The sequence below is a fragment of the Passer montanus genome, unplaced genomic scaffold (genome assembly GCF_014805655.1).
Source record: "Passer montanus isolate IOZ18808 unplaced genomic scaffold, ASM1480565v1 scaffold83, whole genome shotgun sequence".
NCBI lineage: Eukaryota > Metazoa > Chordata > Aves > Passeriformes > Passeridae > Passer > Passer montanus.
Genome location: NW_024373590.1, coordinates 2,708,722 through 2,852,900, shown reverse-complemented (window position 1 = coordinate 2,852,900; position 144,179 = coordinate 2,708,722). Strand labels below are relative to the sequence as shown.

At 37.3% G+C, this 144,179-nt stretch overlaps 1 protein-coding gene and 1 long non-coding RNA gene across 5 annotated transcripts; one reads left to right on the top strand and one right to left on the bottom strand.

The window, feature by feature from the left end:
- The first annotated feature begins 38,631 nt into the window (after positions 1 to 38,631).
- On the top strand, positions 38,632 to 110,937 carry KCNN2 (potassium calcium-activated channel subfamily N member 2). 4 transcript variants are annotated; one of them, XM_039733116.1, is made up of 10 exons: positions 38,634 to 40,274; positions 40,516 to 41,690; positions 41,844 to 41,939; positions 60,390 to 60,808; positions 84,789 to 84,930; positions 97,674 to 97,784; positions 100,287 to 100,414; positions 102,881 to 102,889; positions 104,896 to 104,965; positions 106,795 to 110,937. In XM_039733116.1, exons 1-10 carry the CDS (start codon positions 39,764 to 39,766, stop codon positions 107,080 to 107,082), a joined length of 2,949 nt encoding a protein of 982 aa, XP_039589050.1. In that variant the 5' UTR covers positions 38,634 to 39,763; the 3' UTR covers positions 107,083 to 110,937. The 4 variants fall into 4 exon arrangements, with proteins under 4 accessions (XP_039589053.1, XP_039589050.1, XP_039589051.1 ...); XM_039733117.1 differs by lacking the exon at positions 102,881 to 102,889; XM_039733118.1 differs by having other exon boundaries at positions 39,963 to 41,690.
- LOC120513568 lies at positions 92,831 to 125,440 on the bottom strand. Its single transcript, XR_005630294.1, has 3 exons — positions 125,340 to 125,440; positions 99,285 to 99,490; positions 92,831 to 94,283 (listed from the first exon to the last, which is right to left on the bottom strand). It is a non-coding gene; the product is annotated as an uncharacterized LOC120513568 (long non-coding RNA).
- Between the last annotated feature and the right edge of the window lie 18,739 nt (positions 125,441 to 144,179).

Genomic DNA, 144,179 nt, shown 5'->3' with positions numbered 1-144,179 from the left:
CACAACTACTATTGCTGCAGATTAACTGTCTAATACCTACTTTAGGTTGGTTATTTGGCATCCTGTTTTAAATAAATAAAAAAGTCACTTAAAATAGGGGAAAATAACCACCTGGGAAGTGAGAAGGTTTAATGTAGACTTATTGCATTTAAAATATTTACAAAAAATGAGAAAAGAATTTTTCTTGGCTTCATGTTGGGCTGCAGATTTCAAGGCTCCTGAAAGCCTTTCAGTGAAGATAACAAGCTGTAATATCCAGCCTCCTTAGGCAGCTGGTTCAGAACATTGTTCTTAGCTATAGGCCTGTAGTGAGCAGAATGGTTGATGAAATAACTTTAAAACCAACTCAGAGTTTCAGATTAGGTGTACTAAAAGTGAAGAAATTCCTCTGAGCTGTTTGTAGTTTCTATGAAAGATGGGCATAAGTCTTTATTGGACTGACTGTGGCTGCCAAACCCAGAAATATATGCTCACTTTGAGCGTATAAGCAGTGTATATATTCATAGAGACTGAACTACACAGTATTTATCATGTGCCAAGCTGGATATCTGAATTGAGCACTTTAATGGATTGAGCGATTTAATGGATCAGGGAAGAAATATGGCACATGGCCAAGATTACCAGGAAAAGGCAGTGAACTAGGGGCTGGAATGAAAGATCGGTTAAAGGACAGGATTCCAGGGAAGAAATAACATCTGAGACAGCCTTGGAATTAAAGGTCTTTGGAGGAGACACAAGAAGACTGGAAGCACCAGGGGAGAGAAGGTATGGACTACAGAGCAAAAGAATGTGAAATGAGATACACAAACTCAGCTCTTACCTCTTTGATTCCTCATGCAGAGTGGCCTCTGTAGGAAAATATCCTATTGTATGATTTAAGTCTATCAAGAAGTTATCACAGGACAGTTTGGCTTTGAAGGGTCAAATCATAAAAGGTCATCTCATCCAAACATTCTATCATGGCAGGAACACCTATCACTAGACTAGGTTGCTCCACGGCCTGTCCGGCCTGGCCTTGAACACTTCCAGGGAGAGAACATCCACACATTGCTCTCTGTGCAACCTGTTTCAGTGTCTAAGCATTTTCATTATAAAAAATATATCCATGTATCCCATCTCAATCTACCCTCTTTCAGCTTTCATCATTGCTCGTTGTCTTGTCTCTACAGGCGTCAGTAAAAGGTTTATTTTCACCTTTCATTTAAGTCCTCTTTAATACACTGAAAGGCGGAAACAGAAGGTCTCCCCAGAGTCTTGTCTTATCTAGGATGAATAACTCCAACACTCTCAGCCTCACAAGGGAGTTTCACCCTCTAATCATTTTAATGGACCTCCTCTGGACCTGACCACAAAGGTCTACATTTTTGTCTCTCCTAAATGGATGTCCTCTAGGTATCAAGAGTGAGGCAAGATTTGCCTTGTGGGAAAGAGGTCACCAAAACCTTCAGTTACAGTAATATTGTGCCTGAATGAGTGGAACACAGCTAGGTGAACTTACAGAAAATAAAACCAAATTTCTGTAACAGAAGGTCTGTGAAAGTATCTGTCATATCACAGTAGAAGAAAGCAAGGGAAAAAATCAGGTAAAATTTGTTTATCCAAAATGGGTTTATTTATTCTTTGTGCTGCAGAATAACCTCTATAATTCATTAAACAGGAATAATAGAAGTTCTAGGCTTTTCTTTCTAATTAAGAAAGCGTTTGTGGTATAGTGCATAAATGACTCAAATATATGGGAAGACAGTTTTAATATGAAAAGAGAGATTTAGGTGATTGAAGAAGTGACATAGTGACATGCAGATAGGGAAAATACTTCCTTTCTTTAATGAATGTACACTAAATTCTCCGTCTTGAAACTTTCATGGACTCAGAAGTTAAGTGTGGATGCAAACCAATCATCACTCTTTTGAAAAAATATATAATCAAAGTTTAATCAGAAATTGTCTTATAAATGTTTATTTAATATATAGCACTTTGCTATAGTCATATAGTCATTTGAAGTTATTTAAGTGTCAGGTACATGTAGTACCTATTAAAAAATCTCAATTTTGGCAGGATTTTTGTGTGTGTGTGTTAATTTTTTTGCTTTTTTCTTCATTTTTTGCTTACAGTGGGTGGTATGTGGAAGACTGGGGAGTTTCTGCACTACTTCCATCTTGTTTTCTGTAGCCACTGACTAGCAGTAGCACCTTCCTCTAAGCAGGAGACAGAGGACTCTTACGTGTTAAGCACTTGGTTATGTGTTCCTTTGATCAAAGGAATTTTGAGGTAAAGGCATGATGTGTACCAGAATTCCCTCGCTTTACGATGGAAATGAATCTGTTTAATCTGCTTCCAACAGATTCAAACTAGAGAGTTCAGCACTTGAAATACATAATACCATAGTTTGGTTAAGAAAGTAAGGATTTTTAGGAGGGTACTGCTGTAAATGCTCACCATGCCCCTTATATCTGTTGTGCTTCTGGACCACATCAGATTTCACTGAGAAATTTCCAAGTTGTAGATTTTTGCAATAATATGATTTTAGAGTGGTTGTTTTAGTAGATCAATAGAAATTGCTAAAGAGGTTATTTCTGTGCAATTTTCTGTCACTAAGGATCCCATGTCTGTTGTGGACCAAATCAGCTCTACTGTCACAGGAAACAGTAGTTCCCTCTCTGTCTGCTTTGTTTTCCTTCTCAGCCCCATATCACCCTAACTAGTCCCCTTCCCATACCATAGGATCTCCCTGTAAGGCAGGGATCCAGCTCTGAGAGAGCTTCACTTCATGGTGTCTGGTCCAGGACCATGGTCTGGGAGCCTGCTGGGCAGCTGATTCTGCTGCAACCTCCTCTCTCACTTTACCACTGTTACAGCCTGCCCAAATCAAGATATTTCTCTGTCTGCTATTACTGCCACCAGACCTGACAAGCGAACTAGCTAGAGTCTGTTTATCATATGTAGGCTCTTCCCTCCCTCTTTCCAAAGGTGTTAAATATGAAAAGAGTGCCCGTTTCAGTGCCTCTGAAAGCCCAGGCACGCTCTCTCAGTATTGCAAACCTCCAGCTTGCTGTCCACTCTGAAGGCACACAAAGATTGCAATCCCAGAAGCTTGGTTGGAGGGCAACTCAGTTAAAGCTTGCTCCTTAGGTTATTGGAAGGTTCCTGTCTTTCTGCTTATATATATTTCTGAGATTAAACTCCTCTGAAACAGACTGCAAGGGTTGATGTGGATGAGAGAAAGGGACATCACCTGCGTCTTGACTTCACCATGAACGAGTTGGGGCTCTGCATCAACGTTATTGTGAGGCCCAGATGGGTTTTTTGACAAGTAGCTGGCTGCACAGAAGGCTTGTCCTGCACAGCAGAACACCTGAGCATCCTGGCTGGGACAGTGGAATGGTCCTGGGTGGTCCTCAGGGACCTCCACTGCTCCCATCAACCCTCCAGCCTGCACCAAGTTGTGATGTTACTGCTTAGACTCATCCAGATCTGATTTTGTTGTAGCACAGTTGAAGAATTGCACTGGGGTAGTTGGAAGAATGTGTAAAAATTGTCTAGGCAATCACCAAAAAAGGCACATAATCCCGAAGAGAAGTAACACAGTGTGATTAACCAATGAATATAAATAAAATGACAAACATCTAAAATTTTCAATAACCTGGAAATCAATACTGACTTTTTGTTACTAGGATTTAATCTCTTGCTATCATTGTAAGACACTTTAATAACAAAAACAGGTCATACTGGTAAGATTGGATACGAACAGTGGTGTTATTTCAAAGACTGACATTCATCTGACAAGAAAACATTTTCTTGCAAGCCATTTCTTCCTTCATTTCCCACTTAAACCACTTGAATTTATATCTGAAACCCTACAGTGCTAGCATAATCTGAAATCTCCAAAAATTTAAAGAAACTTTAGAAGGCTTTTCTTACTGTTTAGAATGTGTACAAATCAAAGTCCAGAGAACAATGTTAGGTATTTTTTTACTCTTTATTGCAGAAGCCACGCCTCTCTATCACCTACATATTCTTTCAAAGTAATTAATTTTTTCATATTGAATAAATTGTCAATTTCTGCATGCACTGAAATACTTGAAAAGTGAAGAGAAGACAAAAATCTGATGGGCATGCTATAGAAATAAGAACCTATTTTAGAGGTTTGTGTGCATCAGCATTTCAAAAACCATCTCTATGATGCACAATTACACACTACAAATCAACAGTTATCACTGATAATCTTTTATTAGGCAATTTACATTTCAAAGAGTTGGTGTTAATTTTTCATCCTCCTCTTATCCCACCCTTATATCCTTCACAGAAAAAAATTAAAGGACATTTATTTTGAAACAAAAGATAAAGTGACCCAGTTCCACTTTGAATAAGGCACTTCCATATACAAGTAGTCAGATGGATAAAAATTTACTCTACAAATTAATAAAAAATATCTCTTATCTTTTTAAAAAGTAACTCTATTTTCATACTGTTTAGAGTCCTGGAAGCAACTGAATCTTTTGATCCAATATGTTACATAATGTGTCAAAGAACATTCAATCTCCACAAGTATTTCTGGTTGTGGGGCAGATTTTGATCCCATTTATTTTTACACTAGTGCATTCTGCTCTTGGTGGTTTTCTCTGGCTTAAATTCTGTTCCACATACCAGAAGTAAACTCTAAAGCCTTCACAAAATCTGATTATATACTAGAATGATGCCTTTTCTTCACAAAGAAGGCTATGTTTAAAAAAGAATTTATGTGCTTAGCTTTCTTTAGAAGTCTGCAGGCCCAAAATTAGATATTCTGATCAGTTGCATCTTCGTCTGCGTGTTCCAAAGCCTTTATCATTCTTCAGCAGCTGAACTTTTCTGCAGACAGCATTCAGCAGCACATATCCCTCCTTTGCTTAAACACCTTTGGATGCTTCTTACATCAATTTCTTCAAAAGCAATCATAAAGGAAGCTAGTAGCTTCTCCCACCGAGCAGCTCAGTGTGAATAGTCTATTGTTTGCCCAAAGTGATTTGATCCCACACCTCCTACCATGCTGCTTTGCCTCCTAAATTACGATGCACTCTCTGGTAGGACTGTTCTGGTTCACTCCTATTAAGCTGTTCCCCTCAATCTCCAGCCTACAGCAGATGCCCGTCTGTCTTAGAGTACCTTGGAGTAACTGTTGTGACAGCAGTTTTGTGTATGCAAGTGCACGGGCACTTGAGCTTGGACAAGTGTCTGAGATCCTTCCAAAGGACGTGGTCAAATTTTAACTTATTGCTGGTATTCCTGCTTGTACTCTAGTTGATATTCCTTCTGTTTAGATCATGGTTAATTCAGCCTTCCTTGCCTGAAGTATCACTAGTAATTTCTTCTGTTATAGTCCTTGCTAGTTTTCACTTAGCAGAGTTACTTAGCAGTAAGAAGGCCCTTTGTCACTCTTCTTGTTGCTGTCAGGCATGTCTTTGACAAACTGAGGATGAGGCTTTGTTATGCTAGCTCTGCACATTAAAGAGTCAAAAAGAAATGCCCCAGAAGGTGTGGAAAGAGACAGCTCACAAGCAGAGTGCTGGCTGCTGACAGCTTGGGTAGCTTTTGCTGTGGTTTCTCTTGGTTGAATTTGCCATCTGGCCTGTCCCTCCATTTTTCATCCTCTGAAGCACTATGAGTGCTTTTGCACTTGTGTCAGGTGGCACCATCTAATCTTGGCTTTGACTGGGTGGGAGACCTGTGGTGACTTTCTCTGGTTCCAGCTGTGACTCTTTACTTTCTTCCTCATGAGACAGCTGTTGCTGCTTTAGCAACTTCTATCATTTCTCACCCACCAGACTGCTGTGCTGCTACTGCAAAACATGATGGACATTTCTCCTTGAACTTGTTCCTCATAAAGGGGCAATGTAGCAACACACTGCCAGGTCAGATGTGAGGATGTGAAAATCCGCAGGCTGCAGGGCCAGGGAATTGAAGTATTTTATAGTCCATTCGTGGAGTAGTAATGCCACAGCAAGGACCTTGGCAGACACAGGACAATTCTATCTGCAGATTCAGCTCATTTCATTTAGTGATTTCAAAAAAATTTTACATTTTATATAGCAACACATAGAAGTGTTCATTTTCTTTATTTAGAATGTAAAAATGGAACAGCTGATCCCTATGACAGCAATTATCATGATGGTATGATGTTGTTGATACACAGACCATGCAGCAGAAAATGAGGACCTGCAGATAAAGGTGTCCAGTGGGAAAGTATAGCGCAAATGCTGATCAAACCTTTTTATTTGGGGAGGGTGATTTGTTTATTTGCTTTGTTTATGAGTAAATGACTTGCATTAAGACTAATCAAAAGGAAGCAGTTGTTCTGTGTCTGTGTAACAATTCTTAAATCATATTGGAAAGTAACAGGAAAAGAAAGATGAATGATAAAACAGGGACAGTTTAAAAAGTCATTCGGTTTCTCAGGAATAATTTGCTTAGGAAAAAATATTTAAACCAAAATCAGAAGTAATGTACTTGTTTCTACAGTTTGGAAGTTGAAGTGTGGTGTTACTATTTAGTACTCTCCCTTTATTTTCTGTGAGTGGACCAATTCAAGTCACAACAGTGTCTGTAGTCAAAGGTTTGATTTACACCAGGATAGGTAGATGAGATGAGTTGCTCTGTTCATTTGAATCTATTTCAGAGCATGTCACAGCATTTTCACTAGAACAACAGAGAGGCTAGAGAACAATGAGGCCAGAGGACTTCTGATATCTACTGGCATAGAGAGAATCAGATGAAGCACATGTATGTGTCCCCTCAGTACCACTTCTTGTACCATTGAGGGGATGGTCAACAGTTTTCATTGCTTTGCCCACGTCCTTTCACTTTCTTTTTCCCTGGGAAGGCTACGTGGACCACCTTTCAGTCTATTCCTGCTGCTCCTTAGGCACCTTCTCCTGAAATCCATCAAGTGAAATGAAGTCTGTCTACTGGGTATCTTAATTGGGAAAAATTACAGTGTTTAAAAAAACTTGAAACTACACCTGAAGTGACTGAAAACAGTGCAAGGCACCAAAAGATTTTGTGTCTAACTAAAGTTTAGTGTCTAACTTCTGCCTGCACTAGGGGTGCAGCCACCCAGTGTTTGGCACCACCCACATGTAACACAGAAATTTTTCCTGTCCTGGAAAATTGCTATAGAATAACCTCAGGAAATGAGCAGATTCAATAAGCAGGAGAAAGGATATAAATCAATAGTGAAATAAAATTGGCTGGTAAAATAAGCAATGGTCAAAGCACACCATCTGCCTTTTTTTTTTTTAATATATTTATTTTTCTTTTTTTTTCAGAGCCTACAAATCAGTAAACAATGGCTGGAGTGAGTTTAAAAGCATTTGAGGGAAAAAAAATTATGTTGCTGTGGTTCCTGAGCATATGTGAAAGAATGGATTCCAATTGAATATGCATTTTTTTCCAGTAATTCACAGGGTATTAGAATTCAAGACTATCTTATTCAAAAGTATTTCTATTTCTGAATCAAATTTCTGACAGCCAAAGCAGCAGCTACATTTACAATTCAGAGGCACAGCTCTGCTGTCAAAGCTCCAGGAAAAGCATCTGTATTGGAAAACTTTCTATGAGGCAATGGCAATTTTTTTCTTTTCTGAAGGCACATAACTCAAAACTGCTGTGACTTGAGACTTTGCTGTTTTTTCTCAAAACACCTGGAAAATTTGCTATCTTCAAAAAGGTGGTCATATATTAAATCAAAATGTTTGCTGAGAGTCACATCTTTTGAAATTTATCCCCACAGGAGTAATGTGCCTCTGCTTCTTCTGGCAGCTTCACTGAAAGTAGACTTTGGACTGCATAAAGAATCAGTACTGCCCTTTGTTAAAGAAATAATATCTTTTCTTCCTATGGCAAGAGATTAGATAATATAAGAGGTACTATGAAGCACATCCCAATACACTAATGGCCCAGGACTTGAATGCAAAATACAACTCCCTAGTTCCATGTCAGATACTTCAGTGAAATTGTGACTCTTTATTGACACCTGCCACATTACCAAGAGGATACCAAAATCTACTGCATACAGTCGCTGTTTTATGTAATCTATTCTCTCTGAACTGTGTGCCTAGTGACAGATACAATTCCTCCTCCCAAACACCACCTTGCCTTGAAGTTGGACATCATGTATATAAGAAAATTGTAGTCTTGCCAAGTTGTTTGTCATTAAGGACAAAACAACAGTATTGGTCTTATATTTTAAAGTAGCACTGGTTTTAGTAAACTTCTTTTTTTCATCTATTGCACTAAGTTACAAACAATAGAAACTAGAACGCAAAGTAAGAATGATTTCCTGCTGTTTCCCTTCTGATACTACAGTTACCTCTGAGATTAAGTGATTGTGCTCTTCATCTCCACCACTTGTCTCATACACTCTTCTAGATGTATTTCATCAGTTATGTGGGAAAAATTTCACCTAATTGTCTAATTTTCTAGGTTTTTCTAAATGTAAGATTGTAATAGCCAAAATACTTGAAAGCTACTATATATCCCATGGTCAGCATTGTAACACAGGGAAGCAGAAATGCTAAAGAGTTAGGGATTTCAGCCCTGAAGGTGTGTTATTTAAGTTTTGTCAAGCCCTAAATCTTCAGGCCAGATTATAATACATATTGCAGCTGATAACCATCAAGGGACCAGTTCACGATCTGCCCCATCTGCTTTAGTAGTTTATGAACAAAACTTGGACATTCAGTAATCTCTTGTGGTTGTTTTTTTTTTTGTTTTTTTTGGTTTTTTTTGTTTGGTAGGTTTTACTGTTGAAGTGGGTCTCAAGGGATCATCTACTTATCAGTTTCCAAGTAGCTATTGGGTGTAGTCTGTGGATGACATGAAGAACCCTGTATTTTATTGTTTCTGATGTGGTCAAATGAGACACAAGAGCCTTATTTTTCTGTTATCACTGATCATCATTCATCATAGAGCTTGCAGTTAAAACAAATACATATTTTCTTACACTTCTATACCTCACAAGGGCCACAGTCCCATGCTTTACTATCATGTTTTATTGCAGTATAACTCAGATGGTGATTTGAGACTTTCAGGAGAGTAGAATAAAGGTCATTTATGTGGAGGGTTTTGCAAATATTATAAAAATTTTGAGGCCATAAAAGGTGAAAAAAAATTCCAGTTATTTTTTTCTTCTTTGATTCCTAAAATCTAGGACATTTGTGAAGTGTAAACATAGTAGTTTTTCTTGGTTGTCTTGCAGGGAATCTGAAACACTAATTAATACATATATATATATATATATATATATATATATATAATATTATATATTACATTATATTATAATACTATGTTAAATATATATAAATATATATATATATTCAACATATATTTATTTTTGCTAATTGTATGAAAGAGGAGAATACGTTTGTGAAGGGGAATGGCTTCTTTGCAATCTCTTTTTTAATGAATTGGAAAAGTCAAGTAAATAAAATATGTTTGAATCCTGGTTTTCTTTTTTCCTCCTGAAAATAGGTGGGACAATTTGCCCTTGGAGCTCTTTGGAGGAAAAAAAAAATATTTGTACATAGAAGTGCACTTGGACTCGGAAGAAATCAAAGCCTTTTCATCACACTCCCCTGCTTCCACCACAGTTGTCTAGCATAGCTCAACAGGGTGGGTAATGTGAGAGAAAGAAACTTACAATAACTAAACACAGCCCCAATTCAAGTGCAGGCTCTACCAACTACCAATGAGTTCTGGACAGTTTCCAACATTGCAGACAAATGCAAGAACTTCTTCAGATGAATGCATATGTGATATAAAATTAATCCTGGATCTACAGGAGTTTTCACTGTTGTCTGATGAAATCTGTGAGGGATTTTAATTTAACTTACTTTGGAAATGAAACTGAGAGTTCTTGGTCAGTAAAAATAGAGAAACTTTGTTCTTTCTGTAGGAAATAATTGCCATTGTAAATTTTCCACATGTTGGCTTGTAAGGCACCAGCCTAAGCACTACAGTTTCTGCAAGCTTGCAGGGGCTGTCACAATTTGCCAGTTTAATTGCTCTGCTACTGTTTAAGGCTGCTGGACGTACAGGAGCATCCAACTATTTTCAGAAAATACTGAAACGTGATTTAATGGGTCAATATAGAAAAAAATAAAATGAAAGTAATATGAGGATTTATTTAACTGTGGTTTTTTCTCCTCTCTGTCAAATAATAACTCCCCATGCTCTCTTAGAATGTGTTTCAGCTCCCACTGTGTTGTTGTAAGGGATTCACTTGCAAATTTCATCTCTTTTCCTCTTATTTGTTTGACTACTTAAACTTGTTGACTTCTAAAAGATAAACAAAAATCCAGACATTTGTCTTGCAATTGTCTTGGGAAAAGGGTTATTTCTACAGGGTGCCTTCTGGTATCTTTGTGCTCATCTTTGGTTGCTGACGTGCTGTCTGGCAAACTGTGGCAGGCTTTGGGCTGCACCATAGCTTTGCCGTCCTGGAAATAAAACTCTAGGTAACAAAAAACACCCTGTACAAAATGAATAAACAGGAAACCTACCATGCCTTTGTGCATAGACTAGACTAATATATTATTTGTTGCCAGGTGTCACATGGTCCTGCTTACAGGAAAAAATCAAAGAAAACTCAGCAGACTTTTGCTAGCTGGTGAATAAACCTATTGCCATTATTTTTAGTTGTCTAGTGATTACTAGACATTTTTTCATGACCTTTATGCAATGAAAGACTACCATTTCTCTATTTCCAATGATGCAGTTAAACAAACTAGGCATTCAGTGGCCACCACTTATGTTAAATTAGTCATGGTTTAAGTTGTGATGTGACAATGTGGCAGGAGTCAAGTTCCTCCACTTTCAGCTGGACAATTAGGTGTAAGATATGCCCAAAAGTCTTCTAGCAGGTGGTCACAGCTCTAGAAGGACATTGGGAAACACCTTATTTGAAGGGTCCATGCACAATCAGACACTAATCCTGTGGCATGTATACATAGTAATACAGCTCCGTTTTCCCCATTTCTTGTCCTGTCCTGTTAGGATTTTTATTCATGCCCAGTTCAATTAAGTCAGATTTTTAGCAGTAATTATAAATAAATATATCTTAGCATTGGTGTCAAATTAAGATTTATGATCTGGTTTCCATGTATACAGTGTAGCCTTCATAAACCTTTGTCACTCTACAGGGTGCTCCTTGGGGCACTAAAGGAATTGGATGTTTTTACACTGTTCTGCACATCACATCATAAGAACCATGAGTAAAGGAAATAAAATCTCCTTGTTCCTATTCTCTGCTACACTGATGGAGAGCAGCATCTGAGATGTGGGTTTGGCTCCCTAATTCTCACTTTTTGTAATGTAAAGAAGCATAGGGCTTCTGGTACTTAGACTAAAATACATAATGGGACACAAGCTGTGCAGCTTATAGCCATATGCCCCTAGAAAATTTGAAACATCTTCTTTCCCTTCAGAAGCAGGAGAGCATCAACCACTGTATGGTTTATTAGCTTCAGGCTGGCATGGACTGCTGCTACTTGTTCAACTGATATTCAATTCTAGACCTCAGGCTATCTCAACCCCACTCTTTCATGTTCACTAAAGAAAGGAGTTTGTATGCTGCACAGTTCGGACCAGTAAATTTATTTGTTGTTAGTGCAACATCTTTCAGCATTTGTGCTAAGTTAAGCTTTGGCTGAGTTACCAAAGACAACAAGAACCCATAACCCTCTGTGGACCTGCATTGCTTTGCAGAAGTCTGTGAGAAAAAATAAAAGCAAAAGGATTACTTTGCAACATTTCACTAGTATGATGTTAAACTTCCTCTAAGTTGTGTTTTCATAATTAAGGGGGTAGGATTAAAACAGTAGAAAATTTACCAAGTCTCACTTAGATGTTCACTTTAGAAATGTGGTGCATTAAAAAGCTATTTTCCTTGGATTGTTTGCTATAGCTCTTTCCCAGAACTTAAAACAAAGGGATGAAGAGGACCTTTCCAGTGTTCATTATTACTCTCAGGACAATTAGAACTGTATTGACATTACCATGTTGTAGAGGTCTCCCTGAAAAGGAAGCTGAGCATGATTCCCAGTACTTCTGGATTAGGAACTGAACTCTCACTTTGGGCAATAGGATTTTAACCATTGTACCAATTGACTCAGTAGGCATCTGTCTTTGTTTATCATCTTGCCTTGATAGAAACGTAAGAAAACACTGAAAGATATTTGCAACTTGTTATTCAGATATCCTTTTTCATAAACTGGTAAATGGTTTTAGGCTTCATTTTTTCTCTGAATGTAAGAAGAAACATACAGACAAAAAATTAAATTTATTTTGCTTGAATTTGGGCTGTGATATAAATCTTTTAAAATTTACATATTTCCTGTATTTCACCTCTGAAATTTTAGAGGGAACTTCCTCTTGGAGGGAAACATGCACATTTTGTGATCTGATTTGGAACAGACATTAATTTGAAAACTTCAGTAAGATAGGTTGATTTCTTCCTATTTCTGCTTATTGCAGACTCATTATGAAATCATGGAATGGTTTGGGTTGGAAAGAACCTTAAAGATCACCTAGTTCCAATCCACCTGCCAAGAGCAGGGACACCTTTCACTAGATCAGGTTGCTCAAAGTTCCATCCAGCCTGGCCTTGAGTACCTTCAGGGATGGGACATCCACAGCCTCTCTAAGTAACTTGTTCCAGTGCCTCACCACCTTCACATTAAAGAAATTCTTCATAATAACTAAACTTTCCTCTGATGTTTTCTTCTGCATTCTTTTAACTTTATTGGATTAGATGCAGTTGCAGATGCAGGTCGGATTTGAAACAAAAATATGTGTGATATATAAGTAGATCTCTGTTCATAAGATTCAGATTTGGGTTTGATGCAATAAGGAATCTTTCCTCTTTTAAAGACTCTCCAAAGAAAGAAACAAATAAGAGAGTGCCTATAAATATAGAAAATTGCCTTTTTCTATAGCTCCTAGAAACAAATACCCATCCCTTGACTTTATTCCTCATCTTATTTAGTTTTTACATGCATCTTTTTTTAATTGCTGTTATTGTCTTCAGTTTGCACTGGCTCTCTTTTGAGCACCATGCTCAGATTACATGTGACCATGGCATTGTTCAAGGTTCATGTTTTATATTAAATTGCAAGATGATGGGGAAGTAGCATATGACTCTTGCCAATAATGAAGAGAGATTGCCTTATAGACAGTTGGATAGATGGCTAAGCTAGTGCAAACTCTGACCTGGATCTGCTCAAATATTCTCCTTACAGTGAACTCCTGTTCAAAGACCAAAAGATTTTATAATCCAAAAATCCTGGTTGTCATTCTAAACACCAGAAGGGTCATTGTTTTGAAATAAAAAAAAAGCACCAACCAACAAATTAGGGCAGAGCAGAAGTAAAAAGTGTCTGTATAAGACTTGGAGTCCACCTCTGTCTTGTCAGCCAAATGCTGCTGTTGCTGGCACAGCTTACTTTCTCAACAGAACGTTGAGAAAGTCCAGGTAGAAGAACAAAGCCCTCTCTTTTCCCAACTCCAAGGAGCTCAGTTTGCCTTAGTCTTCTTAAAAAAATATATGCATCTAAGTAAAGAGAAGTTTCAAAACAGAAACTCTCTGTGATGTGCGTAATGATCACAGAGTTTTCTCAGGCATTGCCTCTAATTTTTGATATCAAGAGGGCCTGTGGATAAAGGTGCTTTTTCCTCAACAGTAGGGAAGGATCAAGCACTTAGCTCTCATACAGAAAAGCTGCAAATGCTATTTGTTTTTATATGGAATTCCTTTCATAAGATATGAAATATATTGGCATTTTAATTTCTAATTTCATTGCAGGCTGATGCAGGCAAATAATAAATCAAAATATTCTATTTACTGGAATGATAGAATCATAGAATGGTTTGGGTTGGAAGAGACCACAAAGAACATGTAGTTCCAGCCCTTCTGTTGTGGACAGAGAAACATTTGACTAGGCACTTTCTCAAAGCTCCAACCAGCCTAGTCTTGAGCTCTTCCAGAGATGGGCCATCTGCAACATCTCTGGGCTACCTGTTCCTGTCCCTCACCACCCTCATAGTCAAGAATTTCTTCCTAGTATCTAGTCTAAACTACTCAATTTGGAAACTATACTCCTTTTTTCTGTCACTGCATGCTCTTATAAAAAGTCTCCATCCATCTTTCTTGTCAGCGTCCTTCAGGTACTGTAATGCTGGGCTTGTTAAAAAAAAAAAAAAAAAAAAAAAAAAGAAATTATGTTCCAAAAGAAGCAGTGCCTCCTGATATTTACAAAGAGGAATTATTTCCAAGGCAGCTAAATTGTGACTCAAAGGTGTAGAAAATTAATGAAAAAAGTTTTGGCAGAAAGATTTCAATTCTTGCTTTAAACTGCTCAAATGAGACATCAATGTACAGAAACCCCAACTGTGACCAAAATTAATGCTTTGCAACTATGCAAATTTTTCACATGCATAGGAGGATAATAATATGATAGAATAGTTACTCTGCATTGTAATACTGCCAGTGACTGTTGGATCAAAGACAATGAAAAAATTTGATGATGTGTATCACATTGCGATAAGCATCTATTAATTAGCACACACTTTTGCATGCCAATGTATTCATAGATTATGCAGCTTGCAAGAGAGTAACAATGGGTCAGGAACAATAGTATATGTTCAGGATTTGGTTTTGAATTACTGAGTAAATTGTGGCCCAGAGTGTTAATCTACACTAGAAACTTCCAAAACATTTCTCTCCTAAGCTATACCCTAGCAAACTGGATTTAGAGGTCAGGTATGTCTGGTGGACTGAAAGAAACATGTTTTCTTCCATGCTTGTACAGAACAACCTATATGAGGGAGAGAGTGCATAGCACACATGTATTTCTTTTCCCCTATGTGGTTAGGTTAGGAGACCTTCTACAGGGAAAATTCTGCAGGATGGCAAGAATGAAATGACATCTATTAGAAATGCAGCCCATGAGGGCTTCAAAGAGAAGTGTTTTTCTCTCTGCTTCTCACTTGTTTCACTTGTGGACTTTGCCTCACTCCAGAAGAATGCAGGGGTCTTGATACCAAAAATTGGTGAAGGAAAACTCTTTAACATAAATGTAACATTAAGAAGAAGACATTCTTTATTCAGCCAGATGCACAAGGGGATATAGGTGCTGTACATGCTGAGTACAGAAAAGGCTCCTGTTTAACTATATTTCACATATATTTTAATTTGTTTTCCTGGAATGAACATGCATATGATAATAATTTCTTCAAAATCCCTTTCCTCACTCCTCTTTGTGCACATGTTCTTCTGTTCTGGGTACTTGTTTGGTGGACCCTGGTGGCTGGTGACCCCAAACCCCTATCTGACAGGATGATAAACTACTTCTTTCAAAGTTAGTAGAAAAGTTGGCATAAGTGGTCTGGTTATTCTCCCATTTTTCTTCTTGGTTAGTGTTTAACCTGATCCTACAGAATAAGCATTGTGTAGTTCCATGGGCCAGTGATTTTTGAAGAATAAGCATTGTGTTAACCCACCAAGTGTGCAAACATTTCCCCATCTGGTAACACTCTTAGAGGACTCCTGGAGACCGATGTGCCTCTGGAGCATGAAAACCTGCAGTGAAAACAAACTAGAGCCTCACAAGGACAAAATGAAAAGGGTTTTGACATGTCACATGGTAACTAAACGATTTGTAAATTTTTATTCATTCATAGATGTGTATGCTTTTCACATACAAGATTTACCACAGTCTTGGATGAAGGAGATATGTAGCAAGATTGCTACAGACAGGTTGCACTTCGAGTAGTTGCAGTGTCTAGGGAGCTGGATATATAAAAGGACAGTTGTCTTGATTTAGTCGTCTATTTATTCATTTTTTGTAATTAAGACAATTTGAGGTGCATATAAGATCATGGTCCACTAAGTTTTTTTTTTTATGTAACCATCCTCTGATATCTATTATTTCAGGCTTGCCTAGCCTCTCCACACTGAAGGCTCAGATATCTCAACTCAGTTTCCTTCAATTTTTTAATGATTTTCTTAAGATGTAAAATTTTAGATTCAGCAGCAACTAGAGAAACTTCTGTTAGTGAGTATTGCTATAAAACTCAGAGAGAATCACAAGCCTGAAATTTGAAATGTTTGCCAGAAGTAAGTAGTGTCATTTCCTCAGCCAAATTATGAATTATTCCCGTGAATGTTATTGTTTCCAACAATGTTATGCAATTTCCAATGGATGAAAAAGGGAAAAAAAATATCAAATAATTTTATGGTGTTATCAGGGATGGAGGAGAATTTTAGTGGGTTTTAATCAGAGAGATTACCTACACGATATTTGAAGTATTTTCAATTTAAATCTTTTTTGTAGGAATAGAGAAGAAAGGGTGAGCACACAGCTTTGTTTACTGTGGGTATCAGTCCAAGTCTATTACCAGAACTGACTATAGTTGAAATAAATAAAACAATGTTACTTCAAATTAGAAGTATCAAAGAAAAAGAAATCTATTGTTCTGAGACATTGATGAATTTGGCTCAAAGGGTCATTGCCATCAGCAGACAAAAGCTGACACATGCTGCATTGTGCTGCACTGCACGTTGTGCTCCAATAGGCATGCAAACACATTGTTGTTCACTTTGCATCATGTGCCATTGGTAAAACACCATAGTCCTGAAACATTGACTAGGGAGAACTATCTGTCCTTTTGCGCCTGTAAATGGAATTGAAAATTGTGTCACATGTGCCATTAAATGGAACTTTCAATTATGTCACCCCCACAAAGCAGCTGATAAAGAAGACTAAAGCAGAACAGTACTGGATTTTTTTTAATAAATCTTCATTAAAAGTGAAACAACTATCAGTTTGGAAAAGGAGTCTTCCCTCCAGTAATGTGTCAGGGAGAAAAAGACAAGGTTGGGAAACATAGGCTTTTCTAAAAATTCTGTGTTGTGCTGGAGAGGCAAGTGAGAGACAGCAGTACTGATGGTGGTAAGAATGACACATCTTACACTAAGAATTGTGTAGATTAGGCCCCAGCAGAAAATTAATGACCTAAACTTGTGAGCCACTATACACATCGGGCCAAGAATATGTCATGAACTTTTCTAAAACTAGTTCAGCACAGGAGATGAATACTCAGCTCTCCTAGGCCCAGCAACAAAGTATACAGCTAGAAGGGACCTCTTTAGATTATCTAGTTTATTCCCAACCTCAGGAACTCTTCCAGAAATTTTCCTAGCAAAAGGGCTTTCTTTTCTAGAAGATTCTATATTCTTTCTTACATAACACATTCTCTCTGTTAACCATCCATACCATCATAGACATCCTTTTTCTATATGCAATTCAGGATTATTGCTCTTGTTCTATATCCAGGAGACATATGGAAGTACTTATTAATTCTTTCATTGAAATGTAGTCTCTCAACTAAATAAATATCCCAGTCATGCCTGATTACCCCAACACCATGAAATTTTGTTACCAGTTGTTCTTGCTGTCCTCTCAAGTCCTTCCCTTAATATAATAATAGTTCTTAAACTGTGGTGCTTAGAGAAGAGTATTTCCATTAGTAAGGCTTTTACTTGTGTCAGTTATTAGTCAGTTTGACTGCTGGTAGTCCTGCTAACAATTCAGATGATGCCATATTGGAAAAGTATGAGTTGATAAAGCCTCGTTGATCTATGAGTCATTCTATCCCCATCTCCTTTCCTGCAAAGCTGCTTCACAGATGTCTTTCCAGTTGAACTTGTGCAGTTCATTATTCTCATAGAAACATAGCATTGTGCACAGATTATCTCCTTGACTTGTCAAAATAATTTTGCATTACTTCTTTTGCCAAAGTGAGTGCAATCTTTTCCGCTTCACACTCATGCAAACATATTAAGTGCACAGTCTACTCAAGGGTCCAGAATGATTAATGTAAAAGCCCATTTGATAAATTTTTAGAGTTTGATGGTGAAGCAATAAGAACTAGTCTGGCTATTATTTTTTAATCAATACTATATTTGGTTCATGGTAGCTCCCACCTGAACTGTATTGCTGCAGTAAAATTCTGGAAAGGTCATCAGAGACAGACAAAACCTACCCTAAAGTAAGAGATATTGCATCTATTCTCTTTTGCCTATCTGCAAAGCTTTCAAAGACTTTTTTTGCCCTTGAGGAGATTAACTTAGAGGGCAATGTATTTTCCCACTACTTGTAGCTTTTAGGTTAGAGAAACTGGTGTCAGGAATGCCAGAAGGGAATTGCCTAAGAGAGCTGAGTATATGATATCTTGAGGTCTGTTTCATCCCAGTTTTCTGTGATAGAAAGACATTGCTGGCTAGATTGTTCTTTGGCACTCTGCTAGCTTTATATAAGCCTGATGAATGCAGCCTCCAGAGACTTATCACATAAAACTCAATTATACGTGGTACAAGAAAGAGCTGGAAGAAAGATATACTGGGTTGTTAGGGAAAAATATATTTTGGGAAGTGGAGATGTTATTCAGGTATACATCTCATCCTTAATTAAGGATTGAGCCCACATAAAATCTCAAGTGTTTACATATCTTCTTGGTAGTCATATACTTTATGCTTCACCAATAAAAATAAGTTGCCAGTTTGCACTGGACTCCTCTCTGCTCTGCTGTCATTTCCTACTTGCAAAACCACCAAGAAGTTCTCCACACTTGACTTGGAAGTTTTGAAACTGGTGCAGTTTAAAGCAGAGTCCATGGAGTTGCAGGAACCATTGGCACATCCTAGACTAAGACCCAAGTTTGTGCCCACCTGTTTCTTTGCAGAGCAGTGTTGTGACATAACACTGCACCACCAAATCGGAAAGAACAGTGGGTGGAAGGGGAGAATTGTGAGCCATACTTTAAAGAGAAATGCTTCAAGATGCATTGAAAAGAGACATAGTAACTTCTTTTTTCTGTGACTGTCAGGGTAAGGAGTATAGAGGGGATAAAAATGTCTTATTTTCCATTTTAACTGCATATGATTATTTTTTGTTTATATCAGAGTTGTTTCCAGCTCCAGTAATGGTTTGTAGCCACCTAGCCTTCTTGTCATTACTGTTCTGGCAGTGCAAGAGCTTCATACTGTTTAATGCACACAGTTTAGAACCTAGACTTTTGTCTTCACAAAAATTCATTTTTTGATCAAGAAGTAGTTATATATCAATGCACTTTCGTTTTAATCCACCTCTTGCATTGTACAGGTAGTGAAGTTTGACACCTTGTTTCCACGTTTTCCACTGCACAAACACTTTAAACAAGTGCACATAGAAACTACATGACTGTTGTCTTAATACTCCCAGGAGGCTTAGACAGAAAGACTGGATCACACAGAAGATAGAGGAAGAAACTAGTGCAGGGTATGCCACTTCTGAAAGCTCTTTTCTAAATCATGTACTTGTCAACCCTGGTTTCTTCTTTTGGTAAGTAATATAATTTGTCTGTTTCTTCTGGGGGCAAAATGGCAATTTTTATGCCTCAGTAAATGTGAATTGTAGAATATGCTATTTCCTGTTGTAACTAACAAATGACATAGTGACCTTTTTTTTTTTTTTTTTGACTTAGTGGTTATTCTGGCACTACCTTAAGAAGATGGGGTTTTTTTCCTGTTCTTTCCAATGTGTTTTTTTATAGTTGAAACTGTTAAGTTTGCCTAACTACCTCAATGACTGGTCTTAAGGAAAAGGCTGTCTGTTATAGTAAAATAGGTGGAGGTTTGATTTGTAAAACAATTTGTAAGTTCTCATCCTTTCTTCTGTACATGCAAACACATGTACAGAAAATATTTGGGCTAGAGATGGGAGCATTTGAATACTTGGGATTATCAGCACAAGTACTGGCAAATAAGTGAACTCATTGTGGATAATGTTATACTGATTTTTTTTTTGTAAAAAGTTGCATATTTCTGCCCTTTTCTCCATTTTTTTCTTCTCAAACAAAAGAGTAAGCAAACCCACTCTTTCCAAATAGAAATTCATTAAATTATTTTTGTAACTAAATGCAAATATTTGTTTATAAGGTAAAGGATAACATGATCTTATTTTTAATTTTTTAATAAGTGTATTAGGCTTTTCACCACTCCTGTGCAAACAGTAATTTCATCAGGAGCCACATAGATTTGTTTCACTGCTGGGAAGGTATATGAAGACTGTCTTAACTTCCTTTATGTGTGCTTGCATATAACACTTTATATGCTTGAATAGAAGGCCAATTATTGTAGAGTAATAAATAATGAAATCTGAGGCCTATGTGATACAAATGCAGAAGCAACAGATATCTGAGAAAACAGAATGCTATGGCTAAAAAAATGAAGTCTTGCACCCAGCAACTCAGGGATTGTACGAAAGTTTTGTATGAGTCCATCTGCTTGCAGAAGGGAGCTTCCTACACAAGGAAGTTCTGACGCTTTGCTTCTGATCAGGAACTGTCTGATTATGTTGGAATGATGGTGGTTGAGCCCTGTGTTTATCTGTTTATACAAATATTTTTTCTTTACACTATGTTATAAAATTAAATTCCAAACAGTTTCAGTTTATTTTCAGTTTATTTTCAGTTTATAAGAATTAACTGAGGGGCAAAAATGCTTCATTTTTATCAAATGGCTCAGGGAAATGATTGAACACAAGTGCAATTCATACCTTTAAATATTTATCTATCTTGGACTCTACAGCTTGGATGATACTTAGTTTAATCTGTTTACATTTGGCTTTATTTTTAGGGGCAAATATCTCGGATCAAATTCAGCTTCATTCATGAAAGGTACTGAATCATTTACATCAATGAATACTAAAACCACTGATTTTAACAAGATGCTTTCAAGTGTTGAGCCCATCTCAAAGTTAGGATTTGAACAATAGCATCCTTACTAATGTAGCAAAATATGCACTCATGGCAATAAAAAAAAACAAAAAACCAGGATCTTTTCAGGTTGAAAAGTATCTTCCTGACCTCAAATCAGTTTATTGTTCCAGTGATCTTACTGTAGATGAGGAAGAGGGAAGTCCACTGACTGTTCACATATTGGTGTAGCCAAGCTCTGTTTTCTCATGTGTGAAGACTGTATGCTGCACTCGGGACAAGCTGCCCGCGTGTTGAGACAAAAGTGTGGCTGCACTGCTTTTGCAGTTTACAGACTGTAAACAATAATGTTACAGCAAACTGAGGTGGGACTGGCTCAGTCTGAAAAATGTCTGGCTGTGCTAATGCAGCTAAAGGAAAAACGGGAATTACAACATCCTTGCAGATAATGTAAAAACACTTCCATTTTCATTAATTGATGGGCAACATGGCTGAGAAGAAAGTTGTATTCCTATGTGAAATACCAGGTGAGGGTCACTGGTTAGGGCACATCCAGCACACACCATCTTGTGCTCTGGCTGTGTGCTGAGGCAAGTGTTTCTCTAAGAGACTTCTCTCAGACAGAAGTCCTAAAATATCACAGAATAAAGAAGCATAAATTCACCTCATCAGTGTCTGTCCAAAGTCTACCAAATTTCTCTAGCTGAATCTCTTCAATGTTGTGAAGTCTCTGCTGTAACAACCATTTCCATGCATTGAAAGTGTCTACATTTCTAGCCTTTGTTATGCAGCTCTATTAACAGGTACTACAATTTGTTTCTTCCAAAGCACCACACAAATAATAATTCAGATGAATGATGCTCTAAGTTTTAAGTACTTCTCTCTGCTAATAAAGTTTCATTAAGTAAACATTTTCTTTGGCTTTCACATATTTACAGTCATTCATATATCTGCCTGTAGCAGTGACATACCTGTGGCTAAACATAAGAAGACACCAAAGCTTTATAGAAAAGAAAACAGAAAGCATACTTTATCAGTTTGGTGATGATAATAAGGTTAAATTATTTTACCAAAATGAAAAAGTAATTTCTAGAACTAACAATATAATGTGTATATATATATATATATACTCAATTTTAATAATTGCTAATATATGTATTCAAGCTGGTATCATTTATTTATTGAAAATTTAAAATGTATTTGTTGTAATTGTCTATTAAAAAAAGAAAACAGCCCAATACTAACACACAATCCCCCCTTTCCTCCTCAAATTCTCAATTTATTGTGGGTCCAGTGAATTTTGTTTTGTTTACAAATTGTGGCCTAATTATCATGACTGGAAAACAATGCTCGACTGAGACAGAAGCCTTGGAGAGAAGAGAGACTCTGGGCACTTTAGCATTAATGGGGCAAGACATCCTTGGGGTTTTTTTTTTCTGCCACTCACCTTGGGATCACAAGTACAAGAAACAAGACCATGGGACATTCCTGAACTGACTGGATAAAAAATTTGTTTTCCCTAGGTCAAAGTAATGTCCTCTCAAAAATTCCACTTATTCAATTTGTATCTATCACATTAACAGATACAAAACTCTGGTGAGGAAAAAAAAGAGGCTGAATATTCTCAAATATATATAAATAATTAAAATGCAACCCAGGGAATATTATATAAACAAAGACAATCATTTTTGCTGTTAGCCATCTCGCCTGAGTCCAATAAACACATTTTACAAAATCCTAAAACTTTTGTTAATGAATTACAGATAAGAGACCTCAAATGAACCACAGATATTTTGTATTTTCTTCCTTTTTAGGGACCAATCACAAGGGAAATGTAGGCAGACTCTGAATCACTAGAACAACGTGGGCATGCCAAAGAGTGGTAACACAAGGGAGCTCAAGATTGCAGCTGTGCTTTGCTGCTGTGTTGATAACACAGGACACATAGGCACACAAGATGAGGGAATTTTTTATATCCTCTTCCCCTTGTCCACCTGAAAGCAACAATGAAAGTATGATAAGTATTCATAAACATTTACTTTCATCTAGGAGGCCTTCTGGGGGGTCTGTTCAATTCTAATCTGCAGGACCTAATCCATAATTACTCTAGTTTCTTCCTCTAAAACTATTTTTCTGCACCGGAAAACACTGTCATACCTTTGTTGTACAGTTAACACATTATCTCACTTCGACACAGAAATTAGATGTTAACACATCAGCCTCTTTGAGGCAGTGATCTGGTAGAGTTTCATACAGCATACATTGTAGAAAAACTAGAGGACCACAGTGTTAATGAAATGTAATAACCGCAGGGATTGCCGTCTTCCAAGCATGGCTGGCAGAGGTAATGGAGGTGATGCTCTGGACTTGTATAGGACAAATATCAGTCTTGGGCAGAAGGAATCTCTGTCCTACTGAATACTGAATAGGCTGTATAGTCACGCTTCTTACCTCTTTCTTTCTCAAAGACTTTATTCAATGATTTGGCAGGAGAGACATACAGACAGTAAAATATGATTCTGGGAGGGTTTCCAAAAGGTAGGAGATTAATTTCTAATTCCAAGACTATGATGCAGGAGGGAAGATTCTGTTTCAGGCTGTCTTCTATACTGACATGTTCAGGAGATATTTTGGGTTCTTAACTGGAGAGAGCTATTTGCCTCTGCTTAGTAACCTGGAGAACAGAACATATATATTGTATATTTTTTACACTTGTGTTTACCTATTAGCCAGCTCTTCGAGTTCCTCTTTGGAAAACAGTATCTGTGCAGGAAGCCTAAGTGCTTAAGACTAATTCCTCTACTTCAAAGCAAAGTTTTTGCAATGCTCAGAACTGTGACACTAGACTGACGTGATTGACATGGCACACTAAATGTGACAGAGTGGTACACTGATGTGGCAGCTAAATGTGGCAGCTGATACCACTCTACACAGAGGTTTTGTTTCATCCTCTGTTGAAATTAATGCCCTTTTACTTACTCTTAGAGGCATTTGATCCTACTGAATATTTGATTTTCATGTGAGGAATTTGTCTTTTATACTTCAGAAAACAGAGAACTAAAAAAAAGGCTCAAAGACAGTTCCAATAGGGATTTTATACAGGTATTTTATACAGGGACTTATACAAGTATTTCTCCTTGCATCAGCAGCACTTACATAGAACAGGTAAAAGTTCAAGACTTTCACAGACCTACAATGACCTTGGAAAAACTGCTTTTGATGATTTCAAATATTTTCAAGGTGTGATATTTGAGACTGGATTTTCAGCAACTTTTGAAGACCAAGACGCTGTTTAAAGCATGAAGCATATATGTCAAGAATTAATATAGTCAGCTTTTATACTCACATCTGAAATAAATAAATTAATCCTTTCAGAAGATATAAATTCTTTAGCAAAGCAGTTATGAGGAAACACACTGATGAATTAAGCAAATGGATATAAAGTATGCATGGAGATATGATGGGATAACCCCACCCCCACCCCCCACCCATGCTGTGTTCTCCAGATCCCAATTTAATTTATGAAGAGAGCTAGAAGAATTATTCAGCTCTTTGGTACCTCAGTATTTTTTTAACCACTTTCTCTAAGTTAAATCCTTTGTAACTCATCTGCAAAGTACAAATACTGTGCAAAGGAATTTTGAAGAAGAAAGACAGGTTTTTCAGAATACGGTATGCTGCAAAAGCTGTAACTAAGTCTAAAATAGATACTTTTTTTCTCTTTGGCTTAGCCATGTGAGGAAGTACAAAAAAACAAAGCAAGTAAAAAACAATGTCCTATATATTTATAGATTGGCTATATATAGACCAGCTGCAAATGCTCAAGTTCAGTTTCTACAGTTCTTCTTTAGTTTTCTTACATTTTGAAGGGTGTGAGATAAGTAACATTATTTTTATGTAGATTGTTAATGCTACTCCTGTTAGACGGAAGACAGAGAATTCAAAGGAGAAATTAATATAAAAAGAAGATTTGACTTCTCCCATTAACTTAATATCTTCTCTACAGAGGACCTTCTCTTTTTGTAAGATCAGCATTTCTCAATGCTGTTCTTTCTCTTTCAATAATCCTTCTGTATCTTTCCCTTTCATATAACTGAAATCAATATTGTCAGCTAAAACTGCTTCCTAAATTCCGTTCAATGAAGAGGAGTGATAGAGTGCAATGGAATAGTAATTAAATCCTAAAATTTGAAATTTTTTTCCTCCTCATGACAAAAAATTGTAGGCATAAGAGTCCTTTTGGAAAGGTCAATAATAAAAATTATTGACCGGCTGTCAGTTAAAAGGTGATTCAAGGACCCTAGTCCCTCTGACCTCAACTGCCTTGGGTTTTTTCTTAATTAAATCAGTCTGCAACTACATATAATTAGGTATAAAACTCCACCCACAATTATAGCTTGAATAAATTATAGCTTGAATAAAGCTACATAAAGAGGAGGAGAAAACTTTATGAGGAAACACACTGATGAATTAAGCAATATGATGAAAATATCTCTTTTGATAAAAAGCTATATATGTTTCACTTTTAAATAGAATTATTCCATTATCCAGCTAATTCAGTCATGTGAAAAGTCTTCCTCTAAAATCCAAGCAAAAAAACCCTTTTTCAGTATTTATTTACCTGGATGGTTTGCTGGAGGAGTCTGTCAGTTTGCCCACTGACTCGTGAACTAGCCACCTTAGCAGGGGTATTCTTGCCACATGACTCATATCCTCAAAATGGAAAAATTAAAAATATGCCATATTTTGCTGCAATTTTTTCATATTCAGCTGCCATTTTCCTTCGTTTTGTTTATTTACAGTAGGGCCTTGATGGAACAGCAGTAAGATTGTCTGGAGTGCTGTGCATCCTCTTAGTACTTACAGATAAAATCTGAAAGTGTTTATACAGAAAAAAACCCCCCGACTATTGAAATCAATGGGTTTGAAATGCTTTGATGAAATGACTTGGTATTTTGCTTCACTAAATGATTAAGTAAATTTTAGTTTTTTGCTCTTGTCACATGGAAGTCTATTTTAACATTAAAAAAAAAAAATTATGACTGGGTAAAAATTGGTAATCATCCCAAGACATTACGAAAAGACAACTTTGCTTCAGAGTCCTCTACAGATTTTGAAAATCCAAATGTATTAAATGGTTGTCCCTTGTTAACACCATTGTGTTGACTTCATCAAGGAAATCCATTGACATTTTAGGCAGGACATCTGCTGCGGGGAAGAAAAAAGATTTGAATCTTTTCCAAACTCATATCAATCAAGTAAGTATTACTATTATTTTTAATATAGTTCTTACTCATATTTGTGATTCTAACATCACAGGTTTACTGGTCTGTAGTGTCACTTATCATTCCAGGAACCTTCACACTGTATTAGCCATTTGCCAGCTGTCTGGTGTTGATGTAGTCTTTAGCAAGAGGTTATATATTCTGCAGTTAGCAATTCAGCTACTTCATCTTCAAATGCATTTATAAACACTGGCTGATATTTTTCCCCTTTATTTTTTTTTTTTTACTATATCCTCTTTTACTACAAAAATAACATAGGATAGGTATTCAAACTGTCCATCTTTTTCTTCTTTGTGGGGTACTAGGTAAAAGATGTAAGATCAGGACTCAAGGCCTTGAGGTCTTTATCATATATACTACTTGACTACATAGATGTTTTCCCTTCTAGCAGCTAAATTCTCATGTAATTTGTTTTTGGGAATTCCCAGGACTAAAATCTTTCATGTAATAATCAGCTAACTACCCAACTCATGTCTGTATCTGGCTAAAACTGATTTTGAGTATTTTTTCTACCTCTTTCTCACCATCATGGCCAACTCCACTGGACATTTTTTGCTATATAATTTCTTTTCTTCCTTCACTGCTCTCTTCAAAACAGAGGTGTTGCTACCTGTTTCCACAAACTCACTTATTTAATAATCTTAGGAGATAGAAATGTCCCTTAGCATGTGAGAGACCATGCTGTAGATCCCTTCTGTGTGATAAAATTTTGAATCCCGCTGAGCAGGATCACTAATTGCCAGAATATAAGGTAAGGTTTTTTCAATTACTCTTACTGTAGAACAGAATAATTAAATAGGCACTGCAATGCTCTTCAGACTAATGGCTGAGGAAGTCATTTGGGACTTGGAAACCTGGATTCCAATTCCTGTACTAATGAGTGTTTAAAGTTCATTCTATTAAGTGTTTTATTTCAGAAAACCCTTTAGGTTAGTGGCTAAAGCATAGAGCTAGGAGATGCACATTGAAACTCATCAAGCAGAAGGAGATATTGACCCTATTTGTTCTGCAACTTGGGCATGTGCTGAACAGGTGAAACATTGCATGGGCACTCCTGCATCCTGTTTGTCTCTTCTTCATATTCTCTCCATTTTTGCAGGGAGCAGTGATGAATTCCGTGCTCCAGGAAACAGATTGGGTGTGGAATCTATCCTGAGTACTGTATGGTAGTATCTCACTTCCCTGAAGTGCTATCATGCTTCACAAAGCAGCTGCCTCCTGGCTAGCTGATGCTCAGGTGTTGCTTTTCTGTTTTACAGTTAGGTGATTAAGTCTTCAAGTATATTAGGTAAAGTTTCAAGTTGAAATCAAGTTGTAATCAGCAGGTAAAATGTCCTTATTATATTAGTAGCTAGATACCTAAGAACAGTTATAGTGCTGAGAAATACAGCATTTACAAGCACTGCTGATGTGGTGCACAGCTTTTGAACCTCTAAGTCAGGTCACTTCACTGATCTTTTATAATTTCTCAAGTACCTGGATTATTATTACATCTTTTTCCCAGTTTTGTCATACATTAGTGCTCCTTTGGATCACTGAAAAAAAACTAAAAGGAGACAGGCAATTTAGTGGCTAAAAATCACCCTTTAAACTTCACTCTCAAGGCATTCCAGGCATACAGGGATTCAGAGAAAACTAAACAATGTAAAAGGATTTTTTAATCACGTTATAAAAATGATGATATTCTCCGAGCCAAATAAGACAGTTTTACTTATATTACTGTAAAATACGTATCTTTACCTCCATGATCAACTGGAAATGCTATTGCAATAAATATTATTCCTACATGCAGGAGCAGTGGGGAAAAAATGCAAAGAGTTAATTTATTAACTGTTTATTTAGAATTAAATGCCTAGTGTGGTTTTTCATCTATTGATCTCATTCCTTCATAATTTTTAGTTTGTCAAAATGAACAGGACCCTCTTTAGTAAAACAGATTTAAAGGGATGACTTTAGCATAAGAAATTTCTAGAATTACACAAAATTGTTATCAGGTAATTATTTTCTTGGACATTACTAGAAATCTATATTGTGTCAGGCAACTATACAAGCCAAAACTAAGGATTTGCTTCCTGTAACATGTAGACATAATCTTATGTTTTGAATCTCCTTGCCTGTTTCATTCATGAACATGTTCACACAATAAATACATCTATGCAATCTCTTTACACAGAAATACAAGAGTACTACAGCAGCTGGACAAACTCAGTAATATTGTGCAGAGCTCTTCACATTTCTCCTTGAAAGCTCTTCTCATCTACATGGCTTATTTGTGTCCACTGTGATATTGTTACTGAGAAAGTACTCTCCAGTTTTCCAGGGCATCTGACTTAATTATTAAATGCCTGTTTTCATATATTTTCTTTCTTCCTGAATTAGCCTAATTCCAATAGTTTGTTTCTAATGTATCTTATTGATATAGAATTTAGAAAAAAAGTCTTTATACTCAGGGGAATCACCTAAACTCACATTGGCACTGTGACACTAATTTCTTCAAGCTGGAATATTCTTCTTCTGCCTTGTACTGAAAAATAAGGTCTTGTACTAGAAGTAAGAAAGAATACCAAATCTAGTAGCACAATAGTAATTGGCTTCATTTTCAGTATTCCTACACACCTGATGTAATTGTCAGTTTGACAAAATATATCAGTCAAGAAGTTCCAAAAGATCTGTCACACCACCTCCAAGAATTCGACATAATTTTCAGAGTACCTGAGTCATATTCTTCACAGGTATAACAGAAGCAAATCTGTCCCTTTCACTGCAGTGCTCTGTGACAAGCATTTTTAAAAACCGTGAATATTCACAACCCTCCTGAAAAGTAAACTGGGTTAATCTTTGCTCATGCCTTAACAGGATAGAGGATGTTAAGAATGAGCTCATCATTACTAATCCTGTGTTCTCTGCTTGAACTTTGGAGATAAGCTTGGTTGCAACAAATGACACAAAACTAGAAACCTTAGGAAACTACTGCTTTAATGTAAGAATAAATTAAGAATTTTTAATGTTCTTTTACAAAGTCACCTGAGGTAGGAATATTAGACATCACTGCAGGTAACTCAGTGAACAGTTTCAGTATGCTGTCACAGATAAAGATGCATATAAAAATAATAGGATTAAGAATAACAAGAATAGTTTAATAACTTTGAAGACACATCAGTAAGTGTTCTGCTCTGAAATGCTGCCCTGGACATTCCTTCTCAAGGAGGGTGTTTCAGTTCTGAGTGTGACTAAGGAATGGATAATTTACATTGGCCAGTATAGAAAACACTTTTGAAAGAAAAAACTACATGGACTTCTTACTTCTTAACCTTTTTGAGTGGCCTTCTCTTGTGGAACACAATGTTATAAATATAGGTTTTTTTAAATAAAAGACCCTAAAAAGAAAATGCAACAAGAACAAAAGGAATAAGACCTGTGTCTTCTTTCTTTTATCAGAAAAGTTAGCAGCAAGTAAATGAAATATTAGAAAAAGGATTATTCAAAATCTATAATGGGATTGGGTTTTTTCCTAAATTTTTTTTCCTGAACCTTTACAAATTATTATCCTGGGGAGTCTGAGCTCCAAAGTCAGAAAGATTAGAAGGTTGATAGGGTATCAATTTAGATTTATAACTAGTGTTTCAAATAAGAGACCTTGGAAGAGGGATCCAACCTATTATCTCATAGCTATCACTGCCAAAACTGCTACAGGGCGCTCTGAGACCAGACAGGTCTGCAGACCCTGTCAGCCTGCTGCATACTGGAGATGCCCTGGAAAGGGACTCCTGCCAGAAGCAGAGCTGCTTTCTTGCTCCACATTGACTGATCCAGCCACATCAATCACCAGGCTTCTGTCACCCACAGCATTTAAAGTCATGCTGAACACATGCCCTAGCAAGGGGAATGGATTGTCCCCTTATTTACTGCCAAGTCTTGAGCACCATCCATATACCAAACGTCTGATCAACTCTCATCGGAGATAGGATACTCTCCTAAACTTGGGGTCTAGACACTGCCTTCTCCTCACAGATTACAAAGAAGGGCAGCCCTGGTGTTCACAGGCCTTATCTGCTTTCTGTAGCTGAGAGGAAGGACATGTCAGCCATCTCCATCATCTGCTGATGACCTAGATCAAGCTTGTAAAAATGACAAGAAATTTTCACTAGTACGACTATTCTTAAAAGAGCAAGTACTTTACAGCAGTAAGCCAGTTTTCACTGCTCAGGAGTTAGGCTAAAATGGTATTTGTATTCTACATAGATAAAATGTGTTCCCAGAATTTAAAACTGGCATTTAATTACAGGCATTCTTGCATTTTAAGAAATTCAGATACAGTGACACTCTAATTGATACAATTTTTTTTGTATATGTATTGTATTTCTGGCCAAAACATCACCTCTCCTACTTTTAACCACACTTTCCAAACACTGTGTCTCACATATTTTTTAAACATCTGCTGTCACACCTATTTAGGAATTGCAGCTTTTTTTATCCCTCATTGCCATTCTTTCCACCTCACATAATTAATCTCTATAGTTCCACTATGAAGGCACAGTGACTGCTGTCTTGTTTTCATTTCTAGTTCTGCTGCCATGAGTCAGTTTCATACTACAGATCAGAGACCAGTAAGCAATACTGTTCTACTTGAAAGGCTTTTACCTGCTTACAAGGAAATTGTTTATGAGCATACTAGGGGGCATTTTCATGCAAGTTCACGCTTTGCGTCATAATAAACAGAAATTACCCTCTTCCCTCCAGTGTGTGACTGCAATCACTTCCAGTGCTTTAGTGCTCACCTTCCCAGCCTGCCCGCAGCCCTGTTATTACATAAGTACACATGTAGAAATAAACATATTGGCAGAGTTTGTGCCTACCAAAAGCAGACAACCTTCTGCAAATGTAAATCACTATATTTCATTTGAAAATGACACCTATAATTGTATGTCTTTTTATTAATGCCTCCTAGTGCCTCCTGTATTTCACTTGTTGTAGATCTATCATCCTCACCTAGAATCTGCGATTACATTTGCAATGGTCTTCTAGGACAGTTTTCAAAAGTAAGCCTTTGGACTGTGTCTACAAAATACACGTTTACTTGTGCAAAGAGACACTTCTGTAGAAAGACATGAGCAAATGTTAGATAGCATGTGCATTTGATCTGTGCAAATACTTGCCTGTAGAAATGAAAGCATTACACTCAAAACAGTTAACTAGAGTAGAAGGAGTAAAACTGAAGAATTTATTTGCCACAGAGTAATTAGGTAATTCAGTTTTACATCAAAATAGATTTAGAAATTCTTTTTAATCCCTGATAAAATTAGAAACTGAAAGAGGTTTTGTGGTTGCAAATAAAAGAAAATAGATAAACATATTTTCATAGTAGATGTCATTATTCTCTTCCTCATTCTATAATCCTACTGCTAGACTAAGCTACCTAGGACCTTGCAAATTTCTGCATTTGTCTGGGAGATCCAGCCCTACAGGGCAGCACAAAGTGGTCTGATGAGAGACATTCTTGTGCCACCTTTTTCGTATTTTTGTGCATTGGATAGATAGCTATTCATCAATGCAGACGCAGATAGGACAGCATTCACCTGACAGCCTTAGCTGCCAGACCTCAAAGGCCTGAATGTATTTTTTGATTTTCCTGTTTAACATTAAATTTAACACCCTCATAAGGGGATAAGCAAAACCTTCTGTTCTAATCCCCTCATGCACAGAAGGGAACATGAAAAGGCATGACATGGAAGCACTGCTTAGATTGTTTGAGAAAGCAGAGATGGGCTTTATTGATTTATTTTTGTGAATAAACATAGACAAACTTTTTATAATATGGGTTTCTTCATTAATGCCACATTTCACTTTGTAAATAAAATTTTTGGATATTTGAGTCAAATAGAAAGTATTTTTTCCTTTTTTTGTTATGCAAAATGTGCTCATAAAGCACAATTCATAAAAATTTGGTGAAGTTGAAAAAGAAATTGCCAAAGCTGAAGTCGCTCTTCAGAGTAAGCAAAGAGTGCATACAGAGACTTAAAATCAATTATTTTAAACTAGCAGAAATATAGCAGCTCCACCTCTTGGAAAAACTGTCCTGTCAGTTATGTAGCATGTGCATGAGAAAGGCAGCAGAACAAAAACTCATCCAAACTGACACATATATATAAGCTCAATGACAAATGAATTTGACGGCATTTAGCTTATAGAGAATCCTCCTTTTCCCACATACCTAACATACCTAGGAGAGATACTGAATTTAAAATGCAGTAATAACAGTGACTACAGATCACTACAGGTCTCTACACGTTGGCATGTTTTAAAGCATAAGCAATCCTTGAATGTCAGATTAAACTCCCAGAGATTGTCAGAAATTTCTGGCAAATACTATACAAGCCTAATTTCAGGGCAATTCTGAAAGTAGCTTTAGGATCTGGGGTTCAAAGTGTTGTGTGCTTCCCTGAGCATTCAAATGATGATACTGCACTGAAGCAGACATAGAAGCCTGTTAATGAAAGTCTGGAAATAACCAACCCATTCCTTTGGCTCCTCTAAAGGGGACAGCCCTAGATGTTGCTGCTGTTGGGTATGTATATGCACACGGTTTTGGAGAGGTGCCTGTTAAAGGGCCTCTCTGCACCTCCCTGTGGGGGTGGGGAGTCCTGTTCCTATTCTGATCAGAGTGACTGATTTTTGTTTAGATACATGACTTGGGTACTTTCCTGATCAGTGACCCAATGAATGATCTCAAATTTCATAAGCAGACAGTTGTAGGGGGGAGGAGATTGGTTGTTTCTTCCCTCAGTTACAATACAGCTTGATTTTTAGCACCTGCTCTCTGAGATGGAGCTTATCCAGGCTGACAGAAAAGAAAATAACTTTTTCTTCCCTACTGTGTTTAAGTGAAGAACACTTAGATACATATACCTTAGATTTAAGAGGTGAACATAATAGCTGATGGTATTTTAAGGAAAATATTGTGCTCCCACCCCATCTGGAGAGATTTCTGAATAGAACCATTGGTTAAGTGTTGGATTTGTGATCGTGTTCCTCTCCTCTGTTCACACTTCTGACTAGCTGACTCTGCAAACAGGGTGGCTAAACCCTGTAATTCACATCCCCGAACTCCAGAGTGGGGATCAAGGGCCAAGAAACAACATGGAGGGGCATGTAGATGTTGCCACTCCACCCACCAGAGAACATGCCTTGCTGGATACTGGAATTCTGTTCTTGAAAAGATTTTTCATTGTCAACTAGTGTGTAACACTTCGATGACTTGTTGCTCTCTGACTGTCACTTGGACTGCTGTTTCCTGAGACAGTGCAGGAAGACCTTTTACCTATGTGCCTTGATCATTCTGCAGTAATGATCACAAAGGGGAAAATGGATTCCTACTATGGAAGGCTTTCTACTCCAGAAGACAGGATTCTTTGAGACAGAAAAAGCTAGTTTTATTCAGACCAGCTTCAACACTGATAAATTTTCAGTATTAATAAACTTTTCTGAGAAAAAACTTTCAGGTCATACTTTGTAACAGTAACAGCAGAGATTTCATAATTTAAATAGGAAGAGCTTTTCCAATTTGAACTTGGTTTTGATCTTCTGAAAAGATAAATAATCTAAAATACTAGTCAGAGTGAAGAAAACACACTGTCTATATATTTTGCACGTTTGCATCAGACTATTCTAATGTAGAATATGTTTTGAATGTGTGAAGAATAATAATTTTTTAATTTAAGAATAATAATTTTTAAAAAGTAGTTTTTCTATTGAGAAATTGTCTGGTTATCCAAACTCTTTAAAGCATTCTACTGTGTTATATGTATTTTAAATGTCACTTTTTGGATACAATAGCTAGTAATCTCATATAATGGGTTGAAAATTATCTTTTACCCATCTGGAAGGAATTAATTGTAATTCCTTGTAGAATTGTAGAAATTCTATTTTATGAATAGGGTAGGATTTCATGTGAAAAGCTGTGGTTTAACCCCAGCCTGCCAACAAGCCGCAGGCAGCTGCTTGTTCAGTCCCCCATCGGAGAGATCTGGGAGAGAATGGGAAGGGTAAAAGCCAGAATACTCATGAGTTGAGATATAGACAGTTTAATAGGGAAAACAAAAGCCATGCACTCAAGTGAAGCAAGACAAGAAATTATTTCACTGTCTCCCATGTGCAGGCCGGTGTTCAGCCATCTCCAGGAGAGCAGGCTCCCATCATGCGTAGTGCTTGATTGGAAAGACAAATGCCATCACTTCAAATGTTCCCCCTTCCTCCTTCTTCCCCTCACCTTTCTGTATGGAGCATGATGTCACATGGTGTGGAAATCCCTTTGGTCACTTTGGGTCACCTGTCCCAGCTGTGTCTCCTCCCAACCTCTCATGCACCCCCAGCTTCCTCACCAATGTGGAAGTACAAACAGCAGAAAAGGGCTTGAATCTGTGTAAGCCCTGCTGAGCAATAACAAAAACATCTCAGTATTATCAACCTTGTGTTCAGCACAGGTCCAAAACACAGCCACTGTGAAGAAAATTAACTCTTCCCCAGCTGAAAACAGCACAAATGTATTAAGCCCTTTCACTTTAAAATTAGGTTTGATAAATAATACTGTCTCGTCTTTTCCTCAAAAACACAGCAAACTTTTGGTTGAGTGATATTGAAATAAGGGATAAAGTAAAGAAGTGAGAAGAATTATACTTCAGGGAATGCAAATTTTATAAAACCTCCCATCAAGTTCTGGAATATCACTTCAAATAGTTGTTTAGCTGTACAGCTTATCCAACCAGAGCCAGCTTGAAGCAGAGGCTGTTCAAGTAACTCCCTACTTTAATAAATGCTTCTCTGTCTTCTACCACATCAGAAGTGCTTTCAAGTAACGTAAGTGTACTGTTTCCTCTGAGGCAGGGAAGGGTGAGAAGGAGGGGTAATGTGAAAGGTAGAGGAGGGGAGAAAATAAAGTACTGCAGACATAGCTAGCTAGGAAGGTGGGAGATGCTCTTCCCAAACTCATTTCTCAAACCAGACATTTCATAAATTAGAAAAACAAGCACATAAATACAACCAACTCTATATTGAGTAGGAAGTGTAACTGCAGGTAACATAAAATTGAACATTTGCTTTCATCTTTTCCCTGCTTCCATTTGTTCTGCAAGTGCATAAACTTTCCAGACTTGTTAAAGAGATGATTTCTGTAAGCAGGACCACAATGTACGTTGATATCTGTGTGTACTATGAACATATCCATAAAACTTTAGGCATGATGATGACAGCACTAAACAAACAGACTTCTGTGACAAGAGATTTGAATGTGCTGAAGAAATTGCAGTCTTTCAGGTTATCAGGAATGCAGAAACAAATAAAAAAATCTCCCAATAAACACAAAGCAGCAACCTTACAGTTTATATGTGTTTTGAATTGTGAGGGCTTTTGGCTGGAAGAACCTATCATTAAAGATTTGAAAGCACTCAAACACACCTGATAAAAGCAAGTCCATCTTCCACATTTTTCAGCCTAATAATGGAACCTGTTATTAAGTGACCTTGAAGGAACTTTCCAAATAGAACAAAGAAAATGCAAATCTATAGCAATTCTGTTCTTAAAGCTAAATGGAGCACTGATGTTAAAGTACCTATGGAAAAAAAAATACAACAACCTTATTTTTTAAAACATGGGCAAATTTACTTATTTAGAACCAATTGCTACATGAATCACAGAGGACATATTTTACAGAAAGAAAAAGCATGGCTAACATCCACCTCTGCAAGATATAATCTTATATTTGGATGTAAATGCTGTCTCACTGGATTTAACAGGTCAAAATACTGCAAAAACGACACTCTGCACAGTTAAAAGTAAATTCTTACACTTGATAATCCCATACATGTGAAAAGTCACTCTGTGCTCTGGCATAGGCTGAAATAGAAAAAACTGCATTAAATTAGCATTTCAGTAAATGTACTAAGTTATCTGAGTTCCGTTACAAAGCTGCAAAAATTTGTGAGAGTAATAAAAAGCAATCTGATTAAACATAATTTAAGATTCACCTGCTAAGCACCTGTATCAGCTGGCTAAAACAGTATTAATGTTGATGTATTTAGCTAGCTCTGAAATTCTTTAAAGGTGGCAGTCTCGCTATATAATGAAAAAAAGCAAAGGAAAGAAAAGAAGTCATCAGGTTTGTGTGACCTTCAACTACTATAAAAATATCCAGAAAAGATGGAAAGTGAATTAAGTGAAGAAATACTTTTACCAGTATATTTTTGGACCACATTCAATATTTTCAATATGTATAATAAAAATAAAAATTGCTTTTAGTAAAAAAAAAATAAACCCCCAGCCCTTAATGCCCCTTAACTGGAGAAAGGGCATGCAGCAATTCTAGATATTTCTTAAGCTACATCCCTTAGAATTAAGACACCCCCAGCCTTGAAAACTTTGGTTTACTGTTTTAGAGCTGTCGTCAATCCAGTGCCCCTACGCACGACATCCTACACATCCCAGATTACAAAAGAAGATTTTAAGCTGGAGGGGACTTGCTTTTCCATTGGTGTAGTGGGAGAAACAGAAGAAAGTGCAGAAAATTAGTCAAATTGTATAAAATCAAAAGTAGAAACATCCTCTTAATACATAATTGTATTATCTGTATGGAGTCATAGTATTTTCCTTGTCCCATTAATGTGGAACGTTATCAAAAGGTCTTGGAAATAAGCATAGGTACAGCAGAGGTAGTATTCCAGCTAGGGTATGTAATTACATGACACCAGACATTGCTGGGGTGAAAGTTAGAGGGGTCTGGTGGGTAAAAGCCCTGCCAGATTGTACGGAAAAGGTAATTTACACACGTGGTTCATACAGTTGGTTTCCACGCCCATCATCTCAGCAGCTATACTGCAGTCATTTGGTATGGTCTCAAAAGCATTTTAATGCTGTATAGATACTCTTGAATGATCTTATATTACCCTATATTACCCTGGGTTACCTCTCTTTTTTTAGTGTGATTCTGCCTTCACTGAATGACACCTTTCAGTCTAATATTGAGCTCTGCAATGCCTGTTTGTTCTTCTTTTTGTCATTGGACAAGGCTTTTTCCTTTGCTGCTTTCTTAAAAACTCTAGGTGTTGTGCAGAATATGCTTTGAGAATGGAATTTCCTAGGCTTTTTTTTCTCTCTGTTTCATTTCCTTTTATTTACTGTCTTTCTATATTTTTGACCATATTATGAGTTCAGAATTCCCAGTTATCTTAACAGGAGCTTGGCTTTATTAGGGGTAATAGGGTAACAGCCAAAGTAGCTTTCTAATATCTTTTACTGTAGTCTGTAAGTGTTGCATCTCTGTTGCACGTTGCTATGTGAGGTTTTCAAATGACCAGCCAATCCATGTCACTTCAAATATTTCATAGTGGTTTTTATCCTCCCAAAAATCTAATTTTTCTTGTGTCTGTTGTGTTTCCAGTCCTGTTGTTATTACAGTTTAGCTCAATACTGCTTGGCAGTATTTATCTTGTTCTTGCAATTAGGAAAAAAAATTCTGTTTTCCGAATATCTCCATTAATCATAATTATCAAGTGAGATCTGCAGTAACTGTTTTTCTCTTACTTTATATTAAGGTGTGCATGTACATGCATGGAGACATACTCATGTAAAATCAACCTTTTTGGCACAGCAGATACAGGCCTTGTGACAATCAGTAAGAGCAGTTCCACCCAGTTTATAATGAAAAGATAGGAAAAACCCCAAAGCTTTATCCCAAACAGATAATGTTTCTTTCACAGGCGTTCACTGTTGCCATGTTAGCATGATTGAGCAGTTCTGAGCTGCCACATTAATTAATGTGTGGTACAAAAGAATGTAACAATTAAGTTCACATGAAGAATAGATTTTTTTCTGAAAACAAATACATTCATTCTTTAAAATGAACTTCAAAATTATTTAGCAATGGAAAATAGAACAAATAGCTAATTTCTGTTCTTTCTCATTAATCATGCCACAGAAGGGAAGGTTTATTTAGCCCTGAAAATGCAAACTCTCCACAATTCTTAGTTTATACCTTGAAATTGTGATAAAATATCCCAGACTGCACAATAAGACTAAAGTGAAAACCTGGCTTATCAGTTTTCTAGCAAGCTGTGTGATGAGTATGACCTCTTGTGTTAGACATGGGAATATTCTTTTTTTTTTTTTTTTTTATTCACACAATGAAATAACCAAGACTAAATATCTAAAAGCTTGTAATAGCACTGTCCTTGCATTTCAGCAAATACACAGGATAGCAGAAGCAGAGATATAACATTTGGGACTTGTGACTTCTATATGTGAATTAGAAAATAAATGCAATAATTTCCCCATATAGCATAAAGATATCAGATACTTTAGTGTAACAAGACCTAAAAGGATATTTTTCTTCTTCTTCAGAATTCTAATATAAGCTTCCATGATCAGAGTAGATGAAGTTACAGGACAGAGACTTGGTGACTTCTAAATAAAACATGTAGATTTACAAATTTCTTAAAAGGCTTTCTAAGATAAACTAGGTCAGGACAATTTATATCCTGGTAAAATGAAAGCTTAAAAGAAAGTACCTTTAAGGAAAATTAAGGACACAGCTTGAACAAAAAAGGACAGATCGAACCTTGCCTATCTAATTTTTAACTAGTTCACAAAACATGTATTTTGAAAGCAAGCTTCAGCAAGAATGAAGCAGAATAGTAGAACAGTAGAATTAGAGAATAGTAGAAGCCCAGCTTCTCTAGGATTTTAATTTCCAAAGATTCCTGAGATTCATGCATATTTTAAAAAACAGGCAAAATGGGACAAGAAAGATAGAATTACAGCACTGTGTTTTTTTCAAAGAGAACGGAATATCTGAAACTGTGTTAAGAGTTCATATTAACTATTATGGACTATAATAGCCTGTTCATTCTTAAGAATGAAAGCACTTTTTATCTTGGCCATTGGTGTTCAGGGAAATTAGTGCAATATTGAGCATCCAGATACGCTTCCGTGTAACTTAATAACTGAAGTATTTTTTCATTTGTGCAATGAAGTGTGTGTAGATTTTTATTCAAAACTTGGTTGTAAGACAAATTTTTACTTATCACAAGACATTATGATTTTGTGTATTGTATATATTCCGACTTATGAGTGCTTTTTCAAAATAGCATGCTATGCAAACATAGCTAAATTTTGGTCTGTCTCTAAATAATTTATCTATATTGTAACCCATGATAATCACTACATTAGTGAGGCTTGTTTCATTGTGTGACTGATACGTGTATTACTTTAAAAGCTACATCTTGATTAGGAATTAACTTTAAAATTTTATAACAGAGCATATTTAAAAACTTTGCTAATGACACTGCCTCACTCATCTTTCTAACCTACAACTCATCTAAGGATTTCAAAGGAAATTGAATGTCACAGGAGACACAGAAATTACAAAGATGCAGGCTTTTGTCCTAGAAAGGCTGGTGGATTTTGCCTTTAATATTGCCGAGAAATTAAAGATGTAAGGAAATCTTTCATGCTATCAAATATTGACTGGGGAAAAAAATAAGGAAGAAAAAAATAAATATACACCCCTTATAGTCTTGCCTAGTTGACATCTGACAGGAATGACACAGCTGTAACAAGGTAAATCACTTCTCATTTTCATAATTCTTTCCTTAAATAATCTTTCCTTAAATATATGGAGAAAGCAGACTTTACCTGACGCAGACATGGCTCTGCCTAACGGAGCTGCCAGAGCAGATTACTCAGTGGGGGCTTGGGAGGCAAAGAAAGGGGAAAAGGCAAAATGGCAGCATACAACCAACTTGAGGACCGTGCAGGCAGTGCACGGCGGGGAGCCGCAGGCGGAGGGCAGCTACTCAGTGACACCGGTCCCGTTTCCCGGTACAGCTCCTGCCGACCCGGCGGAGCAGCTCTGCAGCCCTCGAACCACCCCCGGCTGCCGCCCCGGCCGCGCCTCTCCCTCCTCCGGCTGCGGGAGGAAGGAGCAGCCGGCAGAAGCCGCGGGTCCCCCGACCCGTCCTTCGGGACAGGCCCGGGATGTGCCGGGGAGGGCTCCCCGCCCCGCCCCGCGCCGCGGCCCCTTCCCGCTCTCTGCGGCCCGGGGCGGCGGGCGCGCAGCGAGCCCCGCGCTGTGTTTTGCAGGGCGGCGGCGGCGGCGGCGCTGCTGGACAGCTCCGGAGCGCGACGCGGCGCCCATGTTCCGGAGACGGCGCAGATGTGAGTGGGGAGCCGGGGAGAGCCGCCGGGGAGAGCCGCGGCGGAGCCCCTCCGCCGACAGGCGGGGGAGATCCCGGGAGCGAGCGCGCTCCCCGCCCCCGGGAAGCCCCGGGTTTCCGCGGCGCGGGCGGGGCGGGCGGGGGGCGAGGGCAGCCCTCACCTGCGGGGGGCGGGAGGCGGGATCCCCGCGGGCGGGGGCCCCGCGCCCCCGCTGACGGCGCGGCCGCCCCGCCCCCGCCAGGTGACGTGATGCCCGTTGTTTTGGTGCGCCCGACCAATCGGACGCGGCGGCTGGATTCTACGGGAGCCGGGATGGGCCCGTCGTGGCGGCAGCAGGACGCTCCCCTGCCGACCGTCACGCATTGCGCAGGGTGCACTACCGCCCGGTCCTCCTGCGGCTTTAACGGCCCCGGCATGGACCCGCCGCGCCACTTCCCGGCGGGCTTCGGCCCCGAGCAGCAGCAGCCGCAGCAGCAGCACCACCAGCAACAGCAGCAGCAGCGCCCGCCGGCGCCGCCGCACTGCCAGCAGCACGGCCAGGACAAGCAGAGCCTCCAGCAGCAGCAGCAGCAGCAGCAGCAGAGCCCGTGCCTCCAGTGCAACAACTGCGCCTACTACGGGGCTGCTGCGGCAGCCGCGGGGGATAACCTGCCCCTGCTGCTCCGCGCCTCCTCGCCGCTTTCGGGCGCCTTTCGGACGCACTCCTCGCCGCTGTCTTCCGCCGCCTCCTCCCGGCACGGCAGCCAGCTGAACGTCAGCGAGTTCACCCCGTCCAGCCATGCTGGCGCGTCCAGACAGCCTCACCAATATTCCCAGTACCACCAGTGCCATAGCCTGCAGCAGCAGCAGGCAGCCAGCCCCAGCAGCAGTGTCAGCAGCAGCAGCACTCACCACCATCATCACCACCACCATCACCACCACCATCACCAGCAGCAGCAGCGCCGGGAGAGCAACCCCTTCACCGAAATAGCCATGAGCAGCTGCAGGTACAACGGCGGCGTCATGCGGCCGCTCAGCAACCTGAGCTCGTCCCGCAGGAACCTGCACGATCTGGACTCCGAGTCGCAGCCGCTCCAGGCGCCGCTCGCCAGCCCCGCCGCCGCCGGCTCTGCCCCCGCCGCCGGCAGCCCCGCCGCCCCGGAGATCGTGGTCTCCAAGCCCGAACACAACAACTCCAACAACCTGGCGCTGTACAGCTCCGCCGGCCCCGGCCCCGGCCCCGGCACGGGAAGCTCCAACAACGGCGGGGGCAAGTCCAGCAAGAAGAAGAACCAGAACATCGGCTACAAGCTGGGACACCGCCGGGCTCTCTTCGAGAAGCGTAAGCGCCTCAGCGACTACGCGCTCATCTTCGGCATGTTCGGCATCGTCGTCATGGTCATCGAGACCGAACTCTCCTGGGGCGCCTACACCAAGGTACCAGCTCGGCGGCAGCCGGTCCCACCGCCCGCGGCCCCCGCCCCGTCCCCGTCCCGTGGTGTCCCGCCGTCTCCTCGGGCCGGGGTGGCGGCGGGGCGGAGCGGCCCGCGCATGGGATCTCTGAGGAACGGCGGTGTCTTTCTCTTGCAGGAGTCTCTGTATTCCCTCGCTCTGAAATGCCTTATTAGCCTCTCCACGATTATCCTGCTCGGGCTCATCATCGTGTACCACGCAAGAGAAATCCAGGTAACGTTTCCTTCTGTGGGTCAGGGAGTGTTGCTGGCTCGGGGTGGGGGGTGCGAGGCGGTTTGTCCAGGGGAGCTGCGGCGGTAAGTACTGGGCACGTCCTGCCGCTTCAGAAGGCAAACGTGGTCTCTGCAAGCCTGCCGAAGTTGGTGAATGGACCTCAGCCCTGGAGACGGGCACCAAGCGACGGGCAGAGAGCAGCCAGGAAGCTTTGCCTGCTGGGGAATTCTGCCTGCTAGGAACTGTTGTCTGCAGTTGTGCTATTGGATTGCCTAGCCTTAAGGTTATAACCTGCTTTCCAGGTGATGTGCCTGTCGTCTCCTGCAGCAGATGTGCAGCAATAGTCTTTTATTTTTCAGTGACTAAATTTCATGCTGTGCATGTTCTCTTGACGGTAAGGTTAATGGTCTTCACTGTGCAAGGTATGTAATCCTCAGTGAGCTGTCTGAAATAGGAGTATACTCTAGGAGAGTGTTTAAAAGGAGGGGGGAGATTTGAGATTTGATTTGTTTTATTTAATGCTGTAGTGTCTAGGAATGTGACCAGAGAAAAGTGTTAAGAAGAAAAGGGCTAAAGGTAAGAGGAACATAAAGGTCAAAGATATAGAATAAATCTCACAGATACTGTCACAGGTTCTGTCCAGGTGACTTAGTCCTAATTTCAGCTTCAATTTTTTTTTGACCAAGAAATTAAAATGTAGCATTTAATCTCAACCAACTGTACAACAGACAGAATTCAAAGTTTTGAAGGGAAAAAACCTTACTCATAGATATAGTGCCTTTGCTTTTTCAGAGACTCCTTGAGCTGAAGACTGAAATGTCAGGTTTCAAGGGCAATGAAGACTTTTCCACTGGTACCAGTCAGTTAAATAAAAAATAAAATATTAAGCATTGTATACTACAATTCTTCTTCTGTGCAAATGAGTGCATGTAGTTTCGATATGAGATGGTACATAGTCTCCTTGACACTCACACTTGGGGTAGTGTTTGAAAAGTATTATGTCACTGAAGACTTTTTCCCTAATTGAATCCTGCTGTACAGTTTTTGCACATGCAAAACTTCTTTTCCTGGCTCAGAACCCATTTTTTTCTGTGTTAATGCCAAAGGTATTGAAAGCTGTTTAATGATATTGTATTGAATAAACAAGTATGCTGTAGAGAGAACAAATTTATAAACTACAAGAGTACTGAGGAACAGGTTTCTTTATCAGTATAAAAATAAATAAGTAGCACCCCTGCAGTGTGGGATCCTTATCTGGTCTATCTTCCCACAAATGTTTCTTCAGGCATGAATCTCAAAGCTTAAAACAAGCCCTCTCTAAATGTTTAAAATATTCTATGCATTTTTCAGAAACTTTAAGTGAAGAATTTTGTGGAAGATAAATAATTGAATGAAATAGTTGAATGAAAATGAAATAACTAGGTCTGTGCAGGTACCCCAGCTTATACTGAATAGTTACTCCGAGATTATATTATTTGTTGGGTTTTTTCAGGAAAATATTTTAAAATTTTCATTGTCTTAGGAATCAGATCCCTTATGGATCAAAAAAAAAATATTTTCAAAAAATTGTCATTCCATTTTGTTTTTGTTTTTTTTTTAACTGATTGTTTTAAATAACTTCCTTATGTATGCAACTCCATGGCAGGAGTTGTTCAATCATACGGCTTAATCATGGTTAATGTGGTTTTCAGTGCCACCGGACAGAGCACAAGTATACCTACCTGCAAAGCAGCAATACCCCATGTTTCAGAATGAGAGACACCAGAAACTGCAGTAGTCATGACAGTGCCTGGAGGAGCTGCAGCTTCAAGGGGTTCTGTCATCCAAATCAAAAGTGAAGTTCTCTGTTTCAAGGAGTTTGTTACAAGGAAAGGATGTAGTACCCTTTGTAGCTCTTAGATATCTGCTCACTTTTGAATTTTAGCATAGTATGTTTTTCTGCACACACTTGACTTTTAAAAAATATGATGATGTGAGTGCAGGGCAAAGGCTGTATCAATTCTATGGTAATAAAATATATGTTGCACTAGACACCAGGGGAAAATGATATCTTTAAAATCTCTTGGCTAAGTGCATAATGTACATTGTGTTCTCCAGGCAAAGGAAGATACTGTGTAACCCTGATAATGTAATGTTTTTAAAATAACCTTTAAAGCAGACTGTTTTCTGAAGGCAGACATGTCATTTGTTCAAGAAAACATTCTGCTCTGTGCAGAAGAATGAATAAGGTCTGTAGAACAGAGCCCACAGTTGGTTGGTTGTGTCCTGGAGGACTTTTTGCACCAGCTATTTGTCAGTCTGTTCCCGTTGAAACATTCTTTTCTCATTATTATCTGAAACATACTTAAATATTTCTTATAGTGTAAATAAGCAGGAATTCATTGAGAGAGGAAAATTTGTTCTGTAGAGCAGAAGAAGGCGGTTGTATTCACCTTGCGGCTGTGGTGTCTTTCATACTCTGGTGGGAGTAGGCCAACCTTTGCATAAGTAGATTTTTCTACAAAGCATGAAGCAAAAAAAAAAAAGTTGGGGAATAAGGAGCGGACAGTTTAGTAATTATTACTGAGTGCAGGATGAATACTGACTGAGAAACTCCTGTTGACCTAGAATGCTGGCAAGTGGAAGTCAGCTTTTTCATTCTTCTCAGTAGTCTTTGACCTTGATTTATTGGTAGGAAGATCAAACAGCCATGCTGCAAGGATATCCGTGGGACGGTGCCTAGCAGCACAGCAGGTGGCTTTAGTCTTCTCTTGAAGTGACATTACTTGTATGTTTTGTTTTAAAAAATCAGCCAGTTAAACCAGTCTCTACAGTTTGCCTGCCCCAGACTTGCTGCCTTTTTTAAGGGAGTTGGGAGGGAAGTTTATAAAGGTTTGCCAAGATTCTTCCCAAGCCGAGAAGTGGTACAGCAGCGTAAGACAAGTGAGTTTTGGTCTTATCCCGCGGTCAGACCGCGGTGGGTGCGCGGTGGGGTGCTCGGGTGCGGCCGGGGCGGTGTGCAGCCGCCGCTTCAGCACCGCGGACAGCTCCGCGCGGAGCGCCCGGCTCGGCGCCGCGCCCCGGAGCCCGGGCATGGCTCTGCCCCTGGCAGACCAACGTCTCCAGAAGGGTGGTAGCTGCGGTGTGCAGACAGGGCTAACTGTAGGGGTGCTGAGTAGCCTTTGTGAAATACTGGAACTGTTTAAACATTTTCCACAAATATGTTTTCAGTGATGACGCTGTATTAGCCAGACTCCAGGAGTAAAAATGTGAGCTGTTATGAATTTTAATAAATGTGAGTTAGTGTTAGGAATGCAGTCAAGGTCAGTTGGAAACAGTTGGGTTCAAATGCTAATTCATAGCTTAATTTATCATTTCCCGAAAAGAGGATAAAAATTGTGAGCATTTGCTTCACGTCCTTCCCCCTTCTAGAAAAAATCCTAATGAGAAACAGTAACAGAATTGGACTTGAGGATAGTGATAACCACAAAATGTGTGTTCATTTTCGTTCCATTTTTGTTGTGTCTATAATGATGTTAAAAACATTACACTTGGGAGATAATGAAATATGCATTGCTCTCTCTCCAGGCCTGTGTGGTTGTTGATTCAGTTCTTCAGAGCAAGTGCTTTGTGTTTGAAAGATCAATGGGAAAAATGTAATTCATCATTATCCCACACTAGAACAGGTATTTCTCTGACTGTTACTCCGGTTGAGAGTTTGAAGAGGTGAAAGAGGGAAGAGCTAAAAAGACATTACCCAATTTTCATAATAATTTTTGATATACTAATTATCCACTTCATGCATAAACAGTTTGTTACTTAATACTATTTTACATAATTAAAGCAGAGGCTGTATGTAACATAATTAAAATTGTATTCTTTAGAACTTACTGATCCATTCCACATTCCTCTAGCGGAATTCAATCCATAAATAAAAGGGAATTTAAGAAAGTTTTGAGTGGGGGTTTTCAAGGTAAATGTGCAGTTTTTCTCATTTTGTTTAAAAATGGACCTCTCTGCGTGTCTCTAGATGATTAGAGATAGAAATGCACTATCTTTTTAACTATTCACCCCTGAACTAATACTGACACTTTCTTGTATTACAAAGAGCAAAAGGATTAAATCAAAAGTCTGTGAGACTGCCATTCAGTGTTTTGTTGGGCATTCCACCACAGCCGAGTATTTCTTCAGAGATGGTGGTCAGTGGAAGAATATATCCACTGGAACACTTCTTTAATGCTGGCCTGCTTATTGTACCCTTTCTGTAAATAAACATACTACCTGTCCTGAATAATAGTAACGTGAGTATTGCTAACCTGTGCTGTCTCAGACAGCATCTGAGCTTCTTTTACTTTTTCCTGATACATATGCTGTCACTCGTACAGAATCATGAGAGTTTGTTGGTATTTGTTAAAGCAAATAGAAATCTCACGTGTGTGTGCATATATCCGCTGAAGTTTGTAACCACTTGTAAAATGTATTGCTTGTTTTCACTTCGATAGAACACCTGTTTGTTGGTATTTGTTAAAGCAAATAGAAATCTCACGTGTGTGTGCGTATATCCGCTGAAGTTTGTAACCACTTTTAAAATGTATTGCTTGTTTTTACTTCGATAGAACACCTGCGGAAAGGCTTGGAAACTCCAAGGTTAAGTTTAAGTTATTGCTTGCATAGCAGAGCCTCACAGGGCTGCAGGAAAAAAGCAATATCAGTCCCGACAGGTCTGAAGTGGTGGGAAAACGTGCTACTGATAGATTTGGAGTGAAACATTTTCAGTTGTCATTGCCTTTCTATAAAACTGCCACAGCTGAGAGCCCAAATATCTTGCTGAAGAATCAAGAATCTTCTTTTCCATGTGCCTGAATACTAGAAAAAATTGAACAAGCAGTATCAGGTAACAGAAAAGAATGATAATACATAATACCTGTTTATTGTGCAAATACATCCCATAGTGCATGATGATAATAAGCACAGTTTATGGGAGTTTCATTATTTTACTGGCATAAGTGAAAAGTTTTACTGTAAAAATTGTGCACTTGTGAACCGTTAAACTGCCTTACAGTTTCTTGTCATAAGAAGTAATGCTTGTTCTATAGATCAACTTATTTATTTTTTATTTATCTGTTATTTATTTGTTTCTATCCATGTCATTGTTTTGCCTTCACTGGAGTGGTACATGTGCATTTCATTGTCTTGCTAACAATATTTTGACTGTGTGGAGTACAACTTGTCTTTGCTTAGATGTATTGAAGCATCAGGGATTGCTCACACAGACTGTAAATCTTCAGCTTGAGAAATTAATGAGTTTGACTAAGAGCACAGAGAGCAAGTCTGATGGAAAATGGCTGCAAATCAAGAAATAAACTTAGAGTGTTACTTAGTCTGATCTGAGGTCTCTTGAGAATCAGTGATTTTTTTTCTAATTATACTAATAGATTTTGAGTCAAGCAACAACAAACTTATTGTGTGGCAGTTTATCAAGGATATGGTAACTTCATGTTCAGATTCAAAAATTCCCCTTTACCAATTAAATTTAATACTCATTTCACTTCTGTAATGAACTGCACAAAATCATACAGGAATCCAAGGAATCACTCAGGAATCCAATATCACCATATTTGACAAATTAACAGCATATCTGTCAAGTTAACAATGTAGAGTTTTTTTGTGAAAACAGTAAGTTTCAGTTCCGTTCAGTACATTTTTGATAGTTTTATGTGTAGATCCTGTTGATGTAAGAAACACTGCAGGTGCCTGTTGTCTCTGAGAAGCAGCACCGGAATGCATATGGCATGGAAGGCAGGCTTGAAAATCCTTTCATGGTGATCAGCCTTGGAAGGGGCAGTAAGGTTAAACATGTATTATGCCTCTATTTCCAATAGGCTTCATTAGATTGTAGAAGGAGGTGGTACGTGGTGCTCAGTACACTGAGTGGTTGCTCCAGCCATACCTGTTTATTTATATCTGATGTTGTTCTAGCCATTTCTTAATGAAGCTGTTAGAAGTTTTTCAAGACATGACAATGCATTATGAGGTGTGAGAAGGTATGTCATTGTCGCTGTTAGAAGAAAGAGAGCATTGAGAACGTTTGTAACCAGGAATCAGATTTTGGATTTGTATAAATTCTGTAGCTTAGCTGAAATGAACAGATGCTCTTGTCTGCAGTGTTAGATGCATTCTGCATGCCTATATTAATGTGAAATTATTGTACATGTCAGATCTTTCAGCTGTGGGACCATCAAATTAGGAAATTCTATCAGGTACTTGACTACAGCTCTTTTTTGCCTGACTTTAAGTGAAAGTGTGCCAGAAGTGACAAGTGTACATAAATGCCTTTTTGGTTTTGGTTCTGGTTTGTGTGTGATCTACTAAATGTAGTATCTTGGGCTTTGAGTTTGATTTGAGATGTTTTTGACATCTGTTTTGTGTGAAGATCAGAACAGGAATGGCTGCTGTTTAGGACTCTGGAGAATTAAAAGGTTCTCTTTCAATCAACTGTTTTCACTGTTGATGATGAAAGTTGTCACCTTCCCTTAGTAGAGGACAAAATATTGCTCTGAGCCTATGAAGTTCCTTTTAAGATGTAAATTACCACTAAGAGAAGAGGCTGTAACTGATCTTGTAACTAGCATTCAGGTAAGCTGGAAATATTGATCGCTGTAAAAAAAATTAATTAAAAATTTATAAAGTGTTCAGGATTTTTGTGAGGAAGTTTTCACAGCTTTTTGTTGGGGTGCTTCCCCCCTCACTGCTGCCGGCGGTGCTGGCCTGTGCAGCCGGGCGAGTCAGAGACCAAGAGGTCAGCAGTAGCCGCTGCAGCTTTTTTCTATGGAAAAGAGAAAAATTGCATATCATGGTAACACACACAAATAGAATTGAATTTTTCTCATGCCTTTTTTAATGTAATAATTTACATGACATTACATTGAAAAATATGAATGGGAAAACTTCTGTTCAGTAAAAATGATATGAGAAATATAGATCAAATCCTTAACACATAAGGAGTGCTCTAAATTGAAATGCTCTAAAGATCCAGTTAATTTAAATACCTACAGATATAGATAGATTTCTTAGTGTGATTATTCCTCATAGAGAATTATTATGTGTTCTTGATTCAGTTGTGTAAATTGACCTTGTTCCATTGTTGTAATGAAAGCCACATTAAGAGATTCCTTCCTGTGTCTCTCAGATGATCAGAAGCAACTGTCACAGGAACACTCTTTACAGCTTAGAAATAATTATTTTGTAAATGGAACAGTTAAATATGAACATCTTATATTTTAAACTAGTGTGTCTGAGCCCAGACTTTTGCAAACAAAATGTTCAGTTAATATCATGCCTAAATATTTTCATAGTTGCAGAGTATCACACATTTGTAACTAACTGATTCATTCTCTTCTTTCTGCTTGAACAGTCCCTGCAATTGTGCCCTTCATCTGTGAGGAAACAGTTGTTAATAAGCATAGTTTTATATTGATATTTAGTAGAAGGGCGTGAGTATTATATATTCCATGAAGGAGTGAGAGAATTGGGTTCTGAAGAGCGATGTCTGTATCTTCTAAGGTGCTTTCTCATCTCTTTCATTTTGTTGGAGACAGACCGATCTTTTGGAATTAAATTTCTTTTAAGGAAATTCTAAACCTTTTCATGACGTATGGAAACACACTTATGTGTTCCATATACAAATAATTTTATATTTTGATGTCCTGCTCTTAATCTTTTAAGAGTAATGTGTTCTGGGTTTGGTTGTTGGTTTTTTTTTCCCCTACAGAAACATATTAAAACAAAACCTTGTGTCAAAGTGGCAGCTTCTGAAATGTTATCTATACTAGTACTATAGAGTTATCTTGATGTACAGGGGAGAGCTGGGTTCTTTGTTATGTACTGACCAACAGAACTTTTTATGGAATTCTAATTGAATACAATCATAAGATTACTGAAGGCTGCAGGAACCATGAGGGTCAAAAACAGAGTTAAGAGGCTGTATAGTGTAACTTCTTAAGTATAGTTCCTCTTCAAAAGCTCTGCTTGTGAAAGAATATATTTGAAATAAAAAATAAGTGAGAAATAAATATATGTGGGCTCATATCTACAGATTTTATTTTCACCTGTGTATAAAGAGCTTTTTGACCTTTATCTGTATTCTGCAAAAAATTATGCAACTGTGTGTCTTCCACAAATAGTTATACTTCAGTGCTGTGGTTCGATGAGAAGGTGTAAGATAGTCTGAAAAGAAGGAAAAGCTTTTCTAGCAAGTATTTATATTGTAAAAATATTTCATTGTAAAAGAAAATTATCTGGACAATTCCTTACTCTTTTTTTTGTCAAAGGATGTTTTTTATGAAAGAGAGCACTGAGATTAAGAGTTCAAGTCCTGAACTCTTAAGCCACTGTGGATGGCTTCATAGCTAAACTTGGAGTTCAGGCTTGCCTATCATGTAGTCTTATGCTCAGATCAGTCATTTGTCATGTAAATAAGACATTGTAATTGCCATCCATCTATGCCTATAATTTTCAAGAATTATATGCCTACTTTAGCAGATGTCCCAAAACCTACAATATAAAATGAATGCAGTGCTCCACAATATGTTCTAATGAGATACTATTCTTTATGAAGCATTTTATTCCTATTAACAGTTTTATTCCATCTTTCATGGTTCTGCAAGTTCTGTAGCATTACTACAAATATACACAGTCATTTGCACCTGCCCTATAACTGACCTCTTATGGTAGTGTCTTTCACTAGAGTAATGCATTATGAAACAATGCTTCATTTTCAGTCACTTAGCAAAACAAAGATGTGTTCTAGTTGGCGAATAGTCTTTCTGGTTTTGTGACAGTTGTTAATAGCTGTCAATAACTTTTAAGAATATGGTCTCTTGCAGCCAGAAAATAAGGCATGTCTTTAATTAAAAATAAAAATGGTACAGTAACTTTGATTCAGTCTGCACCATTGCATCCACAATATAAATAAATAAATAAATACAAGTAAAACCTAGATGCATAAGAAATCTGAATTCAGTCTGGGAACCTGGAGAAAGACTTAATGTCCAGGTATAGCTTGACAGCACAAAATAAATTACCTCCTACCTAAACATATTCAAAAAAATTATTAGAAATAATGATCCTGAGCACTTACTGACAGTGTCTAAGTGACACTAATGACATTTTCATCAAAATTATTCTCACTGTGTTTCTGTTGTACTACTACAAGTACTAGTTATCATTTTACAGCAGTCATGCACAACTGACTTCAGAAGTGGATCTGTATTTTGGAGTATCTAAATTACTGGGATCTTTAGAGCATTTCCATTTAGAGCAGCCTTATTATGTGTTAATGATTTGATCCTCAACACCTTTGCTATCATTAAAATATTTTTCAGGAGGTTTTGAAAACTCTTGAACAGACACTGATTTATGAATAAGCTAAAGTTATCTTAACTGACTTTGCCTTGGCCATTTCTCTGCAGTGGCAATAAAATTCCGTTTTGACCATGCAGCTACTGTAGCGAGATTGTAGTGGGTTCTTCTTTTGTAAATTCCTTCATAGTTTACGACCCATTGATTGTTTCTGGGCACTACATGAGAAGTGGACTGCTAGAGCAGAAATTCTCGTCCATCCAAATTCAAGTAAAACTGAAAAGGTGCCTTATGGCACCTGCTACGGAACATGATCCTTATCTGAATGGTGTAATGGGTAAAGTGGATTCACGCTAGGACCACTCCATTCTTTTGCCCTTATTCAGCATTAGGCTTCGTAGCAAAAGCCAATAATTTGCATTCTGTTGTAATTTTTGCAGTATGATAATTTAGAGTAATTTAAACTTCATTTGGTATGATAGACAAGTGCTAATTTCAGTGTAGTTTTAAGACAGTTTAATGGCACAATGTTTTGAAAATATATTGATATAAGACTACCCATGGCCAGTCTGATTTTCAGATTCAGGTGTCAGATAGGAAAATGGTTCTTTTTATGAGCAGCTGTACATGAATAGACATTTGTCTACCTCCCAGCAACAAAATAGGATGCACTGGAGTCAGATGAGGAGTTTAACAGTGTGGCTGTCAGCTGGCAGGCCATTCTTCTCTCCCACCATTTGGCACTGAGAAGGAAAAGAGGGGACAGGGTTTTTTTTTATATACAGCTTATGTCAGCTAATCCAAAATTATAGTCCTTGCATTTCACCTTTTGTACATATGTTGTGGCTGAAAACATCCTATGTCAGCTGCTGGACATCAGAATTTTTGCTTCTCTAGTATGTCCCATGGAGCATAAAGGTTGTGAAAATAAAGCTTTCTGAAATGTTTTGAACAGCAATTTTATTTTTAAATTGTGGATGATAAGGGGGTTGACCATAATCAGTGCAAGCATGCTTGGTGTATTTGTTTTCCAGATATTAAAAAAGCAAGTTTCTTTGAGAGCAGACCATCTTTTACCTGAGAGCTGCTGTAAACCACACAGATTTGATGAAGCTGTAACATTAATATAATTATTGGGCAGCAAAAAGAACTTTGTATACTAAGACGTAGGCTGAGACAATTTTTTTTCCCCTGAGGAAGCATGTGCACTCATAATTAGGAGTGATCAAGTAAAATGGTTTTTTTCCTATTAAGAAATACAAGTAAATACCTGTAAAGAAACTTGTGCCTATGTTTGTTTAATCTGGTGTTGAAAACTGCACTACTTAAAGATATTTTAAGTTGATCTTTGAAGCAGTTTGAAGACTTCATCTGCTGTGTGGTTTAGCCAGAAGCCACTCTAGGCCTTCAAGAGGAAAAGATATTAAGTACATACTTCCTTTATTGCTGCCTCCTCAAAACTTTATTTGCCAGGACGTGTTATGGAGCCATTTGAATAAGAACAAATGCTTCTAAAGATTTTGAGTTAGTGCATAATTATGTTTATTAGAATTTTTAAATACACAAGTAATTTTAACTCCATTCTTCCTTTCCTTCTGCACATACTTTCCCTTATTTTAGTAGTCATGCTTTAGGACAATACTTGGATTTTCTATTTCTATATTTGTAGTTGGTTTTAACATACATTTGAATGAAATTCTGGGTTAAACTGTGTTTCCAAGATAGTAAAAACACTTACAGAGACTTCATGATTCCTGTGTTGCTGATGTGTAGTCACCCACTGTCATGTAAATAAAAATGTAATTAGTTTAAAAAACCCCAGCATTCAAACTTTCTCACATACCTAAAGTATTTATGTAATAAGTAAACACTAGAGGAGGAACCGAGAAGTCAGATTCTTGTGTATATGATGTGTTGGTACCCATGATTTCCTAAAAACAATTTCCTATTTTAGAGTCACTGTTGTGCTCCTTTGGCAGAATGAATGAGTTAGCTCATCTTATTTAGCCTCATATTCAGTGTTTGTTCCTTTAACTCCTGTCTTCCCTGCAAAAATATTGCCAGTTTCTTCAGAAAATACGTACTTTTAAAAAATTTATTCCAGTTTTCCTAGTAGTAATGAAGCTGATCATCCCCGAAGAGAGTGAGGCTTCTCTCACACTGGCAGGTGGCAGTCGTTTTGGGAGATGGTGTTTTCTTCATGCAGCAATCCATAGAACAAATTATTTTTAGTTCTGAATGAAGAAAAACAAATCCTAAATGAAGAATTGTAAAATAATTATATAAAATTAATAACATAAATATATTGAAATGTAGATTTCTTCCCAGTGACTTTTGCATCTGCAAGAAGAATGTAGAATTATAATTACTTTATTTCTCAAGTACTCAAAATGGAGAAAAACATGTCACAAACCACTATGTTTCTTGATACACATTTTTAAAGTTAGTTCTACAAAATAGCACAGTTGCTTTCTGTAATCTTCATATACAAAGTTTTGTAACTGCTGCTCCAGTGCAAAGCTGAAATCATCCCTTTCTTTGATATCAATGTTTCCATCCTTGTACTACTAAGTTCATGGTAGTAGTGGAAGCAGACCTAAAAGGCCAGAAGAAATTTTTGAAGAGTTTTTTTTTGTTATTGTTGTTAGAGATTATTTTATTAGCATGGCTGTTTGTTCAGTGTGATAATTTTTTTTAAATTTGTGAAAGTAGACCTAAGCAATCCATTTACTTTGCAACTTTCCCTTTTAGGTGTAATAAAACTGGCGTAATTTTTCTGCACTGTTTTAGCAGGGAGATTGTGCCAGAGTGGGCCAGCAAATGCACAGGGCAGTGCAGGTTGGCAGCTGATGGAAGCTGAACTCAGAACAAGGTGTGGTCTGGCTAGCTTAGGTTACTGGTGGGTTTCATAAGGGCTGGCTTCATGCAAATAGCTTTGCTCAATCCTCAGAGATGCTCCAGACCCCTCAGCTCTTTGTGGTCTCCTCTGGACCTTCTCCAGTAGCTGCTTGTCTGTGTTGTACTGAGGAGCCTGGACCTGGACACAGCACTCCAGGTGTGGTCTCCCTAGGACCGAGTAGAGGGTATACTCCAGCATTTAACCATTTATCACCTCCCTATCCTGCTGGCCACACTCGTCCCAATGCACCCCCGGACACCACGAGCCCTCCTGGCCACAGGGGCACTGCCAGCTCACGGTCAGCCTGGCATCCACAAAGACTCCCAGCTGCTTCTCCACAGAGCTGCTCTGCAGTAGGTCAGCCCACAACCTGTGCTGGTACTTGGGGTTATTCTTCCCCACGTGCAATGCCCTCTACACTTGCCTCATTAAGTTTTCTTGGCCAACTCTCCAGTCTAACAGGGTCCGACTGAATGGCAGCCTTCAGGTGTATCAGCCAGTCCCCCAGTTTTTCTCCTTCTCTCTTTCTGTTCTTGCACTTCAGTAGTGTTCAGAGCTTTAATAAACCATACTGCTTCTGTATCTGCCTGAAGGACATTATTGATTCTCAAAGCCAGGCACAAGGTTTTACGAAATCTCTGGTGTTGGACGGAAGCCTTCTTCATGTGGTGACTTAGGAGCTTGTTTTGGTTGTTTTATGCAGCACTGGGGGTAGGATCTGAAACGTTGGTGTAATGAAATAGCTGTTAAATTAATATTGAAATTGAGCTGTTGAAATGAACGAATACCTTTCACAGACATTGACAAGTAGAAACTACTGTTTCAGTCAACCCAATTGAGTTGCATAGTGCTTATTCTGCTGAATATCTCAAATGAATATACACACCCTGAGCGGTGGACTTTCATTTATGGAGCTCTGATTTGTTCAAAGGTTCATAAAAATTCATGTAACTAAATATCTCTCTGTTGATTACAGATCTGAGGAAGCTCAGCTGTGATTGTTCAAGCAAGACTCCAAACAGAATTATACTAGGAAATTGTCTTGTGAAATATCTGTTTAATAATGAAAGTGAAAAACCCCTGTTTTTGTATTAATTTTGTTTACAATCTGTTATTAATAATAAGCTCATTATCTAATTACTTTGATTTTTAATATATTTATGAGCTTTTGATGACTTCTTAGCTCAATCCATAATTATGCTTTTCTCAGGGGGTTCTTCTCTTTATCCTTGGGAAAGGATAAAGAGAATGTATCTTGGAACGTATTTTCTGGGGTTTTTGTCGTCCTTGGATTTCCATTCTTAATACTACATAGAAAGTAATGACATTGTCAGGAGTGTCTCATCTTCTTTGAGTGCTTAGAGCACATATACGTACACGGAGAAACTTATATGGAAAGAAATTGTGTACATCTCAGCAATTGCTAGTGCTATAATGGTCTTTTAGCATTGTAGGCTGTTGAGGGGGAGGAGGGGGTGTTAAGCTATTTCATAGCTTGGGATGAAGAATACAGCTGAAAATCTGTACAGTACCATTTAAGAATATTGAGGAATGCTTCTGAATATCTTTAGAGAGAAAAAGCTAAAAAGAATACTGTTAGCATGTGGATTAAACCAGAAGGGAAATATGGGTAGGTGGAATTTAACTTTGGGTGCTCATGCAGAGTTTAACCTTGTGTTATTCATTGATTCTAAATTACTTTCTTTCTAAAAACTCTCCTATTTATTAATAATGATCTGAGGGATAGATATTAGAAAAGACACAGACAGACCTGGTCAAGAGCATTGTTTAACACACACCTGGCTTTTTTTTAAATGATTGTGGTTATTTGTGACCTTTTGTAATTTTGTCAGAGTAACCAAGATGTAGTGTTCAGAAGTAATTTAATGTGAAATTTTTGGTACTGCACTTTTGAACATATAGTTCACAAAGACTATAAATTCTCTGAGCCTCTTTTTCCCATCCCTTCCCAAGATGATAACATTTAAATGCAGTATTTGAGAGAAGTATATACACATACCTATATATATAAATATCTGTCATTTTTAAAGTGGGGCTTTGATTCTGTGTCTTACATTCACGTAGAACATGCTACAAATCTATTACATAATTCCAGGTGAAAATAACTTCAGAATTTTTCACACAAAGTGGAGATGTAGTAAAAGTATATGAGAGTTCTGTATTTGGAGAGCCTTGCAGGACACTGATGAAGTACTTGCATTAGATTTTAACTCTTAATAATTACAAAAAATTTGAAAACTATGAATAGGCGTAACGTATATGACCTTGACTGAAGTTTGTCCTTCTCTGTGAAGTGCAGGACTCAAATCTAGAGGAAGCTTTGATCACTCTTTTATTAAATTCCCTTTTTATTGCTCGTGTCATTTTCCATTCAGATGAGGAGTAGTATCTTGAAATTTTTGCATGCTTATTACAGCCAGATTGTCTGAAATGAGCCAGGAGTGTGCATAGACACCCTTTGAATTGTGCTGTTCACCTGTCTTTTCCCTTCTCCCTTGATTTATGTTCTTCACTTTCTGGAGTGGAAATGTACATAGCCAAGTACACAGGCATTCACAAATACCTCTGTATCTTCCTAATTAGAAGTGAAACTAGCATTAAGTAGATTTCATAATTGCAAGTTTATAAAATGTATATGAAATCCTATACTAGTTTCTATGTGATTTTATGATGATTGAACTTAATTGTTATTCACAGCATATTCACAGTGGTTGAGGCCTGTTCATGTTCTGCAGTGTTTAATATCCATCATAGTTTAAACCTAGGCAAAGAACTGTAACAAAATCATCCTCATAAATGCAATTTTGAAATGTTTATATTGTTATGTAATAGAAATGTTTTACTGTATCTGTGTATTTGTGACGACCGATGTTTTCCGCCTTTCGTGTTTTTACCTCCTAAATCTCATTATATGACAGGTTAAGATATTATTGCTTTAAAATACTAGTTTTCTTAGAATAAATTGTCACACCTAAGGTCACGGGAGGTTGGTAAGGACCTTCTGTGTCCTTACCTCTTCCACTGAGATCTGCAGAGAAATTTCTCTGTATGTTGCATGTTAGGATTTCTTCTGCTGACAGGTGACAATGTTATCAAGTATGTCTTCCACAATGATGCCTCAATGTTTTTTTAAAAAATCAGTCATAAAATAACATTATCTGCTATAAAAATGGCAAAATCAAATTTTAATGCCGATGTTTAGCTCAACATTTTTCTATTCTCACCTTTTAAATTGAATTAGTACTGAGGAAATAATTTTTTATGAATTGCCTTTCTTCATATAGAATAGTTTTTGAAATCTATGAAAAGCATACATAAAAAGGGAGGAGAAAAGACCATTGCTTTTTTCAGCAGATTTTGAAACTTTGTAGCACTGCCACTTTGACATGTATTTGATATGTATCTTATAATTGAAATATTTAAATCCATTGTAAATTTGTTCTTTTTTTTTTTTGTAAACCCACACAGCATTTGAGAGATCTGATATTATCATATTTTTTTATTTCAGTCACACTGGTTACTATTATTCTGTATTCTGAGTGTTCTAAATATCTAGATTTCTTCATGACTGATGTAACACTTCTGAGATCCAACTTACAGCATTTGCAGGCTAATCACAAGAATCAAATGCACTGGAGCTGTACAGTACTTTGGAATTTTCTCCCTTCATACCAAATAGTGTATTTGCTAAGCGAAAACCTGCATTGTCTTGGTAAGACAGATGTACAGACAGACATAGATTAGCCTTGCAGTATCAATTCACATATCTAGTATCTGTAGCTTGCAGAGTGACAACAGGTAAAAGAAATGATATGTGCTCATGGTGCATACCTTGAATTAATGGAGTGTTTCTTTAGCTTAATTCAACAGTGTATGACTTTGTCTTCAATAATATTGTAGTGGAGATAAGAACTATATGTAAATGTGGTAAATTCACCTTAGCCAGCTGTGAGACCTCTACCCAGCTATGCTTTTTCTCTCCCTCTTCAACAGCACAAGGAGACAAAATAAGATTAAAAAGTTCACTCATTGAAATAAAGATGGGAGATCCCTTGCCAGTTACTGGCACTGGCAAACTAGGCACAATTTGGGGAAAATTAATTTACTTTATTGATATTTAAAAGCAGAATAGGATGGCAAAAAATATGCTGCCCCACCCCCCTTTCCTCAGGCTCAACATCTTCATTCCCATCTCCTGTATCTTCTCCTCCCTGAGTGGTACAAGGGGGTATGAGGAATGACAATGTGTCGACTGTGGTTCCTCTCTGCCATACGTTTCTTCTCACACTTTCTTTGTGCTGCTCTGTGGGTCCTCTCTGTGGTCTGCAGCCCTTCAGGATAAATCTGCTCCAGCATGGGGCTTATGTGGGCATTAGTTCTTCTAAGGAGAATCTGCTGCAGTGTGAGCTCTCTGCAAGTGAGCATTTCTTCAACAAATATCCGGCTTGCTCTGGAGTGGTCATCTCCAAGGGCTTCGGGTAACTGCCTCCTTTATCATGGTCCTTGTTTTCCATGTGTTCCTCTCTGTCCTTGGTGCCTGGAGCACCTATTTCCCTCTTCTTCTTTTCTGACCTTAGAATTTCTAGTGTTCTTTCTCACATTTTTACTTCTACTCCTCACTGCCTGGGCCATGTTTTGCCCTTTCTTAACTATGCTTTCACAGAAACACCACCTGCTTCACTGGTGAATTCAGCTGTGTCCTGCAGTGGGTACATTGCAGAGCAACCCTGACTACTTCTTTCTGACATCAGCCCTGCAGCCATCCCCAGAGCCAAAACCTTGTCACCAACATCCAGTGTAATAAGATGGAGAGAAAGAACGTAAGGGATAAAAACCAGATCCATAAGGACTGAAATTTATTTTGGTTTGTTGCGCTCCTTTCTGTGGTTAACTTCTTTATTTCTTTTAGTATCAGATCAACTACAATGAAGTTCATTTGTGACTGTCACTTTTCTAAACAGTTTCAATAGAGCACTTTTATGAAAGACAAACTGAAGGTATTATGAGGAGGATGTAGAGTGATTTTTTGATCACTAAAGAACACATACAGGGAAATCAAGCTTGTGTTTTTAAACTTTTGAAAGAAGGAAGGGGGTGAAGAGCAGTGCAGATGAATGGAGTTTTGGTGTGTATATAGGGTTTAGGATGCTAAAAATACCTTTCTTACATTAGAGAACACATGATGTACTTTGTCTTCTCACCCATTATTTTTGAATAATCTAATTTTTAAAATTCTGCAAAAGTATTTTTTCCCTCTTACCTGTTTACTGAACAGCCTTGGTTTAGATTCAAACTATAGTTGAAGTGATGGGAAGGTCTTCTGTCTGAAATTGTATCTTGTACATATGGGCTATGTTCCTCTCTAAAAGAAGTCTGTTTGCAAGGTCTTGCATATCTCTCCTCTCACCTAGTGACAAGTACTGATTGATTAGCTACTTATTTCTTAAATCATCAGGCACATAATTTGCTAAACAGTGTGAAATACTTTAGTACTTTTGTTCCTGGGTGACAATTTGAAGGCCTTGATTGTGCGATAGCCAACATGTGCATTTAATTTTCAGCTACTGAACATCACCTGGCTGCCTGGACCACTCTGATATTTGCTGGCTATTATTTTTCATATTTTCACCATGAGGTATCTTCTTGAGTCCTTGTCCACTTTCTCATGTAGTTTTGTATCTTACATTGATTAATATTGATTAGTACTGGTGCCTTGAAGAAAGATTGGGTACTTCTACAGAAGCTATGATATCACCTTGGCTGAAGCTTAACAGGAATCTAAAGAAATATTATTACTTGTAATTTATCTGTCTATTCAGAAAACAGCTAAATGCTTCTCAATTTTATGAACTTTGAGTAAACAATTGATTTTGAATGGTCAAGGGGTCCAGACTTTTTTTTCACAAATAAAATACTACGATTTCAAAAATATGAGGAATTCTGATTTAATAATGAATGAATGAAAATTCAGTTTCATGTGAGTTTTAAAAATAGTGTATTAAAAATTCTTTTTGTCTTAACCAGAGTTATATTTCCTTTTATAGTGGTGTAATAATATAATTTTCTGAGATGGCATGTCTAAACATTTTTTGTGGTCTTTGGCAGCATAGAAAACTGTGGTAATTTAAAATTGAATTATAACAGTTTTTTTAATGATGTACTAAAGTTAACCTTATATTTTATTATTTCAGTTGTTCATGGTGGACAATGGAGCAGATGACTGGAGAATAGCCATGACTTATGAGCGTATTTTCTTTATCTGCTTGGAAATACTGGTGTGTGCTATACATCCCATACCTGGGAATTACACATTCACATGGACAGCCCGGCTCGCCTTTTCTTACGCTCCATCCACAACAACAGCTGATGTGGATATTATTTTATCTATACCAATGTTCTTAAGACTTTATCTTATTGCCAGAGTTATGCTTTTGCATAGCAAACTTTTCACTGATGCCTCATCTAGAAGCATTGGAGCATTAAATAAGATAAACTTCAATACCCGTTTTGTTATGAAGACTCTAATGACAATATGTCCAGGAACAGTACTGTTGGTTTTTAGTATCTCATTATGGATAATTGCTGCATGGACTGTCCGAGCTTGTGAAAGGTAAGGTTGCTTTTTTTTTTTCAGTTCTTTCTGTTTGTCTTTCTATTTTTCACTCCTGTTTTGTCTCTTACATTTTGATTTCAGGGGACCTAAACATTGTTTAGAATGGAGCTCCCTAGTGCTTGATAATTTATGTGTTGGTTGCATTGTATTCTGTGACAGTCATTGTCAGGAGTGATTTGCCTCTTAATCTGGTGGACCTCTGCAAAGAGATCTGTGCCTCACTGTTTACTTGTAGCACTACAATTTCATTTCAGTGTGCTGACGTATTTAACACACTGGACAGATTCCACAAAATGCCTTTAAGAGTAGTTGTTAATATTATGCATTTATACTATTTTTCATTTATTTTCTTTGTAAGACAAATGTAGTGAGGATAAGATAGAAAAAATAGCCAGGGAAAATGCTTTGGGGGGATACGTAATTTGAGTGTTGTTGTGCTGAAAAAAGAAAGAGAGTGCAAAATGCAGTTGAGTAGTTGGCAAGATCAGTAAAGGGAAACAGGCAGAACACTTATAGTAATATAACCCTTCCAATGAAAATCAGAAGTGCATTTGAGAGTGTGGCTTTCAATTTCAGATAGTTTTCCAACCTCCCTTTATCACAGACTTCAGTGTAGGTAGAGAATAAATGGCTATCAGTGCTGACAACTTGAAACTGAATTTCTCAAACATGGCTTTAAGAAAAAAAAATGGGCTTCTGATTGGAGAGGATTGTTTAGGAATATGAGATAGATTAAGTCTAAGAAGACAATTTAAATCTATAAAAGATTTAATGCCTTGGACAGTTCTTAGATCCTGGAATTGATTTCTCCTTCCTTGAGCTGAAAAATCATCAACAGGCATTTGAGGCATTTCTGCTGCTGTTTGTTGACCATTTTGTTTTTCCTATTCCTTTCCATGTCTGTCCATTTTAGAATCAGTTTGGGAGAGTTACTTGTGACAGCTAAATGATTCAAGTCAGCAATAAATAATCAAACACTGTTGTCCATTTTTAAGTTATTCCTTGCATTCCTTTTCAACTTATAAGGAAAAATACCTGATCTTATAAAATGACTGTAGGGATCACGTTTTTGTAGTTTTATTGTTAAAATTTCTTTGTATCAGTATTGTTTCCTCATATTACAGCTAGATTAGTAGTTTAAGAATATTCTGAAAATACGATGTTAAGACATAATGACATATTAGAGTTTCAGAATATTCCCCATAGTGGCAGTGAAGAAGTACCCTAGATTTTGACTCAATCTGTAGTAGCTGTATTTTCATAAACATGTTCTTGTTTCAGATGTAACTGACTTCTGCAAAGTCTCTCCTCTTTATCTCATATTCTCCACTTCTCTTCCCACCAGTTTTCTTTTAATACAATTGCTGCTCAGGAATTCTTGAGTGTCTACTCAGGCATTTCCCAAACTGTTGGTTTGAAGGGGCTCTGAATAACTTCAGCATCCATTGCTGTCATCATTGCATATAACTGCTTGATGATGACGATGATGATGGTGATGATGATGAAATAAAAATTTTTTATTAACCTTTTTATACACGTACTAGCTAGTACAGCTCAGTGAAAATTACTGAAAAATATTTGCTACTGTCTGATACATGTCTGCAAAACATGTTTATTTGTTAGTTTACAGATTGCGGGACAAGAATGTATAGTATATAAGCAACACTAAAAATAAAAGAAACAATGACCACCTCACTGATTTTTCAGTCAGGGGAGTGAAGACAACACTCCCATAAAGTTTTGATTTTTCTTAGTTTGCTTATTTATATTTAGAAATTGACACACTTCTGCATCACTGTTGTTCTGGAAAGAAGATTATTTATTTGGTTAGGTACACTGAAGTCAGGGCTGCAAAAAGCTGAATTTTCTTCAAGTATCTGCTAAGTTAGTAATAGATTTCCCACATTTTATTTTGCAGTTGCTCTCCTTGAATTGACTATAATAGTTTGGACAGTAGGCTGAATAGCCACAGACTCCTTTAAATTGAAGAACAACACAACACAACTAAAAGCAGGTTAAATATAAAAGTTAGTACTCGGTTAATATATCTCTAGCATAATTGCCTTCTCTTCCTGGCTTCCAGTCCAAGATTCATATTTTAACAAGAAAAAAAAAGTTAATTTTATCTTTCAGAAACATTAAAAAGAATATATTTTGGCTTTTGGAATTAGATACTTAAGTCATTCACGCTAGTTGCACAGCCAGTTTTTTGTGTTTTTCTTCCAGTTTTCCCTTGAGGGAATATGTAAGTATTTTGCCAAACAAATTATACTGACCCTGGATTCCAGTTACTAGTCAGCCCATCAGAACCATTTAAATCCATAGCCCATATAGAAGTATGTGGTAAGAAAGAGTTCTCAGAAGAAAACCTCAAAACCCCATATATTGGAATGCTCCTAATATTCTGCCATCTGAAGTTAAGCATCCCTTTTTTGCAGAGTTGGAGGCAGATACAATAGTAATTTATCACGAGAAAGGACAATTATGGCCACTGAATATTTTCTGTTCTGTGTAGAAATCATAGTCCTCAGAAGACGTCTCCCAAGGTCTTTATGCATTTGAATTGCTTAGGTGTTAAAAGTTTAGTTTACACAAATGAGATACACTTTTTCCCAGCTACTCTTGACTTTTTTCTTAGTTTTAACTCAAGAGAACCTTTTTTTTATTTTAAGTAGACTATTTTTGTACACAAAATGATCCTGAAAATAAATTCTATCATTAGGAGTGTTTTCTTTTCCATTTGGCATTATACATGAAAACACAATGAATTTTAATACATCTAACAGAAATTAGGAACTAGGCAGCAGCCTGGTAGCTTTGGTTTAATAAGGGGTAATTTATGTTAATAAAATTTGATGTTGTTAACTGTTTCTTTGCATCGCTCTAGCACCATGCTATAATTTCTCTCATATAGTAGCATTGCATGAGTTTGCATTAGCAGTAGTTCTTTAGTGTATTAATTCATTTAACTGACCATCCAAATTGGAACAAGATGATGGTGATAAGACATAATAGATTAAAATATTAAGACTTGGGATTGGAGAGGAAAGATTCTCCTTCTGTTCCATGTTCTCAGTGAGAAAGGAAGTTACAGTAGGCAGTGCCCTTTATTGTGGAGTTGTGTGTCCTCAGCAAAAGCCGTTGCTGCTGAATGACAACCTGGTGTTCAGATTGTTCTTCTGTTCAGTTAGGTTGTTATTATTGCAGACAATCCTGGGAACAGGAAGGGAGATTGGAAGCCCTGCATTTCATAGGAAGGTAACATGAAAGAGCAGCATTATCCATCTCAAAAGATGACCTGTGGAGACAGGTCATGGGTTGAGCCCGGCAAGTTGGCTGTCTGAATAAAGACTTCACTGCATTAATGGTCATCTGACTGATCACTTGATATACACTGAACTAAGACAGGACATGTGTCTTTCTCGGTGCCTTAATGACTGTATAGTTAGCTCCCAGAATGCTAATTATAGCAAGTGACACTTTGGGTTGGTGAGCAAGGTATTTTCCACAATTGGCGTTTAAGGTCATGTATGAGGGCAGAATGTGGTACAGATAATGGTGGTGGACAGCCAGCTGAGTATAAATGGGTTGCTAGGGCTGCAGAGTAATCTAGATGAGGGAATTTGGAAGGTAAAAGTGGGGAAAGCATCAAGTGTTGCTGTATATATAATGTCTGTTTTGAGGGGAAGATTGCATTGCATGGGTATCATCTGCCTTCTCATTGCCAGTAGCAGTGTATTGCTGTTTTTCATGTGTAGGCTTCATAATGAAAATCTAACTTTTTTATTGGGTCTTACTCAAAAGATGTTTGTGTTTATAATATCTCTGAGGCACATGATCTAGAACATTATGAGTTTATTACTTTCACATTTGAATTATGACCCCCTACAAGCAGATTAATTTTTGCAGTTTCCCATACATATGTTGTTACTGAAAATAGATTTGTGCATGGGCATCAGTTGTTTATTTCAGTTAAAATAGAAAAGTTTGGTTTCTTGAGAAAAAGAAATTAGTATGTTTAACATTAAGTCATTGAAGAGTCTGACTAGAAGAGGAATCTGAGTAAAAGAATTCTACTCTTCTATAGAATGGGTGTCTCATCTGTGAGAAGTGGGCTGCTTTCTAGGTTGTGTGGAAGGTAGCCACTCTTTATGATCTGGATTTTTTGGGTGTTTTTTTTTGTTTTGCTTTGGTTTTTTTGGGTTTTTTGTTTAGTTGGGGGGGTTTTGTGTGTTTGTTTTTGTTTTGGTTTTTTTTATGGAAAGGAAGAAAAAATATTGTTTTCTGAATACACACATGGGTATAATGTGCCTGTGTACCAAGCAATATGAACCACAAATGCCCACATTACACTGTTGTATGACCAGAACACATCCTGTCACATGCCTGGCATTTCTGTGGATTTACAGAGGAGAACTGAGAACAGAACTGGATTTTCTTCTTCTGCAGAGAGCACACTTTTGGCACCATTTGTTGTTCTATTTGTTCATCTCTTTGACTTCTGGCAATGAAGTCAGTTCAGTTAGAGCAGTTTGTTTTAGTCAGCATTTCTCCTTCTTGTCAGTTTCTGCTCTGTAGTCTCTCCTTGTTTTAACAAAAACAAACTCAAAAACCATACACATACGCAAAATCCCATCTGTGTGTGATGGTGAAATCTTTTTCTGCTTTCTGCTCATTCTTGTTTTCTACAAAGAAATGTCTGTCTTATTTCTTGGAAATATGATACCATTACAAAGTTTCCAGTAAGCAGCTCATACATGACAACTGGGAGGCAAATGTTAAGGATTCATTTGATACAAGCTAGTGGATACACTGACACTTCAGTTGTAATTCATGAAGGAAAAAATGTTTCTTAGCTATCTGATTTCCTCACAGTATGTATTATTTCAGTTCTTTACTTATATTGAGGACCTTATCTGATGTCGTATGTTGCATACGTATGTTGACATCCTGTCACATGCCTGGCATTTCTGTGGATTTACAGAGGAGAACTGAGAACAGAACTGGATTTTCTTCTTCTGCAGAGAGCACACTTTTGGCACCATTTGTTGTTCTATTTGTTCATCTCTTTGACTTCTGGCAATGAAGTCAGTTCAGTTAGAGCAGTTTGTTTTAGTCAGCATTTCTCCTTCTTGTCAGTTTCTGCTCTGTAGTCTCTCCTTGTTTTAACAAAAACAAACTCAAAAACCATACACATACGCAAAATCCCATCTGTGTGTGATGGTGAAATCTTTTTCTGCTTTCTGCTCATTCTTGTTTTCTACAAAGAAATGTCTGTCTTATTTCTTGGAAATATGATACCATTACAAAGTTTCCAGTAAGCAGCTCATACATGACAACTGGGAGGCAAATGTTAAGGATTCATTTGATACAAGCTAGTGGATACACTGACACTTCAGTTGTAATTCATGAAGGAAAAAATGTTTCTTAGCTATCTAATTTCCTCACAGTATGTATTATTTCAGTTCTTTACTTATATTGAGGACCTTATCTGATTTTGTACGTTGCATGCATATTCACAAGGCCACCTTCTAATGGAAATTACTCTTTGCATTCTCTGCAGTGCCAGTGGGAAGATTCTTGTTCTTAGTTTAAAAAAAGCAACCAAAAAAAAAAACCCAACAAACAAGCAATCAAAACCCACCAACAACAAACCAAGCCTGGATATTTAATTTTAAGTCTATTTTTAGGCCCAGAAGGTCAGAAGCAATGACATAGGATTTTCATTTTTTTCAGTCTCATGACTGTCAAGAGATCAAATAGAGTTTGTGCATGGCCAGTGCTGGCTGTTTGTCATGGTTCTTTACCTTCCCTTGGCTCACAGCTCACTGAAACTAGAATGTACTACTGGCAGACAGGTTTCTTCAGTGGTGGCAAACATTAAAAGTTAAGTATTCAAAACAACAATAAGCAATGATCTCCTGTCGTCATCCTGACTTGCACCTGTGCTGTGAATGAATGGTTCTCTGCCTACTAGTCTTAATTCCTGGTTTTGCACACTGAGTGTAGCTTAACTTTAAATGTTAGGTTACTGTTTTATAATATTTACATCTCAAAACAATTAATAGCTACAACCACATGTAACCAATTTCATTTTTGCTGCAAAAGTTACAATTAAACCATCAGATCCGTTATTTTATCATGCAATGAAGGCAACAAGGAAATTTATTCATAGAAGTACATTGGTAAATGTCTGACATGCATAACCCAGATCCAAAAAAGAGCAATTGATCTAAATAAAATATTCCTGTTCTAGGTGTATCAGAAGGATAATGTGTTCTTTTGCTGCTTGAAAACAAAACAGCTATGTATATTTAAAGGGGAAAGCAGATGCACCTGTTCTGATTATTTAGGTTTGCTATTTTTTTAAGTCATATTTTACTTCCCTTTGAAAATACTGTTTGTGTATTCTCAGCAAAATAACTTTGGGAGTATAAGTAAGAATATTCTTCAGTTGGTTTAGGTTATTAGAATTTTCCTTATAAATATGAAAAATAGCAATAACTGATGAAGTGTCACTGGATATAATCATTCCTTCACAAAAATATAGCAAGCCAAAGGATATCAGTGTTTCTGTAGTCCTGAAATAGCAGACCCAACTTTGAGGAAGGGAGCACAAAAAACAAAAAGTTAAAAAACATGCAAATAAAAAATCTACTTGCTTAATTAAAGAAAAAGATACTTGTCTTTTGGATTAACTAGAGCAAGAAAACTTTTCTTAGGTTAAATTCGTTTTTGTTCACAAAGGACTTATATGTATAATAGTTGTAGAATAGTATGAAGTGGAAAAGCTCATGTATAGTTCAAAAATAGTGAGCAAAATGAAAACTATTTTTCTATGCAGAAAAATCTGAAAATAATGAAAATACTTACAGGGCACTACGTACCTGCTTTCAAGGATGAAAAGATTTTTTTTTAATTAATCTTGAATTTATAAAACATAATTAAGAGAACAGTCTTTGTTCTGGTCAGTAAGGATGGTTGTACGTGCTCCAAATTCTTTCAGATAAGAAAGCAATTTCTGGAATTTTTTTTATCATTATTTCATTACTCGGTCCAAAGTTATATATTCTCATCCTCATATTTTTAGATGAGATAATTGAATTTTTCCTCTCTCTTTTGGCCAGCCTTTTAAACTATTCAGAATATTTTGCTTCAAAATGAGTAAAAGCTGTTTGCCATAGTACCCCAAAAGCAATCCTTATAAAATAGGGTCACACTGAAGCAAAAAGCAATGTCTTGTCATTTCAAAATAGAATTTGTTGCTGCAACAGTTTAATGTCTTTGAAAAGTGCACCCTGAAGTGTGATTTTAAGCTTTTCTACTGGTTTTCTTTTGCTTCTTGGGCAAAGTGAGGAGTATAGGCCACGGTTATCACTTCACTGCGAATAAGCTTCCAATATGCTGACTGAACTCTAGCCTTAGATATTGAAGAGTGGATTCTATTGGGAATTTACAACTTGGTCCTAAAAATTCAAATTTATGAGGTCAATACGAGGACATAGATAGAGATATGAAATTGTGCAGTTCAAGAGAATTAGTGGTTTTTTGGCGAGAAACAGGAGGAGGTGCTTTTTCAATATTTTGTATGTACTGTATTTTCCTTTTCTGTGATTTTTCCATTTTAATTTGTTCTCTCAATAGCAGATTTTTCTTGCTTGGGTAGTTTTTTTTCTTTAAAAGTTCAAAATCAGCTATAGTTTTTACTGCAGCTGGTATTGAGATAGTAAGTGATTTGCAACATCACTTAGAAGTAGTAGGTATTGGTGTGTGTCCTCATTTACACTTGTGTTCCCCAAACAGTGGTATGACATAGTTCAGAGCTCAGGCTGATCAATCTAGAATATTTTTGACTGTGACAATAGAACATTACTCTACTTGCAGTTGTTTTTTCTCTAAACCAGATTGATATCCAGTATTTCTTTTTAAGCCTTATTCTGTGATAAATGAAATCCACTGACAAAATTCCTGTGGCTTTGCACAAGAGTGGTTCACTGAATTGAAGTATATCAACTGAGTATTGAGGGCGTCGGCGGAATGTGAAGTGAACAAGTGTCTTGGATTATTTAGGTTGCAAGTTTCTGGGTCAGGGGTTGTCTTTGAACTGTGTTTGCACACTGCTCAGGACAGTTGTGTCCAAGAATAACACTTACTGCAGTACTAATAATTGGAGTAATTTTTAGTAAGGAAGAACGGGAGTTAAACACTTCTGGAGGTTGGTGGTGTTCAGATGAAGATGATGCCTTCATGTGTTGATAGAGCAGTTTAAGGTGAACTGTTCAGTTTTGATGGATGGTGACTGTGCTGACAGCTTGTGCTGAGAACACTGCCCAGGCAGGAATTATGCCCTGCTAGCTGGCTTGTTTTCCCTGTGTACTCCCTGCCTCAAGTGGAGAAGCGCCTCTGTGGTCTCACTTGCAAGGGGGGTATGTTCATGTTGTTTTGGTGGTGTGACCTCCAAATCCCTTGTCTGGACAGTGAAGCTGTGCTCCTGCCAGGTGTGTGCAGGCTCCGTGCTCAGCGCTGCAGTCTCACCTCAGGCTGCATTGGAACAGCCAGGCTCTAAAGAGAAGTCCCTGTACTGTACTTCACACACAGTGCTTGTGACTCAGGGCTTAAGGGATATCTTCTGTTGCCAAGGCTGACAGCAAAAGAGATCAGTCCCTAATAACTGGGAGGGTGCAGTGAAGGTGAAAAGTACTCCAAATGTTCCAGAGCAGCAGGTACATGAATCGGTTAAGAACACACAGAAATAGAGGGTGTTGGGGCCATGGGGGTACAGCCTGGTTTGAAACCTGGTGCAGACTCTCTGGGAGCCAGTGGGCTTGCATTAGCTTAAAGTCCTTTGATGATGGGGATAGAATGATTGCATCTGCCTGGGTAATCGTGCAAATCCTGCCAAATTGTTGGCATGAGCCTTGGGTACAAACTTAAGTATTAGTATCAGGAATTGTGTACAGGCATGCAAATTGGTTTTCTTGTTTGTGGGGATTGTTGTTTTAAAAATTTTATTTATTCCATGAATTAACTAAATATTTACAAATAACTTTGGCTTGCAAAAGACTACTTGAAATGTGAAAATAGCAGTAAAAACCTGTGTATGCTGTCTTTAAAACAATAAAACCTATTATAATACATAAACAATAATTATTACATGTGTAACTGCAGAACAGAGGATTTTTATTAATATTAGTGTTAATGTAGTCTTCTTTGACTAACATGGCCAGCTGAATGTGTAAAAAAGTATTCACTTAATAAGAAGTGAATAGGATTCACATTTCAGGTATGCCAGGTGTGTGTCCAAGCCATAGGAGTGCAATGATACATTGTTCAGCAGTGCTTATTTTGGTGATGACATTATAAAGTAGGCCATTGGTCATTTAAAGAATATCTTAATCTTTTAAAGTTGAGTAGATAGAAATGGAATTCCATAGCATTTGTTTTGTCCAATTAGACTGGTTGCATTAAAAATTTCTTGAGTTGTAGGCAGTTTTGGAGTACGAGGCAGAAGAATTTTAAAACCTGGGACTTGAAAGTTATCTGTAGATAAGTGAACTTAATTTTTCAAATATCAGGATTTTCTATAAGGATGGAATACTAAAACTCAGTTTTTACACAAGCAGTTCAGCAATCCAAAGGCTTTCACTTACTACATCTGTGCTTCAGTTTCCTTGCCTGCAGTGCTGTCATTCCTCTTTTGCAGCAGGTTATTCATAAATCTTCAACAGGTGCAAAGAGACCCTACAAGCAAGGTATATGCAGCTTGAAACTGCAAAGCAATTTTTACTTACTAGAAGTAAAATATCCAAAAGGTTAAGCTGGAATTTAGTGGGCTACTAGACTAAACATTAGGACACGCCCAGTAAGACGCCAAAAAAGCTTTTGCTGGCCGTGCAGAAGTGAGATAGGCAGTTAATGTCTGTTCTCCACAGCTCCCTTTGTGCTGCTGCATACCTGCTGCTTGCCATGCTGCTGTGGTATGTTGTCCAGGTATGTTTTCTCCAGATATGGATGGATGATCCCAGCTTCCAGTGAGACCAACCAACTTGGCTGGCCCTCTTATTTTGTTTTTTTTTTTCATTTCTTTAAGACTTAACCTTTCCACATTGGGAATGACCTTGAATCCTTGAGCTATAGACCATAACTTTCAGGAAGAGCTGATATAGTTCCTTTTAGTTAAAGCAAAAATTAGTGACTATTACCCAAGGCATTGCTAACACATGCATATCCATTTTATAAAATGATGAAACACTTATATCTTGCTGCTTGAGCACAGCAGCTGAACTTGATTTTATTTCTGTTATCTTTAAATCCTTTTGTCTTTGGTTGGGTTTTTCTTTCGTAGGAAATATCCAATAGCAGACTAAGACGGATGCAAAGGACATGGTGTTAAAATAGTGAGCTTCTGGTCATTGCACAGTAGAGCAAACAGTTAAACAGAAATGTGACTAAAAATCTTTTAAAGTTTGGGACTTAGCTGTCAAAACCTCTATAGTTCAATCTGTAACCTGGTGATCTCATAAGTTGTTAGCTTCTGCCGTGAAAAATCCATGTTCAGGAAGGGGTGCTGATTGAATAATTCTTGATAAATTATTTAGGAGTTAACAGTTCTGTGACATGGAAGGGTCTTTTTTTTTTAATAAGACTTAAACAATGCCTAATTATTATCTATAAAATCTATTATATTTTTAGTAAACACAAGAGACACCTAGAAGGGGTATCTTGTCTTGGTTTACAGAAAGAACCATGAGCCAGTCTATGTTTTAGCTGTCCCATAAGGTCTGGAAATCTTTTTAATGAAATGAAGCATCAAAGAGTCAAAATACATTGCTTCCTCAGCTGCTGTATAAAAGTTAAATTGAAGAATTTTATGTAGCAGCAAGAAACAATATTTTAGTCTTATTGCAATTTAATGTTGCTTGAAGAGAAAAGAGGATTTTGGCTGACCATGATTTCCTTTTTTTGGCTGTCACCTTTCTAGTACATACAGGGTGGATGTGGGACATGAGTTCTAAAGAAGAGAAGCTGCTCTCTTGGTCAGCCCTGGCAAAAAGCAGAGCGTGGAAGGTGTTTTGTTATAATCAGTAGTGCCAGCGGGGTCAGTTGCTTGGTGTTGAATTCAGTACTGTCTGAGTACGCCTGAGGGAGGAACCTGGCCATGGGTTTGTGACACGCGCCTCACCAGCTGCTGGGCTTGCAGTGGGGTAGGAGAATGTGGAGTGCACGCAGGTGCTGGTGCTGTTTGGAAGTGCAGCCATCAAGCTTCAGGCTTGCTTTTGGTAGCTCGCGAAGGGTGGCATTAATCTTTATTCCATGTTCTTTCACAAAAGCAATAAACAGTGCATTTTTTTTTTTCTTGGTGACAAACTGCGTAATTTACTGGCAAAAAAAAGGTGTTCTGTTTGTTGAAAATAGCATGAGCTAGAGAATCCAACCTACAATTCTGTTGTGACCTTGACCAAAGTCATTTAAGCTCTTTGTGACTATGTCATGCATAGAATCATGTTTACTGCTGTTGCTTGGTGCTTGCTGAATAGCAAAATTTATTTTAACTTAATGAGCAAAAGATTCTACTAAAGTGGGGTTGCAGTGCTGTTTTATATTTTGAAGTTATTGTACAGGTAGAGATGCAGTCTAGATATGTTCATTCTGAGAAACCAGGTGAGAGGTATGAAAATAGAGGAAATATTGTTAATTCTGCATGCTTACATTTTTCTTTCTCATGCTTTTGGGTAGGATATTCAGAATACATAAGCCATTCCCTGCTGAAGTCCTTGTGGCTTTACCACTGCTTCACACGTACTTCTCTAGTCAGGACTCCAGAATCTGAGGGCAAATTGACTGAAGCTGTACATCATAGATAAGAAGAATTATCTATCTCGTGTATTTTCCAAGGATCTTTAATCCATATAGTTGGAATCTTTTTCCTCTCCCCCTTTAAGGGAGTCACAACTGAATTTTTGGAACTCAGCAGATGTATCTAGAGAAAATCAAGGAGTTTTTCTTTTAAACGTGAAAGATAATTTTTCTTTTAGTCACATCATGGTTTTGAGTTCTCTAAAAGGTAACACTCAAATGTAGTTAAATTCTTACAGGAAAATTTTTCTGTGTATACATCTATCTATCTATCTATCTATCTATCTATCTATCTATCTATCTCTCTATCCATCTTTCTATCCATCTACAATGTCTGTCTATCTATCTACAATGCTTGTTTATACATTTTTAAAGTGAAAGTTTTGTAGCTTCAGAGATACAGCTTAGGTATAACATGGCCCATCATCTACTCAAATGAGACAAACTTATACAATGTGTAGCTTTTCTTTTTCAAACCAAATATGCTGAGAACTCAGACTTGTTTTTTCTTTAATAAAAGAAGTCATGGACTTCTGCTAATGGAATAAAGTGTCTTTGACCTGTAAGTTTTCATTACTCATTAAAATGAGGGGGGAAAGAAACCCCAAATAAATATCTCTTTTTGTTACTTTTTGCATCTTTCAAGTTATAATTTCAGACACTTTTTATGAAGCAGGGCAGCTGAAACAGTTAAAATACCATAAAAGCTGTAGCTCTCTAGTCACTCTTAAAAATGCCTGTGATTCTCTTTTTCAACTGGATTGAGTTTTTCTGTATTTGTAAAGTCTTGCAAGTCAAACAAGTGAATGGAGGAGGCTTAATAGCTCCCTAAGAGCACCATTCTTGCTAGAAAAAGATCTGCTTGTGCATATTACACTTTCTCTGTATTTGTCCCATCAGTGAACTCATCTCATCTCTAGGGTAAGAGAGCACTGTAAATTAGATTTCAAGTTTGTTTAACATTTAATCTTCCAGCATGTTGTTGTAATTTAATGCTAATTATGTTGACAGCCTTTATGAAGCATTCAACATTCTGAAAAATGAATAATTAGTAACAGTTAAAATTAAATCTAGTTTTCATAACAAGCCAGTATAGTTATAGATAGTGGTCCCAAAGCTGAATGTTGCCACTGTGTACATCCTTAGTTAAGCATAAATCTGATTATGTGCTTGCCTGCCTAAATCTTGACCAGGGAACTGAGTTGAAGCATGAAAGTCACATAGATAACTCAAATATCTACTGTATGATTTCCATAGAATTTGCCAGCAGTGTAAACAATAGGCATTAGATAATTTCTGGTTTATTAAAGGACTTTTACAACATGTTTACATATAGACTCTAAGACACATGCTTCAAGTGTAGATAGTGCAAAAGGTAAGTTCTGTTGCCACACAAACCAGAGTTCTCCCCTCCATTAAAAACAGAGTGAAAATATATGGATTTTTTTTCTGAAAATGTCATCTGCTCAAGTTCCTTCGGAGAACAGAATTTCATTCTTTCTTCTGTGCTTCATTGAAAGCAGTTAAAATGCAGTCAAAAAGCTTTGAATGAAGGCCAAGATATCAGGCAACAAAATGGTTTTGGTAAAAAAAATATATCATTAGAAAGTGTCCTGTCATGTTCATAGTCTTCAGAGAAAATAGTACCAGATCCTTTGTTTTTGGTAAATGTTTGTCATTAAAATGAGAATGATCACTACAAAAGTTATTTTTTACTGAAAACAAATGGCAAACAAACTGAAAATGCAAGGTTTTTTGCCTGACAAGCAAAATGTCAAATTTTACTCTTCTTAATGACTAAAGGCGGGGAGAAAAGTACAAGGTTCAGACTACATATAATCTCACACTGACAGTATGACAGAATTTGGCGACAACATGTCAAGGCCTAAAACAGAGCGAAGAAAGCCATAATTGCATCTAGCATATTTAACATTTTATGGTGAAGGTCTCTTAAGATTTTCTTTTTGGTTGCATTTAGGTGGGCAACACATCTGTCTTCAAATGTGACACTGCAGAGGTCTGTATAAGCATGAGGATGATGTTCCTTTATTACCATGCCAGAGTAAAGTACTACATGTAGCCCTATTACATTTTTTCTAGCCTATCTGAAATTATGGTATTCTCTCGCCTTGCATTTGCCTTGAGGACCTTGTGACAGAAGTCCATAGTGTAAACTCAGCCCGCTGTAAGACATGGTGAAAGTGTCACAAGATTGTCTCCTGTGTAGACAACCTTTCTCAATCCCTGTAAATGAACTTCTCTACGTTAATCACAAAAATTTACTCCAAAGTATTTTCCTAACCTTCTGGTTGTTTTGACAAAGAGAACAAAATTTCAAAAGGGAGAACCATGGATTTTTTCCTTAGGTATTTGCAATCTCATGCTGAAGTTTCATACATAAAAAGTAAGTGAGAAATATTTGTTACAAGTGCTTTCTTTGTTTCTTTTCCCATACAGCAATCCATAGTTATGTTTTTATACTTTACGCTTCAGAACATTAAAAATGTACTCCCCAGTACTTTACAATGAACAGTTAGTGAGATCTTGTACAACTTTCAGCTGACTCTCAAAAGTACACAGACTTTGGGTTTGGAATTTTCTTTAGAAATATTCAGTAAAATCTGTTTAGTTTCAAGCAGTGACTTACAGAAGCTAAACTGTAAATATAGTTATTTCTTGTTATAAAATAAATTAAAATATAATCAACAATAAGTTCAATTTGGCTGATTTAAGTTAAGCATATAGCTGCAGCAGTGTTCCTGATACAGAGCATTAAACTGGTCCGCAATTCTGAATAACTCAATAAAACTTGTACTGACTGCAGGCTTCTGTTCTGATCTAAACAAAATAAATTCTGTCTAGATTTTTTAAATGTTTATTTATAAGGTGCTGTCCTATTTAAACCAGTTTTATTCTCCTGTTTATCCAGAACATACATTTTGATTAATCCAGTATCAATTCTAAAGGGAAGGGAATTGGCATTTTATTTTATTTTATTTTATTTTATTTTATTTTATTTTATTTTATTTTATTTTATTTTATTTTATTTTATTTTATTTTATTTTATTTTATTTTATTTTATTTTATTTTATTTTATTTTATTTTATTTTATTTTATTTTATTTTATTTTATTTCAGTCATCTGTTCCCAATGTCCATTACATTAGAGAACTTGCATATGTTGGTAAAACTGTTGATATCCTAATGAAATTTGGACAAAAAAACCCCAAACCAGCAGGCTTTATGACCATGAGCTTGTACTTAATTTCTTTTTATAGAAGGTAATACATCAGCTACAGAACTAATAAATTTTGTGATGGTAAATTAGTTCCATTAAAGAAAAATGCATCCAGGGTGCTCTGTCAGAAAATATTTTTTAAGAACTCAGCATAATCTGTGCTATATAATTTCACCTCCTCCTGTTTTCCCCCCCATAAAAGGCTAACTTTTACCTTGTTTTGCTATTTTATGCCAGAAAAATAGGTATGTTTCATTTAAAGTCTCTTGTGATTAATTCTATTTCTACTTTCTAAAACTTTATTTATAAAGTTTTTCTTCTGAAAACTAATTCAGAATCTTTAGATATCAGTTGATTCTAATAATCTCAATTTAAAAAAAAATCTTTCTTCCTTTTGAGAGGGGTTTAGGTATAAGATAGTAACAGGGTATCTCCAGAGGAAATGCAAAATACAAGATAAGGGAAAATTTTAGAGGAGTTTGAAGTAGTTGCCAGTGAATATAATGGATAATTCACAGTAGAGCTCATTAAGAAACTGTTTGATTTAGAATGATTCATATTTCTGTCATAACACAGCTTTAGCCACTGATTTTGTGGACCTCAAAAATTAAAGCAAAGCAAACATTAAAAATAAAATTCCTTCTTTCTGTATTGACAAATTTTAGTGATTAGACTTTGTGAAAAATATGGGTGTAAAAAAATATGCAGGCCTATCTTTTAAAATAAAGATTACAAAGTACTGAAAAACAGTTTTCCATCAAGCTTGCTTATGTCCCTTCAGTTTCCTTCTTTCATTTTCATGTATTTTAATATCACATTAACTGCATATTTATAGTAGTTTATTTTACAGAACAATTTATGATAAAGACAATATACAGAACTACAGAAAGAGCAGCTCTTGGATATTTCAGGTTTTATTTCTAATAGTCAGTGTGTTTGCAGTCACTGTCCTTTCTGGATTACTTGTTGAATTTTGCTTTCAAAGCAGAGTTAATATTTACTCAAAGTGTGGCTTGTCCAGGATTTTAACATACATATTCTTTTTATCAGCTTCTGTCTCGAGCTTTTCAGACAGTATGTCTCTCCACTGGATTAAAGAGTAATTTTAAATTTGATTTTAAATTCAAATAGCTTCAAAAACTTATTCTTAGGTGCTTTTACAGCATGTATACTAACAGTTAGAGCAGTGAGATGAAGATGCTGGTGTAAATCAGCTTTGTGCTTAAGAAGAGCCTGACAACAAACACTCCCCATGTGTGCTCTCCTCGCTAAGCTGCTAAAGTAACAAAAGAGTGTCAACTACTCATTTTCCCCATGCATTGTGGAAAGCCTGATGTATTGCTTGTTCACTAAGAATTTTTTCCATGTTATTTCATGCATGGGTACTGATGCGTTTAAGAGGCTATTTTGCCTCTTTGGGATCTGCCACTGTTTTTGGCAAAATGAAGAATTTCAGTATGATGCAAATTTTTTATGTCTGATTTAAGAGAATTATTTTTAAACGTGTGTCATTATAGAGAATTTTTAGTTCAATGTGTTTTAGCTGGAGCTTTGGGCATAAAAGCTAATCAAACTGGGAAGCCGGGAGCTGAGACCTCGCAAGGTGAAGGTCATCAAAATAATCATCAGCTGTAAAATAAAATCTTAATTTCATCCAAAGAGTCTGTCAGAGAGCTATGAAAAATTAAAATGTGACATTTCATTTTCAAGAAAATGAGGCTAAAAGTGCCAGTAAGGTATTTTATGCTGTGACCAGTTGTTCTTTCCATTAGAAAAGATGCTAGTGTGTTTTTTGTGAAGACCAGAAAGTCACATGTGATTATGGAATTGTGGAGCACATTGTAATACATGTGCCAAAGTCCATGAGTAAGAATACTTTTTCATACCATACTGTTTTGGTGCTGATTGCTATTCCTGATCCAGCAACTAATATCAACTGTTAGAGCCTGATTTTGCCTCTTAAAGCTTGAGTTATGTGAAGCATGCTTAGTTATTCTTCAGAGTCTGGGTGTGTATATAGAAGCTGGGAAAGGCTAGAGAGTTGAGTTTTTAAAATCTAAAGGCACTCCTTTGAAACATGCAAACTCTTTTTATTGGTGAGAGAATATTATCAAATGTAAAGAAACAGAACTAAGAAAAGCTGAATTCCTGAGCCTGCTCTACAAAATGAAGAAGATAGACCTTTCTGAAGGAAGACGATCTGAACATAATAAAATCTGTTAGTCCAAATACTCAAGATTAACCAGAATTTTGTACACAGAATAATTATTGTAAGTTTTTTGAAATGAGAAGAATCAGTCAGGGAACCTTTGTGACAGCTGCTTCTGTTAGTCCCAGCTTTCACCTCTGAGAGACACAAAGGTATTCCTTACATTCTGTTCTGTTATGTGCTTTTAACTTCATTAAAATAAGCCATGTTTAAGCACAGTGAACCTAATTGTTTTTCAAAACAGTCAGATTATATGTTTAAAAAACACATCTGTAGGCAAAGCTGAGGACTTTTTGTACAGCTTTCCAAGAGCTTTAGGTATATTCTTTATTCTGCTGAGTCACAACAAGTCACAACTTCAGTTGTATCACTGCAGGAACAAAATAGCTTGAAACTGTTGAAAAGAACACAGTGGGAGTAAGAATATGCCTGTACTGGGGGATAAGTACCAAAACTGGGGCTTGAGGGGAGGTGGGTGTGTTTCTTAATTAAGGCAAGAAAAAGTTCTCCTTAAACTCTCTGGAAACTTTGATAAGACACATTATTTTTTTCACATTGTCAAGACCTTCTGAAGCAGTAGTCCCCACTTCATTTGCAGGATTACTTTTTGGTACATTGATACTGAGCTCTCCACTTCTGTTCTTTGTAGTGGATTGCTGTCTGTCACAAATTTAAACCTTTCCCAATTTCCCAATATTTACAGAACTGATTCAACAGATTCTCCTTAATATTCTTAACACTATTGTTGAAACCACAGGGTTTTAAAAAAAAATGGTTGTGTACTTTTAAAGGAGCTACAGCAGATTTTTTGCTTGTAGCTAAATGGCTTCTCTTGGAAAGATGGAAGATCTTCCCATCTGCTACAGCTGCAGACAGGTATAGTGATTTAGCACAGCATTTGCTCTCTACAGCACCATTGAAGACAAGACCTTCACCAGTGGAGGACAAATAAAAGCTTGGCATCCTTAGTGAAAATGGCAGTTTATCATTATTTCTCTACTGGTGGTTTGTCTTGCTCAAGAATTGATGGGTGAGTATCTGACAGAGGCTAGGGGTAATTTTATGTCTTTACCCTTATATTTAAACTATAGTTTTTATTAAAAACAATGGTAAAATTTCTTAAAAACACACAATCTCCCCCATTTTTGTGTTGATTTTGTGTTGATATTTCTCCCCTAGGTCCTTTTGTTTCCTTTTAGATTATTTTTCATTTATCTTGCAAATAACATGCTAATTACATAGAATGCTTCACATTTCTTGGTTTTATTAGCTTTTTGTAAATAGCCTGAAAGTGCTCTTAGCAGAAAAATCATTAATATTTCTGGCTGTGGTAGAAGCAATCCATTCAGCTGACTCTTACCCATTACTTTTGATTGGGTTCACAACTGCTACAGTTGTGAATCAGTCTGTTTGAAATGCAGGCATTTGTTGTGGTGTTTTGCACTTTCATTAAGCAGTTATTGTGACAATAACATTTTTGCTGCTCTTCATAAATATTTGGGGAACATCAGCAGAAGTGTTAGAAAAATGATAAGGAGCACCATACATTTTTCCAAGCTGCCCTTCTGATCCTAAGCCCATCAAGGCAGGCAAAATTTCTTCCATTGACTTAATCATATTTGAAGTCAGCCCCACTGTTCCTTCCATGTGCCATTATGGATTTCTTTTTTCTTTCTTTTAAACAGGAGGAAGGGAGAAGGAGTACAAAGACATCTCTGCTATCATCTTAGATAAATTGCTGCTGGTATTAACCATCTAACTAAGACTAAAAAGACAGTAACAGAATGGTCTGATACTGTGGGGGAGCTCTAATAAGTGGTTAGATCAATCAGTTTCTCAACAGAGCCTTGACAAGTTTCTGATTTACTGGAATAAGCCTGTTTCCAGCTGTTAATAGTCTAAAAGATTTTTACGTTTGACAAGAAAAAACTCAGCCTGAATTGCCATTGCCAGGACTTCCTTCTTGATTATGGTAAAAGCAGTCTATTTCTTCCCTACAGAAATGGTCATCTTTTCAATCATTTTTAGTTCTTTCCTTTACTTGTTCAAGGGGGCAAAACCAAAAATAGCAAAGTTATCAGCGACTGTTCATGGAAGCGAGAGTAACGGAATTGAAACTGCTGAGCGTGAGTTAGTGCACCAGTGGTCAAGCTTAATGTTACACTTGATTACTTCTTATTAATCTCTTTTTAAGATTAATGTGTCTTAGATGTCCAGATGTGAATGTGTGATAATTATGTGCAGCTGAAAAGCAGATGTTTCTACCAACTAAATGAAACTTCATCACATACACACAGGGAAGGGAAGCAGTACTGAAAATCATGACACCAACAGTGAAAGCAGAAGAAGGAGACTGCTGTTTGATGAAGAATTTGAAATATTTCTTTGACAAACAAAGCCACTGCAGTATTGTCGCCGGAGGAATATATTTATATTTTTCTGAGATGAGTTGTAAAACTCCCACTCAGTTTGGTTTGAGAAGGAATTGAGCCATGCTATTTTTTCACAAATACAATAATTCAGCTATTTTTGGTTTAAATTAGAGTGGTGTCAAGACTTATATATGCTGATTGGTGAGAACTGGATAGTGGTGTTTCACAGAATGATGATTGCCTGGTGAATAGTGTGTTCCAGCTGCAGCACTGCCTGCCTGCTGACATATTCCTTATTAGAAAAGAAGTGTGATAAATAATTCTTATGCCTATGTGACTTCAGCCAATGATTTTTGTACACTGAAGGAATACATAGCTTTTCTAAATGACCCTTTATTCTGCAGCTGTGTGAGGCTGAGTGTAATCAAGAAAATCATACTATATATAGATGCAGGTTTAATACAATTAAATACTAGTTCTTACCTTCAAGTGATTCACAATCTTTCTTATGCAGATTTTTGTTCACTAAGAATAGTGGGCTTTAAATATTTACATGAATATTTGCCATGACTAATTTAAAAAATAAAAATATATAAAAATAAAAACCTCTTTATAAATAAGAATTAATGACAACAAATCTTCCGTTTTGAAATTTGGTTGGTAATGACAAGATTCTGCTTTGAAGAATCTTGTCATTAGATTCTTCTGTCAAGAAGTGTAAAACTCTTCACTGAAAGGAAATCTTTGTCTCTATTTCTTTAATTCTGAAATTTCAGGCTTCCTAGCTTTCCATGGTAAAGTGTTTTCCTGTTGGATTTCAGAAGTTTCAGATATAGAGTGAATGGATACTGTGGGAAAACTACAGTTGAATATTGGAATGTGTTATACCCAAGTTGTCTTTCACAGTCCAGCTGGAATGAGGAGATGTTCGTAGTGGCTTCTGATTACTGGCAGAGAGCAAGACGCCAACTACTGCTGGTGTAGTTGGCTTCTCTGCTCTCTATAATGTCCACTGGAATTGGCTCTACTGGGAATAATCTCAATGGTAAAGTGAAAGATACAGTTGTAGGAATGGCTTTTATGAGGTCTTCTGGTGACTTCTACAGCCACATGTTAGAGATGCTCCTATAGAAAAATGTGAGAAAGTTTAACTTTTGCTGTGACCGTTTTGCTATTCCCTGCATAAATGGAGAAGTTCACTCTTTGATGCTGGGATAACTTCAAAAACACATCTAAAGGCAGTGGGTTGATTTCTTTCCCCTTCCTCAAAACAAAGTAGTTTAAATGGCTCTGGTGTTAATTTTTAGCCATTTCCGTGAATGTACAAATAAAGATTCTGCAATACTACTTTCTTAAGATACTGCTTTTCCTGCTTTGATGCAGATATAATAATATTTTTTTTTACCTGATTGTGGACACAGGGTAGCAGAAGACTGTCCTGGCTTTGCTGGTTCAGGCTTGAGTCTCAAGTGATAGTAATGCCTAATTACTTAATAAAGGACTTGGAAATCTCTGCTGACACAGCAGTAATCTTAGGAAAATCCAAAGCATGTAGACATGTACCACAACTGCTAACCACAGAGATTCAAAAGTTTTAAGTGAGGTTACAAAATATATGAGACAAGATTAAACCACCTTCTTAAAAATATGTCAAAGAAATTTTTACAGGATTATCATATTATCATGAGTGTGATACCCTTTTATACTCTCTCAATTTTACCTACAGATTTGTAACTTCAGAAGTCAGCCCTTCAACTTTCTGTGTACAGTTGCACAAAAAAAAAAAAAAATTAGGTTTTTTTTAATATTAAATTATATAATTTGCATGCTTTACTGTGCTTGAGCAGTTGCAGCAATACCTGCAACAATTTCATGTCCTCCCATAGCCTTTGTTTCTTAATCACAGTAAATTCATTAATATATACTAGTGATGATTTTTAAATAAAGCATGCAACATTTGATTGCTGAACTATAGCCTTAAAATCATAACTAGGTGAAATACTCTGAGCAGGAGATCCAGAACTCCTGACCTAACAAGATGGAAACATTTAAACAGGTTCTTGAATTGTGCTAACAAATACTGATGTAGATACCTTTAATGAATACTTCATCTAGGGAACCTTAATTGTCTCCATGTCTCCAATGAAACTTGAAGAATTTCTGATGTGCCTTTTAAAATTTATGTCACCTTTTTTAAAGAACCTATGTGTAGGTTGGCTTGTATGTTTTCTGACATGGGCAAAGGAGCATAAGTGGATAAAGACTTCCATTATCTCTTCCCCGTGTCGTTCAAGACATAAGAAAGCAGTTTTGATATTCCTTATGAGTTATTTATTTCTGGAACTTAGTGAGTTGTCTTTGAATGTTCTGTTTTCAGTCATATGAAGCATGGAAATGACCAGGGTCAAAGTCCAAAGAGAGGCATTAAAGAAATGTATTATAAATATTTATATGGGCATTTCTTAATATTTGCCTTAGTTGCTAACCTTAGAATGTATTGTAGCTTTAGTACCCTTCTGTAAGCTCATCCAGACCCTGTGGATCATATCTCTTACTTGATACTCTCTAGGGATTTTTAGCATGATTTTTAGTCCTGTACCGGACTTTGTTGTTGCCTCCTGGATGGGAAAACTGTGTTTCTCTCTCTGCATCCATATATTTGTTTCACTGCTGTTACTTGCTATGTTTGTTAAGTTGAGACCAAAATCCCTAACATTTAGTGCAGTCTAGGGAAAAAAAAAAAAAGTCAGATTGTGTTTTGCTGTATGCAAAACTCTATGATCATGAGTTAAATCTGCCGTTCTTTTTAGTTCTTTTTTTAACTCTTTTTTGCTGTTGTGGTTATTATTGTTTATGTCCTTAGGACCTCCAAATCTGGGCTTTTCCTACATTTTCTTAGGTTTTGTTCTAGGCAAAACAGAAAAACCTGCATAAAGTATGTGAGAGAAAACACTGACACCAGGAGAGAGGAAAATCCAGGTGAAGTCTGAAACAGGCTTGATTGGAGTGATTGCTGTGGTCTCTGGCAGTCAAAGAGCTTTTATGTAGTTGTAATCATCAGAGCATGGATGGGACTTTGAAGATAGCATTTTTCAGACATTTATGGTGAATATCTTACAAGTGTGAGAACTGGGAGTTTCCTGAGGTGCCTGTGTGCTTGCTCTGCATTCTTGGTCCGTCACGGAGACTGCAGTCCGGAAAGGAAGGAAACAGAAGCAGTTATTTCAGTTGTGGGAAGAAGATTGTTTACGGATTTGTGAACTAATTAAATAAATGGCCCTCTGTGACTGCTGTGAGACACAGATTTAGGGACTGGCTAAAATAATACCCTTGGGGAATCTAATAGCATTTAGTTAACCTGAGGCTTCACAGAAGCTGTAGGGGTGATTGCAACCTTGAGTCTGCAGTGGCTGCTGCAGAGAGTCTCTATGGCAGAGCTGCCCTGTCCAGGAAGCAAAATTCCACCCTACTTTAGGCTATTCGGCTTTTTTTTTTCCCCCACCGCAGAGAGAGTGGTGACAACAGGTTTTTAAAAGTAAAATGTATCTTCACCTTCCATTCGGTGTATGTGTCATGTGAAGACAAGATTATTAATCTAAACTTGGCAGTTTTTGGAAGGAGCAAGTGAACATATTCTACTATAATATTGAAACTAAGTCAAGAAATGGCACATTATGAAATTTCACGTAATAGCTGACTAGACACTAAAGGGAGTTTTTGCTATATTTAAGATAAACATCTTTTGATGGTGAGAAATACAATGGCATACATTTTATTTACCTTGAACTTGTGGAAGGAGAGGGAAGACCATAGGTTGTCTAAGTCAGCATGTATGTGTTCATTTAGGATTGGATTTCGGATCATAGCATTGCACTCAGGCCAAGGAGATGAAGATGTACTCTGCTGTCTGGTTGTGCACGCAATGTGTTCTGACTCTCATATTTGTTTCAAACCACAGCAACTGTGGTATTGTGGTGCCTTATGCTCCTGCAGAGTATTACCAGGACTTGTACCCCTGGTGAAGAAGTTATAATAAAAACAAAGAGTTTTCTGCTACTTTACAGTAATAAACAAATACTGAAATATAAACCATTCCTACTACTGGTGTTATTTCTATATCTTCTGATTCATTACTGCTCATGTAATTGTATCTGAGTTATATTTAGTTCCTTACAGCTGCTTTTAAAATGAGATTGTATACAAAAATGGTTGTATGGACCAGTTAATGCATTTTTTTTTCTGAGAGCACAATTGTTTAACAAATGTTTTCACTATAAAGAAATTGTTTTCTTCTTCTTTTCAGATACCATGACCAACAGGATGTTACTAGCAATTTCCTTGGAGCAATGTGGTTGATTTCAATAACTTTTCTATCCATTGGATATGGGGATATGGTACCAAATACATACTGTGGAAAAGGGGTCTGTTTACTTACTGGAATCATGGTGAGTGAATTTGTTAATTGGATATGAGATTGTGTTTGCTGTTAATTAATTTGAAATTAAGCCCAAAACTTCTGGTAGCCATAAAGAAATACTTATCTTCTGTCTTGTGGAGTGTATACATAATTAGACCATACCTATAGTCTCTCATTCCTAGTAATAAAATGGAGTTTTCTTCTTTTTAAGCAAAAATTTGGTAGCTGTGCAATAAAATACAGAGAAACAAATTGCACCCTGACATAATTCATAGTTTCAGAAATCTCAATAAAGTCTTTCATTAAATGTAAAGGTATCATATCATCTTGATCATCTTTGGGTATGTGTAATTGGACCAGTACTAATAATGGCTCTTCAGTTATGAATTTTGTTTCTTAAAATTAATCACAAAGAGACATAATGGTGGCAAAATTCTTAAAATTCTTTTGTTTGAGCATAGTTTTCTACTCTATTTCTTGTAAGTCTAATAACATATTATTCATAACAGTCCATTGCTTTAAGTGGAATTATGTTATGCAAATTGCACAATAATATCTTTTACTACCATTGATATCATGCAGCAGTTGTTAGGTTAGGCATGCTCAATATATATTTATTAAGTGTATTTCATGTCTGGTTTTAATTTGTTGTTTGGTCATAGTTGGGCAGGGAGTAAAGCAATATATTGTAATGCTGGGAAAATTTACAAATATCTACAGTAAATTAGATGCAAACAAGTTCTGGACTCTGCCACTCTTATTTATACCAGCTTCTGTGTAAATGTCCCTGTGAATAAGAAAGACTGAATGATTGTCATGTGTGCGCAGTATACAACAGTGAGATACATACTTGCTTCTGAATTTTTGCCATTAATTATAAGTCATGCATGTATAAGTAATCTGGCTCTGTTAAAACAGCTATATTGGGATTATGGCTGAAAGAAAATTATATCAAAGTGTTGCTCCTTTTGAGCAGATAGGGTGATAGAGTATTTGTTTATAATAAGTGTATGTTTTATGTCCAGAGAGGAAAAAAACCTTTTTTTTTTTTTTTTTTGTAAGGTTTGAGGGGTTTTTTGACAAATGCTTCAAAAATATTTTAAAAAAACCTGATAGCTTTCAATTCATTGACCATTATTGACAAAGATTAATAAAGATTTCTAGTATATTTTGCAAAAGGTGGTAAATACATATTGAGTTTGCAGTGGAGGTGAAAGGTACAGGCTAAAAGCAGGGGGAGGACTCACAGGGCTTTTTTAAAGGCTGTTGGCTGAGCTCAAATCTGCCATCTTCTGGGGTGTTTGCCTTTGCTCCTTTCTGTGTTGGATACTGATGCCAGAGAGAATGAAATGTGCTCATAAATTCACAAGGAAAAAGAGATGGAGAAGCAGTGTTTATTGACACCTTGCAGGGCAAGGATTGCAGAATAGAATCCTCATACAAAGTCACTTCCACTGCTTTCATGGAAGTATGGATTTATACATACCATTTTCACACATTGGCATCTCTTTTTCACATCTGGTAGACTTGTAAAATGTATGGATGAAACTTTCATTTCTCTTATTGGGTTTTCTTAGTGATTATAGGTTCTGCAGCTGTTTTGGATCAGGATATCATGGTAATGAATTTGGGATAAACATCTATAGAGACAGAAAGCATTCTTAACAAGAAAATGAGCCAAGTAGCTGCTGTGCTGTGATAGGTAAAAGAATAGAAAGCCTAACCACTAATTACATTAAAATAATCTTTGAGATAAAATAACATGGAGCAATGAGAAAAAGTCAGATGCTGAATTACTTTGGGGTTTTTGGGGCTTGTGTTTTGTTTTGTTTTGTTTTTATAAAGGACCCGAGGAAATATGGCACAGTAAACATAATAATGAACTCTCTTCTAGCCTAACCTGTAATACCAGAAAGTTTCCAGATCTTGAATATCGTTCTTTAAAAGCAATTACTCTTCTGAAACTTGTACAGTAACTAATTAATGTTTGTTGTGGAAAATATAAAATCCTAAAAGAACAGACCTAGTGATTTTTATTTCAATAGGAGCAATTGATCTAATTAAAAGACACACAAAGGTAATCGTTGAATGGATGTAGTAAAATAAAAACATAAATTTGGTTTTAAGAAATAAAGTGTAATTCCCTAGCATCTGAAGCAGTAAATGCATTGGATTACTGTGATCAATGCCAAATACTGCTGAGTGTTTGCTTTTGGGTAAGGTCCCTATTAAAATGGATGGAAGGGGGAATAAATAGAAATACTTGTGAGTACAAGAGTAGTTACACAGAAAACTGAAGAATTAATATTGGCTCTGTGGAACTGGTGGCTCAAGGAAGCCTACTTTGGTGTCTTGATTCCTATGAAGGAAAAACCCTGGTGCCGTGTCTATCCTCCCACTTCTGCCCCAGGAATAGCTTTCTGTGCAATGGAAATGGGAGTGCTCAGGGGGTACAAGGCAGTGAACTCTGCCTTGTACTCCAGCCTGAGAAGTGGACTTTGTGCAGTCCGCTGGTGGCAGCAAGTTGTGTTGGTGATTGACATTGTAACTACTGCTGTCTTAGTCTCTGATGTAAAGTGACATCTTTTAAACTCTATACTCCAGCCTGAGAAGTGGACTTTGTGCAGTCCGCTGGTGGCAGCAAGTTGTGTTGGTGATTGACATTGTAACTACTGCTGTCTTAGTCTCTGATCTTTTAAACTCTACAAGTGCACACTGCTGCAAAATAGGAAAATCTTTACACATATCAAATGGAAGAATGCCTTGAGAATTGTTGAGAGTAAGACAGCAAAGAAGTTTGATTAATGTATTAGAGAAACTGGGGAAAAAACCAAAATAAAACAAACAAAAAAAAACAACAACAAAAAAAACCACCTGTGAACAAAAAAGGCAAACAGTGAAAAAATATGAACAATTTACATTTTGATCTTGCAAAGCACTTAAATGTATGAAACTTTCATAAAAATACTGTCACAATGTGTTACAAAGAGGAGCCAATGCAGAGAAGTTTTACAATCAAGCAAGTGAAACTGAACTGGATGCCTCAACTCAATTACCAGTCTGTGTTTTTCCAATGAGACTTTACTAAGCGGCAGTAGTAGACTGTGGGCCAGGTGGACTATAAATGTATTCTCTGCCCCCTGTGTACATTAGGTAGGTCTGGAAGAGTGTGTTGGATGGACACACATACAGCTGCTGTCACTGTTCTCAGAACGGGATAGGGAGGAGATGTGGAGACCTGTGGCATCCTTGCCATGCTGTGCAGCTTGTTGGGGTACTGTATTTGCATGTGTTTTATGCCTGCTGAAGCTGCCATGCCAGGTTGTCAGTGCCCACCCAGGCAGATCTCTCAGATGCTCATCAGCAAGGTGATCTCAACTGCAGGTGGAGCAATTTCCTTGTATGGTTTCTAAGTGGAATTTAGAAACCATACAAGGTTTCTAAGAAACCGTACAAGGTTGCTGGTTGTGTAGGCAGCACTTCCACCTTCCTAATGGCTTTTTGCATCTAGGGCCTTGGAGTGGTTTGCAAAATTTTCCCTGCTTTATAAGGACATTAATGAAGTTAGCAAAAATTTAAAGGTCTGTAGAAATTGGTAAGGAGGAGTGTGAGAAGATATGGAAAGGTGCATAATTATGGACTGTGAGATTGATAACTTTTGCAGACCTTTTTAAGCTGTTGCAGTTACGCAAGATAAAGCAATGGCAATTCATTCTTCTGCCTGCAAATACATGGACCTGTTATGAGTTTTAAGAAGGACATTTTCCTTTTAGATCCAGCACTATGTGGTGAGGTGGTGCGTTTGTTGTATGATGCAAAGTTTATGATGCAGAATCTTCCTGCAAAGCCACCCACCAATGGTTAGTACCAGACATGTAGGCCAAACCTATGTTGCTGCAAATAAAATGGGTGAATTGCAGTTGTCCTGTCACAGAATGCAGTTGGTTGGGTATAGCTTGATGAAGTTTGCTTTAAATGAAATAGATTTTATTACAAGTGTCTGCATTGCTAATATGGAAATTATACTTTAATTGCTTTTCTTGTTGAAATGAACTTCAAAGAGATTGTTAGACCTAGGAAAGAACCAAATAAATAAGGAGAGTTTCTTAAATGTATACAATAGCTGTGGACAAGATACAGAGAACTATCTAAAATAGGAACAAGGCACTTAGAGTAGCAGTTTCTAACTGTCTTATTCTTTGTTGGTAGCAAAATCTGAACTGTATTATTATCTTACAATCAGATTTTATTACAAGTGTCTGCATTGCTAATATGGAAATTATACTTTAATTGCTTTTCTTGTTGAAATGAACTTCAAAGAGATTGTTAGACCTAGGAAAGAACCAAATAAATAAGGAGAGTTTCTTAAATGTATACAATAGCTGTGGACAAGATACAGAGAACTATCTAAAATAGGAACAAGGCACTTAGAGTAGCAGTTTCTAACTGTCTTATTCTTTGTTGGTAGCAAAATCTGAACTGTATTATTTTTGAAATTTAATAGTTGTTAGATTGTAAGAAAAAAGAGGTGAAAAACAAGTAGATTCTAACTACATAGTTAACACTGTCTGCATGTCTTCTGGAATGAGTTCTGAAAAACAGAAAAATAAGGTAAACATCAGATTGAAGCAAATATGGAAATTATTTTTTATAACTTTATGGATAATGTACAAAAATATCATAAATTATTATGCATAATAATGTCTAAAATTTGTGATTTTATGAAAACTTCTGTTCAAGTTGTTTAATTGTGTAGTGTGTCAGAGAAACATAATGCTTTATAAAATACAGAAATGTATTTTGAATTACACTTTAAAAGCTGAAAAGGTATGATCAATTTAAGTTAAAGTGCTGTGGTGCATGACTCTGTGGATAAGAAGATATCAAACATCTAGAACACTGCTCAGTTTTTACTTCTCTGAGAGTACAGAAAATATGAAAAGCTTTTTGTGTGATTTGATAGCATCTTGGGTCCATGTCTCAGATATGCTGGAATATAATTTAGTAGATTCTGATAATACAGTAATAAATACAAGTATTTATTGTTATTATAAGTTACCAACAAAGTATTTAGAATAGACGGCGTTTGTTCCTTCTAGCATAATACAACCTAAGTAGGCAATGTATTGAGCAGATATTTTATATGGAGAAGACAGTTAATGATGTCTGCATCTTAGGAGTAAAGCTATTAAATGCTGGTCTGCTGAGAAATTTGTCAGCTCCTCTACTACTGTTGTTCCAGCACAAAAAATTGTACAAATGATAACTTTTGTAGGGAGGCAAAAAGGTAGTTTGGGATTATTTTATGTCTGTGGCTTGTTGGAATGAAATTTCTAGCTGAAGTAAAGAATCATAAATTACCAAAATCAAGTTGGGAAGCTTTAAAACATGAAGTACATTAAGAGGGCATTAGTCTGAAAAGTGAGACAATGGCAAAAGTTCTACTCCATTTGAGTAAACAACACGTCTTGAAAGGTTTCACCGTCTTTCAAAATGAGAAAAATTAAGGGAAAAAAGCTTCTTCAGAAGGTCTTTAGTTTGTACTAGTAGAGCAGGGAAGTTTTTGAAGTGTCAGAGGACACAGGAACTTTTTCCCACTAAGGTCTAGTTATGGATGCATTTCAGTAAATTCAAAGGCAATTAGTTCCTGGCTGGAATGAGAAGCAATTGAGAAGCAACATGAGTGTTGTTGTTTACATAGGTATGACTAAAGTCGATGACTGTTGCAGTAAAACTTCTTTGATCTGAGAAAATGTAATTTCATTAGCAATAGCCTTAGATTTAATACAGCAGTTTTTGTATACTTTTACACATATTCTCATGAAACTTTTGTATTTACAACACAGGTGAAGAAAAAGAACGTCACTGGTAGCTTTCATCCTGAATTATTGAAATTATGTTTCCCATCAGCCTTACAGGCTGTTAAGTCTGCTCATTTAAGGAAATTAGACTTCAACCCTTGCTCAGCAAAAAGTTTTTTATGCCTTTTGGGATACACTGTCCAGGGGTGTTTTACCTGTTATGACGACTGAAGGTTTACCAGAAGCCCAGTCATGAGGGCATATTCAATTGTCAGAGTTCCCTGACAGTCTACAGTCATTAACAATACATTCATTAACACTACAGTCCTTTATAGGTTCCCCTGTAGAAGAGATACTGTCTTCATGTTATAAATCATTATGTCCTCTGCTGTCCCAGATGTCTCTCCTAGTACCCAGCTTTCATTTCTCAAGAAGTCTACTTCACCCTCACTTAAGACTACCCATTCTTATGTGTGACACTATTGAATCAATTTCACATTTATACATAACAGTTTAATGGTCTTCATATTTTTTTTTTTCCACAACATTGCTAAAAACCTTATGGGCTAATTCGAAGTAAACAATCCTGCTCATCTACTCTTATATAGATCAGAAATTTAAATGTTGCAATAAAGTTCTAGATGTGATGCAGACAAACTCCACTGAAGATAATAGTAGCAAGGCAAATATTGAATACACGAAAGTATAAATAATGCAAAGGTTTTTTTGATCACCCTTTGGTGAGATAACATAGTTGTTGTCCTATTACTCTTTTATTTCAGTCTTGCAAGGTTATGCATCTCTCCCAGTAAACAGTGACAAATGCAAACCCATATTAATACAGCACCATTTCCCTAGCTTCTGTCTGTATTGTTTTGGAGAGGTTTTTTTTACTTCAAGCAACATTTTTTAAAAATTTTTTCCCCTTCCCTGGTGGTCATGTATGTCCACCTTTGAGAGAGCCGAATGAACAAAATACCTGTTTAAATTCTTACAGGATTTTCATTTTATGCAGAGCAGCAGGAGGAATGTTGTGCCTTTTCTGGTGCAGAGCTAAATTTCCCACCAGAACCATATGTCTGCAAAGCGCACCTTCTCTCTCCCTCAGTGGATCCCAAGAGAAGTGAGCAAGAAATGTGGCAACTGCCTTCTTTCAGCTACAGGCAAGTATAGCAGGACACTTTTGTGACGCCTACACCACTTAAGATTGCACTTCACTTCCAGTCCAGTAAACCAAAGATGCCAGAGAAAGTCAACAGAGACGCTGATACACAGTGTTGCTTCCCTTCTCACCAGCAGCACCCTCCAGGTGGTTGCAGTAGTGACTCAATTTGCTGTAGTCTTGTAAAGGTATCTCAAAACCTTATCAAAAAAAGAACCAATTGACAATGCCTGAGGCATTTACTTAGAGGACGACAGGGTTTCTCTGCTGACCTGCTGCTTTCAGTTCTAACTGAAAATGCCGCCGGTGCTAAGCTTTACTTGCCTTAGATAGACCCTTGGTTGAAGAGTTGAAAACACTTCTCTGGCTGCCAGTAAATCTGGGCCTTGACAAGAATGCTGGATGTACATGCTAGACTGCCCTTGAAGTCTGAACCCTGCAGTTTTCCAATCACTGTCTTGCAGCTGTGTGAACCTTCAGTCTTAGCACTAGTGAGTGGTAGTAAAGGCATGGTCTTGATCCAGATTCCATAGCCACATTTTCGTTGTGTGCTGTGGGAAACACCAGCTTTTTCCCTCCAGCTGCCATGGCTGTGTCAGGTGTGGTTTACTGTAATGTAAAATCCTCTGTAGTAACTTTTAGTTAGTCAGCTTTGATGTGGTGATTCTGCTGATATCAGCAGAAAGCTCAGTGTGGATTGCAGAAGTGAAGAGGACAGAGGATTGAGTTTGGACTGCAAAAGGCATCTCAGCTGCCATATAGAAATATATTGGTGAGTGACTTTGACAAGGAAGGAAAAGGGAAAGTCAGATCTAGTATGATGCTATAACTGGGTAATACAGGCCTACCACCTTTATTAATTCTTATTTATATTCCTGTAGCCCTTCAGGACTCCTAATCCTATTGATACCAGTGCTGTATAAAGAGAATGGAAATACATAGTCCAAACTACTGACAAGTTTAGCATTCCCATAGAGCAAATAGAATGGGAAACAAAGAGGAATTATGTAGGATCAGTAGAAGTCATATTGGCATACCAGAATCTGACGTACCTTCACTGATTTTGCTAGGCTTTGTAGTAAGTAAAATCCTAAACAAAGGGGAAGGTTTTAAAAGAAAACTATATATTAGATTTATATGTTTCTTGGGAGCTTTTACTAAGTAAATAGGTGATGCAAAGAATCTGTCTGAAAGATGTTGTTAGAAATGAAATCCATGAGGAATCATAAAATACTGCAGCTGAGGGCAAATGTTCTGTATACGATGCCATAGAGAAGGGACTGCATCAACACAGAGCGGAGTAGCATTGTAAGAATGACAGGCAAAGAAAATAACCATTGCAGCAATCTCTGATGTGTCTAAGACATAGTTTGTTTTGTTAAAGCAGTTGAAAGGAGGCTTGCAATAATTCAGAACTAAGTGCCAAGAGGAGAGATTGTGCAGAAAATAGGGGAAGTTGCAATTTGTGATGGCTGTAAGTAAAATGAAAGACAACACCAAGTAATAGTCATGCTTTTTTCTGAAGGTCACGTTGAAGCTAAATTCATGTCACGTTCAGTTGCTAAATTTAAAATATAGCTTAAAATACAATTAATTTAATCTTTCCTCTCTTTCCCTTTTCAAATAACATGGGCTTGACATTAATGCCTATGATGTTATTTTTTCCCCCTCAATTTAATCCATCCTTCTATTCATTTTTTAAGGTGTATCAGTCATCGTATAGGTTTATGTAATGGAGAAAATTATTATCCTACTAGTGTTTAAAAACTGCCTGACCATATATGAGTAAAATGCCAACATACACTTCCACTTACATTTCTGTCAGGGAAACTCACTTTGGCATCAAAGAGGGCTAGAGAGGAGAATGGCTTTCACAGACTTGTCTACCTGCATGAGCATTTGAACTTTAGGTGTCATTCTTTGTCCTTAACAGGAGCAGCATATTTAGAATTAAAGGTGATACAAAGAATGTCCTCAAGTTGCTTGCAGTCACATCCAATTTTTTTCATAAGCAACAGCAGCTAAATTGATTGACAATCAAGGCAAGTTCTGTCCTGTGTAAATGGTTGTGAACTTTATGCTAAAGGTTGTACTGCTCATAAATGCATCAGAGATCTGATGCCACTGTGAAGTCCAGAGTTTGTTGATTTGCTCAGCTGGAAGACTGTGGATATTATTTTTATTTATTTTCAGACTTCTTGCTTTTACTGTAGACAAATATGGTACACTTCATATCAAGCAAGAAATAATGTGTGTTCAGGATGAAATTCATGTGCTTCATCTTCTGATCCTTGCAAACAGGAAATAGGCATTGCTCAGCTCATCAGTGGAGTCCTAATCTTGCCTATTCTTCAGTCTGTGATCTTTAAGAGCTTCTCATGCTTTAGTAGATAATTTCATTCAGCTTGTACATGCTTTCTGGAAAACAGAAGAATTCAGGTATCAGAATCAGCTTTTGAAATGGGTGGTTGCTGGCAAACACTTGATCATAAAGTACTTGAACACCATCAAATTAATGAATGGTTAATTCTGTTATTACTATTTCCACTAAGTGGAGCAGATGAACACTGTAGTCAGACCTTAGCCTTGGCTTGATCAATTTGCTTACACTGCATGTGTTGTAATAATTTCTGTCCTAAGTGCCCTTAAAACCAGGCTGCTTACCAAGCCAAAATAAACTCTGTAATGCAGGAGGTGGTCAGGCTGCTGATTAAGGAGTGTGAATTTCAGATAGAATTGATTAATGCTTTCATACCTGAAAATATATATGGTCCTACTTTTTTAATTTTTGTCATCTTACATATAATTCTCCTGAACAGGAGCTTGAAGCAATGATTTATTTAATTATTTACTTCAAAACTGGATAAAAATAATGATGCTGAAAGTTAATGCAGTAATCAAATATAAGACTTTGTAGAATTTTATTCTCTAGAAAACCCCTCCTGCAGATGAAATAGTACTTTTGCTTAGATTGAGTAATTTTAATAAGTAAGTAGCTGATGCATTGCATAGTACTGGTATAACAAACTGAGCTTACCAGCTGACCTACTGATTTTCCTATGAATCAGCATATTCAAAAAACATGGCAAGTATCATGCACACAATGCTACCATTTTTTGAAGTAACTGTATTTCCTCTATTTAATTTCTGCAATTTTGAATAATTTTATGAGTATTTTTAAGGATGCTGAACTCTTTAGGGGAGCCATGTATTACTGCAGGTTGCTGCAACATAAAATGTTAATCAGCATCATGTAGTTTAAGTGGAATTTTAGTCATTGTTGTAAGCTGCTATGAGTGATTCTTTTCCCCTTAGAGTACTGTGAAATGTAAACATGCAGGTAGTATAATACTTCCTACTTCTGAAGAAACACTAGAAGAACTCATGTTCGTGTCCTGAGATCCCATCATATACCACAAAACCAGGAGGTTTAAACTGAATTTAGAATACCTTGCCATCACAACAAGTTGTTCTGGAGATGAGGAAGATAGCAGTGCATATACACCACAGAGGTGGTTGTCACAGCTCACCAGTGACAGTATTGTGACACCACAGGCAGTATATTGTATGTGAGACATAAAACTCCTACTTTTGACAGCATTTGGCCCTTACAGCTGCTGTGCCACGTTGAAAATGGCTTAATCACAAAGGCTGGAATGATTTTGCTTCAAAGCAAGCTCTTGCCTGCCACCTTCCTCTACCCTTTTTGAGGGAGATTGGGAAAAAGTCATCTAGTATTTCTGTCCCCCAGTAAATTGGCTTAAGTAGGTGTTTTTTAAACCACCCCCCAGTGGGGTCTGTATTGATAAGCTCATTTCCATCCTAGCTTTCTTGCTGTGAGAAGGCAGAACTCTGGTTATGTCATTAAATCAACATCTGGCCCTAATTTTCCTGACACACTGAACCAAAACATCTCTGCTTTTATCTTCATTTCCTTGCCATTATATGGGGTAATTTATTAATCTAACTGCCTACAGAAAAGTCTTCTGTATATTAGGATTTCCCTCAACAGGAAGAAGACCTAAAGAGCACTGTCTGTTTTCTGGGGAGGTAGGATGTGTTAGAGCATCTTCTGCCTTGTCCTCTTCTCAGTGGAGGCTCAGTGAGCTCCTGAAGTGCTTAGCCTTAAGCTGTGTGGGCTGTATTCTTTCTTTTTAATTGTTATTGGGGTCTAGAGAAGAAAAAGAACTTGGAACACTATTTTGACTCATGGAGAGAGCAAAACTTCAAGTGGATTCCCATGAACTTCCATTGTCATAAGACTGGATAACAGAGAGGTAGAGAAAAATAAAGGCTTAGTACTGAGGACAGGAAATAAGCAGGAAATGCAGCAAAATTATAAGGGCCTCATTTGAAGGAATGCTGAGAGCTTTTGAGGATGGAAGATGAACACTAATTGGAGAAAATGAGAGGAAGATTTGGATGGATTTTTACCAGGGAAATGGAGAAATTATTAATTCAAGGCTTTCACAGAATTCATTGTATGCCTCAGTAAGTACACAGACAGACAAGATCCAGTTTTTTTTAAGTACTCTGTGTGTAAAAAGGGTTTCCAATGAGTTAATTTATTTTGCAGCCTCTATGTTTTTGTATTTTGAAAGCTAAATTCTGACATTTCTTCTGGATTTTCTGGAAAGGGTAAGGCAGTTATAGATGTGGGGGATAGAGAATAAATTTATGGGAGAAATACAGAATGAATAGAAGAGCGCTCTGTGACTAAAAACGTGCTAAGCTTCAGTGAGAAGCAATGAGAGATTGTTTTATATTGAAGAGTAACTGACACAAATGAATAAGAGCTAGATTGGAATGAACCTGCAAGTTAAATGTAACCTTGTATATTTAATGAGATATTTATACTTTTTTAAAAAAAGAAGATGTAAAAATTTGTTTATTAAAACAAATATTAAAAAAGCAGAATTTATAAATAGTGTAGAGGTAATGATAACTCTAGATATGTAAAATTGAGACTGCTTATTACCTGGCTCATTTTAGCCTCCTTTCCTTTTCACCTGCCCCATAAAGAGGCATTTGTATTTGTCATCCTGATGAAGCCACTGTCATTCCAAAGAAACAGGCACCTTCTGGAATTTGCTTGTTGTGCACATGCATACATGCATCTGCACACATATACACAGCATGAATTAGAAAATTGGTATTTTCTCCATGGAAGTTTTGAAGATATGGTCCTGTGTATGTGTTCTATTTTATATGGTAATAAGATAAGGAGAAATAATGTAGGAAAAGATCACTGAAGGACCCAGAACAACAGGAAAATATACTAAAGTGAGTAAATACTAATTTTACTATTATTTTTAGGCCCTGCAGAAAATTCTAAGAAACTTTTCTTTTGTGTGTGTGTGTGTGTGTGTGTGTGTTTGCTAAATACTAATCTAATATTATTTCCTCTTTAACAGTTGTGGTAACCTTGAGAAAATTTTAAGAACAGGGTACTCTGTTACTGGGTTAAAAAAAGTTGGTGTTATCATTCCCTTTGTTTATGCATTAGAAATGGGATATGCTCAAATGTTCAACCCCTGCAGGGAAAAAAACAAAACAAAACAAAAAAAACCACAACAGAACTTTTAAGTGAAGCTGCTCACTAATTATTTTGGTGGCTTAATAGTTTACTAGCCTGTAAATACTGACTTGTCATAATACTCTGAAATGAAACAGCTGTAGTAAGTTCACTGTATTTACCTGGTATTAATCACCTGATGCCTGCCATACTTCTACAGGAGGAGAAACTTCCTGTAAAAACTCTGCAAAATGCAGTAGTAACATCTTGGGGGTTTGTTTTATTGTTTTCAGGGTGCTGGGTGCACTGCACTGGTGGTAGCTGTGGTGGCAAGGAAGTTAGAACTTACCAAAGCTGAAAAACATGTGCATAATTTCATGATGGACACCCAGCTAACTAAAAGAGTAAGTCACACTTTATATTCACAACTGAAAAGGAATACTGTGCATTAATTTCTTTCTGCATTTGTTTTTAAGTAGTCTCCTGCTTGGTATCCTTGCTGAACTTTATAATGAGTATTATTTTGAAAGCTTAGAAATTGGATGCCTTGAGTTTTTCTTTAAATTGAGGGCAACTGCAAGTTGTCAGCAAATTTTAAGGATTTATATAGAATATCGTATAGAGGTGCCTTGTAACTGGAAGGTATTTGGTGTTAATTACTTAATTAGCAGTTAAGTGCTGTGAAACTAGAGTATTGTATTAAACCAAAAGCTTTTGCATGGCATATGAAAATATATCTATTTGTATCTAAAACAGGTTAAATGACTGATAAAAGCAAAAATTTCTGCTTTGAGAGATGTTCTTAAGAAAACAACAAATGTTTTCATATGTTGATAACATATGAACAATAACAGTGAGGCAGTCTTTCCAACTGCTTTTTGTACACAACACATAGTTTATTTAGTGGCAGACAGTATGAAGGACTCTGAAAGATATTTTTATACATTATTTTTAGAAGAGACCATTTTTCACAAAATAAGAATCATTGGTATTGATGGAAATATTTTAAATGAAAGAAAATGCAGCAAACAAGGCAATGCAAATCCTGTGCTGAAATAAAGCAGGTCAGTGTTGAGGGAACAAGAAAATGAGTGGTAGCTGTACAGTCCACTCAACTTGTCCAGTCTCCATTATTGAGAAGAGCTAATGTGAAGACAAAGGTGCTTATAATCACAGCTCAGCAGAACTCAGCAGAGTTTCTCCTTCGTGGTGGGTGCAGAGGGATGTCAGTGCCTGAGATGGAGAGAGTAGTTCTGCTCCAGGCAAGGAGGAGGAGGATGGCTGCCCCAGCACAGCTCCCTGCAGCACTGCACTGCTGCAGGTGTTGTGCTGCAGAGAGCCCTGTCCTGTCCCCACGTGCTGTGCTTCTCAGAGCACTGCTCTGGCTGTGCTGGCTCTCATTTCTGTGCTGCTCACCACTACCTGCCTGTATCTCCTCTAAAGAGTCACAGCTGGGAAAGACTAAGGATGAGTGGGAAGACAGTTCTTATATAGGTGTAGAGGGTGTCTGACAAGGTGTCTCTCTGAGCTTGTTGATTTACATTTCTATTGCAGTCAGTTAAGGTGTTGTTGATACTAGACCACAGAAAATAATTTGTCCTTCCATAACACAGTCACTTTTCTAGTGTTATCTGACAGCTGAGCCCTAAATGTATCTCAGAGATTGGCCAGATTTTGAGTCTACTCTTTATTTATGCCTTTTGAAGTTTACTTTGTTCATTTATTCTTCATGTAAATCTCAGTGTTAATCTAATACTTTATTCAAGTGGTGCTTTCAGAGCTTTAAGCTCGTGAAACTCAAAGCATATGAAAAGTGAGCCAAGCAAAGAAATCCAAGATGCACATCAGATCACAAATCATGCAGATGCTGGGGATCTTTCCTTACAGCCTGGTGATAGTCATACCTCTTGGAAGTGCAAGGGCTACTTAGGGATTGTGAGCAGTTCTCTAAACTGTGGTCGTGCTTTCAGTGAAGACAGGACAAGGTTCTTGAACACTTAGAGGTGCAAGGTAGGGGAGCCTGTTCTGGGCCAAGCTATTGCATGACATTCCTGCAATATCTTAGCCATTGACTTAGCTCTGACACTGCAGTTACTGGCATGATGTAAAGCTGGAGGGAGAGAAAATAAAGACAAATAAAGACAATTAGGACAATTTTTCTTTCCAAGTAACCCAGTCATTCAGCCAGTAATCAACATTGCATTCAAATTATTTGTATCTTTTTAAGCATTCTTGAAAATTTTGGAGGGCCTAAAAAGAGAGCTGTAGGTATACTTAACACTTTATGGAAAGCCAAATGAAAAAAAAAAAAAAAAGTCAAAGCACTTTTTAAAAAGAACTCTGCCCATATTAATTGGCAACATATTTTTTCATCTTCTTGGAGAATGTTAAAAAAGAAACAAGTATAAAAACTAAATGCCACCCAAAAAAAAACCAAAAAAAAAAACCCAAAAAAGCAGGGACCAAGTGCTCAAACAGCTCTGGAAGTTTAAAAGACTGTTAAATTGCTAAAAGAATTAAGTGTTAACCATAGAACAAAAAAAGAGAGAAATGTTATGGTCCTATTGAATTCACTTAATTAACATACAGATAATGCATTAGTATTTCCTCACTGTAATTTATATTGCCGTAAACACCAAACAGTTCCAACTCTTTGAAGAGGGAAAATTATTCCTTGGTGCAAAAACATTTGATCTGAACACCACATCTGTATAAAAAGGAAACTGCTCAGCAGTCCCTTTAATCCAGTTGTTGCTTTCTTCCCTCAGTGCTGCAGATTCTTGAGGTATCCATTTCCCACAGTTAAGACAGCATTTCAAAAGCTTTAGGAAGAGTTAATAACAGAAAAGTAAAAACATAACATAAGACTACTATTGTCAGCCTGGTGTTTTTCTTTTATTAAACAGGTGAAAAATGCAGCGGCCAATGTACTCAGGGAAACATGGTTAATTTATAAAAACACAAAGCTGGTTAAAAAAATAGACCACGCAAAAGTAAGGAAACATCAACGCAAATTCTTGCAAGCTATTCATCAGTAAGTACTATTTTGCTTTCTTTTTCCTCCCAAGGTGTTTTCTCTGTTAGTTTCCTTCTCTCTGTCACTCTTAGTCCCATCCTGCCCCCTCCCTCCTCTCCCCCCACCATTTCTTTCCCTTCATAGATGATTGTTCTGGAGTTTGATTTTCTTTCAGAGTAAGTCTAAGATAACCATTTGCTGTATTATCTGTTTACAATAAAATAAAAAAGTACACTGGCAGTTAATGTCCATATAAACTGGTCAGTGTTTTTTAGAAGTTTCCCATGCTTCTTGAATTATCTAAGACTTTTTTTGTTCTATGCCACTGAGACCATCCTTTGTTTTTATGCATTTTCCTCCAGGTAGAAAGATGTGAGCTACAATAGACAGAAGAAAATTTTTAAAAACCATTTTCTTTGTAGTAGATGTTTTAATATTTTAAAATCAGAATGATGTGATAGAAGAGTATGTAGTGTTTAATGAAAAGAATATTCATCAAGTATGATTTCATGACCACCAGCATTTAGTTGTGTCTCTCCACTGTATATTCTCAGTGCTTAAGATCAAATGTTGGTATGTCAGCTATAACCCCTGCTATCTGTTCTAGGAAATGGGTGTGTGTTCCAATAGTTGAGACCATTGAGCACCTCTGGCATTTTTCAAATGAGTTCTTCCCATCTCCTTGAGAGTCTGAAAACAAGCCTGAGACCTAAAACTGGTAGTAGGGTTAAGCTGTGCCATGGTATTGCCAAACTACAAGGATTTGTCTAAAACTGACAGTATGTATTTGTCAGAAACCACATCCAAATGAGCAGAATTGCACAATGGTTACTATTCCTGAACTACATGAGAGGGGAAAAAAACTCAGTTTTGTCCTCAGGAGCCAGAATTGTTTTGAGGAATGGTCAGGGTCTGTTTCTTCGATTTGTTATCCCCATTCACCCTGAGGCAGTCATTTGTACAGCCTATGAAGATAGTTCCCATGAGTTACAGGGAAGAAATAGATAAGTTTAATTTCAAACTGATTGTTTCATAACTTTTGAGTGTAGGTCTGTGCCTGAGACAACCAGTGAAGAGATGTGAGGGAAGCGTCCGTGATGAAAAGAACATACATGTAACATCTTACAGGAAAGACAGGAAGGAAAGGCCCAGTTTACTCATTTCCTATTTGTAAATTTAGACTAACAATCATTCTCTCTTTCATAGCAATGTTTCAAAGTAGCAGGTAGATTAGCTTAAGCTATTAATTACTCTGTAATTCTTGGTTACTGTATTACATTTCGCAAACTTGCAGGTTTAAATGTTACTGTGTCATTGTGGAGATATTTTGAGGAATAAAAAGACAACAGAAGTTGAGGCATTTTTATGTGAATATGAAAAGTACATTTTTATATAGCAGTTTGGCCATCCTGCTTAGCTTAAAGGATTGGGAGGTGGAGGGGAGTGGCAGGGGTTCTGGGGAGAGGATAGCATGTCATGTGCATCCTTGCTGGACTTGAATCTTTGATTGTAAAGGTTGTTCCCTAACATTTTAACTTTACTATTTATTGTGTGTGTGTTCCTGTGTCTGTGTGTGTATGAGTACATATGTTCAGAAAAGAATCTAAAAAGCACAGCAGGCTCGATCTCCAGCTTTTTTTATCGCTCAAGCTTGGAGAACTTTTCAGGATATAAAGTGTGTGTCCTGCACCTCCCTTAAAAATTAATTAATCAGGTGGAGGGAAGAAGGTGTCATCAGTAATTTTTTCCTAGGTGTGACAGCTAGATTACACAGCTATCTTAATTATTTCTCTCTATCTTTTACCACTTTGCACTACAGCCCCAAAACTTTTGTATTCAGGAAAACAAAAAAAAAAAGATATTTTTTTCAATATGCTGAAGAATGCACCATGAGTGAAAATATTGCACTTGCAGTTTGCTTTCTTCCTGTAGCTGGATGGAAATGCATCCTGTAGATGGATGCAAATTTTTTGCATCTTTGCACTTTTTCTCAAGTGACTTACAGTTTTCCATCTTTCCAGATTCTTAAGTTTTGTTTAGTCTCCCTCCTTCATCTTCCAACCATTTCACTGGAGACAAAAATAAAAAGAGTGGAATTTCAGGGCTAATTTAATAATAGAAACCAGACCCAGATCATGATAGCAGTCATGGTCGCAGCTCTGAAATGTGTTCAGCTGGTCTGGGTGTTCTGCTTCTCATGCACATTAGATAAGATGAAGGTGAAATCATAAAAAAGGCATATCATGTATTGTATGAATAAGAAAATCTACAGATGATAGTTCGTTGGAAGGCTTGAAGATATTGCAGATTCCTTCATCATGAATGTGAGTTAGGCTCCTCCTCAGGCAGCTACTAATCAAAAGTAGCAATTCCCTAGGACTTTCCACCTGCTGAATCGAGCCCACTGTGCTCATTTGGTTGTTTTAGTATATTTTACACATTGTTTTCTTTTGTTTTGTCTTTTTTTCAACAAAATGAAAATAGAGCTCGGAAGTAAGTTGTATAAGCTGTTCCTTTCTAAACTTGCAGAATTTAGCACTGTCTGCATGCAAAAAATAGAGTTTTTATTTGTGACTTTCAGTGGTCTGATTGCTGCCATGGAAATGCGATCCAGAATCATGATCTTTTTCTGTGATAAGTGAAGTTCATAAAATCAAAATTTTATTTTAATGAATTATACTAAGTCTCTTGGTTTTCTTTAAATCTGGCTGCTGCAGCTAAAGACTTGCCATATCTATACGTTCTTACAGCCTGTGGTAGGTGTTTGGTTGCTTACTATGAAGAATTATCATGTTGGTGTCAACTGGTACTGCAATAATAATGAGATTCCTGGAATTTTAAAATTAAAATCCTGATTGTCAAAACAGATGAGTCAGTGAATCTTAAGAAAAGCAGAAAACACATATTCTGCACATTATTTGAAAGAATGGTCACAAAACACTGGGGTTTTCATTCCCCAGTGAAATAATTTCCTTTGAATAATTATTCTGTTCTGACATTGTGATGATATAATTCTGTACCTTGGAGACTCCTTCATATTTTTTGCTTTAGAAAAACTCCACCTTGTAGCCTCTGAAAACACCACTGGTACCGTCTGCATTTATGTTGTGCTCTGACAGAAGCTTCCAGGGGAAGAAGAGCATATGGCATTCCAGCAACAAGCTCCTGGAATGCCAGTTTTATATGATCAGTTCATTTCTACCTTAACAGAGTTATTTCTGTTTATATTTTAAAGATATTTTTAAATGATATTTCACAACTTACTTTCTCATACCGGTTAGCCTGGATATGAAAGGAAATGCTTGTCAACTAAAGAGATGAAAGAAACTTTCTGGTTTTGGAATAGCTTCAAGAGGGTTTTCTTTAAACTACCTTTCTAAGACCATCACTGAGAAATGGGCAGAGAATGCATTAGCAACCCACCTGTCACAAAATGCTGCCAAACTTACTTCCATTTGACAGCTAACCAAATTGTTATTTTGGTTGGCCCTTGGCACACTGGTAGACTGAAGTAGTATCTTATGACACATTGTTTATAAATTGATACCCTGGTTTTGCAAAGCCCTATTTCCTGCTCTAGAACAGCCAGAAAAGTCATTGAAAGTCCAAGTATGGATCTATTATGAGATGCTGAACCATATTTAAGGGAGAAATTGGCTATTTGTGAAAATAAAATCTACAAACAACTCTTCTGGTAATCCACCTGGAAAACATGGGGTTTGTATCAGAGAATTTATAAGAAAGGTCATGTAACTTGCAAAAAATGTGCATAACCAACAATAATGCAGATAGGTACGCATCAAAGAAAAAAATGCACCCTTGATGCTTCTTTCATAATTAATCAATACTATAGTTTACATAGCGCTTTGAAAAAGAATTATGTAAATTTAAAATATAATCATATTTAGATTCACAAATTATCCAAAAAAACCCAAATGTATTGGCAAGCATGTTGGTTATTTAGCTGCTGGTCTGATGGAAGTTCTGTTTAAAGTAAGGAGAAACTCACTTATCACTGTATGTTCATCAGGTTCCAACACCTGCTAACCCAATCCATTTCCGACAGAACAGGGCTAATACCTGTATCTAGTCATGTAGGCATGGGAAGATTCTTGATTACTACAACAATAATGACAAAAAACTGTTGTTCTATGTTTCTTCCTATATCTACTTGTCACGATACTGAGGCTTTGAGGAATGTTTTGGCTTTCTTTCATGTAGTCTGGATAAATTGTTATCTTCTTTATTGAATTCAACTTTGACCATGACAAATGGTATTCTCAAGGACATCACATTTCCTTGCTCTTTCCTTTTTTGCGGTGTTGAAGAAGCATGCTTCTCATTGTAGCAGGCACATGAAAGATTCTGACTCTACACAAAGTAGTCAAGGCATTGTCCATGCAGTTATTTGCTCTTGTAAGTTTTGTGCATGCTCTCTAGAAATCCTAGTATGACCTCATACAAAAAAAAAACATCTGACTTAAAATTCCACTTTTTAGATTAAGAAGTGTAAAAATGGAACAAAGGAAACTGAATGATCAAGCCAACACTTTGGTGGACCTGGCAAAGGTTAGTAGGCAGTTGCTGTTGTTTCAACATTCATCATTTCAAAATGCACAGTTTTTAAGTGAAAATGTTACGCATTATATGTGCAAATATTATTAACAAGGTGTTATGTGTAGCAAATGAAAATATGTGTGTGTTTTGTGGTAGCACCTACATCTTGAAAAAGTATCCTGATGAAAGTTTGAATGTGCCATATTTATTTATTTTTTTGTGCATTTGAAAAAGACTTCACAGTTGAGAGGCTGATCCTGAGAGCTCCTGAGGTGACTGCAGAGGTCATGGTAAATGTTGAACTGTGAGTGGGCCATAGTGGTGTAGTGCTGTAAAGTAAGAAGAATTTGCCATATGGTGCTAGTGGCTGTGCCATGACAGACCATAGTAAATAGCCTCTAGACTGGAGTTAGAAGTTCTGGATTCCTGTTCCTGTTGTCTTATGCAGCAGTAACTTTGGACAAGTAAATTTAGATGTGCATTTATTTAAGTTTTTATGATGAATAATAGTTGCCTACTTTGCCAATATATCATAAGGATTTTAAAATCCTTTTTAAACCATTTGTGTTGAGGTCAAAGAGGCTATCCAGTTGTGAGCTGCTTGTTTATTGTTGCTAGATTTTTTTCATAAATATATAACAACTAGAAAGCTGGAGGTCTGAGCTGATACCATTTTGGATTTCTCATTAGAACTCAATACTGTGAGCTTAATTTGAGGCTACATTAGAAGCATTGATGGGCTCTTCTTAAGGGTTTCTTGTACACCTCTTCATTTACCTCAATATCCTCCTCAATTTCAAGTGCATCAAAGCAAAGATTAAACTCTTCAATGTTCATTCCCCTCTTGCTTTACAGAATCACATGACAACTTCAGGTGAAAATACAATTCAGTCTAATGCTTCTGGCAACTAATAAGGACTTTTAATATACTATTTTGTTTAGACTACTTCACTTTCAAGGGCTATGCTAGCATCCTGAAACAGGAGGCAGAGCAATAGGTTATAACCCACCTGATACTGAAGTGGTTTACACTTCAGGCAGCCATTCAATTATTTTTTCTTTCCTTTGGATGGTTCATAAATTTCAACTGATTTTTCTACTGAATTGCATCCAGTTTTTACTCTAATTTACATAATCTGAAGCCTCAATCTATAAGAGGCAGACATTTACCCATTATGTTTTAACCAAGTCTCTATGAAACACCACATTTCAGATTACATTTTTACTGACAATTGTGTCATTTTAAAGTACACTCTATATATTTGCTGCATTCCAGCAGTGTTTTGTAGAGGCCAGATAGATTGGAGAGTGCAAAAGTAGAAAAGCATACAATTGAGTTTTTACTCTTTGCACTACTTTCCAAAAACAATCCACTCAACTACTCTTACTACCAATTCAAGAAAATCTGCCAAGTTTAAGTAGCAAGCCAATGAACAATATTTGTGCTCTGCTTAGAAGAATGAAGGTATTTAAAACCAGAACCAAGAACAGTTGAGGATGAAACACATCAGTGGAGCCTTCAGTCCCCTGGTGGCTTACACTGACTGTTCAAAAGGCTTAGCCTGCTACACTCCCAAGCATCTGAATTTCCAAAAAGGGTCTGGTGTTTAATTGAAATCAACTTTGTCTAAAGTGCTACTAAAAGCCATTATGTTTCTGCTCAAGAAATCTAGTAGAAAGTTTAGTCTACTGTAATTTAATCTACTGGGAAAATTATTTCACAAAACTGGGTATTGTTGTAATACTCATATCCTGTTTCACAAACCCTTGTAGAGTTGTGCTACTTGTTACAATACTTGTGAGGTCTCTCTAAATCTTTACTTACATCCTTCTACTTTCAGACTCAAAACATCATGTATGACATGATTTCTGACTTAAATGAAAGAAGTGAAGATTTTGAGAAGAGAATTGTTACTCTGGAAACTAAACTGGAAACTTTAATTGGTAGCATTCAAGCTCTTCCTGGACTGATTAGCCAGACAATCAGCCAGCAACAGAGGGAATTCCTCGAGGCTCAGATACAAAATTATGATAAGCATGTTGCCTACAGTGCTGAACGATCACGATCTTTGTCAAGAAGAAGGAGATCATCCTCCACAGCACCACCAACTTCATCAGAGAGTAGCTAGAAGAGAATAAGTTAACCGCAAAATAAAGACTTTTTGCCATCATATGGTCAATATTTTAGCTTTTATTGTAAAGCCCTATGGTTCTAGCCAGCGTTATCTGGGTTCTGATGTCAGAATCCTGGAAACCTGAACACATTTTAGGCCAAAATGAGTGAAAACTCTTCTTTCCCCCCCCCACCCCCCCAGATGCACAGTGAATGCACCTAGTATTGCTATATTAGATTGTTCTTCCTGTAATTTCACTTTTTTTTCATGCACTTCAAATAAGCTTTACTACTACAATACATAATCTAATATGATAAAAATGTTAATTTCTGCACATAGTTACTTGATTACCTTGACCTAACAACCAAAAAAAAAGTTCACAATCAAAAGACCTAATTATGAACTTTTAAGAAACTAAATCAAAGCTTAATAATTGTTTCTAAGTATGAAAGCTAACTGTCTAAACTTTGCTTGCAGTGGAGGGGGAAAAAAACCATTATTAATCTAACAGTGTGCTGTATCTGTATAGTCATTTTAAAAGGTCATGAACAGCTTTGATTTCTGAAGTGATTAATTAAAAATATAGTTTATCCTAGAAAATAAGTCTCAGAGAAAGCTATGGGTTTTTTTTAATGCGGTTAGGGCTTTTATTTAACATGCATTGATACCTACACACACACATAGATAATATATATATACATATGTATTTATGTATATAAGATTATTTATGCAATGCCCATAGCAATGATCTTTTAAACTGACTATTCGTAAAGCTACTGGCATGCAAAAAGCACAGGCAATGTCCTGTTTACGTATTCAGAGTCTCATAACAATGCCAGGTACGTTTATCCAGATCAAAAGCATCACTTTCACCCAGAAGTCTCCTAATAATGCTGTTTGGGTTTTGAAAGTGTTAGGTTGCTACTTTCTCCACTCCTTTCTTTGTGTTTCTGGAGTGAATGACTGACACACAGACTTACAGTACACATGGTTGTGTGATGGCAGCACAGTGTTCTGTATATGTTATGTTTCGGCAATCCCCATGGTTCCTGCTATGCAGTCAAGCTTAGCAAAACACTTCTAGCAATATTTCCAAAACCTCCTGTAAAAAGCCAGCTGTAGACTGGAGTTACAACAGAAGGGTATCTATAGTACTTTATTTTCATGCATAAAAACAAGGTCTCCTACTTTATTAAAGAAAAAAAAAAAAAAACCAAAACAAAACAAAAAACAAGTCACAAAGCATAGTCACCAGTAGGCACTGGTGAAAAACTTTTGACTGACATTTCTCCTGGTTTATGCTCCAGAATAGCAAAACTAGGTGAGTTTAAATGCTCAGTACATGCAACTTGCATGAACAATTCCTAGTTATAAGCAGGAAATTATTCGACTTTATGAGATATTTTTTAGTACTTGCTATTTATGAAATGTGCCAGTCCAGTCTGCCTCTCCCCCAGTTTACAGCCAAGGGTGACATCTCTAGCTAAACAAGTAGACGTGGCTGACTGTTTCTATGTCTGCCTAGAGGTAACCAACTTGCTCGTTGAAGGAAGTGAGGAAATGCACATTGCTCCATGAAACACTGTGACTTCTGGCCAGCAAGGACAGGCAGGCAAGAGTAATGCAGAAAGTCAGGGTAGAGCCCTTCTGGGCAAGACAGAAGAGCTTTCCAGCAACCAGAATTCCCCAAACCAAATACATAATCTGATAAAGAGCAGACACTTTAGGCCTATTCAAATTAAAGGATCTTCCTTTTTTGGTGTTACGAATGTATAAATGATGAATGTATAAGTGACATCCAGAGGTATTGCATGCTTATTAAAAGGTCAAGAATTTCTCCAACTTTTTATGTCCTTGAGAAAGATGATGACTTCAGTATTTTTCCCCCTAGAGCAGGACAGTTGCATGCCTTTGGCGTGCCTTATTTACAGACTGTGGTATTTTGTGACTGGAAATAACCAGCAGTATGCATAGTATTTGCAGTTCTGCTTTTGTTTTTATGGAGATCATTTTCAAAGGAAAAGATGGATATTATATAGTCCTAATACTTTTCTAGTGCGGTCCTTAAATAAATGACATTGTGAATGGTCATAAGGCCAGTAGTAATTAATAATATTGGAATTTAATAGTCAAGTTTTAGAAATCTTTTTTTTCCTTTTTTGCATTTAGTTTAGAATACTCTTCTTGACATTGAATGTGAAATACACTTTCTGTAGCTTGAATACATTCCTTTTTCTCCTGTCAGCTTGAACTAGCTCTTTCATTGTTTACATCTTTTTAATATATGTATAACACTCATTTTTTGCACAACTGGGTTTTTAAAGAACTGTAGCTCCACTTAGAAGAATTTTTGTCAATCTGTCAATTTTAATTAAGATCCAGCTACAAGTATTGAGCTGGCTATTTCTGTTGTGAAAGAGCAGCTTTCAGTCTTTGACCTCTCTGTTTCTTTTACTCACTAGGACTCAAAAGCCTGAACCTAATATTATTGCCACAGCTTTATGCAATGGTGAGATTCATCAGGATTATTTCCATCAGTCGCATTCTGTAACAACCTGCCAAATTATTTTGGATTCTTTTCTTTCTTTTTAAAGCAAAAAACAAATGATGTCACCATGTTATACTCCAGTTCTACATCTTAATTTACCTTCAAGATCACTACAGATATTTTATCTGCATTTTCAGCACGTGTGACTTTTTTCTTGTAATATCTGATTTCAGCACTAAGGTGCTGCATGGGGATACACTACATGAAAGGACTGATATAAACTTTTATTCAGGAGAGCACAAAGCACTCTTGGTTTGATTTTCTTACTCTTGACACTAAACTCCTTTTAGTCTTCCCTTGTCTGACTTTTGTAGTACCACAAATTCCATTACTGAATTTTTAGTTCCAAAGCTTTAGCTGTATCATTGTAAACATATGTAATCACCAAAAGGAAAACATATCATTTTGACAGATCGTGGAAACTGTATATTTAAATGTAGACTTTTCTTGTAAAGATTGTTTACAAATGACAAGGAGTCTTTCTCAAAGCATATGGCATATTTACCATATTACAATTGTAAAGCTTCATGCACCTCTTGCCTTAGTTTCACCAGTAGGAAAATTCTGCTTTCTGTTGCTATTAAACTCCTTTTCACTACATTCCAGACACTGATTCCATTTTTAAGTTTCTTGGGAGTCTTTTTGCTAGTCTGCTTTTTTAAAGACACCGAGCAAAGATACCTTGCTCGGAAGGACTGAAATGTAAGATCACAATAGACCTGTTCACTATGCTTAGAATTAAATGCTTTCATTTAAATAGTACTTTTTACTTAAATTTACTATTTTTCCAGAATCAGAATAATACATTCATATGTTTTATGCTTGCAAATGCTCTGCAATTTTTGATTCTGTAAATCATTATGTATTTTAAGCCTGCATATCTTTCCAGACAGACGTGCACAACTCAGCTTTTCTTTACCTCCTGCTGCTCCATAAGGATGTATCTTATATGAAAAGAGATTTGCTATGTAAAAGTTTGGCATCCAGCTTAGGAGCTCTGAATGCCTTCTGGAGGTTCATACCTTGTGAGCTATTTCAAAACTATGGCTCCCCAGACTGAGTTTGGAATCACTGTCATCATTAGAGCAAACATAAGTGATAAGTATACTGTTTTACAAATTGTAAGACTCTTTTCACGTCAGATCATATGTAAACATTCAAGCTGATATGCCACACATTAAGAGCATATCTAAGCATAAAAGAATAAAAGGTGTTCAATGTGTCTAAAATTCAGAATAAAATCTGTAACCCTTATCAATACAAAAAATTTAAATTGTTTGTAAACTCTTTTCCCGTAACTAAGTTATGAAAAATTCTTACTAAGCTTTAGCCACAGAAGGTTTTCTGATTAATGTGTGTTCTCTCCATCTGTAAAAGTTTGTGTTCATATCCATTCTTTTTTTAAATCAAAGTCCTTGAAGTATTTTTGTCCTTTTATTAGTAATTATTAAGGGGTGACAAATAATTATAAAGGGGTTACAAGCAATGAAATAGAGGGGAAGGTAGGAAGGAGCTAACCTTATGTATATAATTTTTAGAATTCCACCTCTACATCAGCATATCTAAATGCTCAGGTAGAAATGGACACAAATTTTAGCCAGCACTCCTAGCTACCCAGGTCCAGGCCAGCCCTAGCCTGGGAAGAGCACTGCCATATCTGAGAAGTTCTGAGGTGGAGCTTGCATGCACTCAAAGCCAACCATTTATGTGTGTGGAAATTAATGTCCACAGAACCTCTTATGTGCATAATAAAATTAACCTACAAGTGTCAGGGCTTTCAAACATGGTCCTATATCTGTTGGCACAAATTCAGAGAAAATTATGCTATAATGTATATATTTTTATTCTGAACTTTTTAAGGGATATCTGTAAGATTTATCTCTCTCCATGACTGAGAGAATAAAGAAAAGCAGATGCTTAGAAGCTGCTTTGCAGTCAGGTGTGCATAGTGTTAGCTCTGACTTGCCTGAATACCTCACTGCACATCAGCTTTGGTCCAGAAACCACACAGTTTTATTCATTCCAGAAAGAACAGGTTTCTCTCACTATAGAGGGAGTTAGCACTGAGCAAATAAGTCCTTTCTCTCAAGAGCAGCCTGGTGTACAAGATGATAATAATAAATAGGAGAGGAGAATTGTGATAATTTATGCAACTCTGCTCAAGACTTAGAGCTTAGCACACCATCAAGCCCAATGCAGACACTTGATTCCCTGCCAAGAATTGCTTGCAGCTGGACAGTACAGCACATGGTTGGAGCAGGTGGCAGTGTGGTCTGGACTAGGGTATGTAGACATCCTAAAATGGAGCCAGTTACCAGAATTAGCATCACCATACTGCCATATATTAGACTTTGTTACAGTGATATAGCTGAAGATCTGTTAGATAAATAAATTTCAGGCCTTTATGTGAAGAAGAGTCCCCTGCAGAGAATTGCAAAGTTTTTCTGCACACTGAAGGATATGCAACACCATGTCAGTGAAAGAAAAAACATAAGCCACAGTTTTGAACCTGTTGCAAACTAGGAAGGAAAATAACAAAATTAGATGGAGAGCTGAAGCTTTGTGCTGACTTCCCTTTCATTCAGATTCACTTAAATCCATTAGTATCTTCAAATATTTAGGAGAACCTATACTGTTTTCAATTATACATGAAGCGAGCTACAAGCTTTTAGTTAGATTAAAAGGTTCTCCTTTAAGACTATGCCTATTCTGACCTACTGTTCCCTTTCTAACCTGAATTTCAAAGTACCTTGACTATAAAGAGAACATGCATATTCTCCTGTGTGGATTACAGCAAAGTAGGTCTCTGAACAAGAAAACATCTTTAGTCCAGATAAATGACCAACCATCATATAGCACCAGGAATAATAATGGAGTTAAAATGTTCAATTCAGACCTTAGAAAAGGTTTAAGTGAAGCCTCACGCCAGATATGAAGTTCATGGGGATCAATGAAATGTAAGAGACTGTGCAATTATATTTCCTGACAATGAATTATAGGGACACAGTGTATGTGTTTAATACCAGCTTATCACCTTATATAGAGAAGTTCTCCAAATGTGAGTAATATGAAGAAGACTGATCACCAGAATAAAGCAGGATTTTTTTTTTAATAAAGAACTCCAAACCCTAATGGAAATGTGGAGATCTGAAAGAGATTGTGCTAGACTATTCTCTTAAAATGCCCCTACCCACCATAGCCTGGTGTAAATTGCAAGAGCTGAGATTTCAAATGGTTTCAAGCAAAAAAAAAAAAAAAAGGAAAAAAAACCAACAAAAAACCAAAAATATATCTCAGGAATAGTTTAGGACTAACAAAACATCACTGTGTTTGTGCTCAGTACTACAAATATGCACAAAATGAAATGTGGCAGATCAGTTTTCCTGATGGAGGAGTTAGAATGTTAATCACATGAACATGACATGCATGTATGTAGGAGAACAAGAAATCTATCTTAGAACCACTCTTTAATTTAACCCACAGTTTCAAATAGTATGGCAGCCTAGGCAGTATAATAGTAACAATTAGAGCTCCAGTTTTGGGGGTTTTTTTTCCTAAAACTTACCACAAATGAATGCATTTTGGGTAGGAGGCCTCTAAAGGGTGCATGCCACCCCACAGAGCACACCCTCAACCTTGTGCTCTGTGCTTACTCCTTATTCTTCCTGCAGCTGCGAGCACTGAGAGCTGTGGTTGCCTCTGTCAGCATTCCTGGTACAAAGCTGCCCAGACTGATCTGAAAGGAGGTGGCCCTGGGGCACTTGAGAGGCCACTGGCCCAGTGCCTGTTACTGGAGAGAGCAGATAGCAGCGCCCAACCTGAAGGTGGCCATGGCCCCTCAGTGGGGCAGCAGCGTGTAAGCTCTGCTCTTCCTCCCACACCACTGTATCACTGCAGTCTTCTGTTTCTTAAATGGTCTAATAGACTGAAGAATGCTTTTCTTATCACATCTGAAACTTCATAAGATGTCACTCCTCATGACAGGCTGTGCTGCCACTGTGAAGAAAGCACAGGGTTTGCTTCTCCACTGTGGACAAAGACATGCTGTGCCACTCAGCAGGACTCTGTATGACAATAACCTGCTCTTAAGATAGAAACCAACAACACCCCATCAGCTTCAGTTATCAGGATTCAAGGGTAATAAACATTAGAAAAGTGTTTTGGCTTGGCAGTGAGATTTGGAATCTTGGCTTCTCAGTAATTAAAATTAAATCTACTTAAAAAAAATACACACAAAAATCCCCACAAAACACACCAGTTCAGAAAACAGTCCCAAGGCTGAAATGTGCTAGCAAACCACCTAGTTTCACTGGCTTTCTTTGAAACAGAGCTTTCAAACAGTATAGCTAGTATCGGTGGATCAAGCACATTACAATTCCGGTGTTTTCAACATGCTTGAAAGCACTTTCTGCAGAGCTCAGTACCCTTGCACTGACTTGAGGCTGCTCAGCTGGCACTGCTGCCCAGCCAGTTCCACAGACCTGACAGAAAATATCTCTGCCCACTGAATTCACCTGGTCAGCCATGCTGTAACACCTTCCACTGAGCTCAGGACATCACCCCCAGTCAGGTCTGCAGAGAAGAAGCTTTTTCATGATTTCCCAAGCTACTTTGGAAAATAATGGAAAAACAGCTGGAGTAGTTTCTTTCCTTTCAGACTTTTTAATTACAATCTACACACAGAGGAAGCTGTTCAGTTATCGAAAGCACAGTGGTAGAAATTTAGGTCATTTTTTTTCAGTTATCAGGTGCATACAAATGAACACAAAAATTGAACATAAAAAATAGATTGCTTTTCCAGAGCTTATATATTCAGGGTTATATTTCCTGCCTTTCCACCCTGTTTTATCCAACCTTTAAAATGCATTTAGTAATTCAGCTGTACTTATGTTCAATTTGAAGCAATTACTGTAATACAGCAGCATGAATATATATGCATTTCCAGAATTGCAGATACTCTTTTCAGTTGCAGGGGAACAAGAGAGATGGGCAAAAAAGCAGGTAGGCCTTTCAAATAATTTTTGCAATGAATTTCAGAGAGGTAAAAATAGGACAGAGAGGGTTTGATCCTCAGCCTCTCTATTAGTGGGTTGTGGATACATCTGGGTTGTCCCTTGAAGGCTGTGCCCACATCTGCCATAGAGAGGAAACAGACCATATCTGCAGACAATGCAAGAGTGGTGTCTGGTAGCAGCACGAGGGCATCCCTTTGTTGCCCACATTTCACTCATGTGAATCTCTACCTCTCCCCAGCTTTCTGCTCAAAGATCTGCAGCTGTAGTACACGATATTCATAAATGACTACATCAAAAAAAAAAAAAATTGGAGAAAATATTTCTTATGTGTGTATGAAATGGCCAGAGACTCGCTGGTGGTATTTGAATGCAATATTCAGGATATGAAGTTCTACCCCCTGTGACTCATGCAATTTGCTCTGCACCTCACACTTTTCAAGTTTCACAGTTTTTTGAATAGCTCTGGCTCAGATCAGCTGAGCGCATGAGAAATACAAAAGGCTGAGCAACACAGCTGGGTACAAAGCAGCTGCAAAAATGAGCCCAGCAAAGAGTGTGGTGATTTGATTTTCTGAATGAAGAAACATTTTCCCACTACTCTGTTTAATTCACTTAAAGAGAACCAGAATACAATCCTTCCATGTGTATTATTGTTCCAAATAACTTCCAAGAAGACTGTCAGAAAATCTTGATAGAAATAAATTGTTTATGTTGTAGGTCCTGGCATTTCTGCTAGATAACTCTCATATGGAATGAAAGTCTCTGAGAACAATGATGTTATTTATCCAAAGTAATTTATAGGAAATACCACTATTTTCACTGAGATTTGATTTCTAACCCATCAGGGATGGATGTACATCATGCACACCTGTAAATAGACATTTCCTTTTATTTTCAGGCAGTTGAGAGGGGAAGAACATTTGAATTAACGCTAAAGCAGGGTAGCAATGATGTTTGTAGGAGAAAGATACTTTTCATTTCTGGAAGGTTTAGCTTGCTAATTTTCTCTGTGTCCTCAGAGGATTTAAACATAAAGACACTTAGAGCAAGCACCAACAAGCAGATTTCTTCTCCTGCTCCTTTCCAGGTACATGCTATAATAGCTACCTATTCATCAACTTCATTCTTTCAGTGACAGGAAGCTCTCCTTGAGAAAGCAGGAAAATTGGGCTCAGAACCCTGTTGAAAGCACTAAGTGTGTACTTTCCTACAGCCTTTTTCTTGTCTTATTGTCTGGGAAGAACCCTGGGCAGCTTGGTGCTTAGCTTCTTCCTCTGTGAGTCAGAGACAGTCTGAACTTCTGCAATCAGGCAACACTGTGCAAGTGTAAAATTACCAAGAAAACATGAAACTGTTTCTTGTGGGGTTTGAAAGCAGACAGACAGACAGAGAGCAGGTCAATGATGCAAGTGCCAGACACTGTTTGAGAACTAATGCCATTGTTAAATATCTCATGTGAAGTTAGTCCTGGGCTCGTCCTGTTCCCAGTCTGTTTCTGTGGAAAAGAAAGAGGTGTTAAAAAAAAAGCCTACAGCATTTTTAAAAGGGGAAAGAAAAAGATAATTACTTCAAAAGTTCTTCTATAACAGAAAGAATGAAGAAAACAATTTTTTCCCAGAAATAATGGAATAATACAGCACTTGGGAGACTAATCCCATAAGGAGCCAGAATTAAAGGTCAGCAGTTTCACCAGCTGACCTATCAAGTTATGTGCTTTTTCTTTCCAATATTTAAGTGCAATTTACTTTTTTTCCCTTAACATATTTTTGATTACTTAATGTAAGGTGTTTATACATTATTAGGTCTTTTCCTTCGCTTCAGTAACAGAAGAGAACTCCTCCAGATTTTGTTTGAGGTGTACTAAATCACTTTTGTTTACACAAGTATGTTCATCTGTGCAGTTATCTTGGTCACTCTGCTTCAAACTATGTAACATCCATCAGAGAATTAAACAGAAGGCAGCATATTAAAGCAACAGGCTCTTGAAATCAATAGGTGCAATACACTCTTCTCTGTTTATTACTTTATTTCTTTATTACTAGTAGTGTAGATCTGTAATGGCAATAAGGCAAGATAAGTTTACTCTGCTTAGAAAAGATTGTGGTTGTCTTGTCTTTAGGGTGTCACTGAACCCAGTGAGACAATTCCTACTCACAAAGGCACTTCAATCCATAAGTTTAAAAGCATGGGGGAAACTCATCCACCAAGTTTGCCATATGAAACTATCATGGAATTTCAAGGTTTCAATCTAGACTGGACCCCTAAGTTCATAGGCCACCTGCTGCCCTACCAGTACTTCTACCAGCAATCTTTTGGCAGCTCTCTGCTAAGCGTGTGGAATCTTCATATCGCGTTTCAAGACATAACCTTTCAGATACATTGCCTGCATATCCTTGACACAACCTTGGCAGTCAGGGTCACACAGGATAAACAAGAAAAACAAGGAAGTGCACAATTCTCATATAACCAAAGCCTTTGTCACGACAGTTCCTGCCTTTTTTGGGTTTTTTTCAGAGTTGGGGGGTTTTTGGTTGTTTTTGGTTGTTGGTTTTGTTTGTTTGTTTGTTTGTTTTGGAGGTTTTTTTTGTTTTGTTTTGGGTTTTTTTGTGGGGAAAAGAAGTTGAGTTGGGTGAGGTATTTTAATTAAAAAAGGTTGATATGTCAGTGTATTAGCTTTATTAGTACTATTTTTACACTATATTGAGATAATGCCTTTGGCCCATTATACCTTTTGTCCAAAGTAACCTCTGAGCTCTATCGAGTTATAGTGCAAAAAATCCAAAAACTTTTATAAAGACTTTGGATTTGTATGCTCCTCTTTATGTAGCTTTCTTTTCACTTTCCTTATTATGTTGGTTTCAAGGTTTGAGGTCTCTCTATACATCCAATATAACTTCCTTGGCCACAGCAACTGACCTGGATGGGTACAAAGACCATAAAAATTTGAAGGCTGTTCTCAATCTAGCATTAAGAAAGCTAAATAAAAAGATAATGCTGTAGACAACTTGTTTGCAAGATTTAAGATGAAAATAATGTATTTCTAAAATTAATTTACCTGAATATTTAATCTTTGCTGTTTTACTTCTATTCCTAAATTCCTGAGAGTTTCTGCAATTTCTCTATTTGCTTTGGAAATCTCACTGAAGAACTTCAGTCCTTACAGTCTTCCACAGTTATCTCTCCCTGAGAGAAGGCAGCCAGAGACCAAACAAATGGCAAACTTCCACTGTGGAGAATTCCACAGAGGCAAATACAAAAATGCTTGTAGCAACAGATGAAGTTTGAAACTGAAAGAGAGGAGTCCATGTTGATTAAAAGTATGTTGACATTTAGACAAGAATAATATTGGAAAATCCTTTTGTGATGTCTGGATCTTCCTTACAAATACTTGCAAGTTTTAATATAGCTGTGAGACAAAAAAGAAGGGGACTTCTGGCCATAGATGGATCTTGCAGATTAATAGATGCTGAATGTCAGCTTAATCAAATGGGAGCTCTCACAGATACTTCTAAGCCTCAGAACTCTTTCAGCTCATGCATAGCTGGATTTGCACAGCTGGTAACTTTACCAAGCTTCAGAGAGTTGTTTTTAGCTTGGTTGTTGTAAACTGGTCTAAAAACTAACATGTGTCTTCTATTGCAAGAAAGCTGGTGCAAGATTTCAAAACAGTCAGGATGATCCCACTGTCTTCTTAGAGGAAAAAAGAGAGAGAGACAGAGGAATGATCCCAAACCCAAACAAACCCTCTACAAAACCAATTTAAAAAAACCAACAAAACCCCAAACTCAAACCCATCTACCTTTCTCCAGACATATCACTCAACACCCTCCACATAATTCACAAATACTGACAGATTTCCTTCAGTGGAGGAACCATAAAATTGGTTTCCCAACAGAAACTCTCTGAGGATCCAGCTCTTGCAAGGGTGTTGCCTCTGCCATGGCTCTTCCACAAGCAGTGTAGTAATAGATCCTCTCTCTCTCCATCCGCTAAGATCCTAGAAGTTTTAAAGAAATATTTCGTTTTAATTTCCTACTACAGGGAAAAAGTTAGGGGGGTTTTTTTCTGAAATTAGGCAGCATTTTTAAGAAGAAAGGAGGGACTGATTAATTTTATAACCCTTCATGCCTCCCTGTTTTAAGAACCCAGATCAAAGCACTTTATATGCCGTACACTATACCGTACACAGGATATAAGTGCTTTGGTCGAGATTGGTAGCAATCTCTACTAAAATGAGCTAGCTAGTTTGCTGTTTCAGTTATTGGTAGCTGCCTGAGTAACAAAATCTGCTTCTCCTACAACTGCAAAGAATCCTCAGATGGATGTCTCCCAAGGCTCCTTCCACACACAGGCATTTACTAATTAAATCTCCTGGCTGACCTGTGGCGAAGATGCGCATGCTCACCTTTCAGAGGCAGCTGGTGAATGCAGGTGTAGGAGTAAAAAAAGGACATTTTTGCCTATAAATTTCTAATATATGCTTTATTCAATAACTACATAACTACTTAGAAAGTACTGTCACCTCCTTGGGAGCTGGAGTCCACAGTATCTGTAATACATCAGACCCTGGCTACCTTATAATACTTTGCAGGCCAGAGTTATCTGGCCACATAAATACAGAAGGAAAACATCATTTGTTCATGTACACACAAGAAGCATACCTTTTCCTCTCAGCCCACATTTGCCCCTGATGCTTTGATTTCTTCTCCATATAATGTGATATTAGCCATCCATTCTCTTTGTCAGTGTGTGTATGCTCAGTGGTATGGTATTACACCTCAACCCACCCTGCCTAGAGGTCACAGAATCACAAAAGTTGTGAAGGCTAGGTAATGAAAGGGATATAAATTGTGCAGTTGTCTTTAGTCTGACAACAACGGCAAAGATTTTCATTTCTTCCTCCCTCATCTCTACCAGATACCCCAAATTTGTGCTTTCATAGGAGAAGAAAGCCCACACCACAGTAGTTCCCTCCTAGACACTTATATTAAATAAACATGTCTTTAATAACTATGTATTCATATATTTTATTGCACATATATAACTGAAAAAAATGTACAAGTATTACTCCTAATTCTCGACCTTTTCTGCACAGTTGGCAGTCATGCCCATGACTTACTATTTCACAAAAGTCCACAGTTCTTGGACACTAATCATGTGTTACTCCAATCCACAGGATGTACATTCTTACATGCAACAACTAAAACAGACCAAAATTCATCTCCCAAAAAACAGCATTATTTCTTCACTGCAAATAAATAGTACTTGTAAATAGTACTTTGGCACATTAGTTATCAAGTTTTCTCTTTAGGACTTTCTTTCCACAACAGCTTTTACTAAAGAGCCCAACATCTGTTCATTAAATCTGAACACCTGTCCAGATGTGCAAGTTTTTATTTGCCATGGATCGAAAAAAAAAATTACTGGATGATGGTATGTGAAAAATAATTTTAGAGAGATGCAAATACATAAACTAAATTCTTGGTGAATATATAGTACACCTTGATTTTCCTAAACTCAGTAAATCAATTTCAAAGTTTTAGTGCTTTTACCAAACCTTAGTATTAATCTTTGTACACAGTTTTGTGATTACACATTTCTGTGTGTAGGTTTGAGGAGAAAGATTGACTTCTTTATGCTGGCCTTAAAAGACTCCAGATATAGTTCCTAAATCCATATGCCAGTACAGAAATAGCCAGCTTAGTTGTAGAGCCTTGAGAATGCATTAACTTTGATCAAATTTCCTGATATTTCACATATCACAATATTTGTAAAGTACTTTGCTTCCCTAAACAACAGCACACCCCCCTGAATTCTGAACATACTGTCTGTTTAAACCAATTATTATATTTGTTTGGGGAAAAAGTGAAACTGCTGTCTATTGTGTAAACAAAAATACCATTGTCCAATTTGATCAAACAGTCAGTTTCAAAACAACTGACTACACTCTCCAAAAAACCAAAACGGAACTGTAATTGCATCATCTGCTATTGTGTTTGCAGATACTGAGTCTCCATTCTCTTAAATATGTTACAGTTTACCTGAGACACTGTATGCATCTCATTTCATAGAGATGTAGTAAAGAAAATAGGAAGGGATAGGGTGGATGGTGGTTTGTTGTTATTTTTTTTCTCCAAAATATATCCAGGACATCCAGCACTGCAAGAGGCAGGGTACTTGCTTAGCACTACAATTCATAAGGAAGACAGACACTGATCTCTTGAAATGGGAGCTTTCTTATGTCTGCCATCAAGATTAGTTGTAGGAAGAGGAAAGATCATCTATACTTCCAGTCATTTCAGTGAATCTTGGAGGTAAACACCTGAGTGAAGAGTAACAGAAAACAAAAGGAAAAAATCAAACCTTAGTGATAAGATGAAATTAGACATGAAAATGGATAGTTTGGCCATAATTATTGTATTCTCTGACAGTGAAATGGAGTTTCTCTCAAATGTGATTGAAAGCCAAGATGATATAATCAAATCCACTTGTGTTCCAGAATCACCCCAGAATCATGGGGGTTTTCTAAGTTTGTTAATGCTAAAAGGAAAATATAGAGTTCATATTAAGTACACACTAAGTGAGAATTTTAAGTATCCTATTGCAAAGAAACTTCAAGTATTATACTGCAAAATAAATATCAAATGTCATCTCCCTTGTAGAGAGCAGCCCTGTACTTCTCATATGAAGCATTACTTTGGCAACTGGAGAGCAAGATGCAAGGCTGACTGCAACCAAGAATTAATGTGAAGATCCAGTAATAGCAAACAAAACAGGGAACAAATGTGCTTGTTTCTCTTGTGGCCTTCTATCCCCTGACATGTTGGTGTCACAGGCAGCTTCAGCCAGTATCACATATCTCTGGACACAGTCAGCTTGTGCTCTTTAGTGCCTGACACCAGTATAGAATATGGTATCCCAGACTTATTTCTTTCAAAGTTGTGTGAATTCAACGAAAAACTTCTTTTAAATTTAAGTGAATCCCATTTAAAATGAAAAGCAGTGTATTTTTAGTTCCTAAACGCTTTGCTTCAGGAGAGATATGGACCAAAGTCTTTAAGGAGGTCTTCCTTTTTCTCTGTGCTTCCTATATGAGATAATAATAGAAAAGGTAACTAAGTGCTTTCAGGTATGATGCCTTGGAGAAGGAGGAGGCAAGGAAAAGGAAGAGAACAAAACCAAAGGAGATCCATCCTAGCACTACAATTCTGAAATTGCACCTCAAAAATCATGGGTCAGAAATATTTCTTGCACCAGTGCAAAGGTCATGTATTTTGAAACAGATACTTTTTACTGAATGCTATTCTATCTTCCTAAACAAATAACTAACTTAGTCTAAACTTTTTTGGTCAGTGACATGATGACACTGGAATAAAAATTGATTGCTGGCTGCACTGGCTCTGAGTTCTTTGGGAACTGTTCTTCTGGCATAAACTAGATTTGTTTTCTTTTTTTTTTTCCCTTTTCCTCCCAGTACCACTAAATAGTAGAGGATCCTTGTGAAGTGTTAAGCCTTCCACAGCTTCACAGTAGGCAGCTAGAGTAGGAAACACATACTGAGTTCATTCTTTCTTACCACAAAGCAGAAATAGTCTCAGCCCAATGCAATTCTATCTTGCTGCTTTAGAGATCTGATCAGAGGCTGATGCAAGTAAGGGCTTTGGATTAGACTTATTGCTGTCAGAAAGACAATGTTCAGCAGTCTGTAGGAATACTGTGCACACTTACAGACATGTGTCCAACAATACCTGGCCGTGTGGGAGGGACAAATGAAGCATGTAACTGGATTTTGTTTTGGATGATAGCAGTGTTTCTGGCATGATCAGCATCTTCACAGGAAGCTGCAGGAGTTCTCCACAGATGTGGGATTTCAGTGAATACTCCTGTTGAGCAACACAGATTCTGGTGTGTGGGTTATCTAATTAACATGGCTTCCACATGGGTGAGCTGCCTTGAACTGGTGTAAGCTGCAGCCTTCACATCAACAACGAAGAAATCAATTAAATAACAGACCTCAGAAGTGAGTAATATATCTTGATCTCTAACCTCTGGCCATGTCATGAAGCTTAAACAAAACCTTCAAGTTTTGTTTTTGCTACAGCTCTCAGCATCCTTTCCCTGAAAAGCCACTGAAGTAGAATTAAGGACCATCTGGCAGGACAGTTAGTGGAAATTTTCTGGAGTATCAAGATTTTGCTGGCTACCATTAAATCACTGATAGCAGCCATTTCACTCTCCTTTTTGAATGTGGACACATTCAATAAAATGGAATAAAACAGCATGACTGCTGCTTTCAGTCAGAAAACTGAGGAATTTTAAAGATTTTTTTAATAATATTCTGTCTTTTTGCAGCAAAATACTGAACAATCTGAAATTATTTTGTTTTACTACTATATCAAGTGTCTTTTTTAGGTTTGGGAAGAGTCCATGAAAGTCTCCTGTTTTATGATTGAGGTCATCAAATGTCAGCATGACTTATTTGTCTGAAACTATGGTCACAGCTGGAAGGGAAAGGGTTGTTGTAAAGATAAGGGAGATGAAGTGGCTCATTAAAATAATGCCAGTGATGGTACTGTGACCATCTTCTGAACTGTCTTCAACCTATGACAGGAAATCCTGTTGACCAAGTATTGTTCTATCTTTTCTCTTACCCGTAGGCAGGTTTTTTGTTGTGTACAATGAAAGACTTGAGAATACAAACATGGACTCTGAAAACACCTATACCAAGGAAGCCTAACTCTTTATTAATGAAGTTTTGGGAGGCAGAGGTGGACATGAATAGTGGGGGAATGTTTATAATCATAAGGTGCAAGAACTTTCCCTGCAACTCAGAGCTCAGCCCTGAGAAGCACCTAAAAATAACTTTTAACTTCACAAATCCACAGTCCTGCAGCAGACATTTATTTCTGCCAATAGACTGAAATTCCATGAGCAGTTGAACATGAGCAAACTTATTATTGAGAGCACAAGGCTGTCTTCCAGCAGCTTCCTGAAAACCACTTACAACAGTCTTCTGGACTAGAAAACTGATCCTGGTGGGATATCCAAATACTTCTTTAAACTTAGCATTAACAGCATATCCATTTGGGGAAGGGAAAATTTAAACTAGGTTGCTATAAATACTGTCAATCCCAGTGTCATAAGAGGAAGTTCAATTATCTTAGACTGGTCCCAAATTCATATTCTGAAAATGAAATTATGAAACACCATGTTGTGGTATTTTTGGGGTGGGTTTTTTGTTTGTTTGGAGGGTTTTTTGTTGGTTTTTGGTTGGTTGTGGGGTGGTTTTTTTTTTTTTGGTTTTGGGGGTTTTTTTTGTTTTGGTTTTTGGGTTTTTTGTTTTGGTTTTTGGGTTTTTTGTTTTGGTTTTTGGGAGTTTTTTTGGGGTTTTTTTTGTTTGTTTGTTTGTTTTTTAATTAGCCATTCTGTCAGTTGTTCTGAGGGAAAGCTCAGCAGCATAAGAAAGCAGTAGTCTTCTGTTAAAATGCAGCAGCTGTTTGTAAGGGCTTGTTGAAATCACCATGAAACTTGAACTGTATTGGAGGCAAGACTGTGAAACAAAATAGCCTGTAATGAGCAGCTGTGCCTGAGGAGTTCAGCTTCAGTGTTTTTAAACTGCCAGCTCCTTGCAGAGAGCTTTTTCCAAGCTCAAGAACAGATTCTCTTGCTAGAAGGGTCAGAGGAATTTTTAAAACTTTCTGGGTCAGAGAGCTCATTTATCTATTGATTTCTTGCTAACCCACCAGACGTTCAAGCACTGATAGCATCCCTCTCACTGGGAAGGGACTGAAGGAACCAACCCAGTAACTATGACGGAGACAACACTTGATCTATTTTTAAAAATCTAGGATTGCTTACAATGCAAGTTAAACTACCCTGTATTCCATTCTCCTCTGCTACAGAGGACAGAGTCAAGAAATTCCCCAAATGTTGTTTTTCCCTAATCAGTTGAAAGCAGGAAACTACAAACATCCCAAAAGGATTGCCAGATTCTAAGCTGCTTTTTTTTTTTTCTGGTTGCTGTCACAATAGATTCACACAGAATCACAACACACATTACTTTTCTGGAGTTTTCAGATATGTGATTAATACAAATAGGGAATTTTTTACTCATAAACCATAATGTTGGCTTTGTAGTACTGGCAAGTAATTCACTTTTATAAAAGAGTGTTCAAAAGCTAAACTGGAGGAAGGAAGAAAGGAGGTCAGAACTCCTTAATAAGACATTTGCAGAGACACTGCACCCAGATCTCAGGAAGACCCAGCCAAGAGCAGCTGTTTCACTCTGAATATTAGCTAGCTCATCTGACATGGATTCTCTCTTCTGCAACTCCTGGCACATATAAAGCAAGTGAAGCTGCATAACTTATTTTGACAAAACAAGCAGAGACTATAAAGCCATCTATAGCCCAAGCCACAAATTTTTGCTCAGAAAAAAATATCACGTGAGCATAAAACGGCTGCACAAATTTTGCCATATTTGTAAAAGTGGGTTTACCTGTGTTTGGGTAGGCAAATTGACAGGGCCTAACCCCAATTTGGTGTGTTCAAGAGGATAGCATTTAAAAGGAATATGAACAAACTGCTATAGGTCTGCACAGCCCCCATGATTCTAGCACTAATCCTTCCTCTACCCATTTCCAGCTTGTAACTGAAAACTGCAGCTCACGATTAAAGTGGAAACGCAGAAACACTTTGAGGGTGCTTACCTCTCTCCCTGCAACTCTCATAAGCTCCCCAGCCTTTTTGTCCCTGCAGCCAGAATAAGGGCACCCAACGAGACCTGCAGAACTCCTCAGGGAAGAGGCTGATCTGCTGTCTGTACCCGTGCTGGCAGTCTCCCACCTGTCATTTGTCACAAGACATGACAGGACAAGGGCTGGCTCACCAACATGGGAGAAGCATCTGCAACTGGGTGGATTTACGGGAAGATGACACTTAGGTCTATCAGAATACAGCTTGTTTCATCACAGAACCCAAAACTAAAAAAAATCACAACCAAATAATAACAGATAGCACATTTGTAAAGGAAAAGAGGAATATTCAGGTCAAATCTGAGTGCATCCCTACAAACTCAGAGCAGTCAGTGTAGTACACTTCTAAACCCTGACTTTTCTACTTTCTTGGTCATTTTGGTACTACATGATGTCGAAAAGGAAGGGGAGGAGAGAGGAAACTAAAAGATGTTCCCAAGTTCACCCTTAGGAACTGTCAAGATCTTTTGCGTATAACTTCAGAGGTGTTTTCTCCATTTACAAGATGTCTCATCGAAACAATTCACAGCATTTCACACTCATTTCTCACAATATTGGACTTTTCTGCCAATGTGGGCGTCTCAAACTCACATGGTATCAAACTGAGTTAATATGATAGCGCAGCATTAGGGCCAAGGGAAAGTGTTGCCTCTTTCACATACCCCCCATAAAGCCTCCACCCCCATCACTGCAGCTGCTCTGCTTCATCCCTTTCTGTTGTTTGGTTTGCTAGAATAAGTAGTGCCAGAAGGAGGTATGAAAGGGGAGGTTTCGGAGGAGGACTGTGTGGCTGCCACATTAATTCTTGGAACTGGAGAACAGACTCAACAGGAATGGGGAGAGGCAATCACAGATCTCTGCTGGTGGCATGTTATACTGGGATCAAGGCAGTCAATCAAGACAAGGTTAAGAGTTTTCCATTTCTAATACTTTCTGCAGTTACAGTTGTAATTTTCTTTTGATAATGTAATTTCATAACATGTGATTGTTCTGCTTACTTCTAACTGAACATTTGAAAGAAATCAACTTTAATAGCCTGCCTGATACATTGGTATTTGCAGTGTTTTCCTGGTCCATAATCTAAAGTCCAGTTGGTGGAAAGATCATTATAAAAGAGAACCCCTTAAATATCATATTAATAGTTCCATGAGCCTGGAGCTATTTAAATTTATAAATTAACTGAGATAAAGTATTTTTTTTAATGGTGTAGGATGCCAAGGCTCTGTTAGGAGGGAACACTGCAATCTTCCACGCTGCTTTTCAAGGTTTAGTTGCCTGTGTCTATCGTTGGCTCTGCCACAGTGCAGTCTTGGGTGAAATTCCTGTGTTAATAATTTTGTTATGAGAAAGACCTGAGTGATGACCCCTCGGCTCAGGAGATACATTAAAGGTCAGGGTGTTGCTCCTTGGTCATTGCTTGCGCCATCATGCAGATACACATTTCCGTCTGCCTGTCTTTGTCAGCAGCTGCTCCCTGACAAAGGCTGTCTTAAAAACAAAACAACTTTTGAACCAGAGGTAATATCCAGTATTAGCATCACAAAATTTTCTGGAGGATGCACTAGGCTACCCCTTCTGCAGTTGATTTTCTGCTTTTTTTCAGGGATGCCCACCCCAGAACATCCTGCTTTCCTCTCCTCCCTGCCTGTTTTCTTTTGCAAGGCTAAGCCGGTGTGCCAGGGGCAGAAAGCAGAAAAGCCTGATGAATTCTCTCAGAATTTGTTCATGTTTGACTGGGGGTGGCAGGTGGGGAAATCCATGAAGAGCATATATATATCTTCTCAGTCACCCTGTAAAACCGCATGCCAATCATCCTGTGCCGTCTGTGTGGGATCCCAGGGGTGCTAAAAAACAGAAATCAGGACATATTGGAGGATGTATAATTCACAAATTATATCTGCTTCAGGGAAGAGGTACTCCTTCTTATATATTTGTTCAGCTCTGCTGCACTGCAGCCCCTAGGCATCAAATTATTGTAATTTCAGTTCTGTTTTCAGAACATGTCAGAAATCTCTGAAAACACTCACTGAGAAATGCTTGCAATCATTTCAGTGAATTAAGTGCCCATTTGGGGCCTTTCACTTCTTCAGCTTCTGAGGTTTGTCTAGGAAGGAGGGTTAGGTTAATCTGGAGCACTTCCTAAGTGCTGTTGATTTGGATTAGGCATTTGCTGCTTTGCTGTTCACTTTCATATAGCACAAGAAAAAAATCAAATGTTATCTGGAACATGGGTTCTTTGCCCTTTCATTGTGATATGAAGAAATAGGCTTTTTTGCTGAATAGGAGGAACAGAAAACTATCATTCCTTTTCTTTCACCCAATGGCTGTATTAAGATAGTTACAGGTATTTATTTTAACAAACTCAAAAAAATCTTTAGAAATATGTAATATTACATTACCAGTTGGTGGGAGGTTCTTAAGCAAGTTGCCATGTATCATTTTAGCATGTGAACTATGCAGCAAAAGATTTTTGCATAGAAAACATTTAGTATTTTGCTTATTAAAGATGTGCACTGTATTTTACAAAACACAAATTTCTGCAATTTTCTGGCATATAAACCAGAAATGCAGCTACTCTGAGCTATCTCATCTTTCAAATTCAACCTTCTATTATACTCTAATTTCCATGAGAAATAGAAACTTCACCATGCAATTTTCAATTGCTAAATTTTCAAACAATGCAGCTCTTCATGTATAAACATTGTGTTGTCCACACCCCACTGATGCTTGCATTCCAGAAGAAAACAGTTGTTAGGATTATACTTGTTTAGTAGTACACGTTACAACCCAGTTCCATCATATATTTCAAATTTTTCACATGTTTTGGGCAAGACTCTCTTTTCAAAATCTGATATATATAGACAGGAATCCAGCTGCCAGCAGCAGTGGATTCTGCTGCTGTCACTACTGTACCTTAACCAGTGTTATTAAAAGCTGCCCTTAGTTTGATTGTTTCTATATTGCTCCCCACACCATCATATCCATTTTCCTTTAACAAAATCATCTCATCTACTCCCATACCATACTCTGACCTGCCTTTTCAGCGAATTGCTCTAAAAGTACCCACCACACTGCTGCAAAAATGAACCAAAACTGCCTTTCCTCACCACTGCCATCAACTCTTCCACATGCTGTATTGACCACAATTGGCTACTAGTTATTATTTTTTCTTTGATAATCAAGAGTTACTCTGCAGGTGTTTTTTAAAGCACCACAGCGATTATACAGCAAGTGACTTTGGCTTCACTTCTGGCTCAAATGTTTATAGCTAAAAAATTAGTTTCTTGAATGTGTTTCCAAGTAGTGATGAGGATTTTTCGAGACTGCACATTTCACCCTCATAGAAATTCAGAAATTCAAGATCAGATCCTTCAAAAAAAAATCCCCCAAAAGGTCAAGACAGCAACGACAAAATAAGCATAATTTTTAATATTGCTGAGCACATTTATTACATAGTCTTTTCAAACTCATTCTGAGAATCTTTGTTACAATCTGAGGTTAATTGAGTGGCTGCAGAATTAAATCAAATACTATCTGTCTGCTGCATTAAAGCATTGCCTTTCCTCACTTTAGTTGGTCCTAAAACTTTCATATAAAGGCATAAATAACACCTAGAATTAAAAGTACTGATAAAGTTCATTCAACATGCAAATAAAGCATAGTTGAATATGGCACGAAAAGTCTGAAGGAAACAAGCATTTAAGAATGACTCTTCCCCCACTCAACTTTTGCTTTTGAAAAAAGGAAACAAATAAAAACCAGGTATTTTTTAAGTTGTAGTTTTGATGTTGTCATTGTTTGTGTATTTTTGTTTCATCTTGGTGTAGTTTTTTCTTCAATTACCACATGTAGAATGTGGTTGCAGACAGAAAACTACTGGGGCATTTTGCCATAACTTTCTACAGATTCCATGGATAATGCATGAAATAACTCTCAGAACCACTGAGAATCTATATTTCTGGTCAGACATAGAACACACTTGGAAATACATGCCAAAAGGAGTCAGACACCTGTAAGCTTGTAGGGAAAGGATTTCTATGTGCAAATAAGGTAGACATATATATTTTCCCTTGAAGATATACCCTTTAACTTTGAAATTTGCCACAATCAATCTTTTCCCTCAGGAGAAAAAAAAGTTTTAAAAAAGACCGAAAACAAAGCAAAACAAAAGAAAAAACGAAAACCCAACTCAGACCCACTTTTTTTCCATCCCTATATATAGTTTCTGCTTGTTTTTTGGCATATGCACTACTCTTCTCCTTTGCTATTATTATTTACTATTGTTATTTCTATGAGAAACTACTATTGCCTTTTAAGAGCAAAATCCCCTAGGAGACAGGTAAGAGCTAGCCCCATGCTAAGTTAAATCAATTTAATAGGAAACAAGCCCAAGTCTTTGGTTCTTTTCATACACCTCTATATAAACAGCTTCCTGGTCTGCACTGTCCAGTACAGATTCACCCCTTCCAGAGATTAGTGCTGATCTTTATATTTTCCAGTTCAGCTTCTAGTCCGTGCTGAAAAATTGTTTAGAATTGCTTATAGACCTCCCAGATGTTAAGATGATAAAAACTGAGGTGACCTGATATCCAAACATTTGTCTTTTCCCATACTAGACTGCACAAATCCAGAGTTAGATTTAGAAGCTGTTACAAATTAGAGTGTTTGAGATCACTTAAAAAATCGTTGGTAAGGGCATGAGCAAACATCAGATTTTATATTTAAGTGACAAAGCACAACACGATTGTTGGGAAGATTCACTCTGTTACTTACAGGACAGCTAAGGCACAAGGGAAAGTGAGCAACAAAAAACCAAACAATATCCAGGCAATCAAACAGAAATTTGCTGAGAACTATCTAGGGGGGTGGGTGTGTGTTTTTAGGGGTCTGGGTGTGGTGTGGGCGTGTGTGTGTCAAAAGACAGTGCAGGCAAGGATAAAAAGGAACATGTCCTAAAAGATTAACAACACTCAAATTTAGCAGTACTTTAACTTAATTTATACCTTAAGCCTACCAATTTAACATAGGAAAAACACTTAACAGACACCCAACTTAACTTATAACTTAATTTATAGCTTAACAATCTATCAGAGGAATAACACTTAACAGCATTTAACCTAAATTATAACCATAACTTCAATGTCAAACTTCACAACTTAACAGAAGGACACTCAGCAACACCTAGCTTGGCTTATAACTTATGTTTAACAATTTAGAAAAAGAACAACACTTAGCAGCACTTAAGTTTATAACTATAACTTAACCTTATTTACAGGCCCAACTTTGATATCCAAGGTACTTAAGCATCTAGGAAAGCATAATTTCTCTCAGATTTGCTGTAGCATATGCACAGGGGCCATATGCAGACAGACAGTGCAGGCAAGGTAACTTGTGAAAAATTTCTCTCAGAGGTCGGTCAAATTCGCACTTTGGATGATTTTGCATCTCCCAACAGGAGAAGGATCAGGCCTTGAGGAATGAAGTATCAACCTAGGACATGTCATGTTTCAGCAATCATGCAAGTACAGAGAACCTAAGGGTTTGCTGTCTCTGAGAGACACTGCTGGTCACAGGCCACTGTGGTCCAGGAGTGCTCAAAGGCCCCACCTTGGACTGCTGTTTATAGGGTCACAAGAGGGTGGGCTTCAGTCAGAACAATGTTTTATTGCAGCCACTGTTTGGGTCGGCACCTTCTTTGAAAGTGTGAGAACAGGAACTTTATGCCATTCAGCCCAGAGGAATATTTTTCAAGGCTTGTCGTAACGAAAACAGGAGCTTGTTAGCAATTCCTAGGAACAGACCGTGTTCCTGATAAAGTTGGAAAGAGCTGAGCCCAGGTGCTGTTTTCAAGGCCTAACAAGAATTTCCCAGATCATGCTGCAGCCTGGAAAGGGGCAGGGGGCAAGAACCACCACAGGGGTATAAATGCCGACATAGATGAACTTAGCTTTGCAGGATATTTCCTGGTCATTACTTTCAGGCGTATGAAAATTAACAAGTCTTTTCTGAGACTGGGCTTCTGCTGTGCTTGAAGACTACACAGATTATGAGCTGAGCTTTCCACTCCACTCTGAAAGGTGTCTTTAGTATTACATGCTACATTGCTTGCAGCTTACATAAAATATGTAAGAGTAGCTCAAATACAAGGTATTTTTCACACTAAGATTCAGCCATCATTGTAAAGACCAGACAAGTTATGTTAGGTTCAAGGATCACAGCAGAAAATAATCCTTTTAGATTAAGGGTTCCAAAGAGTTTTGCAGTCTTACACAATTCAGAAAGCATTAAAAAAAAAAAAAAAGGCAATGCATTCTTTAAAAACAAATTCACACTAGTGAACTAGAGGCAGTTCATTTTATAACTCCATGAAAACAAAATTCCACCTGTTTTCTAAATACATGTCTCTTTTGCACAAGAATCAATACATTTTCTCTTTCAAGGTGGGATAGAATTAATGTGTGAACATTAGGTTTGAATGAGACGATCTAGATAAGATTCTGGTGGCATTGAATCCATGGGTAGCAAAGGTATTTACATTGCAATGCTAGGAACACAGTGCCTTTATAGCTCCTGAACTCCCAGTGCTGGATCTGGGAGAAGGTTGCAACCATGAAGTGCACAGTCCTGCTGTGGTATAAACCATTCTATGTTCATCACATTCTCGCAAAATGTCAATTTTGCAAAAGCAGGGAGCAGACTTTGGGCTAGTTTTATCCTGACTAAAAAATGAAATACAAGGTTTTGCCCATTCTGTTTTCTTTACCACATCATTTGACAAGTTCTACGGAACTGTGGTCCCATACCATGCCCAATTCAGATTCTCACCCATGAGTGACTTGAGTTTGTAGTGTGCCCATCCTGATTTATGACTGTGGAAGCAGCAGTCAAAAATGGAAGAGATGTTTATAAGGCAATGAACCTTACACTCATGAGTAAATTCTGTTCCATGTGTAGCACATGCAAATTATTGGAGATAAATAATTCTAACATCTTCAATAAATATCTCTCCACTGGTTTTTGGTTTTGTAACTGTACCCGTTCTTATTTCTTGAACCTTCTAGTTTAACATTAATAAACACAAGATTGTTATTTATACTGAGGAGAAACTAACCACAGCTTTATGGCTTGGCACTGTTAAAGGCAATGTCTCAAATGCTGTCCCTCTCTGTCACAAGTGTTTAGATGCCTGCATTCAAGGTCATCCCTGCCATGGTGAAACCTTGAATGGAACTGCTGGAAAAACGCAGCATTTTCCCAGAGAGAAAGAAGAGTGAGCTGTGCAATGACTTGCTGACCACCACTACCTTCCTGGCATAGGAGCTGCATGGAAGCTTAGGCAGACCCTGGCCATCTTTGACCAGCCAAACCAACATTTGGCTCCTGGCTGTACCTGGAGCATCCTCCTCTGTGGTGGCCTCAGATCCCTTGGCTTTCCCTGATCACTCTGTCCAGACCTAAACCACTCTCTTTGTTGGGATGTGATGGGTCTGTATGTGGGCTGATGCAGGCATAGTCCTGCATCCTTTTTAACACCCTCAATACCCTCAACACTTGCTCCTGGCTTTTAGGAGTCATAGCTCCCTGGTGAAATCCTAGACTTTTCAACCTCCTCTTTTACCCCAGAGTTAAGCAGTGGTGCTCATTTTATTTCAGCTATTTTAAGCTTTGAGATTGTGTCCTTCTGTTGCTCTTTTTAATCTATGTTCCAGAAGTGTCAGGGGAGATTATCCCTTTTTATTAGAAGTTCTCAGTAAATTAACATTTCACACTACTTACAACAGTAGTAGTAGAACATGTAAAGTTAATTTTTTCTAGTTAGGGAGATAAAATATTTTTGCTTGAAAACTTTTTCCTCTGTAATTGGAAACTGACAGTCACCTAGAGACAAAAATAATTACATGGTTCCCAGTTTATTTTTTTTCATAGACAACACTGAATTCTGGATTTTTCCTACAGCATACTGATTATTTATGACAGTTTTTAACCTCTCTGATGACAATTTGCCTTTGGATCTTGTGGCATTCAACATACTGTAAATTCAGGTATCATGAAGGCAAATACTAATTTGGGTACCTGAATTGTCTGGTTTTCCAGTTCCGTAGCCTGAAAATAAGCACCATTCAAATCCCACAGCATAATTCAGCTCTAAGTAGGTCTCTTCAATTATAAGTGTTCATTTAGTGCTTCTAGAAATTTTCTTACAATGTTTAAACTTTTTTTTCTATTTTCCAGCGTTTCCCTATCATCTCTTACAGGGTTGCTCTTCTTTCCATGGCAAGTAAGTCACCAGTACCACAGATCTTGTCTCATAGAATAGTCAGTAGTCTCAGGACTGGTCAGTACTTGAAAACCAAGCTAAGCACTGCAGAAAGTGATACTAACCAGCTTTTCCATAGTATTCAGTACAGAATTGATTGCATTTCTATTACTTCTGTTTTATATCACAGTAAATAACTCAAATGTGGAACAGTTCTGTGAGCCAACTTTTTTTTGTTTTGTTTCTTCAGTAAGTTATTAAAATTATTGTGCATCATTTGGGAGAAGTGGCTATGATACAGTTTCATTTTCATATTTCAATGAACATGAAATAAAGAAAATTATTTTTCCTATCTCTTCATTCAGGAAGGCAGGAGACTAGGTGGGTGATGCAGAACTCTCCAGAACAAAAGACAGTTTTCCTTTTTCTTTTATTTATCTTGTACCACATTATTATTTCTATCCACATAGCTAAATTTCCTTTAAAGCTCACTGTAAGGCACAGGTTAGGAAACAGCAGCACTGAAATTTAGGACCCACCACTTAAGTGCTGAAATTGTAGTGTTCACCTTCATTGCTCAACAGTCATACAGGGATTGTAGGAAAATCTGAGAAATGCCATCTTGGCCTTTGTGCATAACAATAAAATGAGCATATCAGAAATATGCCAGCATCCAAAATGAAAACATACTCCTTTTTCCATTCACATCTTCAAAGATGCAAAGGAAGCACAGAAGGAGCTAGATGGTCCCACAGACCATGACGCTTATTTAAAAGGTGTACCAATGCTTCTCAACACCTTCTCTTGCAAGCTTACAGGTCTTCAACACATTCAGATCTTACTTGTGCAAGCTGGCTCTGCAGCCATGAGTTAAGATCTTGAAAACTGTTCCTGTGTCTTCGTGAAGGGCTTTGGCCATGCCTTGGCATTGGACACTTACCTGAGAGGACTTGTATTAGCCATAGGGTGCAGCCAACTGGAGATGACAATTCCTCAAGCTACAGCTGATTCCTCATCACTTTTCTCTTTGCTCAGCTTCCCTTCTGCTCCATATACTTCCTATCCCTGACAATGTCTAGCTGAGTAACAGGCTAACTTAAATTGTATTTCACTTTAAATTTGCTGTTTCATAAGGCATATGTAATGAAAAATGTTTTTCCATGTCCTGACTGTGTCATCTGGTTTAACTGATTGCTTTAAGGCCATACATCTATACACATATAATTCTTTCCACCCTATCCATGCCACCACTTTTTGTTATGGATTTCACAAATCTCAGGAAGAAGTTTCTTGCTATTTAAAGTGCTCACATAGAGCCTAGCAGAATTTTTCCACAGTTCTTACATCCCTTTTTTCCCATGTGTAGATTTAAACCCTTCCTTAGAGAGATGCATAGAAGCATCACCTTGATGACCTAGTGAGCCAATATTTCCTTTGCTTATGACACCAGCCCACAAAACATCACAAGGCCCTATTATAAAACTCTAAAACTCTACCTTGTCTACTAACACAGCAGTTAATATACTGATTCTATTTAATATCACATCTCATAGCTTTGTTATAAAAATCTTGTGTAGTTTTGTTCCTAGCTGGAACTCCGGATCTGGATTCCTAAAGATTCCATGTCTTGACCAATGTGCAGGACAACACTGCAGAGAAACAGATTCCTGATGAAACAAAGCTATTCAAATTGTTGGTAGAATGAGATTTTTTTAAGGTTTTGTTTAAATCCATAAGCAATAGAAAATGCTCATGAATATCCATGAAGATCTTCAGGATACTTACCTTTGGTTACTTAAAAAGATTAAACTCTGAGAACATATAAACATCTAAGAAAGGTAAATAAGCAAAATTACTGAGCTAAGTCTTCACTACAAAGAAACAAGGCGTACAAAGGAGAAATGGGACATAAAGGTATTTTATTTACATTCCAAAAACTATATGGCCTTCATTCTCACATAAAGAATACTGGAAGTTCTAGAGACAGATTAATGAAGAAAATATTCTGATGTTTGTCTCAAATTTTTGATGTCTTTAGTCAAATTCTATATATTTAAAAACTGGAAGGGCAGAAAATACTAATTTCAAAATAGTAATGCTATTTCTGGATAGTTCTGGAAGACTTAACAGGCTGGAGTCCAAGAAATAGTGAAAGAAGAATAAGAAATTCCATAAATTAAAAAGACTACAAGCATGAAATTGTTTTCCTTGCAACTCATAATAAAAACACTTTTCTTGATAAGGTGCAGATAAAAGATGTTGAAAAGTCAGGAGAACCTGAGCAGTTAAGCAGCAAAAAGATTTATTGTGTCAGCGATAGTAAATTGCAAGTGCATGCAAGCACAAGGCCATGGCTTATTATAAAAGGAGCAGCACAGTTTCCATTTCTGTGGAAACAGAGGAAAAGGAAGTCACAAATTCCAACTAAGCAGATTTACTATGGCTATATGCAAAACAGAGCATTTATTTCTAGGATATTCCCTTATAGGGAAATAGAAGCAAACTGGAGCAAATAAGAAAGAAAAGCAAAAGGACAAGTTTAACAAGAACTTTTGACAAAGTTGGTCTAACAGTAAAACAAGAAAGAGCTGCTGACCCGAAATATCTGATAAAGCATATTATGAGATAGGGTGCAGGCTTCAGAGCCAGCCACACTGCTAAAAAAAGGCATATTTCTCTACCATTTTCCTTTTTGAAAGAGTACTACTGGAACAAAACTGCAAAGCACCCAGGTTTCTGTTTTGCTCTGTCATTTCCTTGGCAGCTGCTACAGCAATGAGTTCAGGAGTCAGCGCTCAGACAGGGAGGCAGAAAGAAAGAAACACTATCTGAACCCTTATCTGCCTTGTCCCACAGGTTAAGTCACATGCTTAGGCCTGAGTCACCTCCTACCCTGCTCTCTCCTCCTACATATCCTCTCTCATTTATGCAGACTCCTCCTCCTCATAAATTTAGCTGCTGTCAGCATCTTTTTTCAACATTTCAGTTTTCAACTTACTTCTCACCTTGCAGGCAGTCCTATATATGGAACACTCACACACGGCTAACATCTTGCACCTCCTCCTTCTGCTCCCCTTGTTTACTAGAAAGCCTCAAGCTGCCCACAGAGTAGTTTGCTTCTCTCTGTACCTTCACACCAGTTGTGAGCACTGTGAGCACAGCCAACAACTGGGCTCCTCCAGTGACTGCAGCCAGGCAGAGCTCGGGTCTGGAATGAGGGGGATCAAAAGTATCCAGCTGCTTGGAGTAGGGAATGACTAGGCAGGAGTAGGGAACGGCACATACTGAAAACTCAAGGAAGGTCTGACAGCTGCAGAGATTGCAAGATTCAGGATGTTGTTTTGTTGTTCTAATCCAAGGCTCCAGCATCTCTGCAAGGATGGCCCAATCCACAGCCTACATCTTTCAGTATTGTGCCTCTTCCTCAGGACATTAGTACTACTACTACTACTATTATTTTTGAGGAACTGAGAAGACTGACTTCCGGCTCAAGGTGATCTATGGAAAAATTAGCATGCTTCTGTGTATCATTGATAGGCAGAAGTTTCCCTTCAAATATGAGGAGATTCGCATATTTATTATTTTTCTTTATATAATGAAGCATTGCACCATAGGAGTGACAATTGATGGTGGGCATATCCCAAGTCATACAGCAACAAAAGAAGAATTTGTTACCTGTGCTTGTAATTTAAAATTAGGTTGCACTATTTAAGCACTACTACTAAAAAGATTTGTACTATTAGGGTAATAAATTACTTCTAAAATATTTTCCTACTACTATATTTTGATCTGTTTTTTCAAGGACCTAGTCTTTGGTGTGCTTAACAGGCCATACCATAAATTGGGAAAAAAATTGAATAGGCTTAGGAAGCCTATTGCTACATAACCAGTGTTCTGTTGTTAGTTTGATGTCACCAGGGAACTCAAAGAAATCCTTAATACAAGAGGAAGTCATTAGAGAAAAAGGCAACAGTCATTATATTTTGCATTCCAAGTAGCATGACAAAATGGCCAGACGACCAATTCTTTTCCGTTTTTAAAATGTAACATCCTGAAGAAGGAAGTGAATTTGAAGCTTTAGCTTTGTATGCTGGAAAGAGAATAAATAGTCTATGACTAATTAAGCCCCAGGTAAAACTGAGAGTAATGCCCCCAACATTTTTAAAGGAAAGACTAAGAGAGAGATTCTTATCCTAGAAGCCAATGCCACACCAACCTCAGAAAGACTCTCCAGAATACCCAACAAGACATGTCTGGCACTAAAATATTCCACATACATTTTCCACAGCAGACTAAATGCCATAAAGAATATTTCAATTTTTTTTTTTTTTTTGAGGTCATTTCTACTGGAGAAGTAACTATGCCACTACTATGCCACTTCCATGCTGAAAACCTCTGTGATAGGAGCCTTTTAGCCATCTGCCATTAAAGCTTATCTTCATACTTAACAGAAGTGCAGAGCATATCTTCTTCATTTCCTCTTCAAGAAAATGTCCCATCTACAACTATTTTTGTAAAGACCCCAAAATCCTGTTTCTACTGCATTTAAGGACAATTTCTAGTACACAGCCGTAGCTACTTGTTACTTGAAGGAAAGCATGAGCTCCGCTGCCTGCCAGCTGAGCTCTGTCTCCTACAGTGACTTAGCAGACCAAGGGGCCCAGGCTGGCACTGCACAGCAATACGTGGCACTTGGATCACAGGCTCCATGCATACAATCACAATCCCTCAAAATATTCAGATGACTGTCCATGGAGGTTGTTTACTGCTGATCCAGTATTCTATGCATTCAAATGAAAAACCCAAAGGCCTCCAACATGTATTGTGATTATGAAGGATAGTTGTGTTCTTTTAGGAGGTTCAAGGACAAGCATGGGAGTCTTGAAAAGATTCAATTATCAAACACCCTCTTTAAAGAATTTTTTATGCAAAAAACACTAAGCCTCTCCTATCCTTACAGCACATAACATTTTTATTATCCTATCTAAAATAGTAAGGGTAAATAAATAAGAAAGAGGAAAAAGTGTTTTGTTCTCTATTAGGTCAAAGGAATGTATTTTTCAAAAATCTTCATTCCCACATTTATTTTTGAAATAAACCATAACCTCCTACTCAGAAAACAGATTAAAAAATTAGGTTTTTTTATTGTTCTTTTAAATTTGAAATAACATGGGAATAAAAGGCATCTTCTTCTTAACTACTTGGTTCTCAGAAGTTATGACTGCAAATCAAGTTTCCATCTGTCAGACTTTTGCTGCTTAGATGCGAACAAAAAATCAATATATGAAGAGAGCAGTTTTTTAAAGATACTGTAGATTCCAAATAAAGTTCTTTTACCCACCAGAGACATAAGAACAAAAATTTCTGGAATGTTTGAGACGTAGCTCACTCAGACACTGAAAACTTGAGAGCTGCGGAGGTCAATCATATTTTACCAGGTGCTTCTAGAAATAAACACATTCATTGACTGCAAGTACTAGAAGTTAAGAATTATTTTAAATAGACATAAGCAGATATGGTTCTGATTCTCAAATTTCATCATTTCCATAAGAAAGGAAATATTTTTTTTCTCCACAGTATCATAGTAGAGACCTAAATGTGACATAACAGAAGTGTATGAGGTCATTTCCTCATCCAGAAGACTTTAGTGTGATACAGCTGTACAGAAAAATTCTATATCTCTAGATGTAAAGACATGCTTTACAGTTACAGTGGTAAAATAAAGGGCATTAATTATAATTTTTAGCCATTCATTCAAACAGAAGTGTGTTTGTACTTTGATAGGACTCTAGATATTCATGCATTGGTGAAAATTGCTGTCACAGACTAATCCTTGCATTTGCCCCTGATTTATCCTCATAGATATGGGATAAGGAATAAAGCAAAGTCTAGTCTCTGTGATTAGTTAGAGCTTACTCAGCATTGTTTTCACTCATGAGCAGCTGTATCCTGGCCCTTTCTGCCTCTTCTGATTGCAAGCAATTACTTGAATACATAGGTGCTTGACTGTCATCCCTTCGACCCAGAAATATACTTGCCATTGAGACCATGGTGAGCGGGAGATATATGTACATGTATATCCGTATCTATATCTATATATATATATTTTTAAAAAAGATATATAGAGATAGATAGATAAATAAATAGACAATTTAAGGTAAAATAAGGTAAATTGGTGTAATTTCTTGGTACCCTATTTATCAGAGTAGAGTACAACAGATGCATTTCTAATGATATTACACATATTCAAATTTGTTAAGTGTTCATGTAGAAGCTGATGAGGATTGAATTGAATTAACTGAAAAACGACCACTGGTCAAATACCACAAATAAATTCCAAGACTATTGTATATGTAGAAAATGAAATCAAACTGCACATTTTTTACTCCAAATTAATTTCTAAGCTAATTTCAGAATACTTTAACCATTAAATATTTAACCATTAAAAATTTTTATTACAATAAATTAAATACTTTAATTTATTGTAATAAAAAAAGAGGTTTTGAGATCGATCATATTACTTTATGCTCAGGAAATTTAAAAAACAATATTGTGGATGATAACAAATTCAGTTCTAAAGAAAGATTGTCTGAAAACCTTCATAATAAACCTTTCTTAAAAAATCAAGATATTTCAGTTATTTTGTGCAGAAAAAGGCCAACTGTCCTTCATTTGTCATTGAGAGGGGAGAAGAAACAAAAGATGAACCAGATATTGACAAAGTCTTTATTTCAAAGACATTTTCTTATGTTATTAAAAACTGCTATTTCAACTGAGCTGTGCACTTGATGAGAGGAAGTGTTTTCATGTATGTCTCTATCCTGCCGAGCCATCGCTGGTAGCAGAGAGGCACAGTGCTCCACTCGGCCGTGCCACTGAAACGCTGCAGCGTGAGCAGGTTGCACTCTCCTTGTCTGAATGAGAAGTGAGAAAGAGCCTGCAGTCTCTGCTACACCATCCTGGATGGTGTTACTGAGTGGTTTCTACCGGACAGACATGGTCTGCTGGACATTTTGCACTGCTTTGCTCTAATTCCCAAATGAGTACGGATTCAAGGTATTTAATGAATAAATCATATTCAAAAGGTTATACTTGTGTCATGGGGATATAGCCTACTGTTCTTCATAGAACTACTGTTCATTTTGCCATAAAAAGCTCAGTTCAGGGAAGTTAAAAAGACAGAGGTTTCATATGTGGACTGTTTCTTTGAGGTAGATAGGGTTCATAAGTGTTTCACTTGTTCACTGATGTTTCACTTGCATTTTGGATACCCTAAATCTCACATCACTATTTTTCACTTGAAGGACAGTGATTATTTTCTGCTTGTAGTAACTATAAGACATCTGACTTTAATCTTTTTGCATTTCTTTCTCTCTTTCTCACCTGAGGGATCCTAATAAAGTCTTTGTGTTACAAAACAAGTCCATGTTTCTCTCCTTACACACTTCAGCTAAGCCTTCCTTTGTTGGGGATACTAAAACCCACTGCTGGTATCAGTGGGATTCCCAGCCTCCTGATGGAGGCTGTGCTGCCAAGACAGGGCAGGACTGCAGTAGTTGCAGCAAGCCAGACCTGAGCTAAAAGGGCGATGTCATATCTGTGCTCTGTATTGAGCAGGGTACCAAAACCACACTAAAAAAAGCCAGATTAGGCAAAGATACGTATCATTTAATTTCTGTTTAAAAAAAGGATTTCCCTTTGTGTTTAACAGCTACAAACATAGAAAACCATGTTATATATATATAGTCCAGGTTCTTAAGTGGCACGAGTAGTAAACATTAGACACTTGTCAGTGTCAGAACTTGTCGGAACAATTTTGTTGGTCTAACAGGATCTGAGCTCTGGTTCTATCACCAGTTAGCCTCTTTCTTCAGTGAGTATTGCAGAGGGGGAATCTGGTTCCTTATCCATTTTCGTCTCAAGCACATTATGACTGGAAAGGACAGATTTGACAGGGAATGGAACCTCTTTATATTATTAGGAAATTGTGCTTGAACTTACTTTGTGTCATTTTGGTCCTGGATGCCTCCGTTGCATTTCCACTGGAGTTTCGTAGTTTTTTGTAAGTGCTCAGGTATCATTTTAATTATTACTCTATAACCTCCTAAGAAGATACATGGAGGGACAGATTATCCATATGTTTTAATCTTATAATTCACCATTTGATTCTGTCCAACTGATGCCAAACTTTCTGCCATTTTGTTTTTATATATATTTTTATATATATTTGTAGCTCTGTAGCCTATTATTGTATAACCACATATACTCATAGCTAGCATTTTACTGAATCTGTTAGACAGAAAGGCAAAACACATTCCTAAAAGCTCCAATACTAATCTTGCTTCCTCTTGGAACCAAGGTTAAAACAGCTTCTCGAGACACTTTTTCAGAAACAGGGTTTACTAAAGGGAGAGTTTTGGAGAAGAGTTGAACCAAAGGGGAATAACCTCATCACCTGTGTCTCTAACTGGGGATTCTTGTCAGTTATGCTAACCTGCTAAACATGTAAAGTTGTGCCTGCTTTATGTTACGGTGTGCATCTTCGGCGCATTTTCAGTGTTGTATTTCTGTGTGTTGTGTACCATAAAGGAACCTTTATAAAGATAACTGCATTTTATCACCTAACTGTGTCTGCCTCCTGATTTTAGGACCAGGAAAAGACATTACAACCATGTTTACACTGAAACTACTGTAGAAGTTTTGCAGTAAATCTAGCATTGTAATAGGAATTGTTAGATGCTACTACGTACTTTTCTGGATGTGACTAGTGAAAAGAATTATGGATCAATAATTGTCTGTAATTTTTCTCAGAGATCAAATGGTAATAATGTTTCATTTTATCCAGAAATTATAAAATGCAACACATTTATCCCCAGCATATTGTTGTGGTTTGTTGGGTTTTTTTAATATAAGTATATCATAAAAAATAGCACATTAAATATGCCTTATATATATATATGTTCATCATTGTTCCAAAGGAATCATTCAGCTGAATCACTGCTGAGTCAAAGTACAACCATTGACTCTAAAAATACAAAATATTCAAGTAAGTTATATATAGGACGACCACTTATGAATTATAACCATCCAGGTTTTATAAAAGATAACACACGAAAATAGTGAATTTATATTTACTAGCAAATTATAGAAACTACCACAGAACTATGTAAAAGGTTTGCTTTAAAATAAAATTCTCTAGGTTTTTTAATTAAGAATTTAGAACTTGGGTAATTCTCCATGCCCACTTTTTGTTTCACCAGTCAAGTATCACTGAGTAGGCTTCTGCACAGCAGAACAGTCAGGATAATAACACCAAGGCATACACAGCCTCTGCTATAATTCTGCTATGCATACTGTAGGTTGAGCTCTGCTCACTAATGTCAAACTTCCCCAGTGAAACTTAAAAAACATTTTAGTGGAAAATTCCTACATTATGCAACATGCCTATCCACTTTGAAAATTGTTCTTACATACTGGTACTTTTATTAGGTAATTTTTAATTTGAACAGCAATATTACATAGGAGCTCAGCTGTGGGTTAGATCCCACCACACTCACCACTGATAACCATAGATGTAAAAAGAATCTGTGCCCCAAGGAATTTTAAAAATATGGGGGTTTTTTCACTATTCTCATGGGCAAAGTTTTGCTTTTCTGCATCTGCTTATCAGAGAAATTTTCAGCTTGCAAAAATGGACATAAAATTAGAACAGTATAGAGAAATATAATTCAAAAATATCAGTTCAAATGAAAAAGGGTATATGGGTATGAGACATACAAGGGCTAGCTCATGATAATTCATCACCTTCCATGTAGAATGCAGTCCCAAGAAAAATGGTAGATCTTCAAAGCCAAAAAAATTCCAGAATACTGGATAACAAACCGTGCAGAGCCAGGTACAGATGAAAAAGGTATTCTCTATTTTTTTAGGTAACTTTCATCTCTGAATTCTTGATTTTTCTATCTTCTATTTATGGAAAAACTTATGGTAATATTTGTGGTAAATGCAATTCATCAGCAAAAACAGACAGTGCACATAAGCCTGTAAATTCAAAGCCTTACTTTTACACACAGAAGGACTGGGATACTTCCATGGTCTCTTTCCAAAAGAAAGATGTTAATATTGTAGGAAAACTATAAATGCTTATACACCCTACAATTAAACAATGGCATCTAGAAGTATATGTACCAGGTCTAAACTGTCTATAGTGAAAGTCATAGAGATGATACATGGGTTAAAGAAAACTAAGAATTTCAGAGGCATAGCTTGAAGCTCAGAGACTCCATTCAAATGTCAGGGCATGATTGTGTCTTGGGTCTGTGAGATAATATTTTACACACAAGTACAAAGAAACAAGGATTCTTGGTCAAAACCTATCTGTTGAGTTATGAAAGGTATTTAGAAATTAAAGCTTGTGCTTGTTTATTTTTGAAAAAAATAATTATATGACTATTTACTCATTAGTATTATATATATGTTATCTTTGTCATGACTCTCAAAGGTTTTTCCCATAGGCATTTCGTAAAAAAGACAGAAGC

Excerpts from the sequence above, each read along its gene's own strand:
- KCNN2 (XM_039733116.1), top strand. The coding sequence starts at position 39,764 with ATGGCTCTGCCTAACGGAGCTGCCAGAGCAGATTACTCAGTGGGGGCT. Across the intron at positions 40,275-40,515 it reads GTTCCGGAGACGGCGCAGAT|GTGACGTGATGCCCGTTGTT; the intron begins GTGAGTGGGGAG and ends CGCCCCCGCCAG. Across the intron at positions 104,966-106,794 it reads CTTTGGTGGACCTGGCAAAG|ACTCAAAACATCATGTATGA; the intron begins GTTAGTAGGCAG and ends TTCTACTTTCAG.